Here is a 144,179-nt window from a genome sequence, read left to right on the forward strand (position 1 = left end):
CAATTGAAGTGAAACGTTGATGGAGGAGATCGCAGCTGGAAGAAAAGCGTTGATGGAGGAGCTTGCCACCAGAGGAGAGCCTCACGGATGAGATTGCAGATCTCATGTTGCCATGGAGTTTCTTCTTGGTTTCTCACATTGCGATGGAGGTTTGATTAAATATCACAATGTTTATTAATGAAATAAAAAATTTTTTTTACCAGTGAAGCAGGAGCAGGAGTAGGTAATGGCGTTTAAAACCGCCAAAAGCACAAAAAAAAACGCTGCTTTCTACAAGCAAATTATGGCAGTCGCACAAACCGCCTCAAATATGAATATAATGGCGGTTTTATAGAATCCCCATTATGTTGCCATTTTATGCCCCTTTTTTTGTAGTGGAGCTCATAATTATATTTTTGTTGTAGGAATTGGATTAAGAGAGTGAGATTTCATCACCAAAAGAGTTAGAAAGTAAGTCTTCTGGAGCGAGCAACAAAGAAGCATAATCTTGCATGATAAAGATTTTATTTATTAAGTATTATATATATATATATATATATATATATATATATATATATATTAAGATAAATTATTAAAAAATGTTATCTTTGATACTTTATTTTTTGGATTATGACTTTTGATTTTCGCAAACCATGTATGAATTAAAAATCTTGTTATGATGTTTGATTTAAGGTTATGCCTTTTGGTTATTATGAGATTTTAAAGTTTGAGTTCTAAAAATGTCATTTTAAATAGGTAGTTTCGATCTCATTTTAGAAAGTATGAAATTGCCATCATACTTAGGTAAAAACGACGGTTAAAAATTACCATTTTAAACAAAACGGTGCCATTATATCCTGATAAAAACAGAGGTTAGAAATTTCATTTTAAATGAAAATAATGCCATTAAACCCAGGTAAAAACGGCGATTAAAAACCGTCATTTTAAACGAGAATGATGCCATTTAACCCTGATAAAAACGGCGATTAAAAATCGTCATTTTAAACAACAACAAACCTCTGTTTTATTTGGTTACAATGACGGCTAAAACTGCCATTTTAACCATAAAAAAATCACCATAATAACCAAAATATCGGCCAGAATACCGGTGTTTTTGGAAGGCGCCATTTTTAGTAATAATGGCAGTTGTAACCATTGTTATTTCCAAAAAAATTACTATTTTAACCCTTTTTTTTTGTAGTGTCTATTAAGTGTCCACTTCTACTCTTACTCGTACAGAGTCTGCCCACCTATATCAATAATGTAAGAATCAATAAATCAAATAAACAAATTTGATGGTAAAAGATGCAAGGTAAATATGCTTCTGAAATAGAGTGCTTTTATGACCAATAAATGTTCCGTATATTCTCGTTTCATTAACTATGATTGAAGTTCTAGTTCTCTGTGTCTCTTTTATAATGTATAAAACTCATCCAAGATAGATCCTCCACCATTTTGTGTCTGTTAGAAAATAATTAGGATCAATTAGCATTATTTATCATATCTGAATATTTATTATAGAATATTACGTACTCTTAATACTTATAAATATCTTTTTATATTGTATCATTCTAGACAGCTTGAATAAACTCAATAATACAGAAATTCTTTCTCCAGTTTAGTCTCATATTTCTAACATGGTATCAGAGAAAAAAAAAGTGCAAATAGATGACAAACTATCGGAAGGTGATAAAAAACATATGGTTTCTCCATGAGAATAAGTAGTGGATAAGTTAATCGGTGAGGTCAGAAAAGCATCAAAACATTGATGTTACGGCCTGGCCCAAACCCTCCACGGGTTGGGCCGACCCGAGCGCCACCCGACCCGAACGGTCAAGAGTAGGGCTCCCCGCAGCCGACCCGGACACGCGTCCCTGACAGCTCACCTACAGCTGTGAGGAGAACGCCTCGGGGAAAGTGGGCCTGTCCTTGCAGGGCCCACCTCTGACAGTATATAAGGGGAAGGTTTTACCCTTCTCCTTCCCCCAAGGTACGTCATACATCACTCTACCCCCTTTCGCATGCACATTTACTGACTAGAGCGTCGAAGTGTCTTTGCAGGTGACACCCCCCTTTTTCCCTCACGAAGTGCTCGGGACCCCGTCTACACCTGACCGGCAGCCCACGACCAGACGAGATCCCCACCACCAACCAGGATACCAACCCAAACCGTCCGGCAACTGAACCGTCAGGTAACTGACTTACCGAACATTACCCGACCCGAACGGTCAAGAGTAGGGTGCCCCACAGCCGACCCGGACACGCGTCCCTCACAGCTGTAGTGGCCTGTCCTTGCAGGGCCCACCTCTGACAGTATATAAGGGGAAGGTTTTACCGTTCCCCCAAGGTACGTCACACATCACTCTACCCCCTTTTCGCCTGCACATTTACTGACTAGAGCGTCGGAGTGTCTTTGCAGGTGACACCCCCCTTTTTCCCTCACGATGTGCTCGGGACCCCGTCTACACCTGACCGGCAGCCCACGACCAGACGAGATCCCCACCACCAACCGGGATACCAACCCGAACCGTCCGTCAACCGAACCGTCCGGTAACCGACTTACCGAACATTGGCGCCGTCTGTGGGGATGTCGTCCATGGACTTCGTACTGGTCCAAACCGGAACAAGACGCGGGGCCGAGCCCGGAGGGGACGCCACCGCGAATGCTTTCCAGCAGCATCCAAGATCCCCTCCAAGGCACGCAACACAATCCCACGAGAGACGCCCCTTCGGGGGAACTGGTGACAACCACGCCAGAATAATGCAAGAGCTGCGCCACAGAATGCAAGACTTGGAACGCCGCCTAGTAGATAGAGAACACGATCAGCACACCCCAGAACAAAGCCACTCACGCTCCCACTCTAGGAGCCACTCCAGACGCACGCCCAGCCCCCAAGCTGAATTCGAGAGCGCTGGGGAAAGAGGACGCGCGAGAAGACGCCATGACCCCGTCATCTATGCTAGACATGAGAGGCGGCGTACAACGGATCGTAGACACAAAGACGCTCGTCGGGAATACGACGAAGGAAGAACGGCGAGAACCCGGGGATCCGTGATAATGGGAGCGACCCCATTCCATCGTTCCATACTCGAGGTCCGGCTACCGAAACACTTTGACAAGCCAACGGACATGAGGTATGACGGAACGCAAGACCCGCTGGAACACCTCACGGCCTTTGAGGCCAGGATGAACCTAGAAGGAGTGGGGGACGAGGTAAGGTGCCGTGCATTCCCGGTCACTTTGGCGGGACCTGCAATACGGTGGTTCAATAACCTCTTGCAGGGCTCAGTGACTGGTTTTGCAGACATCAGCCATACCTTCTTAGCCCAATTCACGACCAGGATCGCCAAAGCAAAGCACCCAATCAACCTACTGGGGGTGACACAAAGACCCGGCGAGACGGCCAGGAAATACCTGGATGGGTTCAACGATGAATGCTTGGAGATTGACGGGCTGACGGACTCGGTAGCAAGTTTGTGCTTGACGAACGGACTCCTGAACGAGGACTTCAGAAAGCATCTTACTACGAAACCAGTCTGGACAATGCAGGAGATCCAGTGTGTAGTGAGGGAGTACATTAATGATGAAGATGTCAGCCGGGTCGTGGCTGCCAACAAACAGTAGCCCTCTCACAACCAAACCCGGCACCACGAGAGTGGAGAAAGACCAAGGGAACATGTGGGAGACGGGGGTGCGAACAAGACACCAAAGCCATTTCCCCGAGTCGGGAAGTTCACTAATTACACTCCCCTCGCGACACCGATCATGGAAGTTTACCAACAGATAGCCGAGAAAGGAATATTGTCGAAACCCTGACGTCTGAAGGATCGAACAGGGTGAAACAAAAGCCTTTATTGCGAATATCACAAGGGATATGGGCACAAGACCCAAGACTGTTTCGACCTGAAGGATGCACTAGAGCAAGCAATCAGGGACGGGAAGCTTGCTGAATTCTCCCACCTCATTAGAGAGCCGAGGAGATGGAATCGCGACGACGAGGGCGAGGACAGGTCCCGGGCGACAAGGTGACGCCAAGAACCGGAGGGAGACGACCACGGTCTCACGGTGGTGAACGTAGTAACGGCGAGGAATTCGGCCCCGAGGTCGAGATCGGTACAGAAGAAAGACGGCAAAGTCCTGGCAGTCTCCTCTTCATCTGCAAAAAGTTCCCAGAGGCTCCCATCCATCTCCTTTGGCCCAGAAGACCAATGGTTTGACGAGGTCCTGGAGAGCCCCCCATGGTCATCACGGCCAGAATCGGAACCGGTCTCGTCAAACGAATCCTCGTGGATACAGGGGCGGACTCAAACATCATGTTCCGCAACGTATTTGATGCCCTGGGACTGCGTGACGCCGACCTAGCGACCCACCAACACGGTATGGTAGGGTTGGGCGACTACTTCATCAAGCCCGATGGGATTATCTCCCTCCCGACCTCCATGGGACAAGGACAGAGGCGAAGGACAGTAATGGCCGATTTCATAGTTTTGCGAGATTCCACAGCCTACAACATCATCCTGGGGAGGAAAACCATAAACGACCTTGGAGCAGCGATCAGTACGAAGATGCTCGTAATGAAGTTTGTTACTGATGACGGATACGTAGGATCCATTAGAGGAGACTTGGAAACGGCAGTCGCCTGCGACCACGCCAGCCTTTCCTTGAGGAAAAAATCCAAAGAAGCATCAGGGGTATTCCTTGCCGACCTGGATGCCAGAGTAGATGACAAGCCCAGGCTCGAGCCAGAGGGGGACCTGGAAAAATTCAGAGTTGGGGACGCGGAGGAGAAATTCACATTCATAAACAGAAATCTCCCCCATGAATTAAAAGAACCTTTGATGAAGATGATTAGAGCCAATGCTGACCTGTTTGCTTGGACGCCATCCGACATGCCAAGGATAGACCCCCAACTCATGTCACACAGCCTGGCCGTCAAGCCGGAAGCCCAACCAGTGGCCCAAAGGAGAAGGAAGATGTCACAGGAAAGGGCAGAGGAGGTGGCCAGGCAGACGGCCGGCCTCCCCGAAGCAGGGTTCATCCGTGAACTAGACTACTCCACTTGGCTATCAAATGTGGTTTTGGTAAAAAAGCACAATGGGAGGTAGAGAATGTGTGTGGACTACTCCGACCTCAACAAAGCATGCCCCAAGGACTGCTATCCCCTTCCCAACATCGATGCACTCGTCGACGCAGTGGCGGGGTACCGGTATCTGAGCTTCATAGACGCATACTCTGGGTACAACCAGATACCGATGCACCGCCCCGACGAGGATAAAACGGCGTTCATAACGCCGGGGGGGATCTATTGCTACAAGGTGATGCCATTTGGCCTGAAAAACACTGGCGCCACGTACCAGAGGCTGAAGAACAAGATATTCAACGGGCTCATAGGCAAGACAATGGAAGTCTACGTAGACGACATCCTCGCGAAAACCACACGGCTCGACGATCTCCTAAGCGACCTGGGGGGTGTATTTGCGTCCCTTCGACAACACGGCATGAGGCTTAACCCGCTCAAATGCGCCTTTGCCATGGAGGCTGGAAAGTTCCTAGGGTTCATGATAACCCAAAGAGGGGGTAGAAGCCAACCCTGAGAAATGTCAAGTGATTCTCCAGATGAAGAGCCCGGGTTGTATCAAAGATGTCCAGCGATTGGCAGGAAGGCTGACTGCGTTAACCCGCTTCCTCGGTGCATCGGCAGCAAAAGCCCTGCCCTTCTTCCATCTGATGAAAAAGGGGATAGCATTTGAATGGACTCTTGCATGCGAGGAAGCATTCAACCACTTCAAAGAAATCCTAGCAACACCTCCGGTGCTCGGGAAGCCTAAGGCCGGAGAACCACGCTACCTCTACCTAGCCGTAACGGAGGAAGCACTTGCAGCAGTGCTGGTACGAGAAGAAGGGAAGGCCCATCAACCAATCTACTTTTTAAGCAGGGCGCTACAAGGAGCAGAGTTGAGGTATAGCAAACTGGAGAAACTGGCGCTGGCACTCCTAACCTCCTCCTGAAGGCTGAGGCAGTACTTCCAGGGCCACCGTGTCGTCGTGAGAACGGACCAAGCAATTCGCCAAGTACTCCAAAAGCCTGATTTGGCAGGAAGGATGATGACTTGGGCCATCGAGCTCTCCTAATATGACTTGCAGTACGATCCCCGACATGCAATCAAGGTGCAGGCAATGGCGGATTTCCTGGTAGAGGTAACAGGCGATCACCCCGAGGAAATGGGCACACGGTGGAGGCTCCATGTAGACAGGGCCTCCAACCAAACGTCTGGGGGCGCCGGAGTCATCTTAGAGAGCCCGGCTGGGGTCATATACGAGCAATCGACCAAGTTCGAATTCCCCGTATCGAACAACCAAGTGGAATACGAAGCCCTCTTGGGTGGACTGACCTTAGCCCGGGAAGTCGGGGCGACAAGGCTGGAAGTGTGCAGCGACTCACAGGTCATCACCTCGCAAGTAAACGGAAGCTATCAAGCCAGAGACCCGTTGCTGTAAAGGTATTTGGAAAAGGTTAGAGAATTGACCAGGCAATTCCAGGAGGTCACGGTCCAACACGTTCCGAGAGAGAGGAACACACGGGCAGACCTCCTATCTAAACTAGCAAGCACAAAGCCAGGAGCGGGCAACCGGTCTCTCATCCAGGGCGTGGTAAAGGAGCCAACGGTTGTCCTCCATTTGGAAAAATCAAGCCCCTCCTGGTTAGACCCCATCACAAACTTCCTGGAACATGGCAAACTACCTGACGATGAGAAAGCAACCAAAACATTGAGGAGGGAGGTAGCCAAATATGCAATCATACAGGGACAACTGTTCAGAAAGAGACTCAGCCAACCCCTATTGAAGTGCTTGCATCCTGACCAGACGGACTACGTACTTAGAGAAGTCCATGAGGGATGCTGCGGCCACCACATTGGGGGCAAAGCCCTAGCAAGGAAGCTCATCCGAGCGGGGTATTACTGGCCATCAATGATGAAAGACTCCAGGGAATTTGTTAGAAAATGTGTCAAGTGTCAAGAGAACGCCAACTTCCACAGAGCGCCGGCCTCCGAGCTGAGTCTACTGACGTCCTCTCGACCTTTCGCACAATGGGGGTCGACCTATTGGGACCCTTTCCAGTTGGCTCCGGACAAGTCAAATACCTCATAGTTGCCGTTGACTACTACACAAAATGGATAGAGGCTGAACCACTGGCTAGTATATCGTCAGCCAACTGTAGAAAGTTCATGTGGAGGCAGGTGATAACACGGTTCGGCATCCCGAAAATCGTCATCTCGGACAATGAAACGCAATTCGCCGACAAGAAATTCACAGAATTCCTCACCGGCTTGGGCATAAAACAGAAGTTCTCCTCGGTAGAGTACCCCCAGACAAATGGACAGGTAGAGTCCGCAAACAAAGTCATCTTGGTAGGCCTCAAGAAACGGCTAAACAGCAAAAAGGGGCATGGGCCGACGAACTCGCCTCCGTTCTATGGTCCTACCGCACAACCGAGCAAAGCTCCACAGGTGAAACCCCCTTTCGCCTAACATACGGGGTCGATGCAATGATACCAATGGAGATTGGCGAGCCGAGCCCGCGGTTACTTCTGAAAGGAGTAGAAGAGGTGGTTGAGAAGGACCTAGTGGATGAGGCCAGAGAAAGTGCTCATTTGTCGGAAGCAGCACTGAAACAAAGGATGGCGCTACGATACAACACCAAAGTGCTCAGAATGGAGTTTGAAGAGAATGACCTCATCCTGCGACGCAACGACATTGGGCTACCAACACCAGGAGAAGGAAAGCTGGCGACAAATTGGGAAGGCCCTTACAGAATCAAAGAGGTGCTTGGCAAAGGTGCCTAAAAATTGGAGAGCCACGACGGCAAGGAAATCCCGAGAACATGGAATGCAGGTAACCTGAGAAGATTCTATTCATAGCTTGGGCACACCGGCCAAGCGGCCTGATGAGCTAGATAGATGTTCACTTTAATCAAATGTCAATTTCCAGTTATTTTCTTTTATCAAATGCCTACTGTTCATACCCTGGGTCGAGATATCCGACCTGGGATGATTGGCGACAAAGCGACTGACCTCTTCAGGTCAGGCTGCCCGACCTCTTCTTAAAGAGGTCAGCCAAATCGACAGGAAAGCCCAAAAAGGGCCCAACTCAAGGAATACGACCCAAATCCAAAGGCCGCCCAGGCCTATAGAGATAAGGGCGGTTCCCTTGAAGATAAGCTGACCTCAACTAAAAGATAAAGATAAGATAAGATAAGATAACCAACTTATCTTATCTAAAAAGGTCACTCCACACTACTATAAATACACTGGAGCACCCAGGTATAACTCATACTCTGATTCTACATAAAAACCTGCTTAATACCCATGCTAACTTAAGCATCGGAGTCTCTTGCAGGTACCCCCACCCTCCGGTGACGAAGGATCAGCAGTGTAGCCAGTCCTACAAATCGGACACGACAGCTCCGGCCGCCACCCACCAGCCAGACACGTCATCTCCGACCAGTACAGAAGATCTCGTCCGAGATCGACCTACAGTTTCAGGTAACCCTCGGAACATTGGCGCCGTTGCCGGGGAACCTAGAAGTCATCCCAACAAAATGGCGGACGGTCATGACAACGACCACGATTCAGATCTGGAAAATAGATCACCGCACAAAAACGCAGACACTACACTAAAGGATACTCCGGAATCTAACAGGGACAAAAACTCATCAAATCCAGGGGTAATTAGAAGCACTTCAAGATCGCTTAAAGCAACTTGAAAAAGAAACCCAACAACAACGAGAGGTCGGGAAGGATCTACAAAGAGAGGTACGGCGGCGTCGAGAATTGGAAGATAAACTGCGGCAATTAGAAGCCGATCTCAAATCAAAAGCTCCTCGGACCACTCCTGAGGAAAATTCACGCAAAGAAGAAGATCCATTCACCAGGGAAATCATGAAAACCAAAATTCCAAAAGACTTCAAACTCCCGGATATGATTTTGTACGATGGCACCACAGATCCCAACCATCATCTCAGCAATTTCAGAAGCAGAATGTACCTCACCAACGCCTCAGATGCCGTTCGCTGCAAAGCTTTTCCAACAACTCTCACGAAGACAGCAATCAGATGGTTCGACAACCTACCTCCAAAGTCCATCTCAAACTTTGACGACCTGGCTAAAAAATTTCTAGCCATATTCTCCATCTAAAAAGATAAGGCCAAGCACGCCCCTAGTTTACTGGGGATCAAGTAAGGAGATCGGGAGAGCCTCCGCAACTACATGGAAAGATTCAACAAAACGTGCATGGACATACAAAGCTTGCCAACAAAGGCCGCCATCATGGGACTCATCAATGGCCTACGAGAAGGACCTTTTAGCCAATCCATATCAAAGAAGTACCCTACCTCCCTAGACGAAGTGCAGGAGCGAGCAGAAAAATACATCAACATGGAAGAAAACGCTCGGTTGGGAGAGACCTCAAAATCCGGGGTCCCCTGCCGAGATAAAGACAAGGAATCCAAAAGGAAAGAAGATTGACAAGGGGAGAAAATCAAAAAATACCACAATTACACCCCCTCTCAGGGCATTCCTAGTCGACGTATACAAAGAAGTCTGCCATACGGAGAAAATTCCCCCAGCTCGGCCACCCAAAGGCAAAAGAGGAGGAGGAAACCAGAATGAATATTGCGAATATCATCGAGTGCGAGGGCACTCCACCAACGAGTGCTTCGATCTAAAGATCATCATAGAAAAATTAGTGAGGGAAGGAAAACTAGATCGGTTTCTAGCCACCCGAGATGATGACCAAAGAAAGAGACGAAGGGACGAAGATATCGGACGAACGGCGCGATCACCTCGTACACCGGAAAGACACGTCCACATGATACACGGCGAATTCGCAGGGGGAGAAATCTCCAAATCATCTTGTAAAAGATATCTCAAAGAAGTATATCATGTCGAGGAAAAGGAGGAGGCACCCGACATCCCTGCAATCACATTCACTAAAGAGGACGCATCCGGTATCATCTCGGGATACGACGACCCCATGGTCATCACCATCATACTATCAAACTCCAATCTCCACTGCACATTAATAGACCAAGGGAGCTCCGCCGACATCTTGTTTAAAACTGCCTTCGACAAGCTCGGCCTAGAGGTCAAGGAGCTTAGGGCATACCCGAACAATCTATTCGGATTGGGAGATACCCCGGTTCAACCATTGGGAAATGTATCACTACATACAACCTTCAAAAAAGGGAACCAATCCAGGACACTCAAAATAGACTACATTGTGGTCGACGTGAGTTCAGCCTACAATGCTCTAATAGGTCGGACAACACTAAATCAACTCGGTGCAATAGTCTCGACTCCACATCTATGCATGAAATTCCCAACTACAGAGGGGATAGCCACAATAAAAGCAGATCAAAAGATGGCATGCCGCTGTTCTAACGAAATTCTAAACCTCAGAGGCAGAGGAGAAGAGTTTCATACAATTGAGCTTGGCGGAGTTCAGAGACGAGAAGAACTCCGTCCGTAGCCAGAAGGTGAGATAGAGAAGGTTCAGATTGGAGACATGATAAACCACTATTTCATGGTTTATCTTGTGCTCAATTGAGTGGATTTTATCAACTCTTTACCCACTTATTCATACTATTTGCATGGTTTTACATTTGCTTTCCTAATTATGTGCTATGATTGAAAACATGCTTCTTTGATCTTATATTTGCTTATTATTAATCCTCTTTTATTACCATTAGATGCCTTGATATGTGTGTTAAGTGCTTTCAGAGATTATAGGGCAGGAATGGCTTGGAGGATGGAAAAGAAGCATGCAAAAGTGGAAGGAATGCAATAAGTTGGAGAAATTGCTAAGCTGTCCAGCCTGACCTCTCTGCACTCAAACAGCTATAACTTTAGCTACAGAGGTCCAAATGACGCGGTTTCAGTTGCGTTGGAAATCTAACATCCGGGGCTTCGATTTGATATATAGTATGTTATAGTTTCCCTGACACTAGGCGATGCGACCGCGTGATCCATGCGGTCGCGTCGCAGTGACGGAAATCAGCGTGTTTGAATTCTTCTCCAGCGAATTCTGGGCTGTTTCTGACCCAGTTTGCAGCCCAGAAAACACAGATTAGAGGCTATAAAGTGGGGAAATGCATCATACATGAGGGCTCTCATAATTCACTTCTCATGATTTAGATTAGTTTTGAGAGAGGTTCTCTCCTCTCTCTCTTAGGATTTAGGACTTCTCTTAGTTTTAGGAGTGACTCTCAATCCCAGGTTCTTTATTTTTATTTAATTTATGAACTCTTCCATGTTACATATAATTTTCCTAATTAATATTATTTGAGGTATTTCAATTTATGATTGCTGTTATTATTGCTTTACATCTAAAGGCATTTTTATTCCAGTAGATTTACTTTTTCCCTTTTGGTTTTGGTTAAGAAATCAGTAACTCAGGAGTTATCCAACTCAACAGCATAATTGTTAATTGTTATCTTGCCAATTGAAGTGAACTTCAATAATCCCAATCTTTTCTTAGGAAATAAATAGAATTCGAAGATCAAACTAATTAGTCCCTTGACTTTCCTTTACTTTAGTAAAGGTTGACTAAGTGGAATTAAGATTCAATTTTCATTATCATTGATAAGGATAACTTGGTCCGGACTTCCAATTTCTCTTACCTTGCCAAGAGTTTAGCTTACAGTTATTTATTTATTTTACTTGTCATTTAAATATATCTGTGACCATTGCCTAAACTCAACATTCCCCCAAAACACACTTTTTCATAATCAATAATAAGAACACCTCCCTGCAATTCCTTGAGAAGACGACCCGAGGTTTAAATACTCGGTTATCAATTTTAAAGGGGTTTGTTACTTGTGACAACCAAAACGTTTGTACGAAGGGATTTCTGTCGGTTTAGAGACTATATCTACAACGCGACTGTTTTTATGAAATTCTTTACTGGCAAAAATCCTAACGTCAAAATGGCGCCGTTGCCGGGGAATTGCAAACGTGTGCCTTATTATTGGTTATTGTAAATATTTGCTTTTTACTTGTTTATTTGTTTTTATTTTTGTTTTTATTTTTTTGCTTTTTCGTACATTAAGAGGTTATTTGTTTTTATTTAGTTATTAAAAAAAAAATTTTTTCAAAAATTTGTTCTTAGTGTAACATCTTGATCTTCAAGCTGTTCTTCACGTTCATCTTGACCTTCAAGCTGTTCTTAGTTGTTTTCTTCGTTTTGATCTAAAAATTTGAAATTTGGTGTCATTTTTTTTGTTTTTCTCTTTCCTCATTAAATTCAAAAATATTTTTAATTAATTTTTTCGAAAAAAAAATTCAGATTTTTATTTTTAAAATTTTTATCTTATTTTATCTTATTTCAAATTTCAAATTTCAAAATTTCAAAAATTCAAATTTCAAAAATTCAAATTTCAAAAATTCAAATTTCAAAATTTAATTTTCAAATTAAAAATTTAAATAACCTTTTAATTTAAATTTATTTTTATTTTTTGTTTTTAATTTTTATTTACTACTATGAACTCTCACCTCTTTGGCTATGAGTCTAGTTACAATTATGTTGCAGGAAGAAGAAATTACAATGAGAACAGGCATCAAGGTTGGAACAATCAAAGATGGGAGGAGCCACAAGGACTTGATCAATCCTCATGGCAGCAACCACCTCCAATGGATTATCAACAACCATTCTGTGATGCATATCAAGGCAATGGCTATGGTGAGCGCTCTTTTAATTATCAACAACCACCACCATACGCCTATGAACCCCCTCCTCAACATAACTTTGGACCACCAAACTCACAAGCCCCTTTCCGCCATTCACCTCCATATGACCCTAACCCTCAACCACCATACCAACCACCTTATGAGCCATATGAACCATATATAGAACCACCCCAATCCCAATCCAATCACTTCCAATCACCACCACTTTCTTTTGTAGCATGTCCAAGTCCAGCAACCCGAGAAGCAGAGGTTCGCCTAGTGGAAACAGTAATTAAATTTCAGGCAACCGTTCAACAACTGGGGCAAGTATTAATTCAATGGGCTTCTAGGTGCTCAAATATACAAGGATCAGCCACACCTCCATGTGGACAGTCTAGTGAAGAGCGTGGCATGAAGGAGATACTAGAGTCACTGACGCGTCCGCGTCGTAGGAGAATACTAGCCTCCCACGCGATTGCGTGCCCCACACGGCCACGTGCCCTGAAAATCGACGTAAAAAGGGTGCTTGGCCGAAAGTTGTGCTGGAGTTGGGCTGGACTCGTGCTGGAAGCCCAAACCTCCCACGCGAACGCGTGCCCCACGCGTCCACGTCATATTGAAGATAAGGCCATTCACGCGATCGCGTCACCCACGTGACCGCGTCACCCAGATTTTTGGCAAAAAGAGTTTTGAACAGAGAGTTGTGCGACCGCGAGGCTGCACTCGCGCCACTAGCACAAATCGAGTCACGCGATCACGTGCCCCACGCGTCCGCGTCGCCTAACCTTATTGCGCACCACGCGACCGCGTCACCCACGCGACCGCGTCGCCAGCGTCGCACAACCTATCCAGATTAGTGCCAATTTTCTTATCTTTTCTTCTCCGAATCCTTATTCTTCTTATCTTTTCTTATTTCTTTCTTCTTCCTTTCTTATCTTCTTTCCCTTCTCATCTTTCTTATTTTTCTTTTTATTTTAATTTATTTACATACTTTCATTCATTGCATTATTTTCATTGGTGTTAGAAATTTATTTGGGCCATTATTTCTATATTTTACTTGTGGATTATTAGATGAATTATTTGACAATTGTATATATTTATTTTTAAAGGGTTGCTTGCATGTTCAATTTATTATTTTCATTAGATTATTTAACATGCATGCTATGTGTTTGTGAAAATGCCCGTATGGCATTGTGCACTGCTTTTCAGTATCTTTTATCCTACTACTCTGAATGCTTGCTTTTCATAAACTCCCTTTACTATTGTATTAATTGAAATTAATTGTCAATACAAACGTGATGGTTGTAAGACCCGGTTAATTAACGGCTAATTAACCCATATATGAGAATTTATTCTAGAAAGCCAAAAATGATATTTTTATGGCTTAATATGATAGAGGAAATTGAGACGAGAATTTCGGTACCAATTTTATAGAATTCGGACCAAGATTGGACCGAACGGGCCAAACCGGGCCAACCGGACCCAAAGTGGGCCCTTGGCCCAACATAACTAAACCAAAACCCTAGTTTTCAGCACTCTCTCTCCTCACAACACACTCAAACACGCTGAAATTGAAGAGAGGGGAGGAAGAACACTCTCTCAAGTTCTTTCTCTCACTTGATCTTCAAACCACCATAACTTTTGATCTAGAGCTCCGATTGCCGCTCCGTTTGCGGCCACGCGTTCACCGCGGAGAGCTCTACAAAACCCATACAACTAATCTTGAGGTAAGCCACGTGTTTCTGTTCGAAATTCCAGCCCTTATTTTCGAGTTTCATGGGTAAAATGTTGAGATTTTGGGTTCTTTGATGTTATAGGACCCAACTCTCTTGAAGGAGAAGGTTAATCTTGTCTCCTTGGACCTTGGGTGTGGTAAGATTCTCAACCCTAGTGTGATTTTGTTGTTCTATGATGTTTGGGTTTTGAGATGTTGTGTATGAGTATGATGGTTGTGGCTTAGGTTGTGTATATGTGAATATTGGAGCTTGATTGGTGACTTTGAAAAGCTTGGAAAGGGTTTGGTGGTGAAAAATCTGTTCTTGGAGGTGTTGAGGCCTTGAGAGCTTGTGGATAAGTGGTTTGGAAGTGCTCCGGGGGAGCTTGGGAAAATCGGCTAAGGTATGGTTTCGGTTTCCCGTATCTAATATGTAATGTGGTAGGAAATACTTAGGCTAGAGGCCCTAAGATAGGCATTGAATTGTTGATGTTGTTGAATAATTGAGATATATGATGTGGTCATATATGTGATGATGATTATTAAGGCCTTAGTGGTATGATGTATGAGAAATATGCATGTTGTGATATATACTTGATGATTGGTTATGGTTGAATTGTGGGTTGAACCATGTTGATGGTGAGTATGATATTGATTGTGTACAATAATAATTTACTGGAATTGGTGTTGTTGAGAATTGGCATGAGGAATAGTATATGATATGTCAATGTGTTTGAGTTTGAGCCACTTGGGTGAAGTGGGGTAAAATGATGAGATAGTGATTTTGGTAATTTGTGGTAATGTGTGCCAATGTGTGAGTTGAGGAGGCTTGATGTTGAATTTGATATATTTTGATTGATTTCAAAGAAAAGGGATGAACCTAGCATGTTTTGATTGGTTTTGAAAAGAGTTGGAAATGGCTTGTTTTGAAATTGGCACTTTGTGGTTTTGTATGAAAATATGGTTTTTGGGTACACTTTGGCGGGACATAACTTGGACTACGGATCTCCGTTTTGTACCAAATCTGTTTAGAAATGAAATTGGATCCGGGATGTCCATGCCGTTCAAAGAACGGGTGAAAAACGATTTAAAATGAGGAAGTTATGTCCGTTGGAAGATTGGGGTTTAAATCTGTGAATTCTGCAGCTTTTAACTTAGAAAATTTTTAGCAGAATGACCCCTTGCGCGTGGGCGCACCTGGCGCGTACGCGCCGATCTTCCAGAAAGCGCCATCCACGCGTGCGCGTGATGTGCGCGGGCGCGCCGATTGTGCTGCACCCAATGCCCAGCCATTTTCCAGAGAGTTATGCCAGAACTGTGCCAGTGTTGTGCCTGGGGCACGAGAACACCCACGCGTACGCGTGGTTGGCGCGTGCGCGTCGATTGGCAAATCTTTAATCCACGCGTTAGCGTGCATGACGCTTGCGCGTCGATGAGTTTTTGAGGCCATCCACGCGTGCGCGTGGAGTGCGCGTACGCGTGGCCCTGTTTTCATCCCAAAGTTGATTTTTGAGTTTTAAAAGCCAAATCTCATACTTCTAAGCCTCCGATCTCACCATTTATGTCTTAAATCATTATGACATGCCTAGCTATTAAAAAGGAGCTAGTGAATGAGGTAACTTGCGAGTGAAGCAAGGGAAAAATGAATGATCAATGAGGATCAAGATGATTATGTGAGATGCGGAGGATGGTGGTGGAAGTGCTTGTTAAGCCATGGGCCGAAAGGCTATAATTGCTAATGAAACGGCTGGTTATGGATTTAACCGTGAGCCTGAAAGGCTGTGTATAATATGAATATTGGCTGGTTCTGGACTGAACCGTGAGCCGGATGGCTGATATGGATGTTGATCCATGGATGAGAATTCATGCATGCTTATGCTGAATTATTGATAATTGAGATTTGCACTTCCACTATCAGAGGCACGAGATCCCTGGGAGGAAGCAGTGGCTAGCCACCACGTGCTCCAGGTGGAGGCTCGAGACTCTGTTGACCCTATGTCGTAAGTGTGGCCGGGCACTGTGAAAGACCCGGATGAGCTCGCCCCCGAAATATTCACCAGTGAGGGTGATGGATATGGATCATGTTTATGATCAAGTTTATAACGAGTATAACTCGAGTTGGGGATGCGCGACAGAGGGACAGTCCAATGGTTAGCTACCAGGACTTGTCGGGTTGGCTCTATAACCGACAGATGATATCATCAGCCACTAGGGACAGGCATTCATCATATGCATACTATGTGAATTGTTTGAGATTGCCTATTTGACTGCATATTACTTGCTAATTGTCTAAATGTCTTAACTGCTCCTATTTGTATATTCTTTGTCTGATATAATTGTGTTTGCTATTATATACTCCTGCTGGTGGTTGGGAGGTTTGAAGGAATTGGAAAGGGAAGTATTAGTTAGACTGAAGAATCTTTAGTCAGATACCCTTATATGGTTTAGCTTGTTTATAAGCTTTGATATTATCTGGAGGAAGTTCTAGGATTGCCTTTGGCTTTCCTCTATTATTATGTATTATATATGTGGAAGCTGTTACCGTGCTGGGGACCTCTGGTTCTCACCCATGCGGATTTTGTGGTTTTCAGATGCAGGACGCGAGGCTTCTCGTTGAGGCATGCTGGAGACTTCTGAATTAGCGAAGATCCTTTGTTCTCGGGACTCTGTTTTGGTTTATATATCTTGTTTAGATACTTTTATCTCCATTAAATAATACACTGTGATGACTCCTTCTAGAGGGGATTTTGGAGAATAGGTTGTATGTATTTGTGTCCCTTTGGGTTTCCTTTGGGGTTTCCTTATTTTATTATATGTATATATTATTATGCTCGGACCGGTTATCTTCGCAGCCGGATTTTGAGTCTTGATATTCCCGTTTTTGACACTCTTTATATATATGATCTTGCGTTAGCTTATCCCTTGCTCGTTACGTTATCGATCGGAGTGTTGCGCGTTCGAGTTACGGTTTTTGTTTACCCCTTTTTCTGCAAAGGCTCCTAGTTATAATCAATTATTCATACTACTATACGTACTAAATTTTTGTTTTAGAGGTCGTAATACCTTGCCATCTCTGAATTATGACTTAAGCATAAGACTCTGTATGGTAGGGTGTTACATTATGGTATCAGAGCAGTTCGTTCCTATAGAGCCTGAGGGATGGACTGACTATGCTTCTGTGCATTCTCTGTGTGTGTGTGTTATGTGCTATTAGTATATCTGCTTGATATAATTGGCATAAACGTTCATGAGCATGCATTTGGGACTTTGAAGCACTAGACTTCCGATATTGAGACTGATCAACTTAATATCGATTGTTGGGTGTGTATAGGAACCAGATGGCGCCTCGTGGACGCGGTAGAGGTAGTGCGAGAGGTCGTACGAATGCTCGTGCACCGGAGAATAATCCTAATGACCCGGTGAACTTTATGGCTGCATTGGAGAACATGGCTGCTGCTATGCAAGCCACTGCTGAGGCTCTTGGTCAACAGATGAACAACCATGGTAATGATGGAGGTGGAGTTCAGGGTCCGATGACCTTGGCAAACTTTTTGAAGGTTAATCCGCCTAAGTTCAAGGGAACTACTAGCCCGACTGAGGCTGATACATGGTTTCAGGCTATAGAGCGAGCATTACAAGCACAAGTGGTACCTGAAGGACAGCGTGTCGAGTTTGCCACTTATATGCTCACCGGTGAGGCGTCGCATTGGTGGCAAGGCATCCGACGTCTTCTGCAGCAGGGTGATGACTATATCACCTGGAATGTCTTTCAAGAAGAGTTCTATAAGAAGTACTTTCCGACTTCTGCTAGGACGGCTAAGGAACTTGAATTGTTACAGCTGAAGCAGGGTACTATGTCCATATCAGAGTATACTGACAAGTTTGAGGAGCTGTTCAGGTTCTCTCGTATGTGCCAAGGGACTCCGGTGGAATATGAGGAATGGAAGTGTGTTAAGTATGAAGGAGGACTCCGGAGTGATATCTTCAGTTCAGTAGGACCAATGGAGATTAGGACTTTCTCCGAATTAGTGAACAAGTGTAGGGTTGCTGAGGAGTGTGTGAAAAGGGCAACCGCTGAGAAAGGGAGTCACAAAGGTTCATTTCCACAGAACCGAGGGAAGGGCTTTGCACCTAGAGGTCCGTCTTTCAAGAGGGGGAGCTCTTTCAGGAGGCCCAACAACAACAACAATTTCCAAGGGAAGAAGTTTGGGAAGCAACCTCAGAATGAACAAGCTTGTACTAGGTGTGGGAGTCACCATCCGGGAGTACCATGCAAGGCCGGATGGGGTTTGTGCTACAATTGCGGAAAGGCGGGGCATAAAGCCGCAAGTTGTCCAGAGAAGCAAAAGCAAGGTGCTGGGAAAGCACAACAGACGGGTCGGGTGTTCACCACCTCAGCTGTGGGTGCAGAGGGATCCGAGACACTCATTCGAGGTAACTGTGAAATGGCTGGTCAAACTTTAAATGCTTTATTTGATTCGGGAGCATCGCATTCATTCGTTGCATTTGAGAAAGCCCATGAGTTATGGTTGAAGATCGTAACCTTAGGTTATGACTTAAAAGTGTATAATGCTACCCATGAAGCTATGGTAACTAGACTAGGATGCCCGAAAGTTTCGTTTAGGTTCAAGCAGCGTGATTTTGTCCATAATCTAATCTGCTTACCGATGATTGGTCTTGATCTTATCTTGGGATTGGACTGGTTATCCGAAAACCATGTCCTGCTTGATTGTTCTACCAAGTCGGTGTACTTTATGCCGGAGGATACAGAAGGGCCGGTTGTGGTGAATAATTATTACTTGAATTCAATGATGGTGAACTGTTCTGGAACCGAATGTCAGGGTATCCTGTTGTTAACCGCGGGTGTTTCGGGTGATGATCAAAGGTTGGATCAGATTCCGGTAGTGTGTGAGTTTCCGGAAGTGTTTCCCGATGATATTGAGGAATTTCCACCTAACCGAGAGGTCGAGTTTGCTATTGAATTGGTGCCTGGGGCGGGACCAATCTCAAGTGCTCCTTATAGGATGTCACCGTTAGAGATGGCCGAGCTAAAGTCTCAGTTAGAGGAATTGTTGGGTAAGAACTTTATCCGACCAAGTGTTTCCCCGTGGGGAGCTCCAGTGTTACTGGTAAAGAAGAAAAATGGAAGTATGCGACTCTGTGTGGATTACAGGCAGCTGAACAAGGTCACCATAAAGAATAAGTACCCATTGCCGAGGATTGATGATCTCATGGATCAGTTACAAGGAGCTGGGGTTTTCTCTAAGATTGATTTGCGATCCGGTTATCACCAGATAAGGGTGAGGGGTGAGGATATCCCTAAGACCGCTTTCAGGACTCGTTATGGTCATTACGAGTACACTGTAATGTCCTTTGGGTTGACGAACGCTCCTGCAGTATTCATGGATTACATGAATAGAGTGTTCCGTCCGTTTCTGGATAAATTCGTGGTTGTCTTCATTGACGATATACTAATTTACTCCAAGACTGAAGAAGAGCATGCGGAACACTTGCGGACCGTGTTGCAGATTTTAAAGGAGAAGAAACTCTATGCGAAACTGTCTAAGTATGAGTTCTGGAAGAGTGAGGTGAAGTTTTTGGGTCACGTGGTGAGTAAGAAGGGAATAGCCGTAGATTCAACCAAGGTAGAAGCTGTGATGGATTGGAAGCAACCAACCACAGTAACTGAGATAAGGAGTTTTCTGGGTTTAGCTGGCTATTACCGAAGGTTCATCAAAGGCTTTTCGCAATTAGCTTTGCCGTTGACAAAGTTAACTCGCAAAGACACTCCGTTTGTTTGGACTCCTGAGTGCGAGGAGAGCTTTCAGACATTGAAGAAAAAGTTGACCACTGCACCTGTGTTAGTGTTACCTGAGCCGAACGAGCCTTTTGAGGTGTACTGTGATGCATCGTTAAAGGGCCTAGGGTGCGTGCTGATGCAGCACCATAATGTGGTGGCGTATGCCTCACGACAGTTGAGACCTCATGAAGTTAGTTACCCTACGCACGATTTGGAACTCGCTGCGGTTGTGTTTGCCTTGAAGGTGTGGAGGCATTATCTCTATGGGGTTAAGTTCCAAGTTTTCTCTGATCATAAGAGCTTGAAGTATCTCTTTGATCAGAAAGAGCTTAATATGAGGCAGAGAAGGTGGATGGAATTGTTGAAGGACTACGACTTTGAGTTAAATTACCATCCTGGAAAGGCGAATATAGTGGCGGATGCGTTAAGTCGAAAGTCGTTATATGCGTCTTGGATGATGCTTCAAGAGGAGAAGTTGCTCAAGGGATTCGAGAGTCTAAAAATTGGTGCTCGAGAAGTATCTGGAACCTTGTGTTTGAGCCGATTAGAAATCTCGAGTGACTTTAAGTCCGAACTCCTAAAGGCTCATGAAAATGATGAAGCGTTATGGAAGGTGTTACCGGCTATCGAGCAAGGAAAACAGTGGAGAGTGTCGGAAGAAAAAGATGGGTTATGGAGATTCAAGGGTAGGATCATTGTGCCGGATGTTGGCACTTTGAGGCAAGATATCTTAAAGGGGGCACACAAAAGCGGATTCTCCATTCACCCGGGAAGTACTAAGATGTACCATGATTTAAAGGCGATGTTTTGGTGGCCGGGTATGAAGAATGATGTGGCGGAATATGTTTCAAAGTGCTTAACTTGTCAAAAGGTAAAGATTGAACATCAAAGACCTTCCGGGATGTTGCAACCCTTAGAGGTTCCGCAATGGAAGTGGGAAAGTATTGCAATGGACTTTGTGTCGGGATTGCCAATGACTAGGACTGGTTTTGATGCTATCTGGGTGATCGTGGACCGACTGACGAAGTCAGCTCACTTTTTACCCGTTCGGATGACTTACACCCTTGAGGAGCTAGCTCGGTTATACATAAAGGAGATTGTGAGACTCCATGGTGTACCTGCTACTATAATCTCTGATAGAGATCCTCGTTTCACTTCGAGGTTCTGGGGTGCATTTCAGAAAGCTTTTGGAACTCGATTAAGCTTGAGTACAGCGTACCATCCCCAAACAGATGGTCAATCCGAGAGGACGATCCAAACACTAGAGGATATGTTGAGAGCTTGTGTTTTGGACCAACCGGCGAGTTGGGATCGGTATATGCCGTTAGTAGAGTTTGCATACAATAATAGTTACCATGCGAGCATCGGAATGGCTCCGTATGAGGCTTTGTATGGGAGAAAATGTCAATCTCCACTATGTTGGTATGAAGCTAGAGAGAAAGGCTTGTTGGGGCCGGAAATGATAGCTGAGACCACTGAACAAGTCAAGAAGATCCGAGATAGGATGCTTACGGCGCAGAGTCGTCAAAAGAGTTACGCCGATCAAAGGCGGAAGCCCTTAGAATTTGAGGCAGGAGATCATGTTTTCCTGAAAGTTACTCCGACCACAGGAGTAGGTAGAGCGATTAAAGAAAAGAAGTTGAATCCTCGATACATTGGTCCATTTCAGACCTTGGAGAGGATTGGGCCAGTGGCGTATCGGGTGGCTTTACCACCCCATCTTTCAAACCTGCACGACGTATTTCACGTGTCGCAGCTTCGAAAGTACACTCCTGATGCTAGCCATGTGTTAGAACCCGAATCGGTTCAGTTAAGAGAAGATTTGACGCTTCCAGTGGCTCCAGTCAGAATTGATGATACTAGTATCAAACGGTTGCGTGGAAAAGAGGTTTCATTAGTCAAAGTGGCTTGGAGTCGAGGCGGTGTTGAGGAACACACTTGGGAACTTGAGTCGGAGATGCGAACGGATTATCCGCACTTATTCTCAGGTAATTGAATTTGAATTTGAATTTTGTGGGCAAAATTCCCAATTAGGTGGGTAGAATGTAAGACCCGGTTAATTAACGGCTAATTAACCCATATATGAGAATTTATTCTAGAAAGCCAAAAATGATATTTTTATGGCTTAATATGATAGAGGAAATTGAGACGAGAATTTCGGTACCAATTTTATAGAATTCGGACCAAGATTGGACCGAACGGGCCAAACCGGGCCAACCGGACCCAAAGTGGGCCCTTGGCCCAACATAACTAAACCAAAACCCTAGTTTTCAGCACTCTCTCACCTCACAACACACTCAAACACGCTGAAATTGAAGAGAGGGGAGGAAGAACACTCTCTCAAGTTCTTTCTCTCACTTGATCTTCAAACCACCATAACTTTTGATCTAGAGCTCCGATTGCCGCTCCGTTTGCGGCCACGCGTTCACCGCGGAGAGCTCTACAAAACCCATACAACTAATCTTGAGGTAAGCCACGTGTTTCTGTTCGAAATTCCAGCCCTTATTTTCGAGTTTCATGGGTAAAATGTTGAGATTTTGGGTTCTTTGATGTTATAGGACCCAACTCTCTTGAAGGAGAAGGTTAATCTTGTCTCCTTGGACCTTGGGTGTGGTAAGATTCTCAACCCTAGTGTGATTTTGTTGTTCTATGATGTTTGGGTTTTGAGATGTTGTGTATGAGTATGATGGTTGTGGCTTAGGTTGTGTATATGTGAATATTGGAGCTTGATTGGTGACTTTGAAAAGCTTGGAAAGGGTTTGGTGGTGAAAAATCTGTTCTTGGAGGTGTTGAGGCCTTGAGAGCTTGTGGATAAGTGGTTTGGAAGTGCTCCGGGGGAGCTTGGGAAAATCGGCTAAGGTATGGTTTCGGTTTCCCGTATCTAATATGTAATGTGGTAGGAAATACTTAGGCTAGAGGCCCTAAGATAGGCATTGAATTGTTGATGTTGTTGAATGATTGAGATATATGATGTGGTCATATATGTGATGATGATTATTAAGGCCTTAGTGGTATGATGTATGAGAAATATGCATGTTGTGATATATACTTGATGATTGGTTATGGTTGAATTGTGGGTTGAACCATGTTGATGGTGAGTATGATATTGATTGTGTACAATAATAATTTACTGGAATTGGTGTTGTTGAGAATTGGCATGAGGAATAGTATATGATATGTCAATGTGTTTGAGTTTGAGCCACTTGGGTGAAGTGGGGTAAAATGATGAGATAGTGATTTTGGTAATTTGTGGTAATGTGTGCCAATGTGTGAGTTGAGGAGGCTTGATGTTGAATTTGATATATTTTGATTGATTTCAAAGAAAAGGGATGAACCTAGCATGTTTTGATTGGTTTTGAAAAGAGTTGGAAATGGCTTGTTTTGAAATTGGCACTTTGTGGTTTTGTATGAAAATATGGTTTTTGGGCACACTTTGGCGGGACATAACTTGGACTACGGATCTCCGTTTTGTACCAAATCTGTTTAGAAATGAAATTGGATCCGGGATGTCTATGCCGTTCAAAGAACGGGTGAAAAACGATTTAAAATGAGGAAGTTATGTCCGTTGGAAGATTGGGGTTTAAATCTGTGAATTCTGCAGCTTTTAACTTAGAAAATTTTTAGCAGAATGACCCCTTGCGCGTGGGCGCACCTGGCGCGTACGCGCCGATCTTCCAGAAAGCGCCATCCACGCGTGCGCGTGATGTGCGCGGGCGCGCCGATTGTGCTGCACCCAATGCCCAGCCATTTTCCAGAGAGTTATGCCAGAACTGTGCCAGTGTTGTGCCTGGGGCACGAGAACACCCACGCGTACGCGTGGTTGGCGCGTGCGCGTCGATTGGCAAATCTTTAATCCACGCGTTAGCGTGCATGACGCTTGCGCGTCGATGAGTTTTTGAGGCCATCCACGCGTGCGCGTGGAGTGCGCGTACGCGTGGCCCTGTTTTCATCCCAAAGTTGATTTTTGAGTTTTAAAAGCCAAATCTCATACTTCTAAGCCTCCGATCTCACCATTTATGTCTTAAATCATTATGACATGCCTAGCTATTAAAAAGAAGCTAGTGAATGAGGTAACTTGCGAGTGAAGCAAGGGAAAAATGAATGATCAATGAGGATCAAGATGATTATGTGAGATGCGGAGGATGGTGGTGGAAGTGCTTGTTAAGCCATGGGCCGAAAGGCTATAATTGCTAATGAAACGGCTGGTTATGGATTTAACCGTGAGCCGGAAAGGCTGTGTATAATATGAATATTGGCTGGTTCTGGACTGAACCGTGAGCCGGATGGCTGATATGGATGTTGATCCATGGATGAGAATTCATGCATGCTTATGCTGAATTATTGATAATTGAGATTTGCACTTCCACTATCAGAGGCACGAGATCCCTGGGAGGAAGCAGTGGCTAGCCACCACGTGCTCCAGGTGGAGGCTCGAGACTCTGTTGACCCTATGTCGTATGTGTGGCCGGGCACTGTGAAAGACCCGGATGAGCTCGCCCCCGAAATATTCACCAGTGAGGGTGATGGATATGGATCATGTTTATGATCAAGTTTATAACGAGTATAACTCGAGTTGGGGATGCGCGACAGAGGGACAGTCCAATGGTTAGCTACCAGGACTTGTCGGGTTGGCTCTATAACCGACAGATGATATCATCAGCCACTAGGGACAGGCATTCATCATATGCATACTATGTGAATTGTTTGAGATTGCCTATTTGACTGCATATTACTTGCTAATTGTCTAAATGTCTTAACTGCTCCTATTTGTATATTCTTTGTCTGATATAATTGTGTTTGCTATTATATACTCCTGCTGGTGGTTGGGAGGTTTGAAGGAATTGGAAAGGGAAGTATTAGTTAGACTGAAGAATCTTTAGTCAGATACCCTTATATGGTTTAGCTTGTTTATAAGCTTTGATATTATCTGGAGGAAGTTCTAGGATTGCCTTTGGCTTTCCTCTATTATTATGTATTATATATGTGGAAGCTGTTACCGTGCTGGGGACCTCTGGTTCTCACCCATGCGGATTTTGTGGTTTTCAGATGCAGGACGCGAGGCTTCTCGTTGAGGCATGCTGGAGACTTCTGAATTAGCGAAGATCCTTTGTTCTCGGGACTCTGTTTTGGTTTATATATCTTGTTTAGATACTTTTATCTCCATTAAATAATACACTGTGATGACTCCTTCTAGAGGGGATTTTGGAGAATAGGTTGTATGTATTTGTGTCCCTTTGGGTTTCCTTTGGGGTTTCCTTATTTTATTATATGTATATATTATTATGCTCGGACCGGTTATCTTCGCAGCCGGATTTTGAGTCTTGATATTCCCGTTTTTGACACTCTTTATATATATGATCTTGCGTTAGCTTATCCCTTGCTCGTTACGTTATCGATCGGAGTGTTGCGCGTTCGAGTTACGGTTTTTGTTTACCCCTTTTTCTGCAAAGGCTCCTAGTTATAATCAATTATTCATACTACTATACGTACTAAATTTTTGTTTTAGAGGTCGTAATACCTTGCCATCTCTGAATTATGACTTAAGCATAAGACTCTGTATGGTAGGGTGTTACATTATGGTATCAGAGCAGTTCGTTCCTATAGAGCCTGAGGGATGGACTGACTATGCTTCTGTGCATTCTCTGTGTGTGTGTTATGTGCTATTAGTATATCTGCTTGATATAATTGGCATAAACGTTCATGAGCATGCATTTGGGACTTTGAAGCACTAGACTTCCGATATTGAGACTGATCAACTTAATATCGATTGTTGGGTGTGTATAGGAACCAGATGGCGCCTCGTGGACGCGGTAGAGGTAGTGCGAGAGGTCGTACGAATGCTCGTGCACCGGAGAATAATCCTAATGACCCGGTGAACTTTATGGCTGCATTGGAGAACATGGCTGCTGCTATGCAAGCCACTGCTGAGGCTCTTGGTCAACAGATGAACAACCATGGTAATGATGGAGGTGGAGTTCAGGGTCCGATGACCTTGGCAAACTTTTTGAAGGTTAATCCGCCTAAGTTCAAGGGAACTACTAGCCCGACTGAGGCTGATACATGGTTTCAGGCTATAGAGCGAGCATTACAAGCACAAGTGGTACCTGAAGGACAGCGTGTCGAGTTTGCCACTTATATGCTCACCGGTGAGGCGTCGCATTGGTGGCAAGGCATCCGACGTCTTCTGCAGCAGGGTGATGACTATATCACCTGGAATGTCTTTCAAGAAGAGTTCTATAAGAAGTACTTTCCGACTTCTGCTAGGACGGCTAAGGAACTTGAATTGTTACAGCTGAAGCAGGGTACTATGTCCATATCAGAGTATACTGACAAGTTTGAGGAGCTGTTCAGGTTCTCTCGTATGTGCCAAGGGACTCCGGTGGAATATGAGGAATGGAAGTGTGTTAAGTATGAAGGAGGACTCCGGAGTGATATCTTCAGTTCAGTAGGACCAATGGAGATTAGGACTTTCTCCGAATTAGTGAACAAGTGTAGGGTTGCTGAGGAGTGTGTGAAAAGGGCAACCGCTGAGAAAGGGAGTCACAAAGGTTCATTTCCACAGAACCGAGGGAAGGGCTTTGCACCTAGAGGTCCGTCTTTCAAGAGGGGGAGCTCTTTCAGGAGGCCCAACAACAACAACAATTTCCAAGGGAAGAAGTTTGGGAAGCAACCTCAGAATGAACAAGCTTGTACTAGGTGTGGGAGTCACCATCCGGGAGTACCATGCAAGGCCGGATGGGGTTTGTGCTACAATTGCGGAAAGGCGGGGCATAAAGCCGCAAGTTGTCCAGAGAAGCAAAAGCAAGGTGCTGGGAAAGCACAACAGACGGGTCGGGTGTTCACCACCTCAGCTGTGGGTGCAGAGGGATCCGAGACACTCATTCGAGGTAACTGTGAAATGGCTGGTCAAACTTTAAATGCTTTATTTGATTCGGGAGCATCGCATTCATTCGTTGCATTTGAGAAAGCCCATGAGTTATGGTTGAAGATCGTAACCTTAGGTTATGACTTAAAAGTGTATAATGCTACCCATGAAGCTATGGTAACTAGACTAGGATGCCCGAAAGTTTCGTTTAGGTTCAAGCAGCGTGATTTTGTCCATAATCTAATCTGCTTACCGATGATTGGTCTTGATCTTATCTTGGGATTGGACTGGTTATCCGAAAACCATGTCCTGCTTGATTGTTCTACCAAGTCGGTGTACTTTATGCCGGAGGATACAGAAGGGCCGGTTGTGGTGAATAATTATTACTTGAATTCAATGATGGTGAACTGTTCTGGAACCGAATGTCAGGGTATCCTGTTGTTAACCGCGGGTGTTTCGGGTGATGATCAAAGGTTGGATCAGATTCCGGTAGTGTGTGAGTTTCCGGAAGTGTTTCCCGATGATATTGAGGAATTTCCACCTAACCGAGAGGTCGAGTTTGCTATTGAATTGGTGCCTGGGGCGGGACCAATCTCAAGTGCTCCTTATAGGATGTCACCAAAATGCCCCAAAGTAAGTGGTGAAAGCAATGCATATGTACGGTACTTAGAATTAGAATGTATGAATAATGTGGAAAACATGGTTGATGGATAGTTAGAATTTGTATTGTGATTATATGGATTGTCTAAAGTTAGGTGGAAAGTTTAAGTTAAATAAGGATTCAGATTTTAGTCCACTTGGCCAAATACAATCCTACCTTGACCCTAACCCCATTACAACCCTTAAAAAACCTCTTGATATGTGTATCTGTGCATTAAATTTATGTTGATTGTTAGATGAAGAGCAAGCCTTAGAAAGCAAGTTAGTAGAGAATTGAGAGAATCGGACCTAAAAATACTTGAGTGATTAGAGTGTATACACTACCAGTGAGGGTTCGATGCTCAATTCCTTGTTCCCTGCTTTCATGAGCTATTTTCTTCTTGCAAGTCTATTTGTACTTCATTTTCATGATTTGAATTAGTGAAATCCGGTTTATATTTCTTCTTAAAGGATTTTTTTACTTTTAACTAAGTAGGTAGAATCATTTTGCATGTAGTTGCATTCATATAGATAGGTTGCATTTCATACATTCTACCATTCCTCTTCATCTTTATAGTTTCTCTTGAGTTTAGCATGAGGACATGCTAATGTTTAAGTGTGGGGAGGTTGATAAACCACTATTTCATGGTTTATCTTGTGCTCAATTGAGTGAATTTTATCAACTCTTTACCCACTTATTCATACTATTTGCATGGTTTTACATTTGCTTTCCTAATTATGTGCTATGATTGAAAACATGCTTCTTTGATCTTATATTTGCTTATTATTAATCCTCTCTTATTACCATTAGATGCCTTGATATGTGTGTTAAGTGCTTTCAGAGATTATAGGGTAGGAATGGCTTGGAGGATGGAAAAGAAGCATGCAAAAGTGGAAGGAATGCAATAAGTTGGAGAAATTGCTAAGCTGTCCAGCCTGACCTCTCTGCACTCAAACGGCTATAACTTTAGCTACAGAGATCCAAATGACGCGGTTCCAGTTGCGTTGGAAAGCTAACGTCTGGGGCTTCGATTTGATATATAATATGTTATAGTTCTCCTGACCCTAGGCAACGCGACCGCGTGATCCATGCGGTCGCGTCGCAGTGACAGAAATCAGCGTGTTTGAATTCTTCTCCAGCGAATTCTGGGCTGTTTCTGACCCAGTTTGCAGCCCAAAAAACACAGATTAGAGGCTATAAAGTGGGAGAATGCATCCATACATGAGGGCTCTTATAATTCACTTCTCATGATTTAGATTAGTTTTGAGAGAGGTTCTCTCCTCTCTCTCTTAGGATTTAGGACTTCTCTTAGTTTTAGGAGTGACTCTCAATCCCAGGTTCTTTATTTTTATTTAATTTATGAACTCTTCCATGTTACATATAATTTTCCTAATTAATATTATTTGAGGTATTTCAATTTATGATTGCTGTTATTGTTGCTTTACATCTGAAGGCATTTTTATTCCAGTAGATTTACTTTTTCCCTTTTGGTTTTGGTTAAGAAATCAGTAACTCAGGAGTTATCCAACTCAACAGCATAATTGTTAATTGTTATCTTGCCAATTGAAGTGAACTTCAATAATCCCAATCTTTTCTTAGGAAATAAATAGGATTCGAAGATCAAACTAATTAGTCCCTTGACTTTCCTGTACTTTAGTAAAGGTTGACTAAGTGGAATTAAGATTCAATTTTCATTATCATTGATAAGGATAACTTGGTCCGGACTTCCAATTTCTCTTACCTTGCCAAGAGTTTAGTTTACAGTTATTTATTTATTTTACTTGTCATTTAAATATATCTGTGACCATTGCCCAAACTCAACATTCCCCCAAAACACACTTTTTCATAATAAAAAATAAGAACACCTCCCTGCAATTCCTTGAGAAGACGACCCGAGGTTTAAATACTCGGTTATCAATTTTAAAGGGGTTTGTTACTTGTGACAACCAAAACGTTTGTACGAAGGAATTTCTGTCGGTTTAGAGACTATATCTACAACGCGACTGTTTTTATGAAATTCTTTACTGGCAAAAATCCTAGCCATAACAAGTCAGGACCAAGGATGGATGACCCCCATAATTAACTACTTCAAAGCAGAAACACTCTCCACAGAAGAAAAGGAGGCAAAGAGGTTAAAAAGGGAAGCACAGTACTACACTATCATAAACAACATCATGTACAAAAGAGGGATCTCAATACCGTTACTAAAATGTGTGCCGACCAACAACACAAAGGAAGTGCTAGAGGAAGTACACGGCGGCATTTGCGGCAATCATCTCGGAGCACGAGCTCTCGCCAAAAAAGTACTCCGGGCGGGATTTTATTGGCCAACTCTACAGAAAGAAGCTACAGAATTTGTAAAGACATGTCCACCATGTCAGAAACATGCCAATTTTCACATCGCCCCGCCAGAAGAGCTCATCAGCGTAACTTCGCCTTGGCCGTTTGCAAAATGGGGACTTGATCTTCTCGGACCCTTCCCCCAGGGATCAGAACAAGTTAAATTCCTCATAGTAGGGGTAGACTATTTCACAAAGTGGATCGAGGCAGAACCCCTAGCCAACGCTACTGCTCAAAGAAGCCAGAAATTCCTATATAGAAATATTGTCACAAGGTTCGGGGTTCCACACTCCACCACCACAGACAATGGCACTCAATTCACAGATGCAGGCTTCAGAAAATTAGTAGCCGACTTGAACATAAAGCACCAGTACACCTCCGTGGAACATCCGCAAGCCAATGGACAAGCTGAAGCTGCCAACAAAGTCATATTGGCCGGGTTAAAATGGAGATTACAAGACGCAAAGGGAGCTTGGGTAGAAGAGCTTCCACAAGTTCTATGGGCATATCGAACGACGCCACACTCCACCACAAAGGAATCCCCCTTCCGGTTAGCATACGGAATAGAGGCAATGATTCCAGTAGAGATTGAGGAAGGATCGCCCAGAGTGGTTCATTACAATGAGGGTGCAAACTCCCAACTTGGGAGGGAAGAGCTCGACCTACTACCTGAAGTCCAAGAAAGAGCTCGGATCAGGGAAGAAGTACTAAAACGTCGAATGGCTTCCAGATATAATCAAAGGGTAGTGCCGAGAAGTTTCACAGAGAATGATCTCATCCTAATCCGAAATGATATTGGAACAACTCGACCAGGAGAAGGAAAGTTGGCAGCAAACTGGAAAGGACCCTACCGAGTTGTGAAGGGCTACTACAGACTGTCTGAACTCGATGGACGAGAGCTTCCCAGATCATGGCATGCCTGCAACCTAAGAAGGTACTACAGCTAGAAAAAGTAAAAGATCTCACTATTGGATGCACTCTTTTTCCTGAAAGGGTTTTTTAATGAGGCACCAAGTTGAGACTCAGACACTATCCGACTTAAAGGGATGAAAAATTCCCACATGTAAATATTTGCACTTTTCTTTGAATAAAATATATATTTTAGATATTCTACAAGTTTCCAAGATGCATTAATCTGAAGCATTCATCGTCCGATTATAAAGCAACAGATCGGCATAAAGTGAAAAACAATTTCACTGCACGATCACGATAAAGACAATCGTCTGATAAAGGTGAAAACGCGATTCACCTAAAAGACGATCTAAAGATAGCAACCACCTTCTACAAATCGGCAAAGATGAACACAGAATAATGTAAAAAATTATCGAAAGTGATCCGAAAAAGAACCTGACGAGGTCTTATGGATTGCTAAATAATAACTTAAAGACTGGCCGACGTTAAGAAGTCGGACCAAGTCAACCCAAGTTATAAGTAAACCCTGGAAAGAGGTCTGGCCAACCCTATTAAAGAGGATTACTTTAACTTAGAAGGGCTCGACATGACAAAGTCAGCCCAAAATGAAAAGTTATAAAAGTAGTCCCTGAAAGAGACCTGACAAAGGTCCAAAAAAGAGGACTACAAAAATAACTTAGAAAGAGGACGACGCAAAGAAGTCGACCTCCTACAAACAAGTTATAAAAGTAATCCCTGAAAGAGATCTGACAAAGATCCAAGAAAGAGGATTACAAAAATAACTTAGAAGAAATCGACATAATGAAGTCGGTCCCCTACAACAAACAAGTTATAAAAGTAATCCCTGAAAGATATCTGACAAAGATCCAAGAAAGAGGATTACAAAAATAACTTAGAAGAGATCGACATAACGAAGTTGGTTTCCTACAACAAACAAGTTATAAAAGTAATCTCTGAAAGAGACCTGACCAAGGTCCAAAAAATAAGATTACTAAAAATAACCGAGAAAAGATCGACATGACGACGTCAGTCAACTACTTGGAAAAGGACAAAGAAGTCGGTCATGGATTGCTAATTGGATCCACGCATCTACGACCTCCAAGTACAAAGCAGTTCAAAGAGGCTGAGCAACAAGGCTTCAACATTCTTGAAACACATAAAAACTAAGACAGGCGAAAGTAAGCATGACATAAAATAACAAAGCTTCAGGGTCAGACCCAAAAAGCTTAGAAGCTACTCGTTGTGTTTTTCAAAAAATGGGTTGCTAAACAAGCAACCAGAAAGAGTGTCAGCAAAATAAACCAACTACGAAATAAAGAGTTTTAAAGCCCACAAGCCGGGCCAACTACACAAATATCCAAAATAAATCAGCTAAGGATTAGAATACTTTTTAGCAGCATCAGCCTGAGGAGAAAGAGGACGAGCCTGGAGAGGAACAGCATCCACAGTACCATCGTCTCGGTTTAAGATCTGGCAGTCAGGATCAGAAGCGGAAGGGCCGACCTCGGCAAGAGGAGCAGCAGGAGCTGACACCTTGGCAGAAGACACAGGGAGGGGATCAACATCATCATCATCCTCGTCATCAGGGACAATCTTACCATCCCTAACAACATTATCCAGGCTGAAGAGAGTAAGGTCGGCCTCGGGAGCAATAATCTGAACTTGTTCTTTTAGGTTCTCATAGGCAGCAGTTACGCTGCCAACAAGATGACCCTGGAGCTCGGAGTAATCAGCTCGGGCGTTCTCTAACTCCGCCTTCAGACGCATTCCCTCCCGATAGGATGTAACATAGCTGTCTTTATGCCTCAGCGCCATGTCCTCGGCCAGCCTCACAGAAGCCGCCAGAGAAAGTGAACTCGCCTTCTCGTTCTCCAGATCCTTCTCCAACTTGGCTACCTTTACTTCAAGCTCCTCCTTCAGGCCCTTCATCCGATCAAACTCCTGTTTAGCCTCCTCCATAAAGGCTTTGGTGGCGTGGAGAGGAAGATTTTGAGCAGTCCGGTATAGGGCAGCCTCCATATACGCCATTCTAACACTACTTCTAGTTATAAAGTCCAAATGGCGAAGGAGCGACACATCGTCCATAGGAAGGGCACCGTAGGGACCGATTTGTTGATCCACAAATTCAATTGCATTAAAGTCAGGAACATCAAGGTTGAAAGGCTCAGCTGTTTTTTGTTTCTTGTTGGGAGGAGCACCAGAACTAGAGGCAGAAGTCGGTGGAGGGTCAGCCAGACGAACCCGAGGAGTAGGGATCACCTTCCTCGGTCCGGGAGAACTCGGCACAGGTGGCTTTACTTGCACTTGGGAAGATCCCTCCCCGGCCGCCTTGGCCGAGATGTTCTGAGCAGCAGTCGCCTTCTTTGCCCTTTTGAAGGCCTTCATGGATTCATTGTTTTTTGACATCTCTGCAAACACAAAATCAGCCACAATAAAGTGTTACAATCACAAGATGAAGAAGCCAAACTAAGAAACAAGTATAGAAACAAGTCAGGCAAATACCCAAAACAGCCCGGACCAGGGATGGATTATTCAAAAACCTTTTTGTATCAAGATGGGGTGGTGCTCCCCATAAATCCTCAAGAACAACAACAAAGGGACGCTCAACATCGTCAAGTATATCCCAGGAATAGTGAGACACTCTTACCTCCTTCTGCCACTCTAGAGGGAAAGAAGGCTCATTATTTTCATCAAGAAAAAAGGGGCGAGCCCCCTCGACAGCACAAACTTTAAAGAAGTAATTCTTGAAATCCTTAAAGGACTCATCATACATAGCAAACACTTTATGGCCCTGGGCAGACCTGAAAGAAACCCAGGAAGCTTTCTTTTTCGAAGAGCCACCAGGCTTGGCGGAAACAAACAGGTAAAGGAAGAGAGCCTGAGAAGGTGTTACACCTAACTCTTGGCAAAGTAGCTGAAAAATTTTGATAAAACCCCACGAATTCGGGTGAAGCTGGGACGGGGCAATATTACACGACCACAACAGGTCGGTCTCAAAAGCAGTAAAAGAAAAAATAATGTCTAATTGACTGAAGAAATATTCGTAGGCATAGAAGAAGGGACGCTCCCCCTCGATGGAAGTCGGAAAACAAAACCTCTCATCAGAATCAAGAGCAACAAGCTCATAATCCCTCTCCCAGGCACTGTTACCACAAATCCTATGACGCTTCCTCTGCTCTATAAAAAATTCATCATCCACAACAGAAACACACATCAAGACAAGGGAGTCCAGCCAATCGGACATTCCCTCGGAAACTCTGGAAGACATCTCTACAATGTTATTACGAGAAGACATGAGGCCAACTAATCCTACAATAAGAAAAGAAGATTGGATTACCAAAAAGCATCTCGGGCGAAGGGCGAAACAACTCGACCAATATGATATAGAAAAAATAGAAAAGGAAAACCCCAAGACTCAAACCAAAGTCCTGGTGCATCCTTTGGAGGCAGTAACAAAGCAAGGTTTCTGGAAAAATCTACAGCTTACGTCTCGGCTTCCCCCGAACATGAAAAGAAGATTCTCAAAACAGCAAGCATTTTTCGTAGGAGAAAACACAAAAAAGTTTAAAAAGTCATCAAAGCCACTATCTTTTTACACTCTACCAGCAAAAAAGCTTCGACAACATCAAACACGCCAAACAGAAACTATCAAAGGCGCAACATTTTTCAGAATCAGACAAAAAGTAATCTTCAAACAGAGCGAGGAAAAGATGCAGATTTTCTGGGTATTGGTATCAGATAGAAATAACAAAACATGCAAAAGCCCTAAAAAGCATCAAGCAACAGGAAAAAAGGATCATGCAGAAGATAAAGAAACTCCTAGAACACACATTTCAACAACAATTAGGCGCGACAAAAACAGAAAGATCCAAACTTTCTCTAAAGCAAAATCAAAACCTCATCACAAAGCCAAAGCAACGAAAGAAAAAGAAAATACGGATGGAACTCACCTGGAGAAGGAAGAAGCTTCAAAAAAGAGACGTAAAAATGAAAGCTGCCCAGAAAATCGCCAAGCAACGCCGCAACGCAAGAAAAGCAGAAATGTGGGCGAAAGACAAAGAGCGAGAGAACAAAAAATTGCGAAGAAGTTACCAAAAGAGCGAAGAAGAGAAACTGTTTCTGGGCTTTCGAAAATCAAAATAAAGAGCCAACGGAAAACAGGGCAATTAATACTAATTAATGAAAGTATTAAACCCTCACACGTTCCCAAAAGCGCTGATATTCAAGCGCGCGCTTTTAGAGGAAAATGTTCTACATTCAAAGGCTGCTACAAAGGAATCGACGAAATGCTTGAGTTCGGCTTCATTAGAGAAGGACCGAAGTCAAAGACTCGCCCCCAAAACAAAGAAGACCGAGCTCAAGCAGGGGCACTGTTCATACCTTGGGTCGAGATATCCGACCTGGGATGATTGGCGACAAAGCGACCGACCTCTTCAGGTCAGGCTGCCCGACCTCTTCTCAAAGAGGTCGGCCAAATCGACAGAAAAGCCCAAAAAGGGCCCAACTCAAGGAATACGACCCAAATCCAAAGGCTGCCCAGGCCTATAGAGATAAGGGCAGTTCCCTTGAAGATAAGCTGACCTCAACTCAAAGATAAAGATAAGATAAGATAACTAACTTATCTTATCTAAAAAGGTCACTCCACACTACTATAAATACACTGGAGCACCCAGGTATAACTCATACTCTGATTCTACATAAAAACCTGCTTAATACCCATGCTAACTTAAGCATCGGAGTCTCTTGCAGGTACCCCCACCCTCCGGTGACGAAGGATCAGCAGTGTAGCTAGTCCTACAAATCGGACACGACAGCTCCGGCTGCCACCCACCAGCCGGGCACGTCATCTCCGACCAGTACAGAAGATCTCGTCCGAGATCGACCTACAGTTTCAGGTAACCCTCGGAACACCTACCATGTTCATGAACTTGTCTAGCTAACGACTAATTTTTACTTGTCTAAATTCTTCCATCTACTATTCTCCAACACGTATCCCACAAAATCGCGTTCTTCAACGGCAACCCGGGACTGATCACCCCGGGAGCCAGTCGGATCATAGCCATAACTAACGGCCGCGATAATATGACCAAGACGGTTCCGACCATGTTACCAATGTAAACGGCAAAACGGACACAAGCAATAAGTCCGCTCCAGAAAAATGGTAACGAAAAAACAAAATACTGCTAAATAAGCAAAAAACGATAATTACTAGCCGACCAAGCGACCCAAAGTATAAGTGAGTTTCAAAAAGATCTACACCAAAAAGCCGTAAAGCTACATAAAATCACAAGGTACAAGAGTTCACTTTCGAGGCATGTCGACAATCTTGCCGTCCTGAATCGTTTTGAAAACCCCAATCGCTGAGGTGTCGAAGTCGGGAGCTACGATCTTCACCTGGGCCTTGAGGGCCTCCTCAGTCATGAAGATCGTGTTCTTCCCCTGTTCCTTGGTCGCCTTATGCTTCCGCTTGAGCTCTTCGACCTCGGCTTGAGCAGCTCTAGCCGACGAAACGGCCTGGTCACACTCCTTCTCCAAGGCCGCCACCCAACCCTGTGCAGCACTCAACTAGCTCTCAAGAGTCATCTCCCACTCGGCTAAATGGGACACAGTCTCATCGGAGGCTTTCAACTTCTCCTCAGCAGAGGCAGCTTTCTTCTCGGCAGCCTTGAGCTTCTCTCCTGCCTCGGACAACTGCCCCTGGAGCGACTCAACTTGCACCTTGAAATCGTTGTTCGCCTTACCAGAAGATTCAAGCTTTCTTCGAAGAGTCTGCATTCCCGACAACTCGAACTCTGCCTTTCGAGCTATCACAGCCCCACGGAGCAGCGTCTGATACATCCACCTCGCCTGCCCCGTGGTGCACGGAAAACTTGTCTCATAACAAATTTCCTTCGGCAAGTGTACCGAATTTGTCGTCAAGTAAAAACTCACAATAGAGTGAGGTCGAATCCCACAGGGATTGATTGATCAAGCAACTTTAATTAGAGGAATGTTCTAGTTGAGCGAATCAGAATCTGAGTTGAGAATTGCAGAAAATTAAATGGTGGGAAAGTAAATAACAGAAAAATAAATGCTAGAAATAAAGAGCTGAATGTAGATGACGGAAAGTAAATTGCAGAATCTTAAATGGGAATGGGGTAATTGCTCATAAAAGTAAATGACAGAAATTAAAGAGAATGGCTAAGATCAGAAATGGAGAGTTCATTGGGCTCAGGAGATGTTGCATTCTTCGGATCAATTTCATTTTCATCTCTTCCTCAATCAATGCACTCATTGATCTCCTTGGCAATCTTAAGTGATCGAATTACAATTCCTTGTAATTCAATCTCTCAAATCTTGATCAATAGCCAATTCCTTGGTCAATTGCTCATGAGAAGAGATGAAGTATGGTCACTGGTTATAACACATGCATTTCCCAAATTAAGTGTCGTGAGGATTATAGTCACATATCCATCCAAACCCAATTTGGTCCAGCATGAGAAAGTATTTCTAGCATGATCTCTTCATTCCTCTTTCAAGGTTCAGAAGAGATCCAAGTTTGAATAGCTTCTTTTCCAAGATAACTACCCAATTAGATGAAGATCGAAAGCTTTCAAGTAAAATCAAGAGAAAAGATAGAAGAAGAATAATGAAAACTAGTATTGATCCATCAAATTACAACAGAGCTCCCTAACCCAATGAAAGGGGTTTAGTTGTTCATAGCTCTGGAAAATGAAAACAAAGATGGAGAATACATGATGAAACTAGAAGTGCAGAGAAAGTAAAATACAGAGAGTAGTTCTATGCCAAGAGGCTCCCTATAATTTCCAACTCCCAATTTAATTCAAAGCTACTCCTATATATACTACTCTTCTGATCTTCTAGTTGGCTCTTCAAGTCTTGGGTATGGGCCTTTGGATCTTGAGTTTGAAGCAGTTATCTTCTTCATTGGGCTTAGTTTTACTTGCAGAGAGAAAGTGTGAAGTGAGCAGAGACTTTAGCTCAGGACGTTAGTGATGTTAACGTTTAAGTGGAAATGTGAGTTCGAGAACGTTAGTGACAATCACCTTTTTCACTAACGTTCCTCACCAAAGTAAGAGCCACGTTAACTCCAACGTTAGTGGCACAAACGTTGCTACTAACGTTGCCTCTTTGTCCTTCGCACACGTTATTGGGACTTACCTTTCCCAATAACGTTAAGAAGTCTCCCCCTTTCCTACGTTAGAGTCCACGTTAACTTAGTTAACGTGGCTCTTTTAACGTAGGCTTGCCAACCTTCGAGAACGTTAGTGACACTTACCTTTGTCACTAACGTTCCAATGTGCCCCTATTTCTCACGTTAGAGTCCACGTTAACTAGGTTAACGTGGCTTCTAACGTGGCCATGCTAGCCATCTCCAACGTTAGTGACAAAGTTGAGTGTCACTAACGTTGGCTCATCATTCCCTTATCCACGTTAGCTTCCACGTTAACTAAGTTAACGTGGGAGTTAACGTGGCTCATAGTGGCTTGTGTAGGTTCATTCCAACGTTAGTGACAATGTTAAGTGTCACTAACGTTGGCGATCACATTCTTGCTTCACGTTAACTTCCACGTTAACTAAGTTAACGTAGGAGTTAACGTGGCTTATGGAGGCTTGGCCAACATTAGTGACAAAGGTGAATGTCACTAACGTTGGCTTCTCTCTTGCTTCTTAACGTTAGAGCCCACGTTAACTAAGTTAACGTGGCTCTTAACGTGGCCACTTATGAGCTTGGTCCAACGTTAGTGATAAAGGTAAGTGTCACTAACGTTGGCTCCATTTCCTTTCCTCCACGTTAGAGTTCACGTTAACTTAGTTAACGTGACTCTTAACGTGGGCAATGATGGCTTCGAGAGTGTTATTGGCAATTACTTTTCTCATTAACTTTGCAAGTTACTCCCATTCCACGTTAGGAGTTACGTTAATTAGATTAACGTGGCTGCTAACGTGGTTCTTCCTTGCTTCCTTTGTCCTGAAATTAAGCAATAGAGTGCATTAAAGTTCTAGTCCAAGTCATGGGAAGTACAACATCCAATTTGTCATTAAATTCATGCAAAATCCTCATGAAATCATGTAAATTGCACAATGTATGCTTGAATCCAGATGTAAGTGAATATCTACCCAAAACTAGCTTATTTTCTAAGGAAATGCATAAAACTACCCTAAAAACAGTAAAGAAAAGGTCAGTGAAACTGGCCAAAATGCCCTGGCATCACCCCGCCAAACTTAAAGCTTGCTTGTCCCTAAGCAAGTACTGGAACAAGAGAATGATGAATGGAATGCCAAGAGAAATGAGTCATTCTTGTGGAGGTCATGTCCCTGGTTTTATGGTGGTTTCATGCATAGCAACTTAGATTCATTCCTTTACTGGCTTTCAGACCTTTATCATGTCCTAGAATACTCACTGTGATTGCATCCCATGAGACTTTTATTCATTGATCCTTTTGTTGTTATTTCAGGGCTTATTTGTGTTCTTAGGCTAAGTGCTCTGTAAGGGGGCGACTCTTTAAGATAAGCTTTCAGCCAACACTCCCGAACCAGTTGGTTCAAGGTGCTAGGTGTTAAGACACCCCTAAGGACTTACTCCCTCAAGTCTCTTTCCCCCATACATACACACCACATGCATATAGTTTATTTATTTTCTTTTCTTGAGACCTTGGTGTCCAGTACCTCTTTGGGTTACTAAATGCTCTGTGGTGAAGGTTACTCTTGATAGTGGACTTTCAGCTGATAATCCCGAGTTAGTTAACCCAAGTTACCAAGTGATAAGGCACCCCTAAGAGCTTATTCATCCAAGTAGATCCCTCACACAAGTGCTCCTCCGTGCCAGGGATCAGCTGGGAGTCGATGAAAGTCCCAGCATCAAAGTTTCTCTCCATCACGGTGAGGGTTCCTTCCGGGCTGGCGGATGCCCTCAGCCTCTTAGGAGTATGAATAAGTTCCACATCATCGTCCTCTTGGCGGGTAGAGGACGAGTGCCCAACGACGGCCGCCGCTTCGGGAATGGGGGAGGCTTGCATCCCAGCCGAATTCTTGTCAGACATCACAGTGTCTTGAGGAGAGGGCACAGTCTGATCTTCCTTCTCCTTGGCAGGGCCTTCCGACTTCCCGAAGATCTTCTCGTCCATCTTCTCCTCGTCGCTATCCTCTAAAAAGGTCTTGACCAAACCTTCAAGCCTAGTTACCGAGGCAGACATCTCCACTACAGCAAACAAACAAACACGTCAGTCGTGAAGTCGGGAATAACAAGCAATGATAAACAACACAAAAGTATAAGACAAAACAGCTCACAAATATAACTCCTGGCGGCCTCCCGTTCACCCATAAGGAGGTGGGGGTTCACGGGGTTCTTTTCAAAAAGCGCGAACAACACATCGGCAATCATCTTATTTGCAGGGGACATCCCCTTGTAGGTCACCTTAATGAAGGAGTTGGACCCCGCCCCGAAACTCTAATACGTCGGGATGAGGCGTTCTCCCTCTAACGACAACCAAAAGGGATGACGACCTTTGACAGGACGAACTTTGAAATATTTGTCCTTGAACCCATGATAGGAGTCCTCGAACAAGGCAAATATCCTCCGGCCTTGGGCAGATCGAAAAGACAAGAACCCTTTCCTCGCTTTCCCTTGTTTGGAAGGGTTAATAAGATTAAAGAAGATGAGAAAGACATCCACCGACGTCGGCAGCTCGAGATATTCACAAACCATCTCGAAACAACGGATAGAAGCCCAGCTGTTCGGATGAAGCTGCGACGGTGACACGGATATACAATTAAGAAGCGACAACTGGAAGTCGGAAAATGGTATGCGAACGCCCACCTGGGTGAACATGGCTTTGTAAAACCAAATCCATTCGGGAACCCGGGGGGAGTGAAAATTAATCTCATATAGCCGCTCATGGGGGACAGGAACGAAGACGTCGTAATTGGCCTCCTCGTCTGTCCCCCCCCATAGATACTCGGCTTGACGGAACTCCGCCAACTCCTCCAGATCCATCTGATTCGGCGAATCCTTCACATCGGAGGTCACCCAGGTGTAAGGGTCGTAATTTGCAGCAGAAGCGGAAGCCCGGGCAACAACGCGAGGCATACCTACAGTGGGGTTACCACTCCGTTAGTCTATGAGGTCGGGAGCCCAGGAAAAACCCAGAAACTATGTCCACCCTATTTAACAGTTAAGATCAAGCATGGCTAAAGTTATCCATCTTACAAGCCACCTAAGAGCCTACCCTGGAATGGTACCCCTCCCCTAGCGCACCTATTGGCACTAAAAAGCTATACATCAACGAAAACCAAGCAAGGCCGTGAAAGTATGCAGCAAACACAAGCAACAAACATGCAGCAATAAGGCACAAAAAGTAAGGATCGAGAGTTTCCTGAATTGGTTGCAGGAACTCAGGAGAGAAGGAAGAGGCACAGGAATGCTCGAACGAAGTTTTGGATATCAGGGAGAGGGGAAAATGAGAGTAACAAGAACGGAAGAGAGAGAAAGAAGAAACTGTTTAAAAACCACTATGCAAAGCGCAAAAGGGCCAGGGGCAATATGGTCTTTGCGCACGGAATTTTGCAATCCATTATGAGCATTTAATGCTCAGCGCGAAGAACGAAGCGACGAACGGTTGCCTCAACAGCCAAGGGACACGCGCGCAGGGGGCACGTCCCTCCCACGGGCGGCCGACCTGACGACGACGCATGGAACAAGAAATAACACGCCACTAATAGCTCTCACGACTATTACTGGCGCGTGGAGGCACTGTTACGGCCTGGCCCAAACCCTCCACGGGTTGGGCCGACCCGAGCGCCACCCGACCCGAACGGTCAAGAGTAGGGCGCCCTGCAGCCGACCCGGACACGCGTCCCTGACAGTTCACCTACAGCTGTGAGGAGAACGCCTCGAGGAATGTGGGCCTGTCCTTGCAGGGCCTACCTCTGACAGTATATAAGGGGAAGGTTTTACCCTTCCCCCAAGGTACGTCACACATCACTCTACCCCCTTTTCGCCTGCACATTTACTGACTAAAGCGTCGGAGTGTCTTTGCAGGTGACACCCCCCTTTTTCCCTCACGAAGTGCTCGGGACCCCGTCTACACCTGACCGGCAGCCCACGACCAGACGAGATCCCCACCACCAACCAGGATACCAACCCAAACCGTCTGGAAACCGAACCGTCCGGGAACCGACTTACCGAACAATTGATAAAAGAGAAGAAAAAAAATGGCACGGAAAAAATGATAAGTACGATAATTTTACCAGAAGAAAATCAACTTATCCTCTCAAGGAGGATACCATGGTTCTGATACCATGTTAGAAAGGAGAGAGGTAGCAATAGAAAAAATGTTTATGAGTATTCAAGTTGTTTGAAATGATAAAATATAAAAAGATATTTATAGGTATTAAGAATACGTAATATTCTATAATAAATATTTAGATATGCTAAATAATGCTAATTGATCCTAATTATATTCTAACAGTGTCAAAGGGACAAGTAAGGTTTCAATGAGTAAACAAAAGCATGATTTGATTTAAAGACATTGATACATTAATTTAAGAGTAAAGTATCGTTTTTATTCCTAACGTTTGGGGTAAGTCTTATTTGTGTCCGTAACGTTTAAATCGTTCTATTTATATCCCTAACGTTTGTAAGAGTAATTCAATGTTATCCTGCCGTCAATTATACATCATGAGCTTTAGTTGGAGTTCTAAAAATCTCTTCTTAAAGTTAGAATGCAAATAATGTCTAGGTCAGAACTGATGATCTATTCTGAATAATAACTCATTAACTGTTGAAACTAATCCCTGCAATATTTACATAATTCACTTTTTTATGGACATAATTGAACCTGAACACAAATTTTGGGTACAATATTAAAATCAAACACATCCAAGTGAGACCTAATTGAAAATGAATAGTAAAAATAATTGAAAAATATAATCTGATCTATTAGTACAATTGACGGCAAGATAACATTGAATCACTTTTACAAAAGATAGGAATACAAATAAGATGATTTAAACGTTAGGAACACAAATAGAACTTACTCCAAACGTTAGAGACAAAAATGATACTTTATTCTTAATTTAATCATGGCATTATACAAAGATAAATTTATATATTTCATAGGATAAAAAAAATAACAGTTAAGATTGTAGTATATATCTATATCTTTAATATAAAAAAAATGGAATTCAAGTATTATTATGGAAAATATATATTATGTACAATCATATATAGACAACTCTTATTTAATTTTCTAATTTTGCATGTTAATCTCTGAGTTGCTACTCAATTTGTTCTTTGAATTTATATCCGAATCTCAATTTAGTCTTTAAAATTTTTTTTTAACTTTATAAATGTACCTTACATTAGTCTTTGACACAATTTTAATGAAGTCATGATATGGATAGTTAAATACCATGCTAAAACTTATAAAATAATAAAATTTTGGTTTTGTCATTCAAATATCACTTGTTTTGTCAGGTAAAGTTTTAATAAACACCACTTAAGATATTGTTTTTAAGTATTTGAGTGCTAAAATCAAAACGACATTATTTAATAGAATCTAGCGTGATATGTGACTGTCCACGATCCTGTTCATTTAACGCTTGTACGTTGAAAATTATTTTAAAGACTAACATAGATCATATTTACAAAGTTTAAAGACTAAATAGAAAAAATTAAAATTTTAAAGACTAAATTGAGACTCACATATAAATTTAGAAAACAAATTGAGTATCATCTCTAATCTCTTTTGATCTTTGAGTATTATTGAGTTCGTCTAATTTTTAGCATAGCTAATTATTTATTGACTTAAATATATTTAATATTTATTAATTAATATTTCAAATTAAAAAATTTATTTTTAAAATGAGTTGGGAGAAAAGAGAACAGAAAAAAAGGGAATTTATTATTTCTACTAAAGATTAAAAAAACAAAAATAATAACTAATAAATATTATTATTATTATTATTATTATTATTATTATTATTATTATTATTATTATTTCACGTTTTGTATGCTAATTTGTTTCACCGCGTGACCATAGTGCAGATTCCAATTGCAAGATGAATATGGTAATTCAAGTTCATTACGTAGATAAGCTAAGAATAGACTATCTATCACTTTCTTTAACAATTTAAGAAAAGAAAAACAAGTAAAACATTAAAAAGGCGCGGGAGGGAGAGAGAGGGTTTGAGTGAATAAACTCCACACGTTGAAAACAAGAATCTTATATTAATATACGTGGCATTTCTCAATTCTCACACGAGCTCCTAAAGTTTTCACCTTTGTTAATTCATTTATGTATATATATGTGATCCAACACAACTAATTTCCCAAACAAACCCCAATTACTAAGCTTTATACGAACTTAGCTTCCATAATAATAACAGTGACATTAGTCAATACTCAATACCATGTTACTCAATTCTTCTTCCTCCATTATTTCAAATGTTCATCTTGCCAAACATAACGAACTAGTGGAACCTCTTATTAGTAATCATAGAATTATTAACAGTTCTCGGATCCGATGCGTGGCAACAACCACAGCCGTTGTTCCTCCAAGAAAATCAGCAAATTACCAGCCTAACCTCTGGACTTTCGACTTTTTACAGTCCTTAAAGCATGATTATTCGGTAATAATCAAACATGCTTTATTTTTTACGTACATCTTTATTATTATTATTAACTGTTAGACAAATAATTATTTAATTTATATTTTTAAGATAAATAATTTCATAACCACAGAATTTTTAGGACATAACAGGTTAAATAAAAAAGAAAAATGAATTTTTTAAAAATTAACATGACTTTCTCTTTGTATATGCAGGATTCGATATACGAAGATTTAAATGGGAATCTAAAAGAGAAAGTTAGGAGAATGATAAAGCAGAAGGAAGATAATGGAGAGATATGGCATAAACTGGATCTAGTTAATGATGTGAAGAGGTTGGGTCTGAGTTACCACTTTGAGAAGGAAATAGAAGAAACACTTGATAGGTTTGCGTCTAATAGAGCCAAATTTGTGAATACGAATAACCTGCACCAAGCCGCTTTAAGCTTCAGCCTCCTAAGAGAATATGGCTATCATGTCTCACCAGGTATATATATATATATTGTTGCCTCTCTCTCTCTCTCTCTCTCTCTCTCTCTCTCTCTCTCTCTCTCTCTCTCTCTCTCTCTCTCTCTCTCTCTCTCTCTCTAGTGATAAGACATAGGAGATTTAATTATTAAAGGAAAAATATTAGTAAACAACTTTTAATTAGTTAATTTTAAATAATTATAATTAATAATTATTAATTATATATTTTTTAAAAATAAAATTTAATTAATTATTAATTAATAATAATTAATTAATATAAAATACAATTTAAAATATTTATTGGTTTGTTATTAACTAATTCTTGTAACACCACCTAACAGGATTGATTATTAAATTGTGGAATGTGGAGTTGGAATTAGTTTCTTTATCATAAAAGAAAACTCCAAAGTAAACTTTTTTTTTTTCAAACATTAATTTTTTAAATAACAAATTTTAAAATTTTAAATCTTCAAAATTAAATTTTCAAAAAATAATTATTTAAAAATAAATTTATAAAATAAAAATTAATTAATATTAATAACTTAAAGAGCTAAGTATCTGTAATTCTTTTAATTTACTTCTTAAAATTTAAAAATTAAGTATCTGTAATTTTTTAATTTACATATTAATATATTTATTATTTTTGGTTAACAGTTAGTCAATAATATCTAAAAATATTTCCTAAAAATATGATGATGAATTATTAAATTAAAAATATGTATTATTGACTAAAAAGTATTAGTTAATATAAATTAAAATTACGAGTTTTTAATTTTTTTTTTAGTTGAAATTTAGAGATGTGATATTATATATTATACTAGTCACGCTTAAAACAACAAAGCAATGGATAGTGAAACATGTTTGATAATCATGATGTAGATGTTTTTGAGAAGTTCAAGGACAAGAAGAATAACTTCAAGAAAGGCCTTACCAAAGACGTGAAAGGGATGCTGAGTCTATACGAGGCATCATTTCTTGGTTATGAAGGAGAAATAATCTTGGATGAGGCAAAATCATTCACAACCTTCCATCTTAAGAACTCAATCATCAATGATGAGAATAATGTCCTCTTAGAACAAGTGAAGCATGCATTGGAACTTCCATTGCATCATAGAATCCAAAGACTTGAAGCCAGATGGTACATTGAGGCTTATGAAAAAAGAAGAGACTCAAATAGGATATTACTTGAAGCAGCTAAATTAGATTTTAACGTTGTTCAATCAACACTTCAAAAAGACCTTCAAGAAATCTCAAGGTAATTAACATAATCACTTTATTTATACTTAGATTTTTATATATGACACTTAATTAACAATTTTCTAAAACATATTTATTATGTCTATTAAAAATAATTACAACTATAATTTTTTATTTTTTAATTTTAAACATTATAAATAAAAAATTATTGTAATTAATTTAAAATACGCATTAAATATATTATAAAAACATTTAAAATTTTTTCGCAATATATATCTCGATTGATTATGCGTATCAAAAAAACCTACGCTATTTTATAAAAGAAATTAAAAATTTTTAACTATAATTCAAACTCTAATTACTATCGTTTAAACTTATAAAAAAAAGCATATGAATAGTTAATTTTTAATATGTACTTTTATACAAGAATTTTTTTTTAAAATTTGGGTAAATTTTTACATAATTTTTTTTCCCTCTTTTTATTCACTTTACACTAATTTTTTTTAACAAAAATTAAACTATACACTTTTAAATCATAAAAACTCTTGTACTATATCATATCTCATATTGATGATGATATTTCTAATCATAAGGTAATTAGTTTATTTGCTTCTAACTAATCAATAAGGATTTGCATCAATTATATCTATTTTTGTGCTCACAAACCTAGCTAAAAGCATCCACTTCACTATTTTTTGTTACTTTCATAATTAATTTATTACAGTAATATTAAGGAAATAATATTCAGAAATTATTTTATTTAATTTAATATTTATAATTATATATTTATTTTATTTAATATTATTTAATTATTCTAACAGTAATTAAAAAATATGAAATAAAATAAACGATAATTGATAATGAAACATAAAATAATTTTAAATTATATTAGACTAATTTTCCCATTATCTCTTAAATATTTTGTAATGATAATATGAAGATGGTGGAAGCAAGTGGGAGTAGCCTCAAAGTTAAGCTTCAGCAGAGACAGGTTAATGGAGTGTTTCTTTTGGACCGTTGGAATGGCCTTTGAGCCTCATTTCAGTGATCTCCGTAAAGGATTAACCAAAGTCACTTCCTTCATTACAATAATCGATGATGTCTATGATGTTTATGGGACCTTGGATGAGCTTGAGCTTTTCACCGCAGCTGTAGAAAGGTTATTTATTTCTTCTTCAATTCTTTTCTTAAATAACCAATTGCTCAAGCTGTTAATTGAATAATATTATGGGTTATGTTAAGTAACTAATAATTTTTTTGAATAATATGAACAACCTCTAATAAAATAAAAATATACTACACCTCTAAATTATCCACCTAAATTTTAATATTAGAATAACCATTTACACAAATAAACATCCGATATATCCATTGTTCACATTGCTTAGTATTTTCATTGTCTACCTATATTTTTCTATTATTTAAAGTGTTAGTTGTTGAAGTAGCTGCTTGTTAATTAATTAGGTGCTAATTATTAAATTAAAAAATAATATATATATTGGTTTACATATAATTTTTCCAACTTTAGTTAGTTATCAAAATAATCGAACTTGTAATAAAAGAAAAATTAAATCTGTACGTAATTGATCAATAACCAAACTTATTTGTAGTAATATAATTATTTTTTATAAAATACTAAATACATATTTTTATACTTAGTGACGGATTGATTTTAGTATATATATATAGTTAACCTAATAAAATATAACATGTTTCAGTTGGGACATTAAAGCAGTTCAAGTTCTACCAGATTACATGAGGATTTGCTTTCTAGCACTCTTCAACACTGTTAACGAATTGGCCTATGATGTCCTTTACAAGCAAGGACTTGACATCCTTCCCTACCTCACCAGAACAGTAAGTGCATGCAATAATTATTATTATGAATCAGCGGAAACAAATTGTTAACTTTTTATTTTGGGGTAGTTATAACATCAAAATAATTGATTAATGTTGTATGTGATGGTTTTTTAATTACAGTGGTCAGATATGTTGAAAGCATTCCTAATAGAAGCCAAGTGGTGCAAGGAGAAAAATATACCAAAATTTGAGGAGTACCTCAATAATGCTTGGGTGTCAGTGTCTGGTGTTGTTATATTAACGCATGCCTATTTCTTATTGAATCACAACATCACTAAAGAAGCACTTGATTCCTTGCATAATTATCATGGCCTATTGCGTGGACCATCTACTATTTTTCGACTTTGCAATGATTTGGGAACCTCTAAGGTGATTTAATTTGGCTCACTACAACAATTTCGGCAGATAGTAAAATAAATTTAGATCTTTCTAATTTTAAATTTTTATTCGAGAAAATAAAATATAATTTTTTATATTTGAGTGTTTTTTTTATATTTTTTTATTCCACCTATAAAATAAATTATAAGAGATTACACTTTATCTTTTAAAATAAAATTTAAAATTTAAAAGATCCAAATTCATCCACCAAACATGTGTTAAACAAGTTGACTAGAAATGATTTTTAAAATGCGGCATAATAATAAATTAAGTAAAAATCATACTAATATCATCGTCACACTGTTTTAAACAAATATTATTAAGATAGTATATTTGATGAATTTAAAAGAATTAATTTATCTCCTTCAATTTGAAAATAACACTTTTGTTTTTCAACAAAAGAATCATTTTTTCATTTAATTTTTATTGGAAAAATTTAATTAATGTTTTATCATTACATGTTGATTTATAGGCTGAGCTACAAAGAGGTGAAGCAGCAAGCTCTATTATATGCTACATGAGGGAAAATGGTGCAAGTGAGGAATGTGCACACAAATACATAAACAATGTGCTAGATGAGACATGGAAGAAAATGAACAAAGATAGGGTCACCAATTCTCCATTCTCTAAATCTTTCATTGAAACAGCAATGAACCTTGGTAGGATTTCTCAGTGCACGTATCAATATGGAGATGCCCATGGAGCACCTGATGCATCAGCAAAGAATCGAATTCGTTCTTTGATAATTGAACCTGTTTCTCTATGATGAATTATGATAATATATTTTGTAATTTTTTTTTTGTTTAATAAAAAATTCAGGTGAGTTTGTCATCGCTCATTAATCAATTCAGAATAAAGCATCATATCTAAATCAGTCATTGAATTGGTAGAGCAAGAATTTTAATAATTTAAGAGTTCAACTGAAATTTAATATAGATAAATTGAATATAATAAAATAATATATTTATCTATAATATATATATTTTTAAAAAAATTATATTTTATTATTTTAAACTAATTTATCATTAGAATTTAAAAATTAAGTTTATAAATTCCGTAAAATTAACGAATAATTAATTAATAAATAAATTAATCTTAATAAAAGAAATTAAAAATATAAATTTTATAATAAAATATGATAGAATTAATTAAAACAAGAATTTTAATATAAATTTTAAAAAATTTGGCCCAAGATTAAACTAAACAGACCGAACCGATCAAATCGGATCCCGAACCAGACCCGTAAGTTCAACCAACCCATTCTATTTAATGAGCTTCTGCTCACTTTCCTTCCCTTTGCATGCAAGCACGCTAAAACATTTCAGCAAAGGGGGAAGAACACTTTGCTTCACTAAAAATCTTTGGCTTTGATTAAATTCACATAACTTCTTGCTCCGAGTTTCAATTACCGCACCGCTTGCGACCACGCGTCCGCAGTGACGAGCTCTACAAAACCCAGTAAGTTATAAGGTGAGAAAATCATATTTCCAGTTCATATTCTCTTCTCTTCAATTCGAATAATGTCAAGGTTTGGAGTATTGAGATTTTGGTTAATTTGATGTTTTAGGATCAAATTGACATGAGAAATTGGTGAGTTTTGGCTTAGTTGAAGCACATACACGGTAAGGATCATTAACCCTAGTCAATTCTTTGATTTAGTGTGTTGAGGATTCAATTTGGGTATGTATATGTGAAAATTGTGTTAGGTGTATGTATATATGAGATAAGAAGCGAAAATTGAAAGCATTAGGGAGTTGATTGGAATCTTGGGAAGCTGAATTTGTGGTGAGGAAGGCTTGTGGGTTGCCTTGGAAAATACGTATAAATCGGCCAAGGTACGGTTTAGGTTTCGCGTATTTAATATATAATGTTCTGTGAAAACTTAGGCTAGACGACTATAGGATAGGTTGGAACGTAAAGGAATGATTAATGCTTAGTATCTTTGTGATGATTTATGATATGAGTTGTGTATTTGACTGGGTGACTGCCACTGATGATAATATTAAGATGTAAATTGATGAATTAATGATTAATGGATTGATGACATGAATGTATATGTTTAGGATAGGTGAATTATGATTTTGTTGATGTATTTCAGAGATTGATGCATGACATTGTTGATTTGAGATATGGTAAGACATGGCGATTGTTGTGGTGTTGAGGAAAATGTGTTGTGTTGGGAATTCATGGGTATGGTAAGTTAAATTGAAGTTGGGTTTTTAAGAAAGTAGACGTTTTGAAGTTTTGTGTAACTTTGGTTTTTGACCGAACTTCGGCGAGGCATAACTCGGCTTTCGGACCCCCAAATGATTTTAAACATATTTTATATGAAAATTGGGTTCGTGAAGTTTATGTCATTTAAAGAACGAAAGAAAAATATTTTAAAACGGAAAAGTTATGCGCATCGGAAGTTTGGGATTGAAAATGGAAATTCTGCAACTTTTTCAGGCTGAGTTAAAAATTTTCACAAAGCGTACACTCACGCGTACGTGTAGCCCACGCGTACGCGTGACCTGGGATTTGAGTACGCGACCACCTGCTCGCGACGCAACCAACCTTTTCGGGTTGGGATTCACGCGTACGCGAGCAGGGAGCTTGCATACGCGAGTAAGGGTTTTTCACGCCCACGCATACGCATGGCCCACGCGTACACGTGGCTCCTATTTTAGCAAAACTGGATTTTGTGTTTCTAAGCCTAATTTTAAATTTCTAAACATCTATTTTCATTCTCTTAGCCCTAAATTATAGTAGCAAGTCTAGTAATAAGATGGAGTTAGGAAATGGTGGTAACTTGGGGGGTGAAGTAAGATTTGAAATAATGAATTATATATGTATAAAAATGCAAAGATATGAGATGTATGTATGAGACCCTGGTTATAATGAATGAATGTAAAAGAATAATGATGATGAATTTTGAGAGTAAAAGGACATTGATGAGCAGATATTTTATACGCTTTTTGACATCATTTTCATATAGTTTTTAGTAGTTTTTGTTTAGTTTTTACTAAGTTATTATAGGTTTTAGTGCTAAATTCACATTTTTTTTATTCTACTATGAGTTTTTGTACAATTTCAGGTATTTTCTGGCTGAAATTGAGGAGCTGGAGCAGAAGTCTAATTCAGAGACAGAGAAAGCACTGCAGATGCTGTCTAGATCTGACATGCCTGCATTCGGAAAAGCTTTTCTGGAGTTACAGAAGTCCAAATGGAGCGTTCTTAATGGCTATGGAAAGCTGACTTCCACAACTTTTCAGAAATATATAATAGTTCATACTTTGCTTCGGATTAGAAGGCCCAAAACTGGCGTCCAACACCAGCTTCCTGCCCCCTTCTAGTCATCCAGCGCCCAAAGAGCAGAGACCAATGTACAAACGCCCAGAGAGGACCCCTGGCTGGCGTTCCATGCCCAAGGAGCCTTATAGCACGTAGATCTCATCAAAACTCAACCCAAACACTCACCAAGTGGCCTCCAGAAGTGGATTTTAGCACTAAATAGACTGTTTTACCCTTACTAGTCATTGTTTAGTATTTAAGGGATTTTATTCATGTTATTCGAACACTTTTACTTCATCTTTACCATCATACACGTTTTTACTTTCAGTATGAGTTTCTAAACCTTCTAGGTTGAGGGGAGGAGCCCTGTTGGGTCCTATGAATTGATAAAAGTATTACTATTTCTTCTCCGATCCGTGTTTGATCTGTTTCTAAGATGTATATCCGATCTTCATCATGGTGAATAGGATGATCTGACAAATTAACTTTGTTCATCACACTAAGACGAACGTGCCTGACAAACACCCGCGTCTACTTGGGTTTGTGTGAATACGTGATTGGAAAGCACGAGCCAACAGTTATGTTTATACATCTCTCAGACGGTTAATCTACGACTTCGTTAGGGACTTCTCGAGACACCAGTTCAGCCAATTTCTGGGGAGATTAGGGTCTCCGTGGTAGAGGCTAGAATCTAAAGAAGCAGCATTCTCTAATCCGGAAGATTTGACCTTGTCTGTGGCGCTTTGAGTAAGATCGCCAGGAGAATGACTTGCTAATGCTTCACTCTTCGTCAGATTGGATGACCACGGCCAATGGTGTTCAATCTGTAGCAAAGGAGATCAATGACCATGGCCCATGGCGTTGATCACATACAGCCTGCCATAGAAGAGATCACTCACAAGCAGAGAAGATAGTACTACCAGCATTAATTCAGAAAGACTAAGCAACTCTAACCCTTAACTGTTCTCCTTTCATAGTTTACACGACTTCTGAGTTCTAATTACTCTTTTTCTCTATTTCCATTACTGACTCTATTTGATATAAAGAGTAATTTATACAATATTAAAACACGTTAAATTTGACTCCTTCTGATCTACCTGACTAAGACCTGCAGGATAACCATAACTTGCTTCAAACCACAATCCTCGTGGGATCGACCCTGACTCGCTCAGGTATTTCTTGGACGACCCAGTGCACTTGCTAGTACAATAGTACGAAGGTATGGGATTCGTGCTACCAGACATAGAGACGATATTTGATGTGTTGGATGCGGGAAGGCAGTAGGGCGCTAATCCCTCGATCTTTTTCCCCGTATTCCTTGTGATTGTGTTTTGTGGGATGTGAGGAATGTGGTAGGGCACTAATCCCCCGACATATTCCCTCACATTCTTTCTCTCTCTGTCTGCAAGGTAGTAGGGCACAAATCCCTCGACCGGTATAGCACGGCCTCACTAGAGGAAGGTGGTAGGGTACTAATCCCCCAATTTATTACCCCTTAGTGTATGCCTCCAGGAGAAGGTGGTAGGACACTAATCCCCCGATGTTATGCCTCCTGGAGATGCGCAGTCGAGAGACGGTATCCGGGTTAGCTACCGGGTGTGTCGGATTCTGGCAGTTAACCGACACGTGAGCTCACGTCCAGTAGGATAGACATTCATCATATGCATTTGTATAATTTTGTTTGAGTGTACCTTGATTGGGACGGCCTAAATGATTATAATATGCTAATTGTTATACTTGCTATTTGTATTACTTGTATCCTACCTGTGTTTGTCATTGTCTGCTTGTTTGTCCTTGTACTTTCATCGGAGACGGAGGAAAGACGAAGAGATTTAGGGTTCTAGTTAGGTTTTTAGTTAGATTTAAGGAATTGGTTAAGTTTAGAAAGCCTTAGAGAACCACCCTGATTCATGGTTTCTGTTTTAGTTATTTAAGTTTTATAACCTGAGTGTCGGCATTCTAGGATTGTCTCTGGCATTCTCAAGACCTTATATCTTATGTGCGTGGCACCTTTACCATGCTAAGAACCTCCGGTTCTCATTCCATACTGTGTTGTTGTTTTTTAGATGCAAGTCGAGAGGCACCTCGGTAGGCATCTGGAGCTTCTGCAGCAAAGTATTTTCGTTTTGGGACTTACTTTTGATGTGTGTGCGCGCGCGCGCGTGTGTGCGTGCGTGTGCGCGTGCGTGCGTGCGCGTGCGTGCGTGTGCCCGTGCGCGTGCGTGTGCGTGTGTGTGTGGACTCTCCTCATATGTTTGTTTTTGCACCTCTTAGAGGTTTTATGGAGAACTAGGATTTTATGTATGTATTTTTGGGCTTCGGGCTATGTTTATATATATGTAAATATCCTCCGGCCAACCTTAATTTCGCAGGCTAAGTTGGGAGCTTGTTATTTTGTATTCTTGATCTTCTATTCCTATTTTTTTTTTAGTTATGCTTATGATCCTTAGCTTTTTTCGCACGCAAGTAATCTCGTTTTTCTGAGCGTTGCGCTTTTATTTTGTGATTTTTGTTTTACCTTTTTTTCAAAATTTCTCGTATACTATCTCCTTTTCAATACTATTATCTATATATTTTATTTTAGAAGTCGTAATACCACACCACATCTGTTTTATATCTTAAATGTAAAGCTTTGTGTGGTCGAATTACAAAGTTAGTTTCATCAATTTTTTTTAATTTTTTTTTTTGTGGTTGACCAATTTATTAATAACAAGTTTTTATTTTGAACCATATAGAGCTGATAATTAATTTTCGATTAATCAGGTCAAACTAACTGATTCCATTCGATTATCAAAATCATGATTATACATGTAAGTTAAATTAGTGTCGAAGCATCTTGCATATTACTTGTCAAAATAGTCCTTTAAGGAGCATTAAAACTTGTGTTGCTGTAAATATGCGCAAGATATTTATAAATATTAGTATTGCGTATATTTTGATTAGCAAATAGTTAATTACTTAATTAAGCTTAATTAAGGTTTTTTTAAAAAATAAAAAATAAATATTTATTAAAAATAATTTATAAATAAATTATTTTGTGTTTAATTTTTTAATTTTAAAAATATTTATTTTAAAAAAATAATATTTTTTTATTATAATAAAAATTATTTTTTTAACTTTTTTATAAATATTTAAATAAATTTTTAAAAAATTATAATTTAATTTTAAAAATTATATCAAACATACATTAATACTATAATTTTTTATAAATTAAAAATTAAAAAAAATTATTTATAGACTTATCTAAATTGATCCTAAATCTAATAGTATTATTAAATATATAAAATTTTACTCTTACGACAGCCTGATGGCCATGATTTTGTTTTAAGAAAAGGTAAATTATTAAAATTATCTCTGATTTTTTAAAACATTAACTAAAGTATCTTTATTTTTGGTAACAATAAAAAATTAAAAATATTTTTAAAATATAATAAAAACACTCAATATTAAGTATATATTAAAATTATAATTAGATACACATGTAAAACTATTTTATACTGATAATATATTAAAATTAAATTATATTTTCTCATAATAATATATTTTGACTATAATTTTATTTTGAGAATTATATCTTATATTTTATAAAAGTATAAGTACCTTTAATATATAATTAATAATTAATAATTTGTTTTTAAAAGAACTCATCATAAAAAATATGTAACAATTTTTTAACTAAAAGTATTAGTACGTTATAATTTTATAGAATATTATTATATTCCTTTTATGTAATTCTTAGGTCAAAAACAAAATTAATGAACAAAACTCTGTTTTTATTATTTATATATATATATAATATAAAAATAACAAAAAAAAAAAACAATTCAGTAGGAATGTAGCGAAAAAATAACAAAAAAAAATTATATAAAATTCAATCTCATATTAAAATTTTTAAGTTTGACAAGGTAGCGAAAATGGAGGTTTTACGTAAAATCGAAAAGATAATTAAAATTTGTAGAACGTAAAATCGTAAAACGGAACGTAAGATTTTACTAAATATACAAATTTATTAATATCAATTATAGGAATAATATAATATGAAAAAATTAAGTAATTTAAATAAAAATAAAAATTTAAATTTGACAAAAATATTATAAATAATAACATGATGATAAAATAAATCTAAAGTAGCATAAATATATAATAAAATGTAACATTTGTAAAGTTTAAAGATAAAAATATAAATTAGCCACAAGTCTAATATGCAACATCACAAACATAAAATAGATAACATAACATCATTCTAAAAAATTATAAAAACTAGAACAATTCATTAACATCATGATCATCATGTTCTCCAATATTTTGATTTTCATTAGGAAGAAAGTTGAAAAGCTCATTGAAAACATCATCATCAAGAAGAGAAATCTCCAAATCAATTAAAAGACTCTCATCTTTACCTCCATCTTCTTGAGGGGCTAAATATAATTATCATTTTGCGTGTCAAATTCTTTCAAATTTTTCATCATATTTTCATCTTCCAAAATCCATTCTTCATCTGAATCTAAGTCTTTAAGACTATAGTCAGCAGTATTTTTTGATGGCTTCTTCCTTACTAATCTTAAATTGGTCATCATAAAAACAACATCATTTATTATTGTGCTTGTCTTTAAACGATTTCTCCTTTTCGTGTGAACCTAATAATATCAAAATTTATTAGCATTTATTTAAAATAAATACATATGCTAATTAAAAAATAATAGAATTGAATAATTAACTAATTCTATAATTTTAGAAAATAAATTTCTAAATTAGTATCAAATTAAAAGTTTACCATCTCAAAAACACTCCAATTATGCTCACATCCCGATGAACTACAAGTCTACAAGTCAAGCTCAAGACACGGATAGCAAATTTTTGAAGTTTTGGATGTTCATTTCCATAAGAATCCCACCATTGTGAAGATGTTTTAGTTTTGGGAGCATTCTTGGCTACATCTCTATCAAAAAATTTAACCTTACCTTTGAAATTTTCAAGTTGACTATCAATAATTGTAATGAGTGCAGGTTCTTCCACAAGTATATCCAAACAATTATAAAAGTCCTTTCTTAACATCATACTCAACCTTAAAATTAGGACTATAATGAATTTGTGGATTCAAATAATAGCCTGCGACATGCAAAGGCTTAAAGAGTTGCTTGTCCCATCTTGCATCAATAATATCCCACAAAGGCTTATAACTAAAAAGATCATCGAAATAATGAATTAGACAATTACCTAATTAGTAAATAATTAAATGGTAATACTGAAAAAAATTTTACTTATTACTAGTTTTATTATCTTACTTCAACACTTTGAAAAGCATCTTTAATCTTTTTTTTAGCACGATCAATTTCAGAATACATGTATCCTGTAGCTGATTTTCCCTCTGAATCCACTATACGGAGCATGTGAAGAAGAGGATACACAACTAGTGCCATCTAGGTACCATGTTTTTCTAAATATTTAATTTTTTTAAATGCTCACTTCCCTTATAATTTCTTTATGTTCCATCTGCTCGACCAACGATCTTAGCGGGCGTTGCTCCTAACCTGAAACTGGTCGAGAAAAACTGAGAATTAGATGAGGAAGCCACCTCCAAGAAATCAAAGTCCAAAAGGGGTCAAGGTAAAGGACAATTGAGTGAGGCTACTTTGTCTTCAAAAAAACTGGGAGCTGTCGACATCCTCATAAAACCTAAGAAAGTACAAAAATCTGATTCAACTCCTCCTATTAAGGTACTTTTCACATTCTTCACCTTTGATAGTCAACTTAAATTGTGCATATTTAATGATCTATTTCTTCTTTTAGTCAAAATTTACCAAGCGTAGCTAGAAGTCTCAAGCTGAAACGCAAAGCTACTCCGAGCCAGGTGTTGACCCATCAGGTGTCGAAGTTGAAGTTACCCAACCTCTAAAGGTTATTGTCTCTCTGATTTTCTTAAGTCCAATTTAACCTACACCGTTGACTGTAACTTTCCAAGCTTCCACTGACTCTCCAATGGTAACTGTACTTGCCTTTTCCTCTCTTTTATTACTGTCATATTTTTGCTTTTATGAAACTTGGTTGTTCCGCACATCTTTAATTGTTTATCATGGGTAGCCAAGGTCTCAATTGCTTTGTTCAAGTTTTTATCAACAATATCGACCTTGGTAATTCGTTACAGTAGTAGTGCAAGATCATCGCTGCAATTGCTGAATCACAGCTGAAAAGGGTCTAAGATCTAATATAATATTTAAAATTTAATTTTAGAGATCATAATATAGTGCAATTAGAATCTATGACTACTTAAGTCACTACAAAAAAACAGAGTTAAAACGGCGGTTATTTTGGGGAATTATGGCGGTTAGAACCGCCATTATGGCCAAAACTGGCGCCTCCAAGAAATGCCATTATTCTGGGCGCCATTCTGGTTATTACGGCGGTTTTCAGAAAATTGCCGTAATAACCTGTGGATATTACGGCGGTTTTTTGATGGTTAAAACGGCAGTTTTTTATATTGTTTAAAATGGCGGCTGTAACCGCCGTTTTTACCAGGATGTTGTGACATCACTTCTGTTTAAAATGGCGGTTGGAAACCGCCATTTTTACCATTATAACCGCCATTTTTACCAGGTTATAATGGCATCTTTTGTGTTAAAATGGCAGTTTCTAGCCGCCGTTTTTACCAGGTTATAATGGCATCTTTTGTGTTTAAAATGGCAGTTTCTAGCCGCCGTTTTTACCAGGTTATAATATCATCTTTTGTGATATTTTCGAAACTTACTTAAAAATCTCGTAATAACCAGAAGGCATAATCATAAATCAAACATCATAAGATGATTTTTAATTCATACATAATCCAAAAGTCATAATCCAAGTCATAATTGAAATGTCATAATCCAAAAACAAAGTATCAAAGTAACATTTTTCAATAATACGTCTTAACATATAATTCTTAATATACGTCTTAACATATTAAGCATGGTCATGCTTCCTTGTTGCTTGCTCCAGAAGACCTACTTCCTAACTCTTTTGGTGATGGAATCTCACTCTCCTGATCCAATCCCTATAGCAAAAATATAATTATTATGAGCACAAGAAATGCAAGAAAAGGGCATATATTGATATACATTATAAGTCTGATTTAATTTATAAGAAAAGGCATATATAAAAGAACACACATTTGTCAAACTTTAGAGACTAAAAAAATATAGTATAAAGTAAAATTAAATCTTTTTTTTTTCAGTAACAGCACTCAGCACAACTTTAAAAACCTTTTTTGTACACATGACAACTTGAATAGTAAAAAAACAAGAAAGTTTTGTTCCAACTTATTGATTTCTGGTTTAGTTTTGATCCTTTAGATTTTCTCCATGCAGGGCACAGAAAAGGGATTCTTCATTGATGCCAAATTCAAATGCCAAATTCTTCATTTCTGGGTTTCCCATGCAAGAGATTAAGCCAAGTCTTGAATTTTCTTTGGTTGATGGGCTTGGAAGTAATGGTGGGCAAGTAGAGAATAATGATAATCATAATAATGGGAGGCTTCTGTTCCCTTTTGGAGAAATCAAGCATCACCATCATCATCATCTTTCAGCGGCAGTAATTAGTTATTGGTGTTGAACTTGACCAAAACAACAAACAACAAGCTGGGAACAATTCAACTGGGTATTGTGTATTGGACTGGTATTATTGGTGAAGGCTTATCATGGTAATTAGTTATTAATTAAGAAGAAAATTAATGATGACAATCATGCAATGCATTCATCTGATCTTCTTAATTATATATAATCTGCTTGAAATTGTTCAGAGAGAAGCTAACACAGTAGGATATATATGGTTATTATTACTTGCTCTTAATTTGTATACATTTTAGCTCTTGTTTAATTTGCTATTTCAACAATGTAAGGGTTTACTATTACTCTAGCATAAGCTAGCACTACTAATTATATCATAAGCAGCAACAAGAAACTATATCAATATTCAACATATTTGTATTCAACAAGAAACTATGAACCTAAGAAAAAAACTGACGGAGATAAAGCAAAGGAAAAAAAAGAGGATAATTGTATTTGTACCTGTGAGATTTGTTGAGTAGGGAACATTCCAGCCAATTGTATTGGAATTTTACCTCCTTCCTTAGAAGCTATATAGGAGACTAGCGCTTGCAATTGCGCTTTAACGGTATCCAACTCTTCTTGCACATTTGGACCACAAGTAGATGATGTGCCAGCATCATTTGAAGAACCTAAATTCATTTGACTAATCCTTGTAGTGTTGTTCTTGAAAGCAATTATTGGAACAGCTCCCATACCTAAACCTCGAACACGACCAGGGTGCTCTTTCCCAAAAACTACTCCAAGAGCATCAAGAGGAGAATTAACAGTTAATTCCATCGGTTGTTGGCTGCTATGTACTTCAATCTTCTCCTACATATATAAAAAGAAAGAGAAAGAATCAAAAATAGTATTATCTTATAAAAAAGAGAGAAAAAGAAATACAAACAAGTTACTTATTGCACTTTAGTCTTACCGCTATTTCTTTAGCCTTTTCATTAACATAACTTTCATCTATTTTCTTGTGAGTGATGTCCCACATTTGAACCCTATTAACTTCTTTTCCCGTCTCTTTCGTCTAAAATTTAAGAAAAGTAGAAAGACTTGATAAAAAAATAGCAGCCTACTAACTTAGATTAGATATCCAGAAAATTAAGAGATGATGCATGCATTATATTTGAGATAGATTAGATATGCATGCATTAATTGATTACCAATTCAGCCCTTCTTCTTGCAATTGATTTAGCACCTGAAGTATGAGGAATTATTTATTTTTGCCGAATTTTTTTATTCCTCTTACAAAGTTTCTGCAAGTTAAATTTGGACACAATTATTACATTAGTTTGTTTAGTTAATAATGGAAAACTGAAGTGAATACACACGAAAAACTATGATAACAACCACTCTTCAATTGCAGAGGACAACTAGCATATAATATAGACGAGTTTAGACCAGCTATTGGATGCATCATTCACTTCTGCATGTAAATTTATAGCAATATTCACTTCTGCATGTTAACCGCAAGAACCATCATCTTTCAAAACTGACTTAAATAGGGTAAAAATGTGCACTAACCACAGCAATTTAGGACTAAAATAAACAAAGACTGTACCACTATTTAAGACTGCCCCGCAGCCAATAGTTCAATTGTAAAAATAAAGATCAGAACCTCTAGAAACTCTAGAGACACCCAGAAATCAAAATCACTCTTCAACAACATTGACTAGTTCATATTCAATTATATATATTCCAAAGGCTGTAAAAAAGGACAACATTTAACTAGGAGAGTAATTACTTACCTGAGTTTCAGGCTTCAAACGATATTCTACGAATAAAGCCCATTGATCAGGAGCAATATCTTCTGGTGCATTATTTATGATCTCGGTTTTACTCAACCTTGGATCATAAAAATCATTCCAAAGCTTTATCCTATGTTCCCTCCATTTTTTGCCAAGCGATTGGAGCAAAAATCGTTTGGCCAAGTTATCACTCACTTTGAAGCAAAATCGAGCCTTCAATATTATAAAGAATATATATTAACCAGCAAATATAATTAAATAATTGCAAAGAAATAAGCTTTAGAGTTTGAGTAATCTTCTTACTAGGAAAAAAATATTCAATTGATTTTCAAAAAAGCTTGCTGGAATGTCTGACCACTTGTCAAAACTGATTGGAAATGCTACACAATCAGTGGCCAATTGTCCACAAACTCCTGCAAGGAGTCCAGCTGCTTCTCCTACTGCTGCATGATGTTTATCAAAATTGACAACTATGCGCAAACCTTCTGGCAAATTATGCACATCCTTCGCTAATAAATGAAGGCGTGTACTATCTTTGTATTCATCTAAAATAGACAAATGAGTATAAATAAATGAGTAAATGAGCGACTAAAGAATAAAATAAAATAAAATATAGCATGAACATATGCTACATAAATTCTAATTTATATTAAAAAATATCAAAATAATACACCGTATATAAACGAAGAGACAAAAGAAATAGATTGAAGATTGAAGATTCGCTCACCACTACTAACAAGTGGCGAATAAAGAACAAAAGAAAAGATTTTTTTTTCTTTAAAAAGAAGAGGGATAAAGAAAAGATAAAGCTAGAAATTCTTAAACAAAATAGAGACAGAGAGTAATAAGCTAATAACTAAAGGTAGAAAAAAAGTCATAAAACAGAGGGCAAAATAAATAGAATGCACTTTAAAATTGACTAGTTATTAAAATAAGTTAGTTTTTTCTTTTTTCTTTTTTTCTTTTTACAATATGTCATTTGAAAGCGTTCAAGTTGCAGTGAGTTATTAAAATCAGTTTGCAATTGAGCAACAGCAACAACTATAATCAATGTCAAATTTTGACTAGTTAATAAGCTCAAAAACTGCAACACAGATTAGATTTTTCATGTACCTAGTAAACTTATTTGTTTATTTGTGTAAGAAAAGTACATGAAATAGAGGAGATTATTTTTGATAAATTATGTGTAAGAACATAAGGAAAACATTACCTTTGTACCTTTATGAAAGTTTTAACATGTGTATCCTTTCCTCAATAGGCTGTATCAGTTCAGCAAACTGCAAAGTAGAGAAGGATCATATAAGGAAACTTCAAACCTAGAAGCAAAAGCAAAGCCTGAAGAGATGAGGGAAAGAGGCTCTTTTGTGAGTAAAATTCATACACCAAAAATTATAACTTGGTAATAAGGTGATCTTTCATCTTATAATTGAAATTACCAGTTAACAAGCTCCATTATACAATGTTTAAATCAATGAGCTCCTATACAATTTAATAGAGAAACTTTTGTAAAAAAAGTATAATTCCCAAATTTCAAAACTTAATTTCTCTACCAAAAAAATTTCAAGAGACAAAAAATTGAAGTACTTAACAGTTTAGTCAGTTGTAGCATGATACTCAGTTTCACTACTTTATATTTTGCACATTGACTACTGAAAATGAATATATTGTCTGGAATTTGAATTCAGACATACTCTTCTGATTAATCTGAGCAATCCAAAAATAATTTGACTCAGACACCAATAGTAAGCTACAAGAGTTCAGTGAGAGAAGATGACACTGAAAGAGGGGGAAAAAATAAAAATGAAAAAATCAAAGCCTAATTGTTTCTTTCTTGTTTTAGCACTCAAGTCTCAACTAATGAATGAACATGTCTTGGAGGCTCTTCAACCATGACCTTCTGCAACACAAACCATACCTGATTGAAATTGAAGACACAGCAGTGTGGAGCAGATAGAAAAAATTCACATTTTCAATAGAACTAAGAGGATAAAAAGAATCCAACTTGTAACAACTCAGCCGGTTCAAAAAAGTTAAATGTTACATAAACACATCCAAATCAAGAACTGGTTGAACTGTAATACTAAAAATTAGTAATCCACAGCATGATGGGACCTGGGTGGGCTACACAGCTTAAAACATAAAATTGAAGCTGCAATTATACTACTGGCAGGTACATGAAAAATCTAATTTGGACATTGACACAAATAAACAAATAAGTTCCAGCAACACAGTAACCCATCAGTATATGCAGCAACAAATTAGGATGACATTGATGTTCCAGCATATATTTAAACAGCTCTACTAACATTTAGATGCAAGGAAAGTCCAGAAACAATATGACAGGCACAATCAAGGAGCAGGAAATGATCATCAGAAATTACAATTTCATCAATTTTGGCCATAACCCAATTAAAAATCACAATGTTAACACATGATTAATCCAAAGAATCTAACCCGAAAAATTGACCCAAATCATAAAGGAGTTGAAGTTTAAAACCAACACAACAATGAGAAATCTACACAATACTCCACAATATCCCAAGAGAAATCACAATGAAACAAAAGAACATGACAATAATCAGGCACACGAAGTAAGAACCACTTAAATCAACCAGGAATAAACTTAGCACATAAACTATCCATCATCAGGAAAATAAGGAAAAAAACTTAAGAAGCATATTTACCAAATATCATAACCCTGACCAATAAGTTGCTCAGAAATTTCCCAAGCAGAATGCCAGGAACAAAGTATAGGAGCAGAGGAAACCAAAAACCAAATAAAGAAAAACTCCAGCCCCAACATCATTCAAGAAGAAGAGTTAATGATCTATTTTTTCAGGATAATCTCAAGCAATAAGAACGCAGAGCCCTACTTCACTAAGCTTATTCAGGATAATCTCAGGAAATAATTAACTAAAGTGATAGATATTATGAACAGAATCACAGAATAGAGCCCTACTTCACTAAGCTTATTCAGTCTGAACTCATTTATCAATTCACTATATTAAGAAATAGTAGGATGAATTAACTAGCAAAATCCAAAACAATAATAAGAGTGGCAGCAATTGAACCATTGACACATGCATCAAAGTAAATACATAAGGAAAGAGAAAGTGAAGTTACCGTCAATCCAAGATCTGATATCGTCGACTAGTTGAACACAAGACCCGATCGGCGTCAATCACCCCCACACCAACGTCAATGGAATACTTCAACACAAGCTCCAATCGTGGAGCTACAGAGAAACAAAAACCCCCAAAAACGAAGAAATCAGTAACTGGCGGAGAGGGAGAGGTACCTAGAGAACTTGAGAGGGAGCTGCAGAGAAACAAATTAGTAACTGGCGGAGAGGGAGAAGTACCTAGAGAAATCGTAACCGGTGGAGAGAGGAGAAGCCGAGAGGGAAGAACGGCGTTGTCGGAGATCGAGAGCGAAGGGAGAGAGAAGGAAGATCGAGAGCACCGTTATACTGTGTTTCGTTTAAGGCTAGGGTTGCAATTCTTTTGTTTTATATATGTGTGAAAACGGCGGTTCAAAACCACCATAATCACCCAGAACCGCCAGCAAACACAAAGTTAATTATGGCAGCAACCAAAAATGCCATAATAACCGGGTATTACGGCGGTTCTTTAAAACCGCCGTAATGTCAATGCCATTTTAAACTCTTTTTTTTGTAGTGAGTGCACAGGTTCAATTTTAGAGATTATTTAAAGGATTTAAAAATTAAATTAATTATCAGATACGCAAATAGAGTCTTATATTATTTACTTTATTCGAGTAATTTTTTATTCAAATTATATTCTTTCTTTTCATTTAATAAAATCTCTAATAAAAGAGTGAACTAATTATTTTAGATAAAATTGAATTTAAAAATAAAAATTTATTTTGGACAAAAAGAGTAATAAAATTTAATTTTATAATAATTAATCATATATCGTACTAAAGTAAAAAACTTTAATAATTTTTTATTTTATTGATCCTCCACTTGTTTATTTTTATCAAAAAATATATAAAAAGATGTGTTCATTCAAAATACATATATATGAGCAAATATAAGGTGAAGAGCACTTGAGTTAACTATCACTATGGCAGCAGCAACCACTTGTGGGATTACACTCCCAACGTTGAAAGTGATCAAGTATGATACATACAATTTGACAATGTCCAGTATCACATGATATATCTTTATTGCAATGATTCAACCTCCTATTGACACTGCTGCTTGCGTCTGCAATAATTAACAAAACTGATAGATTAATATAATATTTAAATATATTTTATATTCATTTAATTAAGTATAATCATTTATGTATTTGTATTTAATTGTTTAAATACTTAAAATAAAAAATTTTATAATATAATATCGTCACTTTTATAATTAAAAAGTTGCTTCCAAGTATTTTTACTCATTACAAAATGAATTATGAAAAAAAAGTAAGATAAATTTCGTTACCTGAAATAAAAAATAAAGCCACGAAAATAATGCAAAAGAAAAACTTTGACGCACTATTAGTAGCCATTTTGTCAAAATCAATTTGTGTTTTCTTGAAAGAATATGAATAATCGAGCATACTGATAAGTCTATTTATAGGCTTTTGGAAAAAAAATTAAACCCAATATGATATTGTTATTATAATGACAATAATAAATTGGATTTTATAAAGATAATTAAATGTCATTATCTCACATTATTACTGACAGATTTCTTACTTAATATATATAAAATAAAATTAAATAATTCTTATTTTTGAAAAAAATTTAATTTTTTTATTTTGATTTAAATATTTAGACTGCAATTTTTTTAATTAAACATATTATTTCTAAGAACAACTTATTAAATAAATTGGTTTAGTTAAAGAAGAAGAAGTATTACTCATATTATAATGATTCTTTTACAATTTTATTCTTAAATTTTATAAAACTAGTTGCTTTTACTATGGGCAAAATCTTGTGCTAAAAATTCTGTCTTAGTTTTTACAAATTCAATTATTTTGTACTGTAGATAAATTTTTCTGTCACTCTTATGGTTGATAGATCTTTTTGTTATCTACTCATAAATATTTTGTTGATTTGATTAATGTATTAAATTTTTTATCAAACAATTAAATCGATTGACCCTCTCTCTCTATCTCTCTCTCATATATATAATAAACCTAATATGAAATTTTTATTATGATGACAATAATAATTTGGGTCTTTATTTGCATATTCTTTTTACCTATTATTATAAAATAAAGTTTAAAAAATTGTTATCTTTGAAAAATTATAAATGTTTCTTTTTTTATTTAAATATTTAAATTTCAATATCTTTAATTAATATATTACTTCTAAAAATAACTAATTAAACAAATTGGCTTGACAATATATATGTATATATTATTGATCCACTACAAGAGAAATGGAATTTAGCAGTGGAAAATTGTCGGCGTTTTTCCAAAACGCTACAAATCGACTGAATTGCTGCGATTCTTGTTGCGTAATCAGGCTCTGTTTCAATTGATTTGATTTGGTGGCTGTTTTGGGCCCCAACCGCAGCAAATAACCTTAGGAAAGGGGCGGGGTTTGTTTCATTAAAATACCCCAACCAAAATATTTCGGCGTCATTAACCTTCACCCTTTTCGCGCGAACTCCAGCAGAGCAACGGCGCCAATCACTGGTCTCCTTCTCTCGCCGTCGTGACTCTTCCCTCCGCCAGTTCCAACCACTACGTCTGTGTCATCATTCTTCCTCGTCACTGGTCTCCTCCCTCCGCCGTGTAGCTTCTGCGCGCGAAGGTAAAGTGAAAGGGGTCGTCCAAGTCTTCTCCTTCCTCCGTGCACGTCCGTGACGTCGGCGGCGGCCGCCCCAACCATCCGTCCCGGTGTCGTCCTTGGCAGCCTTCCCCCTTGCCCTATTTCTCGAAGCGCCGGTAATTCGTTTTGTAGCAATTTAAAATAGCCGCTAATCCGTATAAAAATCGTTGCTAAATTCCATTTTTCTTGTAAATATCAGATGAATATAATTTATTATCTATCTATAAATTATTTATTATATATTATTAAAATCAATTTTTTTAATTAATAGCATAATTGACATGACATATTGAGGGTGCCTTTTAATTTATTTAATTTGATTGAAATAAATATAAAATTATTAAATATTTTGTTTGACCGCATTAACTATAATTAATCAATTATATTAATTATTTAATTTGACTGAAATAAATTAGTTTTATTTTAATTTGTATTAATTTTTTAGTCTTATGTATTTTGATTAATGATTTTTAAAAGTGTTTTAATTAATCATTTATTTGATTTGATTAAGATAAATATAAAATTATTTAATATTATATTTGCCCACATCAATTATAACTAATTACTTATTTGATTTGACTGAAATAAATGAATTAATATTTTTAAATTTGTATTAATTTTTTTGTTATATGTATTTTGATTAATGATTTATAAGAGTATTATAATTTTTACTTGACATATTTATAAGATCTTTTTATTTATTTAACTTATTTTACCAGGCTAAATAATTATAGTTAATTTATTTTATAAATTATTTAATTTAATTAATTTAAATATATATTATTTAATTCAATTCATTGTCATGTTAATGTAGAGTTATTGTTTACTAAAAATTTCTCTTTATTTTCTTCCTTTATATTAAACATTTTATTTTAAATTTTAGATTTTTATTATTTTTTATATTTCTTTTATTATTTTAATATCAAACCTAATATTTTTATTAATATTTTTTTGTAATTTATTGTCTAAGAGTTATATGTCCACCATCAATTATATGATCATAAATATTTTTTAATTTATTAATCAATATAATTTTATTCCTTTTTTTTTATTTTAGCTCTTTCTTTATTTCATAATTTATTCGTTGTAAAAAGCCATATATGCTAGAAGAGAATCTCTTTTTTTTTTTTTTCAGTAGTTGCTCTTCTTTTGATAAAACTTTTTTTTCTATGATGCATCATTTCTATTCTATGATTTTTCTATAAACTATAAAATATTATTATTCGTTATTCCACTCTATGTCTCTTCTCTTTCTTTTATTTTGTTCTTATTTATTTAAGCTTTTATAATTTTTATCTTAAATTTTATCATTTTTATGTCATACAAGTTAATTTATTATAACTCTTCATATGTTAAGTTTTTCAATGTTTAAATTATATTTCTTATGTGCTTAATTTTATTTCTGATTTGAAAAATTGAGTGATGAAATAACATCGACGAGGGTAGTTGTGTGTTTTTTTCTTTATCTTTTTAGCTTACCTCTCTTTTATAGAGATCATGAGTAATTATATACAATGGTGCTTATACATAAAGGATAAGTATAAATTGTATCATATTTTCTTTTAGTAAAAGTTTTATTATCTATCTTGAAATAGAAAAAAATATTGTACATTATTTTGGACCAATAAATTTGTCATCGTTGTAGGCAACTGTAATATTTTCAAAGAAAATATAATTATTAGATGGTTACGTTATTTATTCTAATATATTAGTTCTTTTAGTCAAATATTATCTTGAATTTGTGTTGATCTCAAATATTTTAACAAAAGATATTTAAAATGCTGTAATCCTTCTTAGTTAAAGAATGGATAAATTTATATGCTCATTACAATAGCTAACACCTTAGACTAAGATAAAGAAAAGAATTAAAAAAATAGATAAAAATTATCATTTTGGAAGAGTTTGAAGATAATGCACTTAAATATTGGATAAATTTTTATTGTGTTTGTTTCTATTATTTTACATTTCACTCTTTTTTTCGAGGATTTTTCAATATCATTTATTTGCTTCTTAGTATTTTAAAAAAGTATTTTGGTCTAATATATTTGTTTTTCGGTCTAATAATCACCTTTTGCAGAAAATAATACTAAATTAAACATAAGTTAATCTCAAACTAAAATGTTATGTTGATTAGTACAAGTATTATCATATTTAATTTAATTTATTTGCATATTAATATAATTGATTGAAAACGAATAATAAATAAAATTAGAAAATAATTAAAAAAATAAAATATTCGTAATTATTTTAAAATAGGTAATGAAATTGGAGTTGTTTTGAAGGAGACTGTAATGACATAATTCTAGGAGATAAATATCGATTTGTCAAAAATGGCAAGATCAAGGAGGGGCTATTTGAAAGGCCTGATGAGATCACTAAAGATCATCTTCGACTATTGCATATTAAGGCAAAAGTTGAAGGATTGATGATTAATCGCATCTTGATCGATGGAGGAGAAGCAATTAATTTGCTACCTGAAAGTATGCTCTTATTATTCCATAAAACAGTCAAAAATTTGATTAAGACAAATTTGGCTGTTATTGGATTCAATGGTAAGTCAACAACCACTCAAGGAATGATCTCCCTCAGGGTTAAAGTCGGAAGCATTGAACGACCAACAATGTTCATAGTAGTGCCTACCAAGGCAACCTTTAATATGCTTTTGAGAAGAGATTGGATCCATAGTGTAAGGACAATTCCCTCGACTTTGAATCAGAAGTTAGTGCTATGGAATGAAGATGGAAGAATCGAAGAAATTGAAGCTGATGATAGCCTCTGTTATGTCTAGCAAATAAATGTCAGCTTCAAAAAATATCATACTTGTGTCTGACCATTGGATGTTTATATGAGCACCTTTGACCCCACTCTTATCAAAGGTTGCTATGTAGGGGCTCGTGGTATGGAATTCATCCCTAAGGCCAAAGAGAACTTGGCCGTCATGTCCACTTGAATGGAGAGTGATGCATGATCATGTTATATTTTTCTATGTCTTTCATATAAAAGATTAATAAATAAAGTTTAATTATGGAATGTTTTGTGCTTAAGTCATATATTGCTTTGATCTCTTTGAATTGATTAATTTTGTAGAAAATGGTAGAAAAAGAAGCAAAAAGCACAAAACAAGCTCAAAAGAAGAAAAGAGAAGTTTTTGGACACGCTTTGAAGCTTGGATACACTTTGAAGAGTGTGGCCCATGACCCATGAAGCAGGAGTGAAGATGGCGTTGGCAATGCCAAGATACAAAGGCGTTGCCTTGGCCGGCGCCAACTACAAAGAAGAATTCAAAAGGATTTGCAACCTTGACCCCTCATACTCCATCAATGATAACTTGAGCTACAAAACTCCAAATGAAGTGATTCTAGTGGTATTGGAAAGTAGGAATCAAGATTTTTCTAACCATATATGACACTACATAATGGACACTAAATCTGAGGGACAAAACTTATTCCAAAAGTGCAAAGATGAACATAGCATCAACCTGTAGTAAGGCCAGCTGACCTCTTCACCTTGCATGGAGTATAACTTGAGATCTAGAGCTTCAAATGATGTGCTTCTAAAGGAATTGAAAAGGAGACATCCAAAGCTTTCCAACGATATATAATAGTATGGAGTTGACATTCATTTGGAGCTTCAGAAGCTGGCGTTGGCAACGCCAAAATACAAAGGCGTTGTTCACAATAACGCTAGCGACCCCTGGCAGCCTGACCTTGTCCTCTTCAAAGAATCATATTTGATTTACAGAGGTCCAAATGATGTTCTTCTAGTTGTGTTAGAAAGCTGACATTCAGAGCTTTCCAACGATGTATAATAGTGTATGGTGGGCACGAAATTGAAGCTCAAACAATAGGCATCTTTAAGCCCCATAAACACTCAACAAAGAAAACAAAGGCGTTGGCAACTTAATTGTGGTGTTAGCAACGCCTTCCTTTTCTCAACATGAAGATTGAAAATCAAGCATAAAGAAGGCGTTGGCAACTTGGTCCTAGGTGTTAGCAACGCCTTCCTTCCCTCAACAATGAAGGCGTTGGCAACTTAATCTTGGCCTTAGCAACGCCTTCCTTCTTTCAACATTAAAAGACAATGAAGGCGTTGGCAACTTGGCCCTGGGCATTAATAACGCCTTGCTTCCCTCAACAAAGAAGGAGATGGCAACTTGATTTTTGAGCTAGCAACACCTTCCTTCTCTTAACATCAAGGCCAAAGAGCAAGGCTTATGAAGGCATTGGCAACGCCAGGCTTATGAAGGCGTTATCCTCGATAACGTTCGTGATAAATAGAGTTAAAAATTTTGTATTCATGCATACGCACACCCTTTCATGCGTATGCACAATGAGAAATCAGGCAGGTATGCGTATGCGAGAGGCAGAGAGCGTATGCACAAAGGGGATTTGTTGCAATTGTGCGTAAGCATGAATGAGCATGCGTACGCACATGAACACTTTCTGGCAAAAATTATATGGCGTTGGCAACACTGAAAACTGAAGGCGTTGGTGCCAATAATGCCCAAGTGACCCCTGGAAGCCTCATCTTTGTTCAAATTCATTCCAAGTCCAATCAAACTTCAAAAAAGCAAGCCCACAAGTACCAATCAATCAAGACCACAAGAATCATCTATAATTAGTTAATTTTTATTTGATTATAATTTGTTTTGAATTTTATTTGAATTTGCAATTTAGGTTAGCTTATAAATAAGCCTTAGTTTCACACTTCAAGAAGAGGAAACTCTTGGCTGGAAACAGATTCCACTGGGAGGGGTCTTCGGACCTTCTCTTCTCACTCACATTTCTCTTCTCTTCTATTTTCTTTCATCACCCACTTTTGTAAATATTTTGTTATGAATTACTAACTCTTTTCATTGGGAGAGAGAGCTCCATTGCAATTTAATGGGTTGATTTATTTTCATTCTTCATCTTCAATTATTCTTTTATTGTTTCTTTAGAAAGAATCTTCGTTCTTCATCACAAGGGTTCAATTATCTTGAGAAAGAAATTGAATCTAACTTGGATTCTATGTGAGCCTCGAGAGAGGGAACATAGAATTGTGCTTGAAGTTCTTTCTCACAATGGTTATGAAATTGGGTTTGGAATTGGTACATGACATATAACCTTCCCAATACTTGACTCATGAAATTGTGTGGCCTATGAATCAGAAATTGAACTTCATCTCTTCTCACGACCAATTAGATCAAGAGATTGGCAATTGATCAAGTTAAGAGAAATCAAATCACCAAGAGATTAGGGTTTGATTACTTATGATTTGCCAAGATATCAATGATTGTATGATTGAAGAGATGAGAATTGTTGATCTTAAGAGAGCAATATCTCTTGATCCCAATTTTCTTTTATTTTTTTACTTCTAGTTGTTTACTTTCTTGTACTTTTCTTTCTTGCACTTTACTTTCCCATACTTTACATTTCCTTGCAATTTATTTTCCAGCACTTTATTTTCTTGCACTTTAAATTTATGTCATTTACATTTCTTGTTACTCATCACTCCAATATGAACTGTCTAACTAGAAGAATCAACTAACTATTGATTGCTTAATCCTTTAATCCTCGTGGGATTGACTTCACTCTAAGTGAATTTTATTACTTGATACGATCTAGTATACTTGCCGGTAGTTATGCAGAATTAATTTTTCCATATCAGAGAGCTAATGGTCTCGACTCTCAGCCTACATGGCCGAGAAGAAGAAGTGCATGAAAAAACGTGTAGACTGTATATATGACCTCAACCCCTTAGAGCTTGAAAGGTCCAATTTAATTTCTGAAGATTTTCATAATAAAAAGGTTGAAGTACAAGATTCTCTTGACGAAGTCGAGATTGATAAAAAAGAGCGAGTGACTTACATTAGTCGATGTCTAGATCTTGAATTCAAAAAAGACTTGATTGAGGTCTTGAAAAAATACCAAGATTATTTTGCTTGGTAGTATGAGGAGATGCCTGGTTTGCAAAGATCTTTAGTTGAACATAAGCTCCTTCTTATTGAAAATGTTCAACCAATTAAGCAAGTTCCTAGACGTTTTGCTCCGAAAATTATGATGAAGCTCAAGGAGGAAGCCAAATGTTTGTTCAAAGCTGGGTTCATTTCTACAGCTAGGTAAGTTTAATAGATTACTAATATTTTTCTTATTATTAAGAAAAATAGAAAGTTAAGAGTTTGTATTGATTTCAGGGATTTGAGTAAGGCTATACCAAAAGACGAGTATCACATGTCAATCGCAGAGATGTTGATTGACTCTGCCGCAGAAAGCGAACTTTTGAGCTTTATAGATGTCAAAGACAGCCTTTCGATGCCCTGGAACCATTGGCACTTATGAATGGTTAGTTATGCCATTTGGATTGAAAAATGCTGGAGCTACTTACTAGAGAGCGATGAACTCGATCTTCCATGACTTTATTAGTAAGTTTATGAAAATTCGTATCGATGATGTGGTAGTTAAATCAGAGCCGAATCAAGTTCATTTGTGTAATTTAGAGATGGCTTTTCAACGGATGAGATATTATTGACTTAAGATAAACCCATTAAAATGTGTTTTTGGTGTATCTGCAAAAAAAATTTCTGGGATTCATTGTGCAAAAAAAAGGAGTGGCCGTCGACACCAATAAATGCCAAGCTATTTTCGACTCGTCTTCTCCTCGAAATAAGAAAAAACTACAGTCTTTCTTACGTAAAGTAAATTTTTTTCGACGCTTCATTTCAAATTTATCTGAGAAAATGAAAACATTTACTCCTCAATTGAAATTGATGTAGGGAAAAGAATTCAGATGGGAGAAGGAGCACCAGAAGGCTTTTGACCAAAGAAAGCAATATTTAACTTCATCATCAAATAAAACTTCTTCGATTTCAAAGAATCCTTCCCAAATTTTCTCTTAAAACTTAATTGTTTCAAAGTATGGCACGATAGATTTTACTGAATCACGTGCTTCTTTTAAATTTTCAAATTTTGAAAGATGGTTATAAGAAGATAAAACAATTCGCGCATTTTTAAAATTCTTAACACATTTCTATTGGGCTTTAGTGGGCCTTTATTGATTCAAACCCTTTTATATTCCGCTGTCTTTATCATTGTTCATTATTCTCATTTTTCAGCCAACACTTCTAAAAAATTCTTCATCTTTTGCAAAAGTTTTTTCTCACATTTTCTTGTAAATCCTTCTTCATTTGAAAATTTTATTTTCATGGCTACTCAATTTGGTCTTCACTCTAGTAGTACTTTGGCCGTTACGGCTACCTCATCTTCATCCACTACTATAGATGTAACTACTACCACCAACATTTTTATTTCTACCTCTACTGCAGGAACAACCATGGCATTTGCCTCTTTCTCTACTGTTAGAGTTACTACTACTGCTCCAGGTGGAATCTCTGCTACTCCCGCTTCTTCATTCCAGGAGGGTGATGACGATGTTTACGTCATAGGTCCTCCATCTCTGGTGACCAGCATGTCACAATTTTATAATGATGATGGAACTTCAAGAGCTCCTAATCCAAATGTAGAAACCACCTGGGGTAGCCAGGTACTACTTTAATTTCAAGTCTCCAATGTCACATATTCAGTCCTAGGTCCACTTTCCACCTTAGAACAAGTTAAGTCGATTTCTTCTTCCTTTCCTTCTCCTCCTGAACACCTTCTTTACAAAAAATCAAGGCTAGTTAGTTTGTTAGTTAAGTCTTTAGAACCACACCTCCAAAACAGTCGAGCTCATCTTTTTTGACATAGCTGTTGAAACTTTCTTCAACTTACTAATTTTTATGGAAGTTTCTGGGTATAGTATTTGCTTTTCGACTTTCTACTTATGACCTTTTCTGCACTGCCCCTTTGCTTGGATTCGATCCTAATAAAAATTTCAACTCTAACTGGCTAATCTCCCGATGGAGAAGATGTTTGTTGGACAATCCCATATCCTAAAGATGTCTATGACATTAACTTCGACTCGACCTCTGTGTCGGGCATCATTCAAAATAACATGGGTTCTGAAGGCGACCCTGTTACAGATAGTGAACATGTGGCCTTCCCTCCTCTTGTGGCTCAATGCATTTGTCTTTTGTCCAAAATCAATCCAAATTCAAAAGAGTAAATACCTTTCTTTAGCATCATACTTCATCACAAAAAATACATCAACTTTTCCTTTCTTATTCTAGGTCAATTATATGAGACACTTTCTTATTCTAGTTATTCATTCCGATTGCATTTATTTGTGGCGGCGTATCCCCATTTTCATGGAATTTGGAGGATTTTTATATTCATTATAGAGGATCTTTATATTCATTATGCACCAAATACAAAATGACATTGTTTCAGAGTCTCCACCATTATAGTAATAGTGCAAGATCATCGCTTCAATTACTGAATCACAACTAAAAAGGGTCTAGAGTATAATATAATGCTTAAAATTCAATTTTAGAGACCATAATATAGTGCAATTAGAACCTATAAGTACTTTAGTACACAGGCTCAATTTTAGAGATTACTTTAAGATTTAAAAATCAAACTAATTATCAAATAAAAATTTACTCAAATAACTAAATAGAGTATTATTTGATTTACTTGATTCGAGTAATTTTTTATTCAAATTATATTCTTTCTTTCTATTTAATAAAATCTCTAATAAAAGAGTGAACTAATTATTTTAGATAAAATTAAATTTAAAAATAAAAGTTTATTTTGGACAAAAAGAGTAATAAGACTTAATTTTATAATAATAAATCATATATCGTATTAAAGAAAAAAAACTTTAATAATTTTTTATTTTATTGATTCTCCACTTGTTTAGTTTTATCAAAAAATACATGAAAGGATGTATTCATTCAAAATACATATATATGATCAAACTTAAGGTGAAGAGCACTTCACTTAATCATCACTATGGCAGCAGCAACCACGTGTGGGATTACACTCCCAACGTTAAAAGTGATTAAGTATGATACATAAAATACACAAAATCCAGTATCACATGATGTTGTTTTATCGTAATGATCCAACCTCTTATTGGTACTGCTTCCGTCTGCAATAACTAACAAAATTGATAGACTAATATAATATTTAAATATATTTTATATTAATTTAGTTAAGTACAATTGTTTATGTATCTGTATTTAATTGTTTAAATACTTAAAATAAAAAATTTTATAATATAATATCGTAACTTTTATAATTATAAAGTTGTTTTTAAATATTTTTACTCATTATAAAATGAATTATAAAAAAAAGTAAAATAAATTTCGGTATCTGAAATAAAAAATAAAGCCACGAAAAGAATGCAAAAAAAAAAAATTTTTGACGCACTATTAATAATCATTTTGTCAAAATCAATTTGTGTTTTCTTATTTTCTCATAAGAATATGAATACTCAAAGCCTATTGATCATTCTATTTATAGGGTCTTGGAAAAAAATTAAACCCAATATGATATTGTTATTATAATGACTTTTATAAATTGGGTCTTGTTAAGATAATTAAATGCCGCTATCTCACATTATTGACAGATTTCTTAAATAATATGTATAAAATAAAATTAAATAATTTTTATTTTAAAAAAAAATAATTTTTTATTTTGATTTAAATATTTAGACTGCAATTTTTTTAAATATATTATTTCTAAAAACAACTTATTAAATAAATTAATTTAGTTACAGAAAAAAAAGAAATACTACTCACATTATCATGATTCTTTTACGATTTTATCCATAGTTTTTATAAATTTGATTGGTTTTATTTTATTTATTACGATTTAAACTTCTGTAGAGTTAAAAAAAATACAACAAAAACCTAAACTCGTAACTTATATTTTTAATTTTCTCAACGTTAAAAATTCTACTATTTAATATTTCTGGTGTCATAAATATAGCTATTTTTTCCGGATATTTAAATATTACAGGGGATTAATATTATTAATTTTATCACCAAAACAAATAGCAGTAACTTAGACATCTCCATAACAATAACTGATTACTTGTTTCTTGTTATTTTTTCCAAACCCTCCATCTTAGTTTACATTTCATTGTCAAACACCAACTTTATTTGTTTTAGATAAAATATTAAATTGATTTCTTACATTTGGACGTAATTCTGTTTTAGTCCTTATCATTTAAAGTGTTCTATTTAAATCAAAAAAAGTTTCATTTAACTTTAATCCCACCGTAAGGTCAAAGTTAAATAATTAACGAAATATTCAACATGACAGTAGTACAAGAACAAGGTCGATAATCTGGAGAATAAATACAAGCTCCAAAGGCACAAAATCAACCGTGGATACTTTTATATATTTATTTATCATTCTCCTTAATTTTATAGAAAATATTTCATTTAAATTATAAGAAGAATGATAAATAAATGTATTGATGCATCCACAATTAATTTTGTGCTTCTGGAGGTTGTACTTGTTTTTTAAATTATCGACCTTGTTCTTTTATTATTGTCATGTAGGACCTTCTGTTAATTATTTAACTTTAACCTCACGGTGAGACTATATTGAAGCTAAATAAAACATTTTTTAATTCAAATAGAATATTTTAAATCTTAGGAACTAAAATAGGATTATGCCCAAACATAGAAGATTAATTTAGTGCTTTATCCTTTTTTTTTTTCCAACTTATTTTAATAGACCTAGTAACTTGTTTTTCAAAAGTTGTTGTCCACCTAGTTAGCGGCCCAAGTTGAAGAAAACATTTTTGGCATACAAAATTCTAAAACTAACCACGCAGTAAACTTTGCATAGTTATTGTATTTAAACTTAAATCTCTTGGTTAAATTCACGTTTAAACACTCCACCTGTATATTTCATCATGCCACCTGTCGTCACGTCATTTGTCAGTAAAATATCATTCATCCTTAACCACCTAATTCCGTGCCACCATAGAAGCCACCTTCTTATTAATATTCATTGACTAGCTTTTGCCCATTGTTATAGGATACAAGTTCAGCTGTCCCTTTATTCTCTCCAGTTATTGTCCCAGTGGCTCAAAGCATTGGTCCACCCCTATCTGATATTTTTTGCTTCACCAACTCTACGTGCAGGGGTCAGTATTATTACATAAACTACCTTGCTCAGATATGGGGGAGACATCTATTTATATTTCCGAAGAGAAAAATCAAAACCCTCTCTTGAGATATTTTTGTACTGAAAATGTTTTCCTATTTGGTGTACTATTTTAGGTCAAGATACGTGCTTCTTTATAAAATTCAATTTCTAATTTTAACTGCATCATGCTTCTTGCTTATTGTCAAACAACTAATTTTTTCACATCATTATTTAGGATTGTTCCATGACCTATTGAATTGATGAATATTATTCATCATGTGACACGCGCTTCGGAGGGAACATACATTTAACATTGGGGATACTCCCGTAAAGTTGCAGAAAATGTCTTTTTATAAAAACACCTACGTGTCGTCATATTATTGGACGTTTTTAGTGAATCGATTTTTTTAAAATTTTTTAATTAACCAAAATAAAACCAATTTCAATATTCTAAAATTCGGTCAGATCGACCGGTCTAACCGGTTCAATCAAAAACCGACTTAAAAAAATGGTCTGATCCACTTTCCAAACCCACCCCTTCCCCCTAACAAGTAACACCCACCCATTTCCCCTAGCACCCACCCATTTCCCCAATACGTGAATCATATATCACTATCACCTGAAGTCTGAACCCATAGCACCTTCCAAACTCACCCCACCAAAACCCTAAGTTCTCCCTGCAACCGTTCTGCCGCGGTGCCGCCGCCGTCCGTGCTGTCGGCGCCTCTGCTTCCTCTCTCGTAGTTCGGCGTTCTCCTTCCCCCTGTCCCCGTCCTCCCTGGATTCTCTCGAACTTGGAGCAGCTCGCCGCTGTGTCGCCACTCGCTGTCGTCTCGCCGGGCACCGTCCATGTCGTCGTCGAAGGTTAGCGGCACTGCCTTCACTTCGGTTCTTCTCTTCCTTTTATGCCCTGTTGTTGATTTTTGAATGTGAAACTGTGACTGGGTTAATGGAAAATCAAATAATTGATTTTGTGCTGTTGCTCTTTTTTTAATTCCTGAAGCTTTTGTTGAAATTTTCTTGCTGCTGCTAAAAATAGAAATCAAATCATTACTGAAATTTTTGTTTAGCTTTATTGATTTCACGTTTATTGTGATTAGGGATTACTTGTTACTGATTTGTAACGATTGTTGCTGAATGCTAAAAATGAAAATCAAATCAAGTGTTGTTTGCCTGAATCTCTTGGTCTCAGTTTGTATGTCCATGAAGGGCTTCTTCTCCATGTTTTCCTTTTCGCATTCCAACATCCTTTGCCTCCTCACCATCGCCATCGCTGCCACCTTGTCCTTTGGTTCTTGGTGTTTCGCCTCTTCCTGCACGAAACCTCTGTATAAGTTAGGGAATGTTTCGCAGTTTGGACTCCAAATTTTAACTTTGTAGGGAGTACAAGGCTGTCCAAAAGATTTTACTCAGGGACCACTTATTCAAAACGCAGTTGAAGCATAAAAAAGTAAATAACTAAACAAAGCATGAAGCAAAGATCATAATAAACCACACTCAAAAGCCTTCAAATATAGGAAAAAAAACAACACAGGAAAAAGAAAATCTATGAATAAACTATAACAACCAAGTCTTGTCCAGTAGATGTCTAGATGAGTCAGTTATGGCCCGATTTGATAAAACTTCAACTTTTCAAGATTTGTATTAGCTATGTTTGGTAAATCAAAATAAAAGTAACTTTTAATATGCATAAGCTACAAAAAATGCATTTGGTAAAATTACTTTACCATTAGTGAGTACTAATACTCGCAATGCAACAGTAGTTATAATCAACATATCACAAATTTTCACCCCTAGTTTCTATCAAGAAAAAAAAGGGGACAAAATACTTAAAAATGGATTAATAAAAATATACATGTCTAACTCAAACCTATCGAGTTATGTTAAGACGACATAACCTTTTTAAACTCATCTTTAACTCCTTATTCATTCACTAAAGGATGGATGAAGAGTGAACCCACCATCAAAGCAAGTTCCACACTCTATCTTATGATGATGTAGTGATGAGTCAAAGTATGAGTTTTTAAGAATTGTCACCCCAACATTTATCGTAAATAAAATACTACTTAACCTTGAGGATTACGACTTCTATCTTCAATTTTTTCCAGCACAAAGATATTACCCTTGTTGTCCCTTCCAATCCTCATGGTGTCATCAACATATCTATGAGAAAGATTGAAATAAGAAACAACAAGAATTTTCATCAATGATAGAATAAAAGACAGAGAAAAACAAGCGTGTTTCACGGCCCTTTAGTTTGTCCATGATATGATCTTAGGATACGTGATTTCCAACCATCCCTCTGGATTGAAGATGCCCAACAGAAGATTATAGTTTTTCTGGAATACATGCATCAACTGTGAATGCAAGGAAGAAAGTAATTTGAACTTGGAAAAATCAGACAAATATTCAAATCCGATTAATTAGGCTAGAGAAAAAATGCAGTATCTAATAGCATTACCTGATCAAGAGTAATGGTGGAGCTTTCAAAGTTAATGTCAGCCCTCTGTGAATTTCAAGTATTATCCAATTAGGTAGTTACTCAGCAGCAATAGTTATAGATTACAGAGAAATAAATTAAGATTGGTCAAACAAGAAGGTAGAGCTTTTGAATGACACTAAGCATCATTCTTGAGCATCATTCTTAACAGCATCATTCTTGAGCACTGCAAGAATCTCATCAGCCGCGCCGCGAACAATGCTGAGAGGCTGCTGGCCAAGATGCTGTTGAATGACACTAAGCATGGCCCCATAGGCAGCCCTAGTCTCTTTGGCCTAGGGCTGATACACGCCTTCCTCAGTGGCAGTGAGGACACTCTCTTCCAGGAGGCGCCGGCGCTTGCCCTGTCGAGACAGGGGCTCGGTCAAAGGGTCACGCTCCTAGTCATCACTGCATTCTTTTCCCGTTTCTCTGCTTCAAGAACCTTAGTCATCACCTCAGGTTCTCTCTTTGCTCTGCTTTCTAGTCTATTTTCTTTAATTAGTTAGTTAGTTAGAATTTGCATGTTGTTAGTGGATTTAAGTGGTTAAGATAGGTTAGGATTAGTTTAGTAGATCTTTGTTAAGTTGCAAGTGTTGGATTATGGCTATTATGGGTTGAATTCCGCTGAAAATTGCTTGATTATGCTGAATTTCTGCATTGCACACCACATGCTTGATTGAATGCCTATGTAATGTTTTGCATTTTATTTATGTGTTGTATCTACTATAAAGATTAAATTGTGAAAATGTTAGGCACACTGTTCTTGGATGAGGCACTTTTGGCTATATTTTGATGCTTGTTCAACTTACAATTCATTAGCACATTGATTTTGTTGTTTTGTCAACACCTATAGGATTTCTATGTTCATAATTCTTGAATTTTGGGTGAATCCTCAATTTGTGTGCATTTAATTTGTTGTTTTCTACAAGTAAAGAACCTTCACCGAGAGAATGTTATCTACTAAAAAAAATGAAAATAGCTAACAACTTTGAGTATGCTTTATTTTTTGTTCTGGAAAAGAAGGATGGTTTTTCAAAATTTATATAGGTTCCAATGAACAACATGTTCTAATAGATAAAGCATAATCCTAAGATGTAAGCTTATGACAGTACTGATGTAAGCATGGTCTGAGTAAATTGGTGCCATCTTCATTTGTCCACTATAGACATTTTAACATAGAGCAATACTTGAGATGCCAAATTTCCAAGGTCCCATCCACTTTAGGTAATTTGGGTTTGTAGCTTCTATCTATTTCTTTCCAGTAGCCCACCACTTGCCAATAACTGCTGGATGCCCCTCATAATTTTCTGTTCCTGGAGTTTTGAGTTATCACAGATAAAGCACTGTCTTTGTGATGAAAAAAGAAAAATTTTAATAACTCCATTTATTTATTCCTTTGAGAAACTGCTTTTAGATGGGCTTTCTGCTTTGCTTCTAGTATATTTTATGTTGGTCCTTGTTTTCAAGTTTGGATATGATCTTGCAGGGAAGATGATAAATGCTGTCTTTTTCCGGTCATCCTTTTTCTGTTCAAGTCGATACAAGCTCGCTTTGTCAATTGGCACATAGCAAATAGAGAAATCCACGATTTTTCTCTCTTTTGTCCGGATTCAGATGCTTTTTGGGCTCATGAACCTGGTTTATGATAGCAAATAGGAGGAAAGAAGTATTAGAATGTGAACATGGATGTTAAGCTTTTTGACAAACCCATTGCTTAGAAGGAGGCTTTGTTTCGTCGTGGTTTTGAGTCATGCTGTGTAAATACATTTAGAGATATGTATAGGAGAATCAATCAAGTACAAATCTGTAGCTTTGCTTCATTGTAAAAAATCAGAGAGTACAGCTTCAATGGATAATGCCAACAAAGTCTTTAATTGTAATTAACTTTTTTATGTCTTTATATGTGTTTATAATTTCAATGTGTTTATCTGACCACTGACAACTCCCATTTTGCACCAGCACCTTGCTTGACTTTGCAATAGCTTTACCACTTTCTACCGAAACAACATTAACAAAGAGCTTCCCATCCCTTGGGTACCTACAAACAAGAGAATCAACATTTGTTATTATTAACAGAACCATCTATTTCCTTTATTTCCCCGCACACTGAATTACTATTGAAAACAATTCTAAAATCAACATACAACTTTTTTAGCAGCAAAATTTGGACAGAGTATAGTTTTGGTGATTTAAACATTTCCCCCCTTGATTACAACTACTTTAGAAGTTAAAGATAAATCATCTTTGCTTACTTTTAACATGTTACTGTAGTCATTCAATATTATGGAATGTGGCCTTCTGATATTTAAACCATTTGACATGGACTAGATAATAAGACTTTTAAAAAAAAATAATAATTAATTTACGTATTGTCATTCAAGAGAAAACAAAATACAATGAAGACCATAGAAAAACTAGAAATTGATATAATACTTGTCTAAGGTTTATATATGAGTAGTTTGTTGACAAATCTCAAGTTGAATGAATGATGAATGATCACGTTTTCTTTTTCTTGGTTATGTAATGTGTATCTTTCTTTTCTTTAGCTTATTAGGTGCAGACTAAGCAAAAATTTTCACCTAACAGCAATCTTAAGACATCATAAAAATAAATAAATAAATAAATAAAACATTGTGCTTATTTTGCTTCTTTACGTTAACGAAAGAAAGGCTAAACATTCCTCATCATGTAATATGAAAAAAATTGACAGCCGGATTTCTTCTATGAAAATGTCCTCAATAATATAATCAAGGAGTTTAAAAAGAATTACTAGATCACAATCATATGTTCATCAATTCATTTATGCTCTGATACATTATTTACATCAATCATATAATGTGATAAAATGGATCAAAAAATTCATCACCTAAACACATCATCTCCATAATTGCATTGATGGGAAAAGATTCATCTACCCTCAACTACAGATTTAGACCAAGTAAGAGACATTGAAGAAGTATTAGACTGGCGAATATCTTCAAATGTTGGGTGTGAATAGCTAAAATAATTAGAATACTCAGAAAAAATATCCTCGGATTTCAACTTTAGAAGCAAACAAGTATCCGCATTCTCATTCTCTGATTCTTCTCCTCCCTCATTGTTCCCTTCTAAAATACTCACAACTTGTCTCATGTTTGGTCTTGATTTTGGTTCAGGGTATGCACACAACAATCCCAACTGAAGAACCTTCTCAACTTGTTGCAGATTGAAGTCTCCTTTAGCACTTAACCTCTCATCAAGTGCATTCATTAGTTCCCCTTTAACCATTGGTCCCCACACAAACTCCACAAGAGGTGGCTTACCTTCTTCCATAGGCCTCCTTCCACACATGACCTCTAAAATCAAGATTCCAAACATGTACACATCCGTGCGAGTCGAGGCTTGTCCGGTCTTGATCACTTCTGGAGCCATGTAACCAACTGTTCCAACCAACTTTGTTGTGCTAGCAACTTGGCGATGGCTATGCATTCTTGCTAATCCAAAGTCTCCAAGCTTTCCATTCATATCCTTATCAAGTAACACATTGCTGGCTTTGATGTCCCTATGCAGAACTTGTTCTTCCCAACCTTCATGCAAATACAACACAGCAAAGGCCACACCTTTGATATTTCTTATTCTCTCTTCACAGTTCAGCATCATGCTCTCATCTCAAAACACTCTCTTATCCAAACTCCCATTATCCATGTATTCATAAACTAACAAGAAATTTCCCATGTCTTTCTTGCACCATCCTCTCAGAGCAACCAAGTTTCTCTGCTTCAATCTTCCAAGGCTTGAAATTTCTGCTAGGAACTCTCTCACGCCGTCATTCTCTTGTGATATTCGCTTCACTGCCACCTCTGCGCCGCCTCTTAGAACACCCTTGCATTTGATAAAACATTCAAGTCTCAAGGATTCTATATTATAGCTAAACAGAACAACTTCACTTTAGTTCACCTTAATTAATTATCATCCATTTCCAAAATACTAAACTTCTTCACATAATAAATTTCCTCTTCTTTGATAAAATTCAACAAATAAAGCACTAGTTTTCGCTGTTTCTAAATTACAATAGTAGGATCTAAGATTCTGAGGCTTGCATTGCAAATTCCGCACCAAACGCATAATCAGTTCATCACCGCGAATCAACAATTGCGAACATACGAAGCGTATTAAGCTAACCTGAAAAAAAAAAAAACAAAAACAGAACTCTACTTCACACACTATTGCATTAGCATTTATCAACGTAAATGGAAGAATAAGGAAAAAATAAAAATTAAATTAAATTACCTGAAGAGCCTTAAAATGAGAGAATCAGAACTCAAATCTTGTATCAGCTGCAGATTTCGAAGAAGCCTTGTTCTTACTCAACCGAAATATCCTCTCGTCTCTCTTCTGAATCACACTCACGTTCGTAATTGGTAACTGGTAAGGTTTCGTGTGATTAATCGTAATGAATGGAATACAATACTACTTACCATTCCACATTTCCTGGTGACTGCTTGTGCTTCGGTCAAGGGTGTCGGAAGAGTACCCGTATGGATTGTGCGTTACAGCCACACCAGGATTCACTTGTGTTGATTTGCTTGAAATAGGTCTATGTATGTTCCTATGGCTCCAGAGAAACATCTTCCACCAGAGTCTCTTACTTCCAGAAGGAAGAACTTGGCTTGAGGAATGCCTTCTCAACATAACTCTATCAGCACTGCAGTGAGTCATCACAGACCTGGGGCTTTCAAGATTAGCAGCCACTTTACCTACTGTAAGTTCCTGTAAATTCTTGAAAGATTGCGACTTTGAATCTGGGAATTGATGAATTGTATTACCGAGAACATCCCTTCTTTCCAGGTTTGAGCATGATCGAGTGAGTTTGGGAGAATCCCAGGAGGCTGCAAATTACTTCACCATTTCACCGTTAGGCTTGAATTTGGGCTTGGGCAAGATAAGGGGTTAGAGTTAGAATTTTTTTTAATAGGGATTTAATTGTATTTTTAAATTATTAGAGATTTAAATGTTTGTAAAATAAAAAATTAAGGATATATATTTTTTTATAAAAAATTTAAATATAATTCGGTTTATATTGTGTAAATTGATTGGAACAAACCGAATTTAATAATTATAATACAGACAATTAGGTTTATTATTTTTCTCTAATAAATCGATTTTATTCTGAATTATTAAAAAATAGCTTATTAACCGGTTTAATAAAAATGTCCAATCATATTATGTCACGTATGAATGTCTTTAAAAAAAAATATTTTTTGTGTCTTTATGTAAGTGGCCTCCTTTAATATTTTGTTGGTCATTTGACCATAAGAAGGAGAATTATGTGAGTTCCTTATTGTAATTTTTACATTTTTAGACCTTTCCCCCTCTTGTTGAGACTTTTTTCTTTAGATATGTGTTCTAGACTCGATCCTTAGGCTACGAATCGGAGCAGCCACAACCCGGTTACTCGGGCATGGGTCACCATCCCAGTCTAGACCGGTCCAGTAGTCATAAATTTCTAACTAACATTCAAAATTCAAACAATTTTCTTATCTTAGCCCACAAGATAAGATAAGATAATAACTGCAAACTATATAAAGGAGTCAGGAACTCCCCCCAGGTATATTACACATTCTTATCCTTGACCTATACCTCTTAGATCCATTTTGATTTGAGCGTCAGAGTGTCTTTGCAGGTACCACTCCCGCTGCTCCAGGAGTTCGACCCAGTTACCATCAAGGACAACAGATCTCTAATCCTCCTCTCAACCCGTACCAGCGTAGTCCCGTATATTGGCACCGTATGTGGGGATCTGTCAAATCTTGGTGGCATTCCAGAAGAACTCGAGGAGAGGTCCTCAAGCCATCACCATGAGCCAGACCCATGAAACCCGACAAACCAGACCCGCGAAAGGATAACCAGCGCCGTGCAAGTCCGGCCAACCCCTGACAGACAGCAACCACGAGAGAATGACCGCCAACCCGACAAAGGCAGAAGGCTGATGGCCTAGGAGAAAAGGCGATCCGGATAATTCAAGAGCTCTACCAAAGAGTGCAAACCCTATAAGACTTAGTAGCTTCCAAAGAGTGCTACCACCCAGAGCACGCAAGCCAAGCAACCTCTAGGAGTCCCTCATAGCGAGAAACCAAGAACGAAAGATCGCCTAACCGATGTCACGGCAGATGCTGGGACCGCAGCTTTTCCTAGGAGCCTGAGGGCGAGCACTATGACGACGAACAGAGACACCAAAGAGACTCCAAACAGAGAAAGAACGAACATGGGACAACGGAAGTTACACCATTCACTGAGAGAATCCTAAGAGGTAAGTTACCAAAAGGCTTCGACGAGCCGACTGACATGAAATATGATGGTACCAAAGACCCGTAGGAACACCTAATGACCTTTGAGGCTAGGATGAACTTAGAAGGAGTTGCCGATGCAGTTCGATGTAGGGCCTTTCCGGTAACCCTAGCCTGCCCAGCAATCAAGTAGTTCAACACCCTCCTGAACGACTTAGAGCCGACATCTCCTGGAAGTTCATGGCACAATTCACCACTATGATTGCGAAAGTAAAACACCTGATCATCATGCTCAAAGTCACACAACAACATGACAAACCAACAAGGAAGTACCTAGACCGATTCAACAACGAATGTCTGACAGTCGACGGGCTTACGGACTTAGTGGCTAGCCTGTGTTTGACCAACGGGTCAATGAACAAGGACTTCCAAAAATACCTCACAACCAAGCCAGTCTGGATAAAGCATGAAATTCAGAACAAAACGAGGGATTACGTAAACGACAAAAAGGTAAGCCAAGTCGTGGCAACCAATAAACGGCACCACAGAAACACGACACGACGAAACAACCAGTCATTCAAAGAGCCTTCAAAATATCATTTCAAATCCACCGCCCCCAACCGACCACCTAGAGTGGGGAAGTTCATGAACTACACCCTCTACCGGCTCTAATCATGGAGATCTACTACCAGATAGCAGAACATCCTCTCGAAGGCCCGACAACTGAAGGAGCGAACATGCGACAACAAAATCCTATACTGTGACTATCACAGAGGATATGGACATAAGACCCAAGATTGTTTCGATTTCAAAGACGCTCTCAAACAAGCCATCCGAGACGGCAAACTCCCTGAGTTTGCCAAAATTATTCGAGAGCCCAGAAAAGTCGAACAGGAGAGATCACTCAAGTGGGAGGGGCACAATCTCAGAATGGTGAGACCGACGCACCAGGAGAATCCGAAAACTAACCCGATGATCGTGGTGAATATCATCATCGAGAAGGATGCCCAGGAAAAATCCAAGTCAGCACTAAAAAAGGAGCTCCGGGTGCTGGCCATAAAAAACGAAAAAAGAACACCCCTCCTTCTGACAATGATCACGTTTTTTCCCGACAATTTATTGAACGACACTTTGGCGAAAGATGCCCCTTTCGTCATATCCACCAGAGTCGGGATTGGTTTGGTAAATGTATACTCGTAGACATCGGGGCCGACTCCAACATCCTTTTCAGGGGAGCTTTCAACAAATTAAGATTATGAAACGAGAACCTACAAAGTCACCACAACGGAATGACCAGACTCAGAGACAACTTTCGCAAACTAGATGGTTCCATCGTACTACCGATCACCATCGGAAACGGAAACCAAAAGAAGACCATCCTCTCTGAGTTTGTAGTCCTAAAGGACTCCATAGCCTACAACATCATCTTGGGGAGGAAAACAATAAACGATCTCTCCGCCGCCATATTTTCCAAGTTCCTAATTATGAAATTTCAAGTTGATAACGGAACCATAGGAACAGTGTACGGCGACCACGAAGTTGCAATAGAATGCAACAATGCCAGTTTAGCCCTCTGGAAGCGATCCCTGGACGCGGCGGGAATCTTCCTAGCTGACCTAGATGCATGGCAAAATGATCAACCAAGACCAGAGCCAGAAGGAGACATGGAAAAGATACAAGTAGGGCAAACCAAGGATAAATTTGCCTTTATTAACAAGAATCTACCTTCAACCTAAACAGCGAACTCAGAACTCCTAAAGAGATAGGAGAACTCCCATTTAATATAAAGTTTTTCACATAAATAATTGGAAATATTTATGCAAATGTTTATGAAGACAACACTTTGGAACTTGCATACAATACGAATCAAATCATCTTTGAAGTCAAATTTGTAAGTTTTGGCTAACCACAAGGTCAAAGTGGATCATTTACAAAATCCAAATATGAAACTTTAAAGAGAAAATATCTTGACAAATCCAAGTGTTCTGTTTATATTTCTTAGAAAGTTTTAAAATTTATTGGTTGGAATATTACACAAAATAAACTCGCAGTTGAAGTTATTTTACCACAGTTAGTAATATTGTCAAGAAAAAATAGATTTTTTTTAACCTAAGAATATTTTTTTAGGTTTATTTTAAAAAAGGTTAAAAATATTTGAAGAGACTGTTTTGAAATTTTTTTAAACTTTTTCAGTGACTGTTTTAAGATTTTTAAATTATTCAAAAACTATTTTGTATTTCATCTTGAGAATTGATTTGTCCAACTCGAACATGTAAACATTTAACGACCACATGTGCAACTTAATATTCTACGTTAGCTTTTATCATTAATGACTAACGAAAAAAGACTATATTGTTTGATAAAAGTAAGAATTGAAAATTATTTTGTCTATTTTAAAATTTAAAAGGATGAAGTGTCAAATTTTAAAAATTTTGAAGACTAACTTGAGTAATTATCTAAAAAAAACTAGTTACACAATGTCTAGAGTTCTTCTTATATTTGCTATTTTGCCAACAGAAAGCATATTTTATCAATGACAATTAGCAAATATTGAATATGGGGTGGTAACATGCACCCTACATGTGGGTACTTAATTTGATTTAATTTGGTTGAATACAGTTGTCAACTCGATTCACAATGTGTAGGGTGAGGTGTCGGTAAGATTTTTGTGCGAATTGAACCTCAACTTTACGTACTCGGCCAACCTACACCCTACATATGTATATATTATATATTTATATATTTATATAAAAATATGTTTCAAGTAGAAGATGTTGAACCAAAGACTTGTCTCTAAATACAAAAAACTTTAATTACTAAAAAAATTATTAATTAATAATTTAATACATTTTTTTTTATAAAGAAGTCAGTTCTATTTTAAATTATCATAAAATTATATATAATAAGGATAAAAAACACATATAAGCCAATGGCAGACTAAAATTACACAAATCAACTAAATTGAAAATTGATACACAAATCAACCAGAAGCACATTTCTATATAATTCGAATTAGGGGAATTCGAATTTAACATGCACAGTAATTCGAATCAGACTGATTCTAATTACACGAAAATGCACACAAACACTAATTCGAATCAAGCCAATTCGAATTACACACATAAAATCAATAGAAGAAGAATAAATAATTCGGTGTTTAAAAGTCAAGCATTAGAATAGTTTTTTGAAAAGTATTTATCATATCATAAATTCATAATTATGCAAGTATGTGAAGGATTTATTTTTTAAATTACGTTCTTAAATTAAAGGAAAAAACACTATAATAAGCCAAGGAGAATGAAATTTTACACAAATAAGCCAAATAGAAAACTGGTTCATAAATCTACCAATGCACATTACTATATAGTTCGAATCGATACGTTTCGAACTAGAATTACATGTAATTCGAATCAATGAGATTCGAATTACTCACACACGCATACACACTATAATTCGAATCAACCTCATTCGAATTACACTCACACACGCTGCACATAGTAATTCGAATTGGCCAGATTCAAATTACTCATGATTTAATTCTGCCCATTCTTTTATTAAAAAATTAATAATTGATTAAAAAAATTAATAATTTAAAAATTAAAAAATATATATTTTATTTTATGCATTAAAAAAAGCTAACAAAATATTTAATTACGAGACTTCTTTAAAATATTAATGAGCTATCAATTCGAATTTCATACAATACTCTTTTGCCTATTTTTAATAGCTTATGAAATTTTTTTTTAATAAATTTATTTAAATTATACCACAAAAAAATATTTTATTCTATACAAAATAATTTAAAAAAATGGCTTAAAAGATGTTAGGAATACTATAAAAATTTGTAATGTTCTAATAACTTAGGACATTAAAAAAATACTCTACATAGTCAATAATAATTTAGAAATTAAAAAAATATAATTATAATTAGTATTTACCTAAATTACTAGAATATTACAAACTTTTATAGTACTCCTAATATTTTTTAAGCCATTTTTTTAAAATTGTTTTGCATAGAATAAAGAACATTTTAAACCCTTCATTCTATTAAAAAAAAATGTTAAGATTAAGATATTTTCAATTTACAAATAGAGTAAATAGAGTAAAGTTGAATTTATATAAAATTCTCAAGCCTATCGTATCCTATCCGTTATCACCCCTCCTTGTAGCTACTACCATCACGCAAATTTACTTTCTTACTATCCTCAATCTAAATGCTTCACTCGCTAGTCGCTACTGCTGCCATCCTCAAGCTTCATCCTGTAACTTTCTCTCTCTGTGTGTGTTTGTACAGTTGTACTTCAGCTGCTTTGGTGTTCCGTCGTCGTCTCTGCTTATACTTGTTCTTTTGCTCGTCGACGAAGAAGAACGCCACACTCGTCCCTGTTCTTTGTTGCTGCTATGACCTCCTCTCTTTTGCTCTAATATAACATTATTAAGATATTATTGTAGCTTGCCTGCACTTTCAGATGATTATAACTTTAATAATGCTCTTATTATCATGGTTTCCCAATTGTTCCCCTTAACATATGTATTTTCTTGAAGGAAATTTTTCAAAAGATCAACCTCTTTTATTGTGCTTTACTTTCCTTTGTCACCTACACGTTCTCTTTATCAAAGGCGTTATGAACTTCTATGATTAGAAGCTTTTTTCAAGATTTGATTTTTCATTTGTTGTCATTTATGCTTTGGAAACATGTTCTGTTCAGCAGTAATTAAGTATTCGTCCATCTTTGATAATTTTTTTTGTTGTTTTGTGTAATAGCATTCAGCCCTCTATGCTTTGTAATAGTGTTTTACGCAACCTTAATAAACAAGTCTAAAAAAGTGTAATTAGGTTTATACAAGACATATAAAAACCAGTTGTCAACGGTTAAATGTCAAATAAGTAATCTAGAATCAATGCTCTTTTGTACTATACTTTCAAATCTATAGATTCAAGTCAATGATCAAAATACTATGTAAAACGTGTAATGCAAGCCCTTTTCTTTTATGTTGATATTGCTGATGATGTCATTGTCTCTTGCTTTATTAGAGAGGAAGAAACCAATCCTACCTTTTCTGATAAAAGTGCATTTTCCTCTTGCTAAGTTGACAGAAAATTAAATTAAAAATTAAAAAAAATGGATTTACGATACATAAAGCAGTAAAGGAAGATTGTATTTTTTTTATGGAATCTAAACTGCAATGCCAATCTAACATTTTAAGATTTGGTTATAAATGATCCGGATGTTCTTTTTTTTTATACCTTTACTTCTATGATTTTTTTTATCAGTTATTTCATTCATGCCACATTTGTTTTTTTTTCAATATGTCTATTTTGATAATTTTACAAAAAAAAAAAAAGATAATCACGATATGTCACAAGATTCTACACTTCTTCAAAAAGAAAGACAATAAAAATCAATTGTTCCTAATAAAATTGTGAAAGAATAGAAAAATAAAAGAATTGTGAAAGAAAAAGATGAAGAAATTTTATTGATTGTTGATTGAATGAATTGTAAACTATGAAGGTAAAATTAAGTATATATAGAGTATTGGCCTATGAAAGATAAAAGTAGATAAAGATAAGATATAGATAAAGATAAAGATAACTATAAGATAAGATAAAGACTAAATTATCATTTAATTTGTGTATTCTGTTGGGCTGAATTTGTGGACCGTGAGACGTCTTTATTGTTGTCATGGGCTAAGGTGGAAGAGTGGTTTAATACGCCCCCGCAAGCTGGAGGATGAAAGATGTCAAGAACACTAAGCTTATTCAGATTAAGATGGAAGGGTTGAGGAGACAAAGGCTTGGTGAAGATGTCAGCTAGTTGCCCAGAAGAGGGAATTGGGAGAAGTTTCATCACTCCAGCTTGAGCTTTTTGTCGAACCAAGTGACAATCAACCTCTAAATGTTTGGTCCGTTCATGAAAAACCGGGTTAGCAGCAATATGAAGAGCACTCTGATTATCACAATATAAAACTGGTGGGCGGATAGGAGAGATGCGTAAAAATTGTAACACATTTAGTATCCATTGAAGTTCACAAGTTGTGTTGGCAAGTGCACGATATTCTGCTTCCGTGGAAGAGCGGCCAACGGTGGTTTGTTTCTTGGTCTTCCAAGAGACTAAAGAACTGCCTAAGAAGAAACAATAACCTGTTAAAGATTGCCGAGTGTCAGGACATCCGGCCCAATCAGAGTCACTGAAGCCGAGAAGCTGAATTTCTGATTCCCTTGGAAAGAAAAGTCCTTTGCCGGGACTAGTTTTCAGATATCGTAACACATGCTTGGCAGCTTGAAGATGAGATTCAGTAGAAGATGCCATGAATTGACTTAATTGTTGAGTGTCATACATGATGTCCGGTCGAGTAGTGGTGAGATAGATAAGACGGCCAACCAAACGACGATATACAAAAGGGTCGGATAGCAAGGGACTTTTGTCTTGATATAGTCTTGTGGTACTATTGGTGCACAAAATTGTTACTCTCTTACAATTTCGCACACATGACCAGCAAGTGCACTGGGTCGTCCAAGTAATACCTTACGTGAGTAAGGGTCGAATCCCACGGAGATTGTTGGTTTGAAGCAATCTATGGTTATCTTGTAAATCTTAGTCAGAAAGTCAATTATGTTTATCAGTTTAAATAGTGGAAAATAAAGGAGTGCGAATTAAATACTTGTTGTGCAGTTAGGGCTGGAAGTGAGTCAAGCCAGCTCATGAGCCAGCTCGAGCTCGACTCGTTAACAGCTCGATAAGCTAAGCTCGTGAGCTAGTGAGCCAAGATTGAGCCTGGAATTGAGCTCATAAATTAAATGAGCCGAGCTTGAGCTTGGATAAGCTCAGCTCATTAGCTCGTGAGCTGGTTCGATTATATATATATATTATAACAATCTTAATTATTTAATATTTATATTTAATTTTTACATATAATTTTAATATAGGACATAAATAAAAAATTTATAATTTATTGATAGATAAACAATATATAAAATTGATCTTTTCAAATATTTTTTAAAATATATAAGTTATAATTTATTGATATAGAATTATAGATTATGTATTTATGTTTCTCTTATTTGAGCCAGCTCGTGAGCTCGAGCCAGCTCGTGAGTTTTTGGTGAGCCGAGCTTGAGCTTAAGAAATAAGCTCGATTGTTAATGAGCCGAGCCGTGAGCCAAGCTCAATTTTCGTGAGCCGAGCTTGAGCTTGGTCTAGCTCGACTCAGCTCAGCTCACTTCCAGCCATATGTGCAGTATTGGAGAATATGTTGGAGTTTTGGAGATGCTTTGTCCTTTGAATCTCTGCTTTCTCCCTATCTTCTTCTTCACGCACGCACGTCCCTCCTATGGCAAGCTGTGTGTTGGAGGATCACCGTTGTCAATGGCTACCATCCTTCCTTTCAGTGAAAATGGTCCAGGTGTGCTGTCACCGCACGGCTAATCATCTGTAGGTTCTCGATCATACCGGAATAGGATTCGCTATCCTTTTGCGTCTGTCACTACGCCCAGCACTCGCGAGTTTGAAGCTCGTCACAGTCATCCAATCCTAGAATCCTACTAGGAATACCACAGACAAGGTTTAGACTTTCCGGATTCTCAAAGATGCTGCCAATGGATTCTAGCTTATACCACGGAGATTCTGATTAAGGAATCTAAGAGATATTCATTCAATCTGATGTAGAACGGAGGTGATTGTCAGACACACGTTCATGGATTGAGGAAGGTGATGAATGTCACGGATCATCACCTTCTCCATAATTAGGCGCGAATGGATATCTTAGATAGGAACACGCATGTTTGAATGGAAAACAGAGATACTTGCATTAATTCATCGAGGCACAGCAGAGCTCCTCACCCCCAACAATGGAGTTTAGAGACTCATGCCGTCAAAAGGTACAAAGTTCAGATCTAAAATGTCATGAGATACAAAATAAATCTCTAAAAGTTGTTTAAATACTAAACTGGTAACCTAGGTTTACAGAAAATGAGTAGACTATGACAGATAGTGCAGAAATCCACTTCTGGGGCCCACTTGGTGTGTGCTGGGGCTGAGACTAAAGCTTCTCACGTGCCTGGGCTGTTTTGGGCATTCAACGCCAGGTTGTAACCTGTTTCTGGCGTTAAACTCCACTTTGTAACTTGTTTCTGGCGCTGGACGCCAGACAGCAGCATGGAACTGGTGTTGAACGCCAGTTTACGTCGTCTATCCTTGAGCAAAGTATGGACTATTATATATTGCTGGAAAGCGCGCCATTTGGACTCCTGTAGCTCCAGAAATTCCATTTTGAGTGCAGAGAGGTCAGAATCCAACAGCATCAGCAGTCCTTTTTCAGCCTGAATCAGATTTTTGCTCAGCTCCCTCAATTTCAGCCAGAAAATACCTGAAATTACAGAAAAACACACAAACTCATAGTAAAGTCCAGAAATATGAATTTTTCCTAGAAACTAATGAGAATAAACTAAAAACTAACTAAATTATACTAAAATCTATATGAAATTAACCCCAAAAAGCGTATAAAATATCCGCTCATCACAACACCAAACTTGAACTGTTGCTTGTCCTCAAGCAACTAGACAAATAAAATAGAAGACTAATAAGTCAAGAAGCAATAATATCTCAGAGTTTTTGAGTGAAGCTCAGATTCTAATTAGATGAGCGAGACTAGTAGCTTTTTGCTTCCGAACAGTTTTGGCATCTTACTTTATCCATTGAAGTTCAGAGTGATTGGCATCTATAGGAACTTAGAATTCAGATAGTGTTATTGATTCTCCTATTTCAGTATGATGATTCTTGAACATAGCTACTTTATGAGTCTTGGCCGTGGCCCTAAGCACTTTGTTTTCCAGTATTACCACCGGATACATAAATGCCACAGACACATAATTGGGTGAACCCTTTTAGATTGTGACTCAGCTTTGATAAAGTCCCCAATTAGAGGTGTCCAGGGTTCTTAAGCACACTCTTCTTTTTGCTTTGGACCTTGACTTTAACCGCTCAGTCTCAAGTTTTCACTTGACACCTTCACGCCACAAGCACATGGCTAGGGACAGCCTGGTTTAGCCGCTTAGGCCAGGATTTTATTCCTTTAGGCCCTCCTATCCACTGATGCTCAAAGCCTTGGGATCCTTTTTATTTACCCTTGCCTTTTGGTTTTAAGAGCTTTTGGCTTTTTCTGCTTGCTTTTCTTTTTCTTTCTATTTTTTTTCTGCAAGCTTTGTTCTTTGCTGCTTTTTCTTGCTTCAAGAATCATTTTTATGATTTTTCAGATTATCAATAACATGTCTCATGTTCATCATTCTTTCAAGAGCCAACATATTTAACAGTCTTAAACAACAAATTCAAAAGATATATGCACTGTTCAAGCATTCATTCAGAAGACAGAAAGCATTGCCACCACATGTTACTAATTAGAATTTTTCTTATTAAAACTCAAATTTTATTGCCTCTTATTCAAAAGATCTGCTATTTTATTCATGTTTGCTGATGATGAGAGAAATAGACTATAACTTAATTGGAGATAAAATCAAAATAGACACTAATTACTACTATATGACTCCTAAGGTAAACTCTTTTAACGACAACTATCACAGAGTTAAAGCAGAAATTGGAATTTAACAACCTTTGTTCTGGGAAGTGGACGTTCCTCGGATCTGTGGGGTGCTTGGTCCTTCAAGAGATAACTTCTGGCGCTTTAATTCCCTCAAGTCACGCCCTTGCTCTTCCTGTTCTTTAATCAAATAGCAAAGAATTTGACTTTGTTCCTTCTGTTCCTTTATTATTTGTTCCATAGCTTCTTGCATCTTGGTAACTGATGTTTCAAGATACTCCCAATATTCAGATTGAGGGATTTTTGGGAGAAATTCCTATGTTTTCTTCTTGATGGGGTCATCCTGTGCTTGTTGTTTTTCCATTGATGCTTTGGTGATTGGTTTCTCAATTGAGATATACTCAGTTATTCCCATCCTTACTCCAGCGTCCTTGCAGAGCAGAGAAATCAAGCTTGGGTAAGCCAACCTGGCCTCTTTAGAATTTTTGTTAGCAATTTTGTAGAATTCAGTTGAAATCAGTTGATGAACTTCCACTTCTTTTCCCATTATGATGCAATGGATCATCACTGCTCTTTTAACAGTGACTTCAGAACGGTTGCTAGTGGGCAGCAGAGAATGCCCAATGAAGTCCAGCCAGCCTCTGGCCACTGGTTTGAGATCTTCTCTTTTGAGTTGATTAGACACCCTTCGTGCTGGTGGTCCACTTGGCTCCAGGGATGCATATGTCTTCTAGAATCTTATCCAGCTTCTTGTTTGTTCTCATCATTCTCCTATTGAAGGAGTCTGGATCATCTTTCAGTTGAGGTAGCTTTAAGATCTCTCTGATCCTGTCAGGGTGGGTATGAATAATCTTTCCTCTGACCACGGTTCGATAGTCATAGATATCAGATCCAGATAGTCTTTGCCTGTCTGTATGCCACATATTAGCATAGAACTCCTGGACCATATTCTTTCCTACTTTCGTTTCAGGATTAGCTAGGACCTCCCAGTTCCTGATTCGAATTTGCTCCTAGATCTCCGGATATTCGTCTTCTTTCAGATCGAATCTAACTTCCGGGATCACTGATCTTAGACCCATTATTTTATAATAATGGTCTGAATGTTCTTTAGATAAGAACTTTCCTTGATTCCAAAGTGGTTTTGAAACGCTCTCTTTCTTGCCTCTTGAAGTGGGTTGTTTTCCCTTAGGATCCATGCTCTTAGTGATCACGGATAAACACACCAAACTTAGAGGTTTGCTTGTCCTCAAGCAAAAGAAAAGAAAGGAAAGGGATAGAAGGAGAGCTAGGTGCAATTGTTGATGGAGGAGGGTGGAGGCCGAACCCATATATAAAGGGAGGGGGGTGGGTTCGAAAATTTTGAAAAGATATGATAAAAAGATTGATTTGGAAAAGATAAGATAGAAGATATGATAAGAGAGGATATAGTTTAAAATTGAAAAGATATGAAAAATTTTTGAAAAAGATAAATCTAGATTTTGAAAAAGATAATGTGGAGATTTGAAAAAGATATTAGTTGAAAAAAATAGATTTGTTTTGAAAATTTGAAAAAGAGTTGGATTGAATTTGAAAAAGAAGGTTTGTGCTTATGGATTAAGATACATTTGATATTTTTAAGGTAGGGTTTTTAGAAATTAGGGATTTTAGAAATCAGGGTTCTTAACATGTTTATGCAAGAAATCATGAATTGAAGCATGAAAATTAAGATTAAAATGAAAAATATGAAGAAAAAATGAATTTACCTCCTCCCCACCATCCTGGCGTTTGAACGCCCAAACGCTGCATGTTTTGGGCGTTCAACGCCCAAATGCTGCCTCTCCTGGGCGTTCAACGCCCAACTGCTGCTTCTTTCTGGCGTTGAACGCCAGGAAGTCCTTTATTACTGGGCGTTTTTCTGAACGCCCAGAATGCTGTAAATCTGGCGTTAAACGCCCAGAAGAGCTTCTTTCTGGCGTTTAACGCCCAGATGGCTATCCTCACTGGCGTTCAACGCCCAGTGGATGCTTCTGTTGGGCGTTGAACGCCCAAAACAGACTTTTACTGGCGTTTTCTTGCCAGTGAGCTCTTTTTCTCTATTTTGTATGCAAAATCCTTCTTTAACCCTGTGAACTTATGCAATTGATTCTTTACCTTGTTATCAATGAACTTTATATAAACAAATAAAAATAAAAATAGGGGCAAAATGCTTAGAGGATTGATGCCCCATGGCTGGGTTGCCTCCCAGCAAGCGCTTCTTTATTGTCTTTAGCTGGACCTTGCTGAGCTTTTAGTCTAGCTTCAGCCTTGAGCACTCTTGCTCAACATTGCCTTCAAGATAGTGCTTGATTCTCTGTCCATTGACAATGAACTTCTTATCAGAATCAATATCTTGAAGCTCCACATAATCATATGGTGATACACTTGTAATCACATATGGTCCCCTCCACCGGGACTTCAGTTTCCCGGGGAATAGCCTGAGCCTAGAGTTGAACAACAGAACCTTTTGTCCTGGTTCAAAGATTCTAGATGACAGCTTTCTGTCATGCCACTTTTTTTATTTTTCTTTATAAAGCTTGGCATTTTCGAAAGCAGTGAATCTGAATTCCTCTAGCTCATTTAGCTGGAGCAATCTTTTTTCTCCAGCTAATTTGGCATCAAAGTTCAGGAATCTGGTTGCCCAGTAGGCTTTATGTTCCAGTTCCACGGGCAGGTGACATGCCTTACCATAGACCAGTTGGTATGGAGAGGTCCCTATAGGAGTCTTGAATGCTGTTCTGTATGCCCACAGAGCATCATCCAAGCTTCTTGCCCAATCCTTTCTATGGGTATTTACAGTCCGTTCTAGGATTCTTTTTAGCTCTCTGTTAGAGACTTCAGCTTGTCCATTAGTCTGTGGATGATATGGAGTCGCCACCTTGTGGCGAATCCCATACCGGACCATGGCAGAGTAAAGCTGTTTGTTGCAGAAGTGAGTGCCCCCATCACTGATTAGTACTCTAGGGACCCCAAACCTGCTGAAGATATTTTTCTGGAGGAACTTCAGCACTGTTTTAGTATCATTGGTGGGTGTGGCAATGGCCTCAACCCATTTTGATACATAGTCAACTGCCACCAGAATATAAGTGTTTGAGAATGATGGTGGGAAAGGTCCCATGAAGTCAATTCCCCATACGTCAAACAACTCAATCTCCAAGATTCCTTGTTGAGGCATCGCGTAACCATGAGGCAGATTACCAGCTCTTTGGCAACTGTCACAGTTACGTACAAACTCTCGGGAATCTTTATAGAGTGTGGGCCAATAGAAGCCACATTGGAGGACCTTGGTGGCTGTTCGCTCACCTCCGAAATGGCCTCCATATTGAGATCCATGGCAATGCCATAGGATCCTTTGTGCTTCTTCTCTAGGAACACACCTACGGATTATTCCGTCTGCACATCTTTTAAAGAGATAGGGTTCATCCCACAAGTAGTACTTTGCATCAGTGATTAATTTTTTATTTTGTTGCCTGTTGTACTCTTTGGGTATGAACCTTGCAGCTTTATAGTTCGCAATATCGGCAAACCATGGTGTTTCCTGAATGGCAAATAAATGCTCATCCGGAAAAGTCTCAGAGATCTCAAGAAAGGGGAGGGACGTCCCTTCTACTGGCTCTATCCGGGACAGATGATCAACCACTTGGTTCTCTGTCCCTTTTCTGTCTCTTATTTCTACATCAAACTCTTGCAGAAGCAACACCCATCTGATGAGCCTGGGTTTCGAATCCTGCTTTGTGAGTAGATATTTAAGAGCAGCATGGTCAGTATACACAATCACTTTTGATCCTACTAAGTATGATCTGAACTTGTCAATGGCATAAACCACTGCAAGTAATTCTTTTTCTGTGGTTGTGTAATTTTTCTGGGCATCATTTAAAACGCGACTAGCATAATGAATGACTTGCAGAAGCTTGTCATGCCTCTGTCCCAATACTGCACCAATGGCGTGATCACTGGCATCACACATTAGCTCAAATGGTAATGTCCAGTCTGGTGCAGAAATAACTGGTGCTGTGACCAGCTTAGCTTTCAGCGCTTCAAACGCCTGCAGACACTCTGTGTCAAACACAAATGGCATGTCAGCAGCTAGCAGATTGCTTAGAGGTTTTGCGATTTTTGAAAAATCCTTTATAAACCTCCTATAGAATCCTGCATGCCCCAGAAAGCTTCTGATTGCCTTAACATTGGCAGGTGGTGGTAATTTTTCAATTACCTTTATTTTTGCTCGATCCACCTCTATCCCCTTGTTTGAGATTTTATGCCCAAGGACAATCCCTTCAGTTACCATGAAGTGACATTTTTCCCAGTTTAAAACTAGGTTGGTCTCTTGGCATCTCTTCAAAACGAGTTTCAGGTGATCAAGACAGGAGCCGAATGAGTCTCCATATACTGAGAAGTCATCCATGAAGACTTCCAGAAATTTTTCCACCATATCAGAGAAAATAGAGAGCATGCATCTCTGGAAGGTTGCAGGCGCATTACACAGCCCAAATGGCATCCTTCTATAAGCAAACACTCCAGATGGACATGTGAATGCTGTTTTCTCTTGATCCTGGGGATCTACTGCAATCTGGTTATAGCCTGAGTAGTCATCCAGAAAGCAGTAATAATCATGACCTGCCAGTCTTTCTAGCATCTGGTCTATGAATGGTAAAGGAAAATGATCCTTTCTGGTGGCTGTATTGAGCCTTCTGTAGTCAATACACATGCGCCATCCTGTAACTGTTCTTGTAGGAACCAGTTCATTTTTTTCATTATGAATCACTGTCATGCCTCCCTTTTTTGGGACGACTTGGACAGGGCTCACCCAGGGGCTATCAGAAATAGGATAAATAATCCCAGCCTCTAGTAATTTGGTGACCTCTTTCTGCACCACTTCCTTCATGGCTGGATTTAGCCGCCTCTGTGGTTGAACCACTGGTTTAGCATTATCCTCCAATAAGATTTTGTGCATACATCTAGCTGGGCTTATGCCCTTAAGGTCACCTATGGACCACCCAAGAGCTGTCTTGTGTGTCCTTAGCACTTGAATAAGTGCTTCCTCTTCCTGTGGGTTTAAAGCAGAGCTTATGATCACTGGAAAAGTATCACCTTCTCCCAGAAATACATATTTCAGGGATGGTGGTAATGGTTTGAGCTCGGGTTTAGGAGGTTTTTCCTCTTCCAGAGAAAATTTCAGAGGCTCTTTAATCTCCTCTGAATCCTCCAAATCAGGCTGAACATCTTTAAAGATGTCTTCCAACTCTGATTCGAGACTCTCAGCCATGTTGATCTCTTCTACCAAAGAGTCAATAAGATTAACTTTCATGCAGTCTTTTGATGTGTCTGGATGCTGCATGGCTTTGACAGCATTCAACTTAAACTCATCATCATTGACTCTCAGGGTTATTTCCCCTTGTTGGACATCAATGAGGGTTCGTCCAGTTGCTAGGAAGGGTCTTCCTAGAATGAGAGTAGCACTCTTGTGCTCCTCCATTTCCAGCACTACAAAGTCAGTGGGAAAGGCGAATGGCCCAACTCTGACAATCATGTCTTCAATCACGCCTGATGGGTATTTAATGGAACCATCAGCAAGTTGGAGACATTTCCGGGTTGGTTTAACTTCTTCAGTTAAGCCAAGCTTTCTGATGGTGGATGCAGGTATTAGGTTGATGCTTGCCCCAAGATTACACAAAGCTGTCTTGGTGCAATTACCTTCTAATATGCATGGTATCAGAAAACTCCCAAGGTCCTTAAGCTTTTCAGGAAAGCTTTTTAGAATGATTGCACTGCATTCTTCAGTGAGGAGAACTCTTTCTGTTTCTCTCCAATCCTTTTTATGGCTCAAGATCTCTTTCATGAACTTGGCATAAGAAGGTATTTGCTCAAGTGCCTCTGCAAATAGAATCTTTATTTCAAGAGTCCTGAGATAATCTGCAAAGTGAGCAAATTGCTTATCCTGCTCCTCTTTCCAGAGTTTTTGAGGGTAAGGTATCTTGGCTTTATATTCCTCAACCTTAGTTGCTGTAAGTTTATTGCCTACAGAAGTGGTTGAAGAAGCCTTTTTAGAGGGGTTCTCATCAGCACTTGTGTGTGTCTGATCCCTCACTGGCAATTGAATGCTAGAGTTAGAAGCTGGGGTGATGTGAGACGCCAACTCCTTGTCTGTTCCTGGCGTCTGAACGCCAGAACTGTGCCCATTTTGGGCGTTCAGTGCCAGATCCTGCCCATTTTGGGCGTTGAACGCCAGTCCTTGCTTGTTACTGGCGTTGAACGCCAGTCTTGGGCATGGTCTGGGTGTTCAGCGCCAGCCTTCCACCAGATTGATGGAGTTTTAATGCCAGAATTACTTTTCCCTGGGCTCTTACTGTCCTCAGGTGAATTTTGGGTGGTTTGCTCATTCCTTAGCTCTTTGCTGCCTTGAGGTGGGGTATTTAATGTTTTCCCACTTCTTAATTGAACTGCTTGGCATTCTTCTGTTATTTGTCTTGACAGCTGCTGCTTTGTTTGCTTCAATTGTTCTTCCATATTTATATTAGCCATCCTTGTCTCTTGTAGTTTATCCTTGAATTCGGCTAACTGCTTTGTTAGAAAGTCCAATTGCTGATTGAATTCAGCAGCTTGTTTTACAGGGCTGAGTTCAGCAGTTACTGTTTTAACCTCTTCTTTCATGGAAGGGTCACTGCTTAGGTACAGATGCTGATTCCTGGCAACTGTATCAATGAGCTCTTGAGCCTCTTCAATTGTCTTTCTCATGTGGATAGATCCACTAGCTGAGTAATCTAGAGATATCTGAGCTCCTTCTGCAAGCCCATAATAGAATATGTCTAACTGAACCCACTCTGAAAATATTTCAGAGGGGCATTTTCGTAGCATCTCTCTGTATCTCTCCCAGGCATCATAAAGAGATTCATTATCTCCTTGTTTAAAGCCTTGGATGTCCAGCCTTAGCTGTGTCATCCGTTTTGGGGGAAAGTATTGATTCAGAAATTTTTCTGTCAGCTGTTTTCATGTCCTTATGCTGGCCTTAGGTTGGTTATTTAACCACCTCTTAGCTTGATCTTTTACAGCAAATGGAAACAGTAATAGTCTGTAGACATCCTGATCTATTTCCTTATCATGTACTGTGTCAGCAATTTGTAAAAATTGTGCCAGAAACTCTGTAGGTTCTTCCTGTGGAAGACTGGAATACTGGCAGCTTTGCTGCACCATGATAATGAGCTGAGGATTTAACTCAAAGCTACTGACTCCAATGGAAGGTATGCAGATACTACTCCCATATGAAGCAGTAGAGGGGTTAGCATATGACCCCAGAGTCCTCCTGGACTGTTCATTTCCACTTAGATCCATGATGGAGAAAGGGAGATGATAAAAAATATTTTTATTTATTTATTTATTTATTTATTTCGAAAATGAAATAAATTAAAATAAAATAAATAAAAATTGGGTGAGTATTTTCAAAAAAAATGAGGAGAGAGAAAGTGGTTAGGAAGTTTTGAAAAAGATATGATTTTTGAAAAAGGTTTTAAATCTTGAAATAAAAATCTGAATTTTAAGATCAATTTTCGAAAATTTGCTTTAGAATAGAGGGAAAAGATATTTTTTTTTTGAATTTGATAAGGAGAGAGAAAAACAATAAAATAGCACAAGATTTAAAATTTTTAGATCTAATGCTCCTTGTTTTCGAAAATTTTGGAGGGAAAACACCAAGGAACACCAAACTTAAAAATTTTAAGATCAAGGCACAAGGAAAACTCAAGAACACTTTGAAGACTCACAAGAACACAAGAACATGAAGAAAGAACACCAAACTTAAAATTTTTAGAAAACCAACTAAAATTTTCGAAAACCAAAGGGAAATCAACAAGAAAACACCAAACTTAAAGTTTGGCACAAAATTTAATAGAGAAACTATTATTTTTGAAAACGATTTTTAAAAAGAGTATACCAAACTGCCACGGACTTAGACCAACGCTCTAGCCAATTGGGCAGTAAATGTAACACTTGTTTTGAAGAAGGATATTTAAGAGACTCTAAATCAAAAGAAAAATTTTCTTAATCTAAGCAACAAAATAAACCGTCAGTTGTTCAAACATGAACAATCCCCGGCAACGGCGCCAAAAAATTGGTGCACAAAATTGTTACTCTCTTACAATTTCGCACACATGACCAGCAAGTACACTGGGTCGTCCAAGTAATACCTTACGTGAGTAAGGGTCGAATCCCACGGAGATTGTTGGTTTGAAGTAATCTATGGTTATCTTGTAAATCTTAGTCAGAAAGTCAATTATGTTTATCAGTTTAAATAGTGGAAAATAAAGGAGTGCGAATTAAATACTTGTTGTGCAGTATTGGAGAATATGTTGGAGTTTTGGAGATGCTTTGTCCTTTGAATCTCTGCTTTCTCCCTATCTTCTTCTTCACGCACGCACGTCCCTCCTATGGCAAGCTGTGTGTTGGAGGATCACCGTTGTCAATGGCTACCATCCTTCCTTTCAGTGAAAATGGTCCAGGTGCGCTGTCACGGCACGGCTAATCATCTGTAGGTTCTTGATCATACCGGAATAGGACTCGCTATCCTTTTGCGTCTGTCACTACGCCCAGCACTCGCGAGTTTGAAGCTCGTCACAGTCATCCAATCCCAGAATCCTACTAGGAATACCACAGACAAGGTTTAGACTTTCCAGATTCTCAAGGATGCTGCCAATGGATTCTAGCTTATACCACGGAGATTCTGATTAAGGAATCTAAGAGATATTCATTCAATCTGATGTAGAACGGAGGTGATTGTCAGACACACGTTCATGGATTGAGGAAAGTGATGAATGTCACGGATCATCACCTTCTCCATAATTAGGCGCGAATGGATATCTTAGATAGGAACACGCATGTTTGAATGGAAAACAGAGATACTTGCATTAATTCATCGAGGCACAGTAGAGCTCCTCACCCCCAACAATGGAGTTTAGAGACTCATGCCGTCAAAAGATACAAAGTTCAGATCTAAAATGTCATGAGATACAAAATAAATCTCTAAAAGTTGTTTAAATACTAAACTGGTAACCTAGGTTTACAGAAAATGAGTAGACTATGACAGATAGTGCAGAAATCCACTTCTGGGGCCCACTTGGTATGTGCTGGGGCTGAGACTAAAGCTTCTCACGTGCCTGGGCTGTTTTGGGCGTTCAACGCCAGGTTGTAACCTGTTTCTGGCGTTGAACTTCACTTTGTAACTTGCTTCTGGCGCTGGACGCCAGACAGCAGCATGGAACTGACGTTGAATGCCAGTTTACGTCATCTATCCTTGAGCAAAGTATGATCTATTATATATTGTTGGAAAGCTCTGGATGTCTACTTTCCAACGCAATTGGAAGCGCGCCATTTGGACTCCTGTAGCTCCAGAAATTCCATTTTGAGTGCAGAGAGGTCAGAATCCAACAGCATCAGCAGTCCTTTTTCAGCCTGAATCAGATTTTTGCTCAGCTCCCTCAATTTCAGCCAGAAAATACCTGAAATTACAAAAAAACACACAAACTCATAGTAAAGTCCAGAAATATGAATTTTTCCTAGAAACTAATGAGAATAAACTAAAAACTAACTAAATTATACTAAAATCTATATGAAATTAACCCCAAAAAGCGTATAAAATATCCGCTCATCAACTATCCATTGGAACAGAGGCAGGTATAGCACCTAATAAACCAGAATCTTCCAAAAGATCAAGACAATATTTTCTCTGAGATAGGCAAATTCCCTTCTCTGATTGAGCAACTTCAATACCCAAAAAATATTTTAATGGGCCCAAGTCTTTAATTCGGAAGTGTTGGTGTAAAATAGACTTAATGGCAGCAAGTTCAGAAATGGAATTACCAGTGAGAACAATGTCGTCAACGTAGACTAAAAGGATAGAAATTTGATCACCAATAAATTTGACAAATAAACTATAATCAGATGAGGTCTGCTGATATCCATGAGATAGCAAAAGATGAGAAAGTTTGTCATACCACATACGACTAGATTATCGTAAACCATACAGTGACTTTAGTAGCTTACAGCATTGATTCGGTTGAGGAGATATAAATCCGGGTGGTAGAGTCATATAAACATCCTCAGAAAGATCCCCATGTAAGAAAGCATTATTGACATCCAACTGATGTATAGGCCAATGCTTCATAGAGGGCAATGCCAAAACTAATCTAATAATGGCAGGCTTGACAACAGGGGAGAAAGTTTCCAAGAAATCAACACCTTCAGTTTGAGTGAACCCTTTTGCCACAAGGCGTGCTTTATATCGATCAACTGAACCATCAGGCTTGCGTTTGATGCGATAGACCCATTTATAGCCAACCGGCTTAACCCCTACAGGGCAATCAACAAAACGCCAAGTTTTGTTCAGCTCAAGAGCATCCAACTCATCTTTCATAGCACTACGCCAATTAGAGTGTTGATTGGCGTCCTTAAAAGACTTTGGCTCAACGTCAGAATGTAGAGATAAAAGAAACCTTTTATGTGAAGATGAAAGAGAAGAAAAAGACATGACTGAAGATAAATGATACTTGCACTTTGAGGGAGATTGATTTGTAGATATGAGAGAGGAATTACACAAGTAATCAGAGAGATATGCTGGAGGTCGGTGAGGCCGGTCGGAATGACGAGGATGGGGTTGCTTAGGTGGTGAAGAAGGTGACGGGGGATGAGAAGGTGATGGTGGACTGGTGTCTAGTGTTGAAAGTGATTCGGTGGTCATGGGTTCAACTTGGTTAGGAAACGATAGTGAGGAAGAAGGAGAGGTTGTTGGAGAAAATAAAGAACTAGGTGGAGTTGGGTCAATGGGTATAGGTGAGGGTTCAACTGGAAGACTAACTGAATCTTGTTTTTGAGAAGGTGTGTTTGGCAATGTTGGGCTGAGTGTCTGGAATTGGACATTTTTTGTGACTAAGGGCAAGATCTTTTCATAAAAAATTACGTTTCTAGAAATCTCAATTCTTTTATCTTCTAAAACATAAACAATATACCCTTTAAAACTAGATTGAAAGCTAATAAATACAGCCTTTTTGGCTCTTGGATCAAATTTTGATCTATTTGCCATTTGGGTAGAAACAAAAATAAGCATCTAAAAATTTTAATGTCATGATAATTTGGTGGATGATTGAATAAAATCTCAAATGGTGTTTTAAAATTAATTGCGGATGATGGAACTCTATTAAGTAAATAAACAGCATGTCTAACAGCATAAGACCAAAAAGATGATGGTAAATTAGATTGAAACATAAGAGCACGAGCTATATTCAAAATATGTTGATGCTTGCGTTCTACCCTTCCATTTTGTTGAGGAGTTTCAACACAACTACGTTGATGAATAATGCCCTTTGAAGCATAAAAATCAGGTAAAATAAATTCTGATCCATTATCGGAACGAATAGTTTTGACTTTGGAGTGGAATTGTGTTACAATTAAAGTAATAAAATTTTTTATTTGATTCTGTACTTCTCCTTTTGATTTTAATAAAGTAACCCATGTAAAGCGGCTAAAATCATCAACAATAGTAAAAAAATATTTATGATTATGAATAGAATTTTGTCGAAACGGACCCCAAATATCAAAGTGTAATAAATCAAAACTTGCATTGGCTTTGTTAAAACTTTGAGAAAATGAAAGTTTCTTTTGTTTAGAAAGATGACAAATGTCACAAGCCTCATCATGATGCATAGAGATAAAAGGAAATTGTTTATGTAAATGATTAAGTCTTTGCCCAGAAAGGTGTCCTAAACGAAAATGCCATATATTGGAAGGTGTAATGGGTGGAGATTGGATGGAATTTATGGAGTGTGTAGTGGATGAATTTTTACCGAAATTGGGTTCAAAGACATATAATCCCTCTCTCATTCTGGCCAAATCAATTGTCCCCAAATTGTTGCTCTGTAGAGTGCAAGAAGAAGATGAAAAAGTGAGTTCACATATGAGTGCTGAAGTAATTTTTGAAACAGAGATAATATTAAAGTTGAAATGAGATAAATAAAGAACATCATGAAGAACCAAGGATGGTGAAAATTGAACGATGCCTTTATAAGAAACAGTAGTTCGAGAACCATTTGGTAAATGAACAATAATAGGAGAAATTTGTGTGTAAGAAATAAACCAAGACAAATTTGATGCAATGTGATCTGTGGCACCAGAATCAATGATCCAAGTATTTAAGAATGAATCTCGATTTGAAGAATTGTTAACAGTAGAAAAGGTATTGAAAGAACAAAGATAATGAGTAGTTGGACTTGGCAAAAGCTCAAGTTGATTTGAAGGACGAGCTTCTTCATTGAAAGGAAGTGCCATGAAAGAAAAGTGTTGGGCTGACGAAAGGTCCAAAAGAGACTCCGAATGAAGTTGCTGGTGTGCCCTTTCTCCTTGATCCATAGATGTCAGCAGAGCTCAAAAGGAGCTCTGATACCATAATAAAATTGTGAAAGAATAGAAAAATAAAAGAATTGTGAAAGAAAAAGATGAAAAAATTTTATTGATTGTTGATTGAATGAATTGTAAACTATGAAGGTAAAATTAAGTATATATAAAGTATTAGCCTATTAAAGATAAAAGTAGATAAAGATAAGATATAGATAAAGATAAAGATAACTATAATATAAGATAAAGACTAAATTATCATTTAATTTGTGTATTCTGTTAGGCTGAATTTATGGACCGTGAAACGTCTTTATTATTGTCATGGACTAAGGTGGAAGAGTGGTTTAATAGTTCCTTTTACAAAACACGCTGCAAAAGAAAAAGAAAAGAAATGTTCTAAATCTATTTTTCTTTGAATGCGACAATAAGGATGTGTACAAAAAAAAAACAGTAATAACAACGATCATACATCATATTTTTCAAAAAAAAAATCTGTTAAAAATATCAAGTTATGTTTTCAAAACTCATCATCATATCATCATACCATCATCACATCTCGCCTTAGACATTTCAACCATATAAATTTGATTTTGTTGGGTAATCATATCTAATTGATATCCAAAGCAATTTATTTTAATCATGGGCAGCCTATTCTGTCATGCAACCATTGCATTGAGACTAATTCATCAGTCATTAAATTTTTACTTTTGTAGGATAACCATTCCCGACTGGATCACACTTGCTTTTTCATGGGACAATCATATCCAACTGGTACTCATAAATCGCCTATTCTATCGGGTACCCATAACCAACTGGTACTCATCTTATTTTTTTAATTCTTTATAGGACAACCAAACCCAACTAGTACCCATCTTATTTGTTCAATTTCTGGTGGGACGACCATACCCGATTGGTACACATTTTGTTTTTTCTTCTCTTGTGGAGTGACCATATCTGATTGGTATCTACTGTCGTTTTTGGGACAACTGAATTCAATCAGTGCCTTTTGTTTTTTATTGGAAGGTTATCTTGCTACCATCTTGCTTAATGGTTTTTATCACAATACGTTTTATCTTCATTATGAGGCAACTGCATTTGGAAATTATCATGACGTGGGGCAATCACATCAAATTGATACCCATTGCATTTCATTGTCCAATCATACATATTAATTTTATATACCCATTGCATTTCATTGTCCAATATGAGTACGTAGTGTTAGGGAGCCAATGGCCTAACGAAAGATTTATGAATAAAATGAACATTACTTATACTATCCAGAATAATTATCCGGATACCATGGATAATAAATATCTTATGTTATAAAAAATTAATTTTGGGTTCACCAAAATTCAAACTCTTGACCTTCCGGATCTGGAACTCTAATACCATGTCTTGAAACCACTCATCCCAAAAGTGTAATCTGACAGAATAATGTAACACTAATAACCATATCTTTAATACTTTCTAAACCTTCATTGTACACATTTTACGTTTAGGTCATTGGCTCCCTATACTTTCTCTAATTTTATATATTATGGGACAACCTTGCCGATCTGCTACGCATTATATTTCACTTTTAAAAATTTTCAGTCGTATGTTATATATTTATGTTTTTTTCTAACTGCAACAGGACGGTACCAATAATGTATTTTTAATAGTATTCAATACGTTTTTTAAGAACAAATTTAGATCAATTCCTTTACCTTTTTATTTTTTATAAGTAAAATTATAAACGAGGAGAGCTATTAAAATCTAAAATGGTTTGGATAATTACATATTATTATTATTATTATTATTATTATTATTATTGTTATTATTATTATTTTCTCAAAAAAATAAAAATAAGAAAAAAACATAAGCAATGTTAGAGATAAGATCTTTGCTAAGAAGAAACGGACGCATGCAGATTTTGGAAATATGGCAGCGTGTACTGTCATTTTAAAAATGTTAACTGAAACATGTTAGTAGAATCTCCAATTCATATTGATTAAGGTATATTTTTTTATAAATTTATAAATGAACCTGTATTTAAAAGAGGATCAAAGAAAAGAACTTGAAAAAAAATAATAATGCAAAAAGAGTTCTTAAAAAATTAGAAAAGTAAAAAAAACAAAAGAAAGAAGAGAGAAAGCTGAGAAAACTTATATAAGAAAATGTTAAAAAAAATCTAGAGAAATCATTTAGTAGAAATTTCAAAAATGATATTTTGAAATTTTAATACATGGAGATAAAAAAAAACACCTATAAATTTGAACCCAAAAAAAAGTGAAGCACAGACAAAAAAATTCATCAAAAAAAAAAAAGAGAATTCAAAAACCATCATCAACTAAATTTGGGTATAGTCACAAAAAAAAAACTAAATTTGGATATATTATTTAATATTACTTTATATTTATTTATTTAAATAAAAGATACTTATATTGTTTAACAAAAAGATAATAATAATAAAAAAAAGACGTTCACTTATTTAAAAATATCCTTAAAATTCTGCCTTTGTTTACTATTACAATGTTTTATTGGGTTTTTTTTCTTTTTTCTGTGAGGTCTAAACCCAATTTTTTATATCTCTTTTGCATTTATTGTATCACAACTCTAATAAGATTTTGGGGTCATTGAGAGGTAGAGAGTGTAGCTATCAAAGTGAGATAGGAGAGAAAAAATAGAATTTTTGTTTTTATACAAAGTAGTAAACTTCAAATAGCAGTTTCTCATTCGTTCACCATTGGATCGACTTAAAATTTGAACTGCATATTTCTCTTATCTTGGTTTTCATTTTGGACGGTAGAGATGTTGATTGGAAGTAGTGGTAGAAATTGGCTTCAGAAGAGAGAAAATAGGTTTTCCGGTTTTACACAGAGCACGCATCAATCTTTGAACGGCAGTTTCTCATTCTTTCACTGTTGGATCGACGTAAAATTTGGACTGGCTTCATTCTGAATGGTGAAGATTTTAATTGGAGGTTTGTAGAGGGAGAAATAGGCTTCGAACAGCAGCTCTGTTTTTTGGGTATTTTTCATCTTCTTGCTTCTTATTTGTAAGCTTTGGTGCTTTGATATTTTGGCTGGTTATATGCATAATTTTGTGCTTTGTTTAAGACTTTCTTGTACTTCAATTGATTATACTAGAACTATTTCATTGGTCTGGACGACTTGTAGTTTTTACATCTCACATTGAGGGGGGTTTTCCACGTTAAAATCTCGGTGTGTTCTTGTTATTTCTTTACTTGCTATATTTGCTTGTTCATAGTTGCTGCCATATTGTGTTGTGAGCGCTTCTATACTGTTCTTGTGTTGAATATTTGTGTTGTTTCCGCTGCTGGGCGCTTTCATACTGGTATCAGAGCTTGTTGGTATTTTTCTGGGCTTGTGATTCTGTGAACAATGGAAGCTAATATTAATACTAGTAGGATGATCACTCTTAATGGTCCTTGATGAATCGGATTTCTATCGGTAAAGAAATTTAAAAATATAATCGTGTTGTAAGTATAGTTTCTAAACCAACAGAGAATCCTTTTGTACAAAAGTTTTGGTTGTCACAAGTAACAAACCCCTGATAAAATTGATAACCGAAGTATTTAAACTTCGGGTCGTCTTTCAAGGAATTGCAGGGAGGTGTTCTTATTATTGGTTATGCAAAGGTATATTTTGGGGTTTTTAAAAGGTTTGAACAAGTAATTTAATTGACAAGAAAAATAAATTAATAATTAATAAAATCTCTTGGCAAGGTATGAGAATTGGAAGTCCTATCCTAGTTATCCTTATCAGGTGTGATGAGAATTGGGTTTTAATCCCACTTAGTTAACCCTTACTAAACAAAGGAAAGTCAAGTGGATTGAATTAATTTGACCCTCAAGTCCTAGTCAACTCCTGTGGAAAGATTAGCTTTAGAGCGATCCAAATCAATCTGTAATTTTCAATTTCAACCACTGCTGAGTTTGACAACTCAAGTGTTACCAATTACTTAACCAAAGCCAAAAGGAAGAAAATATCTAAATTAAATTAAAAGCATCCATATAAATAAAGCAAAGCAAAATCAAATATGAAATACCTCAAATTATATTAAATAGAACATTCAAATTTTAACATGAAAAAGTTCATAAGCCAATTTGGAAAGATAAATAACAATTAAAGTAATAAAATAAATAAAAGTAGAAAATAATTTAAAGGAACATTGAATCTGGAAATTGAGAAGAAATAGTCCTAAATCCTTTAAGAGGAATCATAATCCTAAATCCTAAGAGAGAGGAGAGAACCTCTCTCTCTAGAAACTACATCTAAACCTAAAATTATGAATAATGAGTAATGGGTAAAAGTATCCCCTGAGTCTCTGCATGTTCCCTGGCTTTAATCTGTGTTTCTGGGCCAAAAACTGGGTCAAAATGCGGCCCGAAATCGCCCCCAGCATTTTCTGAGATTTCTGCAGATCGCGCATGTCACGCGTATGCGTCGGTCACGCGTCTGCGTCGCTTAATGATTTTCCTTTCCATGCGAGCGCGTCAGGCACGCGCTCGCGTTGTTTGCACGAACTCCAAGCACGCGTACGCGTCAAGCACGCGTATGCGTCAAGCACGCGTGCGCGTCACTGCGATTTTCTCCATTCCATGCGTTCGCGTGATGCACGCGCTCGCGTCGCTGTTCGCTGGTCATCTCCTTAGTTTCTTGTGTTCCTTCCGTTTTTGCAAGCTTCCTCTCCATTCTCTAAGCCATTCCTACCCTATAAAGCCTGAAACACTTAACACACAAATCACGGCATCGAATTGTATAAAGGAGAAATTAAAATACACAATTTTAAAGCTTTAGGAAGCTAGTTTTCAATCATAGAATAAATTCAGGAAGGAATTGTAAAACCATGCAAATCATATGAATAAGTGGGTGAAAAACTGATAAAAAATCACTCGAATTAGCATAAGATAAACCATAAAATAGTGGTTTATCAGTCCTAATTATGATTTATAGAAGTCAAAAATAGAAGATTTACTTTATGTTAAGAATTTTCTTCAATTAGTTTTTGGTACACAGAAGCCTAATGATAAATCTGATGACGATTGGAATTTGTTGCATAGACAAGTTTGTGGATATATTAGGCAGTGAATTGACGATAATGTGTTGAACCATATTATTGGAGAGGCACATGCTCGGACCCTTTAGATTAAACTTGAACAGTTGTATGCTCGAAAAACTAGGAATAACAAGATATTTTTTATCAAGCAGTTGTTGGCTTTGAAGTATACAGATGGGACATCAATGACAGATCACTTGAATAAATTTCAAAGAATAATGAATCAGTTATCTTCCATGGGTATCAAGTTTGATGAAGAGGTTCAAGGATTGTTACTTCTTGGCTCTTTACCAGACTCGTGAGAAATTTTCAGAATGTCATTGTCCAATTATGCTCCTGATGGTGTAATCTCTATGGATCTTGCCAAGAGCAGTGTTTTAAATGAAGAAATGAGAAGAAAGTCACAAGGTACATCAATTACATATTCAGATGTTCTTGTTTCGGAGTTTAGGGGGAGAAACAAAAGCCGAGGTCCTAAAAGTAAAGATCAAAGCAAAAGCAAGTCTCGAAAAAAGTATAAAAATATTGAGTGTCATCATTGTAGTCAAAAGGGACATGTGAAAAAATTTTGCTGGCAGCTAAAGAAGGAGAAAGCCAAAGCAAGTAAAGATAAGAGCAAAAATAAAGACGATGGTAATAATGAAGACAAGGTTAATATAACTCATGATGATTTTTTACATCTAGGAGGGATCTATTTACGTCTTATACTCCTGGTGATTTTGGTGATGTGAAAACAACTCATCAAGGTGTTGTAAAATGTGCCCGGTGTTGGACAGCTTTGCTTAGAAACCTCCAAAAGTACCAAGTTGACTTTGAAGCGTGTGAAGCATGTTTCAGATATTCGGTTGAACTTACTTTCTGTTGGTAAGTTGTGTGATGAAGACTTGGATAGCTCATTTTCTCGTGATAGTTGGAAGCTCACCAAGGGTTCCATGGTTGTTGCTAGAGGTACACGACACTCTTCTTTTTATTTAACTCAAGCAAAGATTGTGAAAGATATTGTTAATTCTGTTGAGTTTGTTGATGGAACTGATTTATGGCATAAGAGATTATGTCATATGAGTGAGAAAGACATGAATATGTTATCCAAGATGAATCTTTTTTCTAGTTACAAGGTTGCTTTGCAAAAATGCAACCATTGCTTTGCTGAAAAATAAAACAGAGTTTCTTTCAAGAGCCATCCACCTTCAAGGAAGCCAGAGATACTTGACTTGGTGTATTCTGATGTATGTGGGCTGATGAAGACAAGAACACTTGGTTCTATCTATTTTGTAACCTTTATTGATGATCATTCTAGAAAATTATAGGTTTACACTTTGAAGACCAAAGACCAAGTTTTGAATGTGTTCAAGCAATTTCAAGCTTCTGTTGAAAGAAAAAATAGAAAGAAGTTAAAATGCATTCTACTGATAATGGTGGTGAGTACTCAAGTCCATTTGATGCTTATTGTAAAGAGTATGGTATAAGACATCAGAAGACTCCTCCAAAGAATCCTCAGTTGAATGGCTTGGCTGAAAGGATGAACAAAACATTGGTTGAAAGAGTTATGTGCTTATTGTTACAATCTGGATTGGCAAAATCCTTTTGGGTGAAGCTTTGAGCATTGTTGTTCATGTCTTGAACCGGACACCATGTGTTCCCTTGCAATTTGAAGTGCCAGAGAAGGTATGGTCAGGTAAAGATGTTTCTTATGATCATTTAAGAGTCTTTGGATGTAAATCTTTTGTTTATATTTCCAAAGATGAGAGATCCAAGCTTGATGTGAAAACTAGGCAGTGTATTTTTATTGGCTATGGCATGGATGAGTTTGGTTACACATTTTATAATCCTGTATGCAAGAAGGTGATCCGGAGTATAGATGTTGTTTTTGTTGAAAACCAAACATTGAAGGATATTGATAATACGGAGAAGCCAATGGTTTAGCCTAGTGATAATTTTTCTGACTTGGATATTACTCCCTCTATGCCTATGGTGGAAGATGGTAGAGTTGAAGGTCAAAATAATGAACATAATACAAGTGCAGGTGAAGATGGAACAGTTGATCTGATACTTGATGAAGTTAGTGATGATGATCAAGATGAATAACCAACTTTGAAAATTCCTGCAAATGCACTCAGAAGATCTATAAGAGAGAGCAAGCCTTCGTCAAGATATTCTCTACAAGAGTTTGTTTTGTTGACTGATGGGGAAGAACCCGAATGTTTTGGAGAGGCTGTTGAAGATAAAAGTAAAGCTCAATGGCTTGAAGCTATGCAAGAAGAAATGAAGTCCTTACTTGAGAATGATACCTATGAGTTGGTGAGGCTACCGAAGGGTATGCGAGTTTTGAAGAACAAATGGGTATTCAGAATCAAGAATCAAGAACACAATTCTAAACCTCGGTATAAAGCTAACTTGGTTGTTAGAAGCTTTAACCAGAGAAAAGGTGTTGATTATGAGGAGATCTTTTCTCCTGTTGTGAGGATGTCATCTATTCGTGCTGTGCTTGGATTTGCAGCGTCTCTTGATCTGGAGATTGAGCAAATAGTTGTGAAGACAGCTTTTCTTCATGGTGATTTAGACAAGGAGATCTACATGGAGCAATCGGAGGGCTTTGTTGTTAAAGGAAAAGAAAATTTTGTGTGCAAGATTAAGAAGAGTCTTTATAGGTTGAAGTAAGCTCTAAGTCAGTGGTACAAGAAGTTTGAATCTGTTATGGGGGAGCATGGTTACCGTAAGACAATTTTAGATCATTGTATATTTGTGCAAAAGTTTTCTGATGGTGATTTTATCATTCTTTTGCTTTATGTGGATGATATTTTGATTGTAGGTAAGAATGCTTTGAGGATTAATGAGTTGAAGAAATAGTTGAGCAAGTTCTTTGCTATGAAGGACTTGGATCCTGCCAAACAGATTTTGGGCATGATTATTACTCGTTTTAGAGATTCCAAGAAGCTTTATTTGTCACAGGAGAAGTACATAAAGAAAGTGCTTCAAAGGTTTGGAATGAATGATGCCAAATGTGTTGCTAGTTCTTTTGCTTCTCATTTTAAGTTGAGTACCAAGCAGTGTTCAACCACTAATGAGGAGAAACAAGTAATGAATAAAATTCCTTATGCCTCAACTGTTGGAAGCTTGATGTATACTATGGTGTGTACTAGACCAGACACTGCTCATGCGGTTGGTACTGTGAGTCGTTTTCTCTCTAATCCAAGTAAAGAACATTGGAATACTGTTAAATTGATTATGAGATATCTCAAAGGTACCTCTAACTTGAGTTTGAGTTTTGATGGTGAGAAATCTTTGCTAGTTGGCTTTACTGATGTAGACATGGCAGGAGATATGATTCTCGAAAATCTACTTGAGGTTATTTGGTCAAGTTTGCAGGGGGAGCTATTTCATAGCAGTCAAGGTTACATAAGTGTGTTACACCTTCTACCATAGAGGCAGAATTTATTGCAACAACTGAAGCATGTAAAGAGTTGTTGTGGATGAAGAAGTTTCTTGTAGCGCTTGGTTTCAAGCAAGATCGTTATGTGTTGTTGTATGATAGTCAAAGTGCTATTCATCTTGCCAAGAATTCTACTTTTCATGCAAGATATAAACATATTGATGTTAGGTATCACTGGATACGGGATGTGTTAGATTCCAAGTTGTTGAAACTTGAGAAAGTTCACACTGATGATAATGGTACTGATATGATGACAAAAGAATTGTCAAGAGATAAGCTTGAAACATGTTGTTTGATCGCTGGAATAGAGAGGGCCTCCACCTAGTTGAGAAGGGAGAGATTTGTTGGGCTTTTTCTCTTTCCTTTGTGAAGCCTAAGCCCAATTTTTGGAGTGTCTCTTTTGCACCCATTGTGTCACAACCCTAATCAGATTTTGGGAACATTGAGAGGTAGAGAGTGTAGCTATCAAAGTGAGATAGGAGAGGAAAAATAGAATTTCCATTTTTTATGCAAAGTAATAAATTTCAAATAGAAGTTCTCATTCGTTCACTGTTGGATCAATTTTGAACTGTGTGTTTCTATCATCTTGTTCTTTATTCTAGATGGTGGAGATGTGATTGGAAGTCTGCAGTAGGAGAAATTGGCTTTGCAAGAGAGAAAATAGGTTTTCTGATTTTACACAGAGCAGCAATCTTTAAACGGCAGTTTCTCATTCTTTCACTGTTGGATCGACGTGAACTTTGGACTTCAGCTTCTTCTTATCTTTTTCTTCATTATGAACGGTGGAGATATTGAAGGTTTACAGAGGGAGAAATAGTCTCCAAACAGCAGCTCTATTTTTTGAGTATTTTTTGTCTTCTTGCTTCTCATTTGTAAGCTTTGGTGCTTTAATATTTTGGCTAGTTATATGCACATTTTTGTACTTTTTTTGAGACTTTCTTGTACCTTATTTAATTATAGTGGAGCTATTTCATTGATCTGAATGACTCATGGTTTTTACCTCTCACATTGAGAGAGGTTTTTCACGTTAAAATCTCAGTGTGTTCTTGTTATTACTTTACTTGCTATATTTGCTTGCTCATAGTTGCTGCCATATTGTATTGTGAGCGCTTCCATATTGTTCTTGTGTTAATATTTGCGTTGTTTCCGCTGCTGGACTCTTTTAGCTGTGTGTACTTGAAGATATGTTTTCTTTTTCTTTGTTCTATAACAAGTGGTATTAGTTATTTTTATCTCTGTCTTCTTTATTTACGAAAATACATAAAAGGTAAGGTTTTACAAAAATGCGTATTCTTACGCATCTTGAATACTGTGGGATAAGTTCAAAGTTAAAATTGTTGAATCACAGCGAAAAAAAGATCTAAGATCTTTTTTTTTTTGGTCTTATTTGGGATCAATTATAGTGCTTACAATTCAATTTTGGAGACCATAATATATTGAAATTAGAACCTATGATTATTTTAGTGCATAGATTCAATTTTAGAAATTGCTTTAAGAACTTAAAAATTAAATTAATTATCAAATAAAAATTTATTCAAATACTCAAATAGAGTCTTATTTTATTTACTTTATTCGAGTAATATTTTATTCAAATTATATTCTTTCTTTTCATTTAATAAAATCTCTAATAAAAGAGTGAACTAATTATTCTAGATAAAATTAAATTTAAAAATAAAAATTTATTTTGGACAAAAAGAGTAATAAAATTTAATTTTATAATAATTAATCATATATCATATTAAAGCAAAAAAACTTTAATACTTTTTTATTTTGTTGATTCTCCACTTGTTTATTTTTATCAAAAAGTACATAAAAAGATGTGTTCATTCAAAATATATATATATATATGAACAAACATAAGGTGAAGAGCACTTGAGTTAACCATCACTATAGCAGCAGCAACCACTTTTGGAATTACACTCCCAACGTTGATAGTCATTAAGTATGATACAGAAATAGCGACAAAATCCAGTATTATCACATGATATTGTTTTCTCGCAAATAGGATCCAACTTCTTATTGACACTGCTTGCGTCTGCAATAACTAACAAAATTGATAAATTAATATAATATTTAAATATATTTTATATTCATTTAGTTAAGTATAATCATTTATGTATCTGTATTTAATTGTTTAAATACTTAAGAATATGAAAACATTATTAATTATATATACTAAAATAAATTTTGTTAAACATTATTAATTATATGAAAACATAAAATTAAAAAAAGTTAGTAAACATTTTCATTCTTAAAATACTATTCATTATATATAATTTATAAAAAAATATTTTTTTATTTTTAAAACTTGAACTTAAAATATTTTAATTAAATTATAAATAATTTGTTATCCTAACTAATTTTTTTATATACATTTAATAATAAAAGTCTGAATCAATTAACATATTAGTGCCTAATAATACACTAGTATTTATAATTTGAAACTAAAATTATATATAAATACTAAAAAAATTAAATCTATATATAAAAAGTACGTTTATATAAAATAATAAAAACTTAATTTATAATTTCTTTCTTTCTTTCTTTTCAAAATAATTAAATTTATTATATATTTTTTAATTTAATTTTAATATAGTGTTAGATGAAATATTTTAATCATCTGTTTAAGAATGTATTGTAATTAAATTTTTTTTATTATTATTTCTAAAAACAAAAAATATATTCTAAATTAGTAAATTAATTAATTTATTTTAAAATTTTATATGCAACATAAGTATATATAATAGAACAAAAGATAAAAAAAGTAATATAAATTGAGAATAAAATAAAATATATAAAGTCATGAAGAGAATAAAACATCAGATTAATACCTAAAATATAATTATTTGAATTAAAATTTAAAATTAAAAATATCAAAAAGAGAAACAATGAAATTGGAAGATATATAGAGTCATGGAGAACTATATAAAAAAAGTATGGAGAATTTAAAATTTATCTTTTGGTGAAGAGAAGATAACCACTAAACAAGGAATAGAAAAAGAAGGTTGAAAATATGAAAATAAGAAGATGGTTTAAGAGAATAAAAAAGTGGCCGCACAAGAATTAAATTTGATTAGGTTAAATAATAGTCAAAATAATAAAAAAAATAAAAAAATAAATTTGAGACTTTGACCAATTAGATTTAATTTATTTTTTGAGAAATCATTTAAAATTTAAATTAGGAGCACATTATATATAACTATTTTAAAAAAAATAAAAAATACAATGGGAGCAAATCCGTCCCTCATTGTCATTGTTATTAGTGGGTTTGTGCCTGCTTCCAAATATTTTTACTCATTATAAAATGAATTACGAAAAAAGTAAGATAAATTTTGGTACCTGAAATAAAAAATAAAGCCACGAAAAGAATGCAAAAGAAAAATTTTGATGCACTATTAGTAACCATTTTGTCAAAATTAATTTGTATTTTGTTGTTTTTTTGAAAGAATATGAATAATCAAGCCTATTGATCGGTCTATTTATAGGCTCTTGGAAAAAATAAAACCCAATATGTTATAGGAAAAGTATTGGATACCAAAAATTAATTTGTCAATTTTTGACAACTCAATTAATAATTAATAATTTTAAATTATTTTAATAAATTTGAATTTTAAAAAATAACATTAATGAAAAATTTGAATAATAAAAATTATGTTAAATAACTACCCACAAGGTTGCTGTAATCAGCGTCTGTCTTTCTTCTAAACCCATAAAATACTGTTGTCATCGTGATACTTGCGCCGTCGTTATATCACTGAAGACACCTCCATTAGCGGACACATCTAATACAAAAAAGACACCTCCATAATAACAAAAGACACGGATACATAAAAAAAAGCCTCCAAAAAAGATACACTTCTAGAAAAAGTTGGCAGATTTTATGTTATTTACCTAGTAGAATTAATGTTATTATAATGACAATAATAAATCTGGTCTTGTTAAGATAATTAAACGCCACTATCTCACATTATTATTGACAGATTTCTTACTTAATATGTATAAAATAAAATTAAATAATTCTTATTTTTGAAAAAAAATTAAATTTTTTATTTTGATTTAAATATTTAGATTGTAATTTTTTTAATTACATATATTATTTCTAAAAACAACTTATTAAATAAATTGATTTAGTTAAAAAAAAAGAAATACTACTCACATTATAATGATTCTTTTACAATTTTATCTTAGTGTTTATAAATCTGGTTCCTTTTACTATAAACAAATTCTTCTGCTAATAAATTTGTCTTGATTTTTACAAATTCAATAATTTTTTAAATGTTGGTATTTTATATTATTGGCAGAATTTTTTACCTAATATTATAAAATAAAGTTAAAATAGTTCTTATCTTTGAAAAAATATAAATGTTTCTTCTTTTAATTTGAATATTTAAATTTCAATCCCTTTAATTAATATATTAATATGTTACTTCTACAAACAACTTATTATATATATATATATATATATATATTTTGTTGATCAGATGAATATAATTTATTATCTATCTATAAATTATTTATTATATATTATTAAAATTATTTTTTTTAATTAATAACATAATTGACATGACATATTTTGAAGGTTTTTTTAATTTATTTAATTTTATTGAAATAAATATGAAATTATTAAATATTTTATTTGATCATATTAATTATAATTAATTAATTATATTAATTATTTGATCTGAATTAAATAAATTAATTGATTTTATTTTAATTTGTATTAATTTTTTTATTTTATGTATTTTGATTAATAATTTTTAAAAGTGTTATAATTAATTATTTGTTTGACTTGATTAAGATAAATATAAAATTATTTAATATTATATTTGACCACACTAATTATAGCTAATTAATTATTTGAATTGGATGAAATAAATGAATTAATTTTTTTTTAATTTACATTAATTTTTTATATATTTTGATTAATAATTTTTAAAAGTATTATAATTTTTATATAACATATTGTTTTACTCAAATTTTTGTTCCATTGTTAACAACAAATAAATCAACAATTTTCGAGTTTTGTTTCACAATCTTAATTCAAGGAGCGGAAACGACTCCTTTTGTGGGTGTCTCAAAATCTCAATTGTAGTTTCGAAAGTAAAATTAAAGATAAAAAGGAAAACATACAAGGTGCCGGAGGCAAAGTAAAATGCAGAAATCAAAACAAACAGGAAATTAAAAAGAAGATGAAAGAAGAAACATGAACGTAAAAGAGAAAAAGACGTAAAAGTAAAGAAATTTTATTAATAAAAACTGAAAGAAAGCAAAGTACAAGTGTTTGAGTTCAGAGGAATTACTTAAGATTCCCAATTTTACTCTGTGATGCCAAGGGGCTGAGAGCGTTTTGGGTCTCTAAGTGTTTTCCAAGAAGAACTGAACTCCTTACAACGTGTTCCTAAAGCTCTATTTATAGACTAGCCTAATCTCAATGGGCAGTTACTCTTTGTACACCACTTGCAGGAAATTTGAATTTCTTGTAGCTGTTCCCGCACTTCTTGCTTGCTGTTAATTTCAAAATTTAAATAAATAACCAACTATCAAATGATCTAACTTAATTTAAAATAGATATAAATATTATATATAGGAATATTACCAAACAACTAATTATTTATTTTTATAATTTTCTTATAAAAAAAAATTATTTTGTCTAACAAGATGCCCCCAAGATTTCTCACTTGAAGATATGCAATAATTGAAAGTGAGAAAACTTAGTTGTTTATTGACATTTTTCTTATTTTTGACATTGAAAGTCAATTGACATTTTAGACACATCCGCTTGACAGATTAAATACCTACTAGTAATAGACTTAACAGAATTTCTAAGTCTATAAAATTTTTACATTAATAATTGAACTGTCAACGGGGTCTATTCTTTTATATGAAATTTTTAAGTGTGTCAAATGATATCTGTTCTAATTTCGGCACATTAAATATGTATCAATTGACCTTTGTTTTGACCTTTAATATTTCAATTAAGAGTTTTTTGACACACACTTTCATTGTTTTAATTGACACAATTTTCCTAACTTCAGAAGTAACAGAATCTAACTTCGTGAAGTCGTTCCTTTCATATATTAAACTCTAGGTGTCAATTAAATTTGATAAAATTTCTAATCCTATAAAATCTCCACACTAACATTCTAATAATTTTGACTCCAAGAGCTAATAGACTCAACAGAATTTCTAAGTCAATTAGGCTTTTTGTATTTATGAAGTACATACCCAAATGTCAATGAGAGATTATTTTTTTTTTCCATTTCAATCTCTTTTTTCTGCACCAAGAAACCAAGAAAATTTCCTGCACTCAAACCAAAAGCACATTTTAAGGGATTCATTTTTAATTTATGCTTTCTCATCCTTTCAAATGCTTTTTTTTTTTAATTTTCTAAATGCTCTTTTTAGCATTTGATTTAACAACCACATCGTCAACATAAATTTCCATAAAATTTCCAATAAAGTCATGAAAAATTTTATTCATCGCTCTTTGATAAGTTGCACCAGCATTTTTTGAGCCCAAATGGCATCAAAACCCATTCAAAAGTTCCTCAAGCACCTGGACACCTAAGTGCAGTTTTTGACACATCTTCCTCAACTATGTATATTTGATTATAACCTGAACATCCATCTATAAAACTTAACATTTCATGACCAGCAGTAGAATCTATCAACATATCAGCTATAGACATTGGATATTCATCTTTTGGTGTTGTAGAATTTAAATCTCTGAAATCAATGCAAACCCTTAATTTTCCATTCTTTTTTCATGACAGGAACAATATTAGAAATCCAGTTGACATACCTTACTGTTCTTATAAACTTAGCCTTAAGAAGTCTTTCAATCTCTTTTTTAATCTTCTGCACGACTTCAGGAGCAAATCTCCTTGGTGGCTGCTTGAAAGGTTTAACATTGACTTTCAATGGCAATTGATGTTCTACTAATTCACGACTCAAACCTGGCATCTCTGCATAATCCCATGCAAAACTCTCGCAATATTCCTTCAAAATCTCCACTATTTCTTTTTTGAAATCATCAGGTAGCATCTTGCTCACATATGTTGGTCTAGGATAGTCACCGTTACCAATATCTACTTCCTCCAAATGATCCTGCACTTCAACCTTTTTTACAGTGTCAGTGTTATTTTTTTTTTTCAAAACTTAAAGGACCATCATCATATATACAATCATAAGGTACATTGTCAATGCACCCTTCTCTGTCTGTCATATAGGCTGACAGCCGAGCCAGTTGGCTCGTCGAACTCATCATCTAAGTTTCTCTTGAGGCCGTATCCGCCCCGGCCTTTGGGACCAAAATAAAACCATTCATATCTATTTTGCACATCTCAATACTTTCAAGATTAAATGCCTTGGTGTCAACTGTCAGTGGCTTGACTCCAAGGTTATACATCCTGAACTCCACATGCATCTCATCATAGTAACATGTACTATTATCAGCAGAAACTTCTTCCACTCCTCCATCTTCGTTCCAGAAAATCAACTTTTGATGTAGAGTGGATGGAATAGCACCCATTCCATGAATCCAATCACGTCCCAAAAGCAAGTTAAAACCAGCCTTAGAAGGAACAACCACAAATAGAGTTGGCCTATTGATAGAACCAACCTCAATTGACAGCGGAACCACACCTCTAACAGAAGAAGTCCTTCCGTTAAAATCTGTTACCCCAATGCTACTTTTAATCAGATCATTTTCAGTTTTTCCAAACCTTCCCATCATTCTTTCAGGCATTAGATTGGCAGCAGCTCCCCCGTCAACCAAAATCTTATTGACTATCCTTCCATCAACACGAGCCTTGATATGCAGTGGACGCAAGTGTTCCTTATCATTTTCAGTAGGCTTCTCAAATAATCCTCCACCACACATGTTGTTGTCTAGCAATAAGCATTCGCTTCCAGGAAAGACATCATAACAATCATCTTCTAATGACTCTACTTCCTGGACTTGACTATACTCCTCAGGCAGTATTGACACCACAGCTATAGGTTGCTTAACACCAAATATTGCTTCTAAGCTGTCATCAAAATCAGTGTCAAAATTATCAGTAATTAAATCTTCATCCTTTTCTCCCTTGTTTTCAACCATCACCCTTTTCCCAACAAGATTCTTCTTGACATTTTTATTGCACTTAGGGTGATTAGAAGAATTGCTTGTTTTTACAGACTTGGCTATGGTTGGCAAAGGAGGAAAATCTACTCCGTGTCTCTTGTATGGATCCAAAGGAACATACTCAGGCATATTCTCTTTCTGCTCAAAAGTTGTAAAAGGAGAATATTTTGGAATATTTTGACAATTTGACCAAGGAGAATAATTAGGAACCTGCTGCATGTTAGGATTATAACAAGAATAAATTGGCTTTGAGGGAACAGGCATATTTTTTGGAATATATATACTACCTCTGTCTTGTGCATGATTCATGTTCCATAACTGAGACTCATAGTACCTAGGCTTAAAAGGTCTAGGCTTCACCCATTTGTTTTTTCCTCTTGCAAAAGCAGTAGGTTGATTCTGCACATTTCTCACATTCTGGACCCATTTATTGTTTGAAATTTTGGTGGGAGGAACTCTTGTCTTTTGAGAAAATCCATCAGGTCTTCCATCAATCATGACCACAGTCTTCATCTTCTGGTTGACAGGTTGTACTCCAGTGTTGTTGACGCACTTGTTCAAAGGAGTTTGACCGCCCAACTTTTGTTTTTCCTCGGCTATCTTCCGCTTTAGCTCGTTAGTTTCATTTTCTTTTTCAGCAATCTTCTTTCTCAACTCAGCCTTTTCTTTCTCTTCAACTTTATACTTTTCAAACTCTTTTGCAGCTTCCTTGTCAAAAACAGCATTGCACTTTGGGCACATGGCGATGGTGCTGTCAGATTCTTTAATTCTCAACAAAAAATCTAATAAATCCTCACCAGGACGCGGATAAACTGGCTTCTTATCTTGTTCAAAGACTCTCAGGTCTTTATTTTCATTTTTAGCACTAACCATCGTGGCATCAACTTCTACCATGTTGATTGACAAATCGAATGGCTCAACATAATTTGAGTCAGCAGCAAATGGTTCAGTGTCCACCTTCATAGTAGTTTTATCTTCAAACTTCAGTCTTCCCTCCTCAATTGCTTTTTGTATCAAATCCCTGAAACGGACGCAATTGTTAGTGGTATGAGAAAATACTTGATGAAACTTACAAAATTTCTTATTTTTTATTTCATCAGTTGTAGGCATCTTTTTTCCTTCCGGTAAAATAAGCTGCTTATCTTTTAATAAAACTTCAAATATTTGATCTGCCTTAGAAATATCAAAAGAATAAGTCTTATTTTCAACTTTAGAATAAGAAGAAACTTTTTCCTTTCCTTTAACAGGCTTCAAGATTTGCATACATAAGGAGGACCCCCACGTAATTCAGCAATATAAATCTCTTTTTCATCTGAATCACTACTATCGGAAAAACAATCAACATATGCAACCTTTTTTGAACCCCTTTTAAAATTTTCTTTTTCTTTCTTAATTTGTTCTATCTGTCTTACTCTCTCAGCTAATTGGGAAAGATCTAAAGTATGTTGATTAACAAGTTTCTTCCTAACTCCGAATTCTAGCCCATTAGTGGCCATTTTGACAACTTCAGATTCTAGAATCGGAGTAAAACATTTATTCCTCATGTTTCTAAACCGCGCCAAATAGGTATCAATGGATTCTCCTTCTGCACGTTTGACAGAGAATAAATCCGTAAGACTAACTTTCAATTCACCTCGGAAAAACTGATCATGAAAATTTCTCTCCAACTGCGCCCAAGAATGAATAGAATTTGGTCTCAAGTTAGAGAACCATGTAAATACATTTTTTGTTAAAGAAGAAGGAAAGTATCTCATCTTGAGATATTCATTAGAAGCTGCTTCCCCAATTTCAACAGTATATCGAGCAATATGCTCTACTGTAGATTCATTTTCTTCTCCAGAAAATTTTGTAAGGGATTTTGGAATTTTCCAACCCCTTGGGAGCTCTGCTTGTTGGACACACTCAGGAAAAGCAGACACAAAATATGGCCTATTCAAGCAACCAACATTAAATCCCAAACGGTTTAAAACTTGTTCAACATTTCTTGCTAGATTATAATGCCCCCCTAAGTTATTTTGTCTAAGTCTTTCTAACATATCATCAGCATTTTGACCCTGTCTAGGCATATGAACATCATAATTAGGAATTGCTCCACCGTTCTGATTGACATTATCAAATCTTAAACCCAAGTTATCATTTTCTTCTAAATTCACCATAGTAGCAATCCTATTGACTTGCCTATTTAATTGTTCAATTCTAGTGTTTGTGTTTTCTAAAAGAGGATTTAAAACTGTCACCATTTGATGAGTTAACATGTTTACTAGATCATGGTGGCTTTCATCCATCTGCTGCCTAATATTTGCTAAAGATCCCACAGTTTGACTAGGTTGATTAACAGGCATTGCTCTTGACATATCATGAAATACAGGTCTGGAATTTTCTACCCTAGTGACAGTGGATGTAGTAGAATTAGATGCACTGTTATTTCCTGTATTAATAGCATGTGAAAAATTTTGTTGTGATACGTGTGAACCTGGCACCCCAGAAACAGGTACATTTGACATGCCATATGGATTTTGATAAAGAGGATTTTGAAAAGTTGAGTAGAGAGGCACAGGCAATCCTTGTGTCACCATGGAGGGGACATACCCCGGTGGCAAGCCATATGGCGGCCACCCTATGGTATTTATGTGAGTTGCATTTAACCCTGTATGGACATGGCCAACGCCATCATGCCTCACTGACATCAAGGTAGGCTCTGCATTTGAAATCACAGGAGAATTCCCGGATTCATTTCCTCTAATCTCATCACTAGAAGTAGAAGAAGATGCTGCAGAAGTATTTGACATGTCAACTGACGCTGATTTCCTTGGCTCTGGACGCACGAATTTACCACTGCGCAACCACATGCAAATTCAAAACTCTTGATTTTTCTTTTGACAAACTACAATCTATTGACAATGTCCCACCGGGCGTGCCAATTTGTTTTACTCAAATTTTTGTTCCATTGTTAACAACAAATAAATCAACAATTTTCGAGTTTTGTTTCACAATCTTAATTCAAGGAGCAGAAACGACTCCTTTTGTGGGTGTCTCAAAATCTCAATTGTAGTTTCGAAAGTAAAATTAAAGATAAAAAGGAAAACATACAAGGTGCCGGAGGCAAAGTAAAATGCAGAAATCAAAACAAACAGGAAATTAAAAAGAAGATGAAAGAAGAAACATGAACGTAAAAGAGAAAAAGACGTAAAAGTAAAGAAATTTTATTAATAAAAACTGAAAGAAAGCAAAGTACAAGTGTTTGAGTTCAGAGGAATTACTTAAGATTCCCAATTTTACTCTGTGATGCCAAGGGGCTGAGAGCGTTTTGGGTCTCTAAGTGTTTTCCAAGAAGAACTGAACTCCTTACAACGTGTTCCTAAAGCTCTATTTATAGACTAGCCTAATCTCAATGGGCAGTTACTCTTTGTACACCACTTGCAGGAAATTTGAATTTCTTGTAGCTGTTCCCGCACTTCTTGCTTGCTGTTAATTTCAAAATTTAAATAAATAACCAACTATCAAATGATCTAACTTAATTTAAAATAGATATAAATATTATATATAGGAATATTACCAAACAACTAATTATTTATTTTTATAATTTTCTTATAAAAAAAATTATTTTGTCTAACACATATTTATAAGATATTTTTATTTATTTAACTTATTTTATTGAGTTAAATAATTATAGTTAATTTATTATATATATTATTTAGTTTAATTAATTTTTTTTGGTGACTATTTAGTTTAATTAATTTAAATATATATGTGATCTTTTAGACAGAAATAAATAAATTAGAAGTGTTGTTTCACTTTAATTAGCATTTAGTTATGAAGACGCCTATAAAACGTCAATATGCATTTATTCTATTAATTAATCAATTTCTTGAGTTTAGTCTTATGGAAAAAACAATCCTAAAGCTGTTATAATCCAATAAATTTGATGCTGCACTAGTGATTTTTTTGAAAATATATTTATTTGTAAATTTAAAATCTTGATGTCATCTATTTATTCCTCATTTTAAATGCATTTGTTTCATTTGTATATAGAAAGAGTTACTTGGAAGTATTTGATTGTGGTGTAGTGATTTAGGTTCAATTTGGGTAAATAGTTTAATTAAATTAAAATTTATTTTAAAAAAATAGTTTAAATAATAAATATTTATATTAAAAATAATTTATAAATAAGTTATTTTGTGTTTGATTTTTTAATTTTAAAAATGATTATTTTAAGAGAAGAGTGATAAAAAATTTTTTATTATGAAAAAAATCATTTTTTTTATTTTTTTATAAACAATAAAATAATTTTTTTTAAAAAATGTAATTTAATTTAAAAATTGTACCAGACATTAATATTATATCTTTTCATAAATTAAAAAAAATAATTTATAAACATATTCAAGCTGCATCTTAATATTATCTATCCTTTATTAAGATGATTTAATTTTATTTTATTATCCGTCAAAGATTTTTGTACCTCCATTCAATTATGCATTATCATTTAATTTAATAGAAATATTTGGCTGCGCTCAATTAATAATTGAAAATATTTGATAATCAAAGAAAATTAATTAAAAATAGTTATAATTTATTTTATTTAATATTTATTAATTATTATAATAATTAATAAATATTAAATTAAAAAAATTAATTATTTTTTTATTTTTTTAATATTACTGATAATAATTTAATATTTTTTTATATAAAAATTAATTTTATTTTAAATTATTATTAAATTATATAATAATATTATATTTTTTTAATAATTCACGGATAAAATCAAATACCAGCATATTAAAAATGAGTAGAATTAGAGATGACACCCGTCCTTCGAGCTACTACCATCACGCAAATTTACTTTCTTACTACCCTCAATCTAAAGAGAATGGATCTTCTCAATTTTTTACTTCACTCGCTAGCAGCTACTGCTGCCATCCTCAAGCTTCTTCCTGTAACTCTCTCTCTGCTTGTACAGTTGTACTTCAGCTGCTCTGGTGTTCCGTGGTCGTCTCTGCTTATGCTTGTTTTTTTGCTCGTCGACGAGGAAGAACGCCGTACTCGTCCCTGTGCTTTGTTGCTGCTATGACCTCCTCTCTTATGCTCCGTTCTGCTCCACCTCTCTTCGCCTGCCTTTAGAGGTAACTGAAGTTATTCTCTTTCTCTGTTTAGTATTTTGGATATCTAATTAGAGAACTTCATACAAGTCCAATTTGCTCTGTCCGCAATATGCTCAAATCTTTCAAAAAAATAACTCCAAGTTTGTATAGTTTTGGTTTATCTTCAAAACCCTAAATTTCCAACTTATGTGCCCTAGCCTGTGAAGCTCAAATTACCTGAAATTATCATCTATTAGAAGATGATAGATATGTGGTTGGTGCTGCCTTTGGAGTAGATCAAGTGTTGTCTGTATTTGAGTATACAGCTGAAATGGGGTTTGGATATTTTTTTAAGTTAGTAACATGATGATGCGAAGCAGTGATGTTGGCTACCATCTATGTACTCGGATTTATTGACAAAAGATAAAACCATCAGACATCAGTGCTAAATGTTGGAAGTTTTTGCAATTAGAGGTTGAATGAGTAAAACAATCGATATGTCCTGAAGGAAAATCCAGGTTTTGATAAAGCTCCTTGGCTTTCTTTAACGGTTGTTGCAACAGATTTTGCAAAAAATGTTGTGGAACAAGGATTATCGGAAAATAATCAGCTATAATAGCTAAGCAGCTCTTAGAGGCCATCATGTATTCAACCTTTCATTCATTTTTTCCATGAAAATTATTATTGTAGAAACCTCCATTTTTAGCATTATATTTTTGGTCATGTAATGTGTATTTGTTTCTCTATGTTGGACTATATCATATTCTCTCATGTAAAAATTTCTTATAATTTTGTATATAACTCTGTGTTGGGTTTTATTAATCATAAGCCATCTTGTGGTAAAGATTAAGCGCAAATAGAATCCAATATGTTGCATAAAATATGCTTGCATATACTTGGTTAGAGAGTAAAGTATAGGATCGAAATTTTCATAAATGAGTTCCATTTGTACTTTTTTAACTCGGAATAAGTTTGAATTCCGAATATATGATTTTTTCCCCCTGATTTGATAATCTTATTCTGTTTGATATCTTGTCAAAAGTAAACAATAAATTTTTGGAAAGAACTGAAGAATAAGATGCCTGATATGCATGCTTTATTATATTCATGTGTGATTTGACTATTTTACTTAGCCTCACATACACTTAATTATTTGACCTTACTAATCTTTTCCAATAGTTAAACATAGAATTGTGCATAGTTATGAAAACCCATGACTCAATAGATTCCTGGGAAATATTTCTAATATTTCCTATATGGATAAGTAGTCAACTATTGTTACTTATTGATTGTTTGTGATATTTGTGATCATTATTTTAGTAATTTTAGATCTTTACTTAGAAAGAAAGGAAAGAAAAAAGGGAGTGCTTAACTGAATGCTGTTACCAAAGAACTCATGTCCTTAAGGAGAAATTTTCCTTTGCATGATGTGATAGAAAAGTATTTCTTTGTTTTTATGACTGATGATGGTACTAGGAAGAATTATGAAAAATTTAATACTTGATTTGGAATATTAATGGTTCATTGTGAATCTTGAGATATGCCTTCAAGGGATATTATCAATTTATCAGAAACTACTGGAATTATGTCTTTGTAAAGATTTTTTATTGTGAGAAAAAGACAGGTTGCTATAAAGACTTGACAAGGATGAAATTACTTGAATCTCAATTATTTGTGATTACTGAGCTACATAAAACATTGGTGATAAGGAACCAGGCTTTGGTTACTAACAATAATTTGATTTGGCACTTAGATTTTAAACCAGTTCAAACTGAAAGACCAGGAGAGTTAATTGCTTACTACAAGATTGCATGTAAGAAAAATTTCCATGCTTTTCCTCTCTTTTGTTGTGTTCTCTACTTACTGGGAGTATTCCAGAAGAATTCTACATCTCATTTTTTACACTGTGCCTTTAGCAGGTCATTACAAGTGGGATCTAGATCAGCTGTTTTACAATCATAACTTTAGCCGAGTAATCATTCTTGAAGGTGAAAAGGGCTATCTTTATAACAACTATTACTTTCTTTCTTTATTTTTTCGTAATTGGAAAAAACATATGAAACCTTATTGGGTATATTTGTTTAATATCAGATGACATGATTATTTTGGCATGTGTAGATTTTTGCTCTAATATAACTTTATTAAGATATTATTGTAACTTGCCTGCACTTTCAGATGATTATGACTTTAATAATGCTCCTATTATCATGGTTTCCCAATTGTTCCCCTTAACATATGTATTTTCCTGAAGGAAATTTTTCAAAAGATCAACCTCTTTTATTGTGCTTTACTTTCCTTTGTCACCTACACGTTCTCTTTATCAAAGGCGTTATGAACTTGTATGATTAGAAGCTTCTTTCAAGGTTTGATTTTTCATTTGTTGTCATTTATGCTTTGGAAACATGTTCTGTTCAGCAGTAATTAAGTATTCGTCCATCTTCGATAAAATTTTTTTATTGTTTTGTGTAATAGCATTCAGCCCTCTTTGCTTTGTAATAGTGCTTTACGCAACCTTAATAAACAACTCTAAGAAAGTGGAATTAGGTTTATACAAGACATAAAAATCAGTTATCAACAGTTAAATGTCAAATAAGTAATCTAGAGTCGATGTTCTTTTGTACTATACCTTTAAATCTATAGATTCAAGACTTCAAGTCAATGATCAGAATACTATGTAAAAACGTGTAATGCGAGCCCTTTTCTTTTATGCTGATGTTGCTGGTGATGTCATCGTCTCTTGCTTTATTAGAGAGGAAGAAAGATTAATTCTCCAAATGATCCGTGAGATTGGCCTTGCAATAAAATTGTGACTGAGATTTTAATTGTACTAATTATATTTCTGAGATTGAAAAAATTGTACTATATTAGTTACTAACCTATTTTTCGTTAATGACGCGCTAACGTGGCTCGATCCATAGTTATTAAAATCGAACCGGTAATCGACCCGGTAAAACTATTGTGTCACTAATGGATCAGTAATCGAACCGTTTGATCAGGTAATAATTAAATAAATATATAAAACTATATACAATGTTTATTGAAAAATAAAAATTAGTGTTTAATATTTTATATTATTTAAATTTAAAAAAATTATATAAAAATTTTATTAGCTTATTGTTTTAATGTGATATATATAATTTATATAAATTATTAGTCTTTAATTTAATAGGTTTAATCTGAAAAAAATTAAAAAAAGTTACATATAGATAAAATTAAAAGTAAAAATAATTTGTTGATAAAAAATAAGAAACAATCAAAATTTAAAAAAAAATAAATATACATAAATTAAATTACATGAGTAAATATGTGAAGTTAAAATTATTCTAATAAAATATGAACTAATGTAAGACGGTAGGCTTGGAGCTTTACTCATGTGAACTTGGGTCTTATATTATATCTACTATTATTAACCTATTATAACATAAGAGTGTATGTGGCTTAGTGGTGAGAGGGTTATAGCTTTATGGTTTATACTTTATACAAGCTTTCCAAGTTCAAATCCTATGTGCAGCTAGCGGGAAAGTTTGCCCCGCTTAACGTCCGCCAAATATTTTTATTTTAACTATTAAATAATATATATAAATACATAATTTTTTTTTTATTTTTTACTTTTAATTATTATAATTTTTAAAAGTATAAATAAATTATAATTTTTATATTTACAAACATTAAGGTCTTTGTAATTATAAATATCTAATAAATATAATTATAAATCAAGTTTTCATCCAAAACATAATTATAAATATTGTTCCCAAAACAAAATAAACATAATCCAAAATATAATTATAAATATTGTCTCTAAAACAAAATAAACATAATCTAAAACACTCAATTTTCATCTTCATTCTTTTGGATAAATTTTTCTGTCACTCTTACAGAGTTACGGTTGATAGATCCTTTTGTTATCTACTCATAAACATTTTGTTGATTTGATGAATGTATTAATTTTTTTTTATCAAACAATTAAATCAATTGACTTCTCTCTCTTATATATATAATAAACCTAATATGATATTTTTATTATGATGACAATAATACTTTGGTCTTGTTAAGGTAATTAAACGTTGGTATTTTATATTATTGCCAGATTTTTTTACCTAATATTATAAAATAAAGTTAAAATATTTCTTATCTTTGAAAAAATATAAATGTTTCTTCTTTTGATTTAAAAATTTAAATTTCAATCTCTTTAATTAATATATTACTTAAAAATAACTTATTAAAGAAATTGATTTGACAATACATGTATATATTGTTGATCTACTTCAACAGAAATGGAATTTAGCAGCGGAAAATTGTCGGCATTTTTTCAAAACGCTGCAAATCGACTAAGTTGTTGTGTTCTTGTTGCGTAATCAAGTTCCGTTCTAATTGATCTGATTTGGTGGCTGTTTTGGGTGCCAACCACAGCAAATAACCTTGGGGGAGGGGGAGGGGGCGGGGTTTGTTTCATTAAAATACTCCAACCAAAATATTTCGGCACCATTAACCTTTTCACCCTTTTCGTGCGAACCCCAGCAGAGCAAAGGCGCCAATCACTGGTCTCCTTCTCCCGCCGTCGTGACTCTTTCCTCCGTCAGTTCCAACCGCCACGTCCGTGTCATCGTTCTTTCCCGTCACTGGTCTCCTCCCTCTGCTGTGTAGCTCCTGCGCGCAAAGGTAAAGTGAAATGGGTCGTCCAAGTCTTCTCCTTCCTCCGTACATGTCTATGACGTCGTCGGCGGCCTCCCCAATCATCCATCCTGGTGTCGTCGTCGACAGCGTTCCCCCTGCCCTGTTTCTCGAAGCGTTGGTAATTTGTTTTGCAGTGGTTTAAAATCGTCGCTAATTCCTACAAAAACCGCTACTAAATCCCATTTTTCTTGTAGATATTAGATGAATATAATTTATTATCTATCTATAAATTATTTATTATATATTATTAAAATCAATTTTTTTAATTAATAGCATAATTGACATGACATATTTTAAAGGTGTTTCTAATTTATTTAATTTGATTGAAGTAAATATGAAATTATTAAGTATTTTGCTCGACCACATTAACTATATATAATTAATCAATCATATTAATTATTTGATTTGACTGAAATAAATAAATTAATTTTATTTTAATTTGTATTAACTTTTTCGTCTTATGTAATTTGATTAATGATTTTTAAAAATGTTATAATTAATTATTTGTTTGATTTGATTAAGATAAATATAAAATTATTTAATATTATATTTGACCACATTAATTATAACTAATTAATTATTTGATTTGACGAAAATAAATGAATTAATTTTTTTAATTTGTATTAATTTTTTTATTTTATGTATTTTGATTAATGATTTTTAAAAGTGTTATATTTTTTATATGACATATTTATAATATATTTTTATTTATTTAACTTATTTTATTAAGCTAAATAATTATAATTAATTTATTATATAAATTATTTGGTTTAATTAATTCAAATATATATTATTTAATTCAATTCATTGTCATGTTAATGTTAGAGTCGTTGTTTACTAAAAGTTTTTCTTTATTTTCTTCCTTTATATTAAACATTTTGATTTTAAATTTTAGATTTTTATCATCTTTTATATTTCTTTTATTATTTTAATATCAAATCTAATATTTTTATTAATATTTTTTTTATAATTTATTGTCTAATAGTTATATGTCCACCGCACTACAAAAAATGTTGGTAAAAATGGCACTAATTTTATGGCGGGTTAAAAAAACTGCCATTATGTTTGTTAATTTCAGCAGTTCTAATTTATGCCATAATGTTCATGGTTTTTGTGGCGACTTTTGTTGATTGTGGCATTTAGAACCGCCATAATTTTTTTTAACTTGAGTGAAGATGATGTCATTGACAAACTCTAATTTCTTGCCTTTGTTCATCTTCTACTGATTTGTCATTCAACTCCTCGCTGTCGCTCCCCATCCCCTTGTTGCAGCTCATCTCCTCGCTGCTACGAGCAACGCCGTTGTCGCTGCCTTCATTGAGCTTCTACGATTTGGCTTCGATCTGAAGATTTTTCAGCGTTCGTCGGAGCTCCGATTCTTCGTTTCTTCAATTCACAGATTCTCTCTCTCTCTCTCTCTCTCTCTCTCTCTCTCTCTCTCTCTCTCTGACATCGGAGCTCCAAAAAAACCACCACAGTCACCACCAGCACTGAGCTTCACCATGGAAGGCAGCGGAGCAACGCTATCGGATGTTTACCAAAGCGCGAAGAAGCTCCTCAATACGCGCGACGGCGTGGAATGTCTCGAGCGCCTCGACTACTCCGCCTCCTCCGATCTCTCCCTCTCCCTCTCCAATGACATCTCTCAGATCCAATGCCTATGCGACCAGATGGATCGATTCTGGCGCTCCACCGCCGCCAAATCTCAACGCGATCTCTGGAAAAGGTTCGTTCCGAAGCATCCTCCTCCTTCGCCGTTTTTTAACCTATTCTGCATAAGTTCTGTAAGACCCAGAATCTCTGAAAAGTCTTTTTATGATCAAGTCTCAAATCATATAGTTATTTATAGCCTTAATTTCAGAAATTATTTTATTAAAGATAATTAAGGTAAGTTTTGATTTATTGAATTTGAGATAAGTTATGGTTATTATCCAATTTCACAATTACTGGATTATTTTCTATATTCAGAGTATAAAGTTGGTAGTTGTGAAATAATAAGGATTTCTATATGATTTGAATTAAATAAGTAATATTTTCAATATTAATACTGCTACATTGGAAAATAAGGGATTTAATTATATTACTCCTAATTATTTGATTTGGATATTTTATTGAAAATAATTTGTGAAATTGGTGAGTAAATAGTATTTTCTATATATAATTAGTGTTGGATTTAAATTGGGTTTCAATTACTATATTACCCTATTTTTAAGTAAAATTACTAAAATGAACCCTAACCCTGAAAAACCCTACCCGGTAACCCGGTTCCCCTAAACCCAACACACACAGCCGCACCTAACACTATGGCAGCAGCAGCTACAAACAAAACGAAGAACAAAAGAAAGAAGGGGTTAAGAGGAAATGCGAAGAAGTAGAGAGGGGAGGATCTCTGACTGTTGATCGGAGGAGAGCGAAGGGGACCTCGCCGCCGTGTTCAGCCCACTGCGTGCCCCGTCGCGCCTCGCCGCCCTTGCCGTCGCGGAGGAGAGAACATAGGGAAGAGACTGCGCCGCGTGCTGGGCTTCACCACTGCCATCGCGCCGTCGTCTGGCCGAGGAGGAAGAAGAGAACCGCGCCACACCGTCGCGTCGCGCCCTGCTATCACCGCCTGTGCTGCAGCCCTTCGCGTTTCGCGCCGCCGTGAGTCGCGACCAGAGGGGAGAGAGAGACCATGAGAGGGACGTGGAGTCGGCGTCGCGCAGGGAGACACTTGCCGCTGCCGTCGCGCTCTGTCGTGTGCCGTCACTGCTGTCTGAGCAGTCATCATCCCCTCCATCCTGCTGCTCTGGTCCGCCGCCGCCACTGCTGGAGGTCCATCCGATCTGATCCAAAGGGAAGAAAGAGGTCCAAGCCACCGCTGATACTTGCGTTGTGAGCTGCTGCACCAACCACCGCCGCAGGTGTCGCCGCTGGAGAAGGGAGCTGCGCCTCTGTGTTCCTGGCAGCCGGGAGTGGTTCCGTGACTTCTGGGACCACCGCCGAAGCCTCTAGCTGTTTCTGCCGTCACCGGAAAATCCTGCCGGTAAGGTTTTAAGTATTGGGTTTCGTTTCTCCTGAGTTTCTGGAAATGTTACAATCACTGTATATTGATTTCAGTCATCGGAGTCTGATCACCGTTGCCGCCTAGGATGGCTTATGGGGCTGCCGCCGAACCGGTTCGGAGACCGCCGCTATTTCGGTTCAGCCGTTCCTTCGGTTCGGTAAGCGTTTTAATTTGAAAGCCCTTTGTTACTGTTTCGTTATCTCACGCTGAGGTTTGTGGTGTCAATTGCTATAAGATTGAGTTTCGATTGTTGTATGTTGCAAATAGTGTTGCTTTGGTTATTGCGAGAGTGGCTGGGAGCTGAGGTTTTGGTTGCCGTCAGTTCGGGTTGAGCCGGAAAGGACTCTGTGAGACTTTTGGGTTTATGGATTTGCGTTTTGAGGTAGGGGCGCTTTCCGAAAACTATAGTTTATTATTGGAATTATTACATATGGATACTGATGTGAGATATGGTGTATTTAGTGATTGTATCTGCCTTATGTATTATTTGATTGACTCGAATGATTATGGATGTTTGTTTGGCTGAATTATTGTGCGGCTTTGTGAAATGTAATGTTTTGGAGTTGATTCTTTAAAGGTTTGAAATATGAGTTTAATCCGTTGAGGATTGGTTTGAATCGTGTCAATTATTTTGATGATGTGAAAGATAGAATACTCTTGAAATTCAGCCTGGGTTGCTTTAATTGATTTGGTTTTGATAAATGACTTATCGCTGAACTGATTCTTTAAAGCTTTGGAAATGAGTTAATTCGGTTGATATTGGTGTGATTTTGAAACGGTTTCTTTGAGATATGCCAATGAGGCGACTGTTGGATTTAGTTTGATTTTGAATTGATTTTGGATTTTGGGCTGTTGGAAAAGGATTGTGGAATGGTTTTTGTTGGGACCCGAACCGGGTGGCAAAGTCCAAGTTTTAGGGGAGATGCTGCCGGAATTTCTATAAAATCCGAGTCTTTATTGAAAGGTTGTTTGGAAAAATGATGAGTTAAAGACTTCTACTATTTTATTTGAATTATCAAGAAAAGGATGATTCATGCTTTTGAAATGAATTATTAAAGAGGAAATTGTGATTTAGTCTTGCTTCTTAAGAAAGGCATTGTATCTCTTTCAGAAAAAAGTTATTTAGATGAAACTTATGTTTTAAAGCTGTTTTAAATGTGACAAGGGCAATGCCTTTGAATTTGACTTGAGGGTTTCAATTAGAGGAGTTTCAATGACGTTGAAAGAACTTGAATGTCTATTGACAAGTTTCATTTTGAAATGTTTTGGAGAAAGGCTTTAAGTACTCTTGAACTCTGAATTCTTGCAAGACTAAAACAATTTTGAATAGTTGAAACGTTCTAGAATTTATTATGGGGGTTGAAGTTGGTTTTGCTTAAGTAAAGGAAACGACTTTGAAAGAAGTAAATGATTACGTGACTCGGTTTGGCTTAGATCCTATTTTATTACTCAAATCGGAAAGCCAAGGTTTTAATGATTTTAAATGAATTTGGCAAAATGAGTTATGTTATTCTCCCCTAAAGACTTGGGACTCTGCCGAGAAACTTTGTTATAAAATCCCATTGTGGAATGGGCGATTTTGATTGTTCCCAAATTGAATCTTTAACTTTCCATGGTTTTGGAAGTCTTGGAAAGAGGATGTCGAGAGCGGCTTTATTTTAAAAAGGGAACTTACTTTGGGTAAAAGTGGCTTATGAGCCTGAGATGATTTGAGAAATGAGATCTTTAAAGCCAAGGCTGAAAAGAGTTGAAACTTGATTTCAAAGTGAATGAATTGAGAAAAGTGATTTATGGCTTAAATGCCGATGTATGAATTTGATGGTGTTGAATGGTGGAAGTGCTGTTTTGTTATGGGCCGGAATGGCTGTGTATGATTATGAATATTGGCTGGTTCTGGATTGAACCGTGAGCCGGAATGGCTGTGTATGATATTGATTTATGGCTGATTGCCGAATGAGTTATGGGCCGTATGGCTGACTATGAATTATGAATTTAAGCCGGATGGCTAAGATGGATGTTGATCCATGGTTGGGACTGAATGAATATATGCTTGAGATACCTGGGTAGTAGCAAGGGTTGTGGTTCGTCCCACTTGCTCCAGGTCAGAGATTGTAATGCCTGGGTAGTAGCGGTAGTAGTGGTGATTCCACTCGCTCCAGGTTGAGCTTTTAAACACCCGCCTGGGTAGTAGCCGCAGTAGTGGTTGTTCCACTGGCTCTAGGTTGAGCGGGTAGTAGCAATGGGGTTGTAGCTCAAACCTACTTGCTCCGCGAGGGGTGTTTCTGTCCATGGTTAGCTACCAGGACGTGTTGGGTTGGCTATATAACCGACAGATGATATCATCAGCCACTAGGGACAGGCATGCATCATTTGCATTTGTGTGACATTGGTTGGGTGTGCATATTATACTTGGTTTGCCTATGTGATTAATTGCTAACTGTTCTACTTGTAATAACTGTTTGTTTGTGCTTGTACTTCCTATCTGTGCTTACATCTGGGACTCTATTGGATTGTGGTGATTGGTTGTTGGTTGGATTGTTTGGGCCTAGGGCCATGGTTGGAAAGAGATGAACTGATGGTTGATTTCGGTTTTGTGTTTCTGGTTTGGAATAAAATTATGAAAGGCTATTTTGGTTCCGCATAGATAAACCGTTTTGAAAGGCTTTTGAGTTTTTGAGAATTGAACGGTTCTTTTTTCCGAAAAGATTTTCGACTTTACTTTCATTGTAAACCGTTGTTTTTAAAAAGAGGCATAAGACGGTTATGAATCACTGGTACGGTTTATCTTCATGTATCCTATTACAGTAATTCCCAAAAACCCTCTACTGAGAACCCTTTCGAGGATGATGTTCTCACCCCCCTACATTTTTCCCCTTTCAGGATATGGGCGCAGAAGTTACGAAGAGCTTATTTAATTGTTGTTGTGATACTCTGTATTGTTTTAGCTATGGTTTATTGTACCCTCGCCTTTATCTTGATATAATCTGTAAGAGGGATATGAATTGTATTGATTATTGTTTGTAATATTATTTATATATATTTATGTATATATATGGATGTACTCTTTATGAGTTGTTGTAAGTTGAATGGTATTTATGGATGTACGTTATCGAACGAAAGTATCTTTGGGAGCGGTATTGCGGTTTAAAGTTTTAAACAGGCTCATATTTTAGTATTAAATAGTATAAGTGTCGTCGTAATGTCCGAGCTATCAGAGTCGCGCAGTCGGAAGTGTGAGCTTTGGTAGTTAGGGTGTTACATTATGGTATCAGAGCAGTTCTTCCTGTAGAGCCTGAGGAATGGACTGACTATGCTTCAGTTGCATACTCTAAGTGTTTGTCATGTATTAGGTCTTGTCAAATGACGAAAATTAGAGCTTTATGCACATGACGGTCTATTGATTAACGCTGTTAGTCTTGCATTGCATAATTCCTGATATTAAGTTTGGCCGGCTTAATACTAGTGAATTATGTATATGAGAGCACTAATGGGTTATCATAGATGATATACGAGTTTTGAGTAAAGCGAATCACGGGTTTTGGGAACGCTAGAAACTATTTCTCGAGGCTATTCAGTTGTGTGTCTTGAATTTTGTTCGAGTCGACCTGTTCTTTCATATCCTAACTTGAAGTTCTTGTTTGCTACTCCTCTTGAAAAGTAGTTTGATGTTCCACTCTATTCCTCTATTCATATGTATTCTTGTTTGATCCTAAGTGCATATGCTTGTTTGAAATCCTTGTTGTATCTGTCTTTCTCTGTTTGAGTTTTTCTTGATTCATGTATTCCTTGCTATAACTTTGAACTTGTCCTATTACGCTGTGCATTTTAACTCCTGATTCCGAGTTCATGCTTAGAGAAATTGTTGATTCAGTTTTCCTCTTATTTGACAGTGATTACAGCTAATTTTGAGATTTTATGAAAATTGCTGTTGAATAGATATATACTTATTTGTATATATAAAACTAAGATTACTTATACAGTTTAACAACTATTTATTTCTAATACCTCACCTGTACTTTTACTGGTTTACGGAACTGCATTTACTTTAAATTACAATTTGATTTTCTAGTAATTTTACTATAGTTCCAATAGACATCTTTATTTGATTGTGTATTTGGATATTTTCCAAAATCCTGGAAAGGAAGAATTTTTCGCTTTTATTCTGGTTTAGTTTCGTTTGATAAACTTCACTTAATTCATTTTGATTTGAGTCTGATTTAGCATACTACATAGTTTATGCCATTATTGTTCTTTTGAAAACATTGGACTCATAGCTTTCTTCCTATGAACAGGCCAAATTCTCTGTTTAACCTTTCATCCCTATGAATGTCACACTTTACTTTATTTTTGACTAATCTTTTACATTTTGTGAACATTACCATTGATCTTGGTTTGTCCTCTATTGTGAATCTCACCCTTATGAGGGTCAGTTTAATTCGTTTCAAGTTAGTGCATTGTTTATTCTCCCATTATCTTTACAAGAGTTTTTAGTCAAAGATTTATCGTTGAGAAATTACAAATGATTGAGTGGTCTTTTTCTATGACTTTTGTATTCTTTTGGATCAATTGAAAGCTTATTTGATGACTCATGCCTAGTGAATCTTGTTTGAACTACTTTGGTTTAAGATCCTTTCTTGTATGGCTTGACTCCCTTTTAGTACATCTTAAACTTCTTGAATGTTCTTCTGAGATGGTGATTTTAAGAACACTTTTGGAGTCTTGTTTTGAACTTTTTAAAGAAATTTTGAATTCTCTTTGAAGAAATATTGAACGGAATTTATTTTCTATTGCTTGATTGAGATTGAAACCATCGTTCAATTTTGACAAAGTTAATTTAAAGTTGGCATGTGTTATTTTAAATGAGGTTTTGGAAAGCTTCCTTGTTTAGTGGAAATCGGTTCGTTTGTAATGCACCACTTATTGTCTTTACTAAATTGTAAACAAATTTCTACCTCGGAATTTCTTTTCTAAAGAGAGTTTAACTCCCTCTTGCGTCCATGCTATAAATGTTATACACGCTTGTTTGAATGTGAATTTTTAGAATTTTTGAACAAGCATTTGATTACTTTCGAGTTTTTATGAACTGCTTTTGGTTAAGTTGTGCATCTAATTATCTTTCTAAAATATTTGATGAAAATATTTTAGCTCTTAGCCAAACTTGTGTGCATTTTGTTTTTAAAACTTTACATGATCTACTTCAACATGAAATTGAATTAGAGCAAGGCCACGTTTATGTTTTGTTACTCTCTTGAAGGATGTTTGTTGTTTACCTTCTCTTTCAGACTGCGAAGTGATTTTTGCAAGTTTTCGACTCTTTCATGACCAATGTATTCGAAAGTATTTTTAATCATGCTCTTGAGTTCTGTGAGCTTTGTCTTGGGTTTGAAATATTCTCTTCTGTAAACCTCATGCTTCCTCGACTCAGCTTGAGTTTGTTTCAAACTGATGCGCTGGTTTTCTTCTTATTGATCCTATTGAACTTCTTTGATCTAAGGGTTATCTTTGAAGTTGTCAATTGAATTGTGTCTAGCAAACTTCATTGCTTGAACATCCTTGTTTATCTGGAATTAGATATATTCTTTCAAATCTATGAGTAATGTCTTTGACATTTGTCTCTCCTTTTTAAGATCTCGTATTCTTCTGAGTAGACTCGAGAATTGTTTTGATATCACGTGCAACTTGTAGACGTATACATAACGCGATGCGTTAGTTCTTTAAGACGTGATATGTATATACGGAAGTGGAAGCGGTAGGTATGCAACTTTATGAGTTGTGGGCGTTTTGTTCCTTGCGAACGGGTTTGTGGTTGTCAGGCTTGTGATCAAATTTGGGGTTTGTAAAGTGCTTGATGGAGTTGGAAATTTGAAACTTTGAGGTTGATGTGAAATTGGTGTGCGGAGGTTGAGCACGTCGTTTTAACTCCATCCTGTTTGATAGCCTTTGATGCCTTGCCCTACTATCACATGATTGACCCATGTCAGCTTTTGCATTGAGCCGATCTTGTAACGTTTGCCTGGCAGTTACACTCCTACCTTTGCATCCTTATGCTTATGATAATCAAAGTATTTGAAAATCGTATATATGATTATATGTTGAGATATTTTTGCTTCTTCCCTAAATGTGTTCAAAGGTGAACTGTTATGGAATTTCTTTCATTTTGTATCAATTTTCGAGGGCGAAAATTTTTATAAGGTGGGTAGAATGT

General features: G+C 36.5%; 5 protein-coding genes, 1 long non-coding RNA gene and 2 pseudogenes across 8 annotated transcripts; 3 read left to right on the plus strand and 5 right to left on the minus strand.

Annotated features, from left to right (window-relative positions):
• The first annotated feature begins 4,218 nt into the window (after positions 1 to 4,218).
• On the plus strand, positions 4,219 to 5,085 carry LOC148569965 (uncharacterized). Its single transcript, XM_088506758.1, has one exon. The coding sequence runs from the start codon at positions 4,219 to 4,221 to the stop codon at positions 5,083 to 5,085; it is 867 nt and encodes a 288-aa protein (XP_088362884.1).
• Positions 5,086 to 44,322: 39,237 nt separating this feature from the next.
• LOC107629942 (tricyclene synthase EBOS, chloroplastic) lies at positions 44,323 to 49,335 on the plus strand. Its single transcript, XM_016332907.3, has 7 exons — positions 44,323 to 44,604; positions 44,799 to 45,069; positions 45,930 to 46,305; positions 47,188 to 47,406; positions 47,966 to 48,104; positions 48,228 to 48,476; positions 48,958 to 49,335. The coding sequence occupies exons 1-7, from the start codon at positions 44,386 to 44,388 to the stop codon at positions 49,249 to 49,251; spliced, it is 1,767 nt and encodes a 588-aa protein (XP_016188393.1). The 5' UTR covers positions 44,323 to 44,385; the 3' UTR covers positions 49,252 to 49,335.
• A 6,841-nt stretch (positions 49,336 to 56,176) lies between these two features.
• Positions 56,177 to 57,178, minus strand: LOC148569966 (uncharacterized; annotated as a pseudogene).
• A 1,526-nt stretch (positions 57,179 to 58,704) lies between these two features.
• LOC107632684 (uncharacterized) lies at positions 58,705 to 64,541 on the minus strand. Of its 2 annotated transcripts, none has more exons than XM_088509698.1 (9): positions 64,436 to 64,541; positions 64,198 to 64,309; positions 62,293 to 62,351; positions 61,378 to 61,619; positions 61,075 to 61,287; positions 60,490 to 60,582; positions 60,252 to 60,353; positions 59,798 to 60,148; positions 58,705 to 58,785 (listed from the first exon to the last, which is right to left on the minus strand). In XM_088509698.1, exons 7-9 carry the CDS (start codon positions 60,315 to 60,317, stop codon positions 58,705 to 58,707), a joined length of 498 nt encoding a protein of 165 aa, XP_088365824.1. In that variant the 5' UTR covers positions 60,318 to 60,353; positions 60,490 to 60,582; positions 61,075 to 61,287; positions 61,378 to 61,619; positions 62,293 to 62,351; positions 64,198 to 64,309; positions 64,436 to 64,541. The 2 variants fall into 2 exon arrangements, with proteins under 2 accessions (XP_088365824.1, XP_088365823.1); XM_088509697.1 differs by having other exon boundaries at positions 62,285 to 62,351.
• Positions 64,542 to 78,541: 14,000 nt separating this feature from the next.
• Positions 78,542 to 80,438, minus strand: LOC107629940 (uncharacterized). Its single transcript, XM_088510047.1, has 3 exons — positions 79,963 to 80,438; positions 78,999 to 79,204; positions 78,542 to 78,914 (listed from the first exon to the last, which is right to left on the minus strand). The coding sequence occupies exons 2-3, from the start codon at positions 79,160 to 79,162 to the stop codon at positions 78,542 to 78,544; spliced, it is 537 nt and encodes a 178-aa protein (XP_088366173.1). The 5' UTR covers positions 79,163 to 79,204; positions 79,963 to 80,438.
• A 2,842-nt stretch (positions 80,439 to 83,280) lies between these two features.
• LOC148569967 (L-type lectin-domain containing receptor kinase VII.1 pseudogene) lies at positions 83,281 to 84,167 on the minus strand (annotated as a pseudogene).
• Positions 84,168 to 123,602: 39,435 nt separating this feature from the next.
• LOC148569968 (uncharacterized) lies at positions 123,603 to 126,142 on the minus strand. The gene is made up of 4 exons (XM_088506759.1): positions 124,405 to 126,142; positions 124,263 to 124,354; positions 123,857 to 124,161; positions 123,603 to 123,780 (listed from the first exon to the last, which is right to left on the minus strand). The coding sequence occupies exons 1-4, from the start codon at positions 126,140 to 126,142 to the stop codon at positions 123,603 to 123,605; spliced, it is 2,313 nt and encodes a 770-aa protein (XP_088362885.1).
• Positions 126,143 to 129,983: 3,841 nt separating this feature from the next.
• Positions 129,984 to 132,470, plus strand: LOC148569969 (uncharacterized). 2 transcript variants are annotated; one of them, XR_015907028.1, is made up of 2 exons: positions 129,984 to 132,070; positions 132,174 to 132,470. It is a non-coding gene; the product is annotated as an uncharacterized LOC148569969 (long non-coding RNA). The 2 variants fall into 2 exon arrangements; XR_015907027.1 differs by having other exon boundaries at positions 132,177 to 132,470.
• The last annotated feature ends 11,709 nt before the right edge of the window (positions 132,471 to 144,179 follow it).

The sequence above is a fragment of the Arachis ipaensis genome, chromosome B3 (genome assembly GCF_059453495.1).
Source record: "Arachis ipaensis isolate K30076 ecotype BB chromosome B3, ASM5945349v1, whole genome shotgun sequence".
Lineage (NCBI taxonomy): Eukaryota > Viridiplantae > Streptophyta > Magnoliopsida > Fabales > Fabaceae > Arachis > Arachis ipaensis.

What these genes read in the sequence shown, in the direction of transcription:
- LOC107632684 (XM_088509698.1), bottom strand. Translation starts at nt 60,317, where the DNA reads ATGTGGGACATCACTCACAAGAAAATAGATGAAAGTTATGTTAATGAA. An exon ending in AAAAGGCTAAAGAAATAGCG is followed by an intron (nt 60,149 to 60,251) that starts GTAAGACTAAAG and finishes TTATATATGTAG; the next exon opens with GAGAAGATTGAAGTACATAG. An exon ending in CTACTCAACAAATCTCACAG is followed by an intron (nt 58,786 to 59,797) that starts GTACAAATACAA and finishes TTTTTGCTATAG; the next exon opens with GGATTGGATCAGGAGAGTGA.
- LOC148569965 (XM_088506758.1), top strand. Translation starts at nt 4,219, where the DNA reads ATGGTCATCACGGCCAGAATCGGAACCGGTCTCGTCAAACGAATCCTC.
- LOC107629940 (XM_088510047.1), bottom strand. Translation starts at nt 79,162, where the DNA reads ATGGCGATGGTGAGGAGGCAAAGGATGTTGGAATGCGAAAAGGAAAAC. An exon ending in TCGTTACAAATCAGTAACAA is followed by an intron (nt 78,915 to 78,998) that starts GTAATCCCTAAT and finishes TTTTAGCAGCAG; the next exon opens with CAAGAAAATTTCAACAAAAG.
- LOC107629942 (XM_016332907.3), top strand. Translation starts at nt 44,386, where the DNA reads ATGTTACTCAATTCTTCTTCCTCCATTATTTCAAATGTTCATCTTGCC. An exon ending in TGGCTATCATGTCTCACCAG is followed by an intron (nt 45,070 to 45,929) that starts GTATATATATAT and finishes ATCATGATGTAG; the next exon opens with ATGTTTTTGAGAAGTTCAAG. An exon ending in TTCACCGCAGCTGTAGAAAG is followed by an intron (nt 47,407 to 47,965) that starts GTTATTTATTTC and finishes AACATGTTTCAG; the next exon opens with TTGGGACATTAAAGCAGTTC.
- LOC148569968 (XM_088506759.1), bottom strand. Translation starts at nt 126,142, where the DNA reads ATGAAGGTGGACACTGAACCATTTGCTGCTGACTCAAATTATGTTGAG. An exon ending in CAAGGCATTTAATCTTGAAA is followed by an intron (nt 124,355 to 124,404) that starts GTATTGAGATGT and finishes TTGGTCCCAAAG; the next exon opens with GCCGGGGCGGATACGGCCTC. An exon ending in AAGTTTATAAGAACAGTAAG is followed by an intron (nt 123,781 to 123,856) that starts GTATGTCAACTG and finishes CATTGATTTCAG; the next exon opens with AGATTTAAATTCTACAACAC.